Source organism: Mercenaria mercenaria, chromosome 9, assembly GCF_021730395.1.
Source record: "Mercenaria mercenaria strain notata chromosome 9, MADL_Memer_1, whole genome shotgun sequence".
Taxonomy (NCBI): domain Eukaryota; kingdom Metazoa; phylum Mollusca; class Bivalvia; order Venerida; family Veneridae; genus Mercenaria; species Mercenaria mercenaria.
In genome coordinates this window covers 28,204,928-28,349,106 of record NC_069369.1, presented here as the reverse complement: position 1 = coordinate 28,349,106, position 144,179 = coordinate 28,204,928, and the positions used below count along the sequence as shown (strand labels likewise).

The window sequence follows — 144,179 nt, the reverse complement described above, 5'->3', positions numbered from 1 at the left end:
ATATTGCTGACATACAAAGTAACCTATTCCATCCGAACAAAAATACTACACTAGATTATAAAAGGAACTGAAAACACCTCAAGATATATGTGCAATGCTTAAAATCAGATCCACTTTGTAAGAGATATGTAGCCGTGAAGGATGTTTTGGTAATTAGAAATGCTTCTGAACTCAGTAACTGCAAGAATTAATCTATAGAGTGATTCCTTTAACCCTTTCGCTGCCACACTATAAGTTCAAAATTGCCAACGACGTTCACGACGTCATCTAAATATAACCGTCACTTTTCGAACGTTGACGTTTGTAATATTAGCGCGACGTTTCGTTAATTGAGTAGTAATTGGGAGTTTGTAAATATGTAAAAGAAGGCGCGTGTTTTAGATATTATAGTTTACTGAACTTTTTTATCATTCTTTTAAAATACAAGTACATGATTCTCATTCAAAACATGTGGTCAGAGTTAGTTTATACTTTTTTTATTATAGCTCGATTGTGATGAAAGGTTCAAGCTTATTTGAACCACGTTTGACTCCGCTTCCTTGAAAAACTAGTACTAATTCTCCCCTTTATACAGTCAGAGTTGGAAATAGCCAATATAAAATTTACGTTATCATTGAAACCTGTGAGGTTTTATTTGATAGCAGTGATGTATATGTCGTCAGATATGCAAACATACGTAACAATAAAAAGGGAGGGAATTTTTGCATTCCACATCTCGAGCAACTTTTTTTAAACGTTTATTTATTCATCATGTTTAGTAAACGTCTTGATTTAATAATATGAAAAACGGATGAATACGGATGAACGGAAGCCATACTCAGCATAATCAGTGATGTTTTCTTTATTGCTGTAAACATCCAGTTTATGTATGTACATAGTTTTTCTGTCATGCCTTCGAATCTCATTCAATTGATTGATACATAATGATAATATTCTATGCCAGAACTGGTGTTATAGGAACGGACGGCAGTGTCATTGGCGCAACCGCTAATTTGCCATAAAATTACGGTGTGAAGTGCGAGTGAAAAGGAATTCGGTGCCCTAACATTATGTAAAAACGTACACAAATATGCTTGCAAAAGTAGTATGTTATCATAATTAGTTTTGAATTATAATGTGAAATTTAAAACATATTTTTAAGTAAAAATTGTGGCTTTATGTATGAAGGTTGTATACATTCATTTTATTTAAAAGTATTGTTCAATACATTAAAAAATAGAAGCAGTCTATCTATACATGTATCATAAAATTTGTTATGCTACAAAGCACAAAACAAAGGCAAAAGTACACAGGTTGGGCGAATAAGTTCCCAAACGAAAAAAATAATTAACAATACACTAACAAAACACTAACAAAACATCAACAAAACATATTTTGATATTTTGTTAGGATGTTTTGTTAGTACAGCATTTAACAAAACATCAATACTGTACTTCCAGGATTTTAAGTGGTTAGTATTTTGTTAATGTTTTGTTATATCAGTAATGTTTTATTGATGTTTTATTACACTTTGGAGAATGTAAACTATGTTTTCTTAGTGTTTCATTACACTTGAATTTGTACATGCTACATTTTGTTGGTATCTAATTTGACTTATAGAAACAGGAGCTTTTGTCTTGGAAAGTTGGACTTAACCCTTAGCGTGCTGGCGGCAAGTGTCTATGCCTTTGCGACCAGTGCAGACCAAGTTCAGCCTGCACATCTGTGCAGTCTAATCATAGTCTGCACTGTTCACTATGCTGTCTGTAAATTTTCAGCGAACACCCCTTTTAAAAGTTAATGGTTCTGTCCAAATTGGAACATGGACAAGTTCATTATAGAAATTTAGCAGGGTAAGGGTTAATTAGTAAAATTTTGGAATGGAAAATAGCACGAAAAATAATAACTTAGAAAGCTTTTGTGATGGAAACTATAGTCACAGAAGTTTTGGGAGGTATTTCTTGTGAACATAAAATATTTTAATGTATAAGTATTTTTATGACCAATAACTACAATAAACTCAATTAGATAGGTAACAGAACAAATGGGATTAAAACATGAACTGTAATGCAACTTGTATATATTATAATGTATTCATGCACTTTGCAGAAAAGTTCATTTTGAACTAATTAAAAATTTATTGAAATAATTATCATTACTTTTTCACCTAGAGTTACATCAAAAAGAACATCACTAACAGTAGTTGCATATAGATATTATATTGCAATTTTTCCACCTGGCTATTAAGGGGTGATAAATTAATCTACTGCAGTGTACATGTTGCTTATCTCACAACAGGAGATTACCACAGACTGATAAGATCTTGTCTGCTTTATATTTAGAAACTCTACCAAGAGGTCAGCCAATGAAAATAAAGTCAGGGAACTACTTCTGGCAACTGTGCATGTACCACAAAAAGTAGTCCTTAACTTTTTGGGTTTTTTATCAGAGTAATCTTTAAAATTTATGTGTATCTAAATGGAATAAAATCTTACTCTAGAACAGAAATAGCTTCCACATCCTACATGTATCTTTCATTAGCTGACTGTAAATGACACATTTGCCCAAGAATATCAAAAATTCAAATCTAAACAGGAAGTTCTGTGAGAGCATGATGGAGTTATTTCACTACAAAGAAGTTTATTTATATAGCTCTTTGTTTTCTATGTGCAGTTTATATTTTACATGGAAGTTTAAGAGTGATGAAAATAATACAAATGGTGAGTCAATATAATTTATTTATTTTCCAACAGTAATCTAGATTACCTGTAACTATGATAAATCATGGATTCAAACTGGAAGCAGGTTGTTTACTTTTCGTTTTGGTAGCTTTCACAAATGACTGTTGCTTCACATATTTTTTTTTGTTCAAATGCTTCTGTTTTGCAAATTAAAAAGCTGTATATTTTAGTTTATCATGCTTTTAATTTACTAAATAAAAAGTGAATACTTTTAAATGAAATTATTCAACGGAGACAAAAACTTTAAACCAGTAGAGTTATCTCCCCAATCACAGGGTAAACAATGCTACCAGTCTGCTTACCATGGCACTGCAATTACTTCAGTCTGTAAATTCAGGGAATAATATTTTGCTTTAAAATTAGTGTTTTAACCTGTTTTTACTTATTAATTAGTCTATTGGTGTTGCACACATTTATGTTAAGGTGAATGAAAATTATTGTTAACAAAATAATTGTTTATGGATTATTTACTTGCTTTTATAAATGATTATATGAGCCACGCCATGAGAAAACCAGCCACTATGTTGGTTTTCTCATGGCACGGCTCATATTGTTTATTTTACAAGACTGGGGTAATTAAATTTATTGATTTAATCATGTTCATCCAGATAATTCTTTTAATCTATTGAAGAGTATAATGTAATAAGAATAAAGACTTATGTAACCCTCTATTTGCTATACATTTGGTAGAACTAGTAACATTTTTTGGCCCCATCATCACAATGTATACAGTTAAAATTTTAGTTCATTGACATACCCAATAATAAACCAAAGGTTTTTATGAACATTTTAAGTTTTAAACTAAATCTATTTTCAGGTATAGCACCATATGTCATGTATGTATATAGGTATGGCACAAATGAATGAATTGGGACCTTATCAACATATTGTGTTCAAAGAAAACCTAACGAATCCAGCAGTTCAAAAACATGTAAGTATATATACTGGCATTATATATTACTATATACATGTATACACTATCAATACCATAGTTGTATGTTTGATCGAATGTGGGCAATTGAAAAAAAATTCCTGAACATGACTTAATAGATCAATTTTAAAACTTATTTCCAGCAAACTCATGGCAGGTTTTATAATTATCTCCTATATATCAAGTCCAAATCAATATATAATAATTAAAAATACCAAATTAAGTAATCACAACTTGAGGTGTAAGTGCAGGTAACTGGCAGAAATCAAACTAAGTTACTATTTATTATAACAATATGGAAAGGGTAACACCATTGCATAAGACCAATCTATTAATCATTTTCCCAAATCATTAAATATCTGTCTGCCATCGCTGGAACCTTATCAACATTTGAAATCAAATTTAAAAAAAATAAGTTTCTTGAAAATATAACAAGTAATGTTACAGTTGTTACTTGATTAAATCTGCAGTGTTGCCTATATCATAAAGATGCACTATTTTGAATACCAAATATTACTATGACTATGATAATTTAATTTTGAAACTATAAACAAAGGAAAAAACTAATGAAGAAACTGCTTTTATGATTTAATATCTCTTGGTTTATTACATCTTCAGGTTTTGCAGTGAGACGAATGGTGACAATGGCTTTGTGGCAGTTAGTGAAAAACTGTGGCATTTTACACTGATGATGGCTACAATTTACAGAAAATTTCTCAACCAATAGTGACATTCAGTTGAAAGTAATAGCATATCTTACACCAACTATTCATCAGAATGTTGTTGAAAAAAGCCATGGCAAAAAGTGGAAAATACTGATCAATATACTTCAGTGACTTTGGAACTGAGTAGAAAATGGTGACATTTTAGCACCATATTGTGTGTTTACTTTTTCTTGCATCCGCACAGTCCGGCCAGGATCCATGCTGTTCACTAATGGTTTCTATGGTTGCAATAGCATTTGAAAGCGAGCAGCATGGATCCTGACCAAATCAAGCTGATGCGCAGGCTGGTCTGTAGCCATGCTGATCGCAAAGCCTCTATGTTGGTTTTCTCCTGGCACGGCTCATATATAAATTCATGTATGTAAATAATGTTTTGCTTATGGTATTTTGTCAGCACAGGTAATGAAATACTAAAAAAACATAAAATATTTTGTTAGTGTTTTGTTCAAATTTGTGACCTTGCTCTTTTGCATATCATATGTTTTGTTGGTATTTTGTTAGCAGTGTTTTGTTAGTGTTTTCTTTAGCACATATAATGTAACACTAATAAAACATTAAGTATTCTGTTAGTGTTTTGTTTAAGCCTAATTTGCATATCATGTTTTGTTGGTATTTCGTTAGCAGTGTTTTGTTAGTGTTTTGTTAGTGTTTTGTTACCTCATTTGCATGTCATTTGCTATACTAATAAAACATCATCAAAACACAGTGTAGTATTAGTGTTTTGTTTAAGTGTTTTGTTTCCCCCTTTTTTTCGTTTGGGTCTCATATATAAAACAATTATTTTGGCCCTACCACCAAAACGAAAGATATATTTTTTTCTATTGCAATTTTGCATATGTAGTTAACTAGGATTATCTAAAACGGGAAAGAGAAATTATAAATACTGCAATACCCTGCATTGCATACTATAGTACTCTAAGCACTGTAATGATAAATACTGCAATACCCTGCATTGCATACTAGAACTCTTAGCACTGTAATAAACTTCGCGTCAATTAAACTTAGTTCGGTACTGTTATGATAAAAAGACGCTAAATTTGATTTTGCAGTCGTGAAAATATGCCCGTGTTTAAACTTTACTGGCTCATATTAAGCTTTTATGGAAGTTGTTTTTTCTATGAAAGTGAATAGATTAATGATGTTGTTGATTCGCTCTCCAGTAATATCAGCCCGGGGTCCCAGTGTGTTCCTGTGGAAAACGAAATAGTATCTCGACGTATCTGTGGTAGTGAGTTTTTTTCCCCAAAAACTGTGCCGGAAATCATTTTCAGTGCCGTCATTAGACCCTACCCCTTTGGCAAGGTGATTTTCCCTTTTTCCCCTTCCTTTCAAGCATTTCTTAACCCCGATTCAAAAATTTGCTGTTGGTTCACAATGTTAAAAAAGAAAGCGAGGGAAAAACCCTCCTTCAATGAGTTCTACAGCCTATTTGTGGGGGGGTTCGTTATTTGTTTTTGAATGTAAGCGTTAATAGTAAATCTTGAACAAGATAAAAAAAAACTTTTTTCAATTTTGTGGTTTTTACTCGACTATTCGAAGAATGGGGAGTTCCTATCGCCCCGGCGTCGGCGTGAGTTGAGCGTCCACAAATGTTAAGTTTGGTCCCCCCCCAAATATTTTCAAGACCCATTGAGTGTTGCTTTTATTTTGATCTTGTTTCCCTCTTGCCCCAGTCTGTAAAAGGAGGAGGAAAACTTATCAAGCTTTTTGATGTTTTATGGCCCCCTTTCAATTTTTAAATAATTGAAAAATTTTGGTCCCCCCTAAAATTTTTTTCAAAGTCCTTTGAGAATTGTTTCATATTTTGCATCTTGTTTCCATCTTGACCCCGTCTGTAAAAGGGGGGGGAAAACTTATAAAAGCTTTTTGATAAAATTAGGGCCCCCTTTTCAACTTAAAAATAAATGTTAAATTTTGCGTCCACCCCAAATATTTTCAAAGCCCATTGGTATGCTTTAATTTTTTGCAATTTGGTTTACCTCAGGGACCCAAGTCTTAAAAGGGGGGACAACTTTCAAGCATTTTGACTGAATTTGGCCCTTTTTCGATCAGAATAATGTTAAGTTTGCTACCCCCCCAAATTTTTTAAAAGCCATTGAGTTTTTCATTTTTTGCAATTGTTTCCTTAATGACCCGTCTGTAAATAGGAGGAGGCAACTTATCAAGCATTTTGATGAATTAGGGCCCCTTTTTTGACTTAAAATATGTTATTGTAAGTTTAAGTTTTACTTAGTTATATTATATACAAGCTTTTGGTTAGTCGAGCGCGCTGTCCAGCAGTTTTTTTGATGATCAAAATAAAATTTAATTAAAAAGTTTATTTTTGCGTCCACTCCCATGTTTTTTATTTTTGGTTCGTCTTGTGTTTTGGTTATTTTTGATGGCCCCCGCCCTGGTTTGTTTTTTTTTTTAATTATCGTTTTCTTCTTTGGGAAGTAATCAAAAATGTTGTTTTCTTGTTTGTTTGCCCGGCCCCAATTTGGGGGTTTTTGGTTAGAATCGTAGTTTTGTGTATTTTGAGTCTTAAAATTTTCAAAAAAATGTGCTGTATTTTTTGAAAAAAAATAGCCATGACCAAGGGAAAGGGCTTTTTTATTATGGGAAAGTTTTTAAACTTGGCCCCTTAGCCCGTAGGGAAAATGCGGTATGTCCTTTTACCGGGAGTTTTCTTAAGGTCACCCACTGTTTTTTTTGGTAACCTCTTATGTTTCTGGTTATTATCTAGCTGGCAGCGTGGAAATTTTCTCGGCGTTTTTATCTTTTTTTCTATTTATTTTCTTGAATGCATGCAAAGCGGCCCCTTTTTCTTTTAAAAATTTTGACCCTTTGTGTAGTGTACACTTTTGATTGCATTTGGCATCTTTTTTTGACGTTACCCCTTTGAAAATTTTTTAAAAACTAGAATCAAATCTACAGGGTGTAAAAAAAAAAGCTGTCAAAATTCTTTAAAAAAAACTGTTAAACAGGTGTTTGTTTAACCGGTTACAAAATGTAGATATTTTAAAACGTTTTGGTTATGGTGGGGTAAAAATTTTAAACAATAAGTATCGGGGCTATTCGTTTTTTGCCGGTACTGTTATCCTGGGCTTTGATCGTCCCCTGTAAACGGAAATAAATACTTTCGGTTATTTTTTTTTTGTTTTCTTACCCGTGAAATTTGAATAGTGCCCCGGGGCTGGAGCCCGGTTGTGTACAAAAGAAGTGCCCATCTTTAGGCTGTAGGGTATCACAAGCGTCCAAAAGTTTTTTTTTTGGACAATAAAATTTTAAAAAAAGTTTGCCCCGTATGTGTGTCGTTTGTTTTTAATCATTCGCAAACTAACAACCCCAATTTTTTAAAAAATTTTTTATTTAATAGAAATTTTTGAAATATTTGTTTTTCCTACATTTCAAAGTTTATTTCCCCTGATTTATACGAAATGTACCTTTAATGTATTGGGCGGCGGAAAATCAAACAAACACTGTACGTAAGATCATTTATTTTGCTAAATGCCATTCCTTATTTTAAAGAGAGTTTTTTTTGATGTTTCGATTTTTAAATTTTAAAAAGAGCGAATTTTGGGGAATAGAAGTCATTAAAAACGATTTTCGATATGCTATTACCTATTTTGCGTTACTGCCTCTCACCCCATTTGTCAGAGACCCTACGCTGTTAATACAGGCTGGGAAATTTGGAAAATAAAAGTGGGAAATTTAAAGGTTCAGGTGGTTTTCCGTATAAAATCATTTTTTTCCTAACATAAATCAGTTTTTACTTGTTCGTCTTCGTCAATTTTTTCAAAGTAATTGTGAACATGAAGTCAAAAAAACGTAGACTTGGCATTGGGCCTGGATATGTTTTGCGGCCATTTCATCAGCAGCTTTTTTTACTTTTCGTTCCGGGGGGAAAAAACTTCCATCATATGTTCACCATTTGAAAAATGTTACGCTGATGATTTTTACATGTCCCGGTGGGGTTTGTCTTTCCAGTCATTTCAAATTTTCATTTAAAGTTCCTTTTTCCCAAATACGTTGTAGTATGGAACAAACTCTGTCTGAAAAATTTTTTGCCCGCTTTAATATTCCCGCAGGCAGTAAACCAGTAATGTAATTTGTTGTAACAAAGTGTATTATTTTTTCCTAATTCTACTGGTGGAAAAAAATGAAATAACTCGTACAAGTAAAAAGCTTTAAAACAACAAATGAAACGTTTACAATTGTTATACAATTGAGGGTAGAAAAAAATACCATGTTATAAAAAACTTCACGTTTTTTCAAAAACCCCTTCAGAACTAAGGACAAATAAATTTTTTTGTACAAAATTCATACAAAAATTAAAACGTTAACATTATGCATTTCATCAAGACAGTAAAACAAGGGGTCAATGTGCCAAAAAAATTTGTTTCAGCAATTTTTATAGGTATACGTATCAGATAAAAATAAAGACAAGTTCAATTATCAAGAAATTTAATTTTTAGGCGCGAAAATTTCACGTAGTCGACGTAGGTGGAAAGACTCAATTTAAAAGGCAAAAAAAACAAAATTTTTAATTTATCAATTTTTTTTAGTAATAAAATCGAAATAAAAAGTTCCCCATCGATCCCGATTGAGGGGTTTCGGGCCAAAAAAAGTGGCCCCTTTGGGAAATTTTGTAAAATTTGTTGGGCCCCAAAAGTGGCCCTTGGCGTCTTAGGGTTAAAGCTGAAGTTTTTAAATATATTTTTTTTCCCTCAGTGTATACTAGAACATTGATCGTTAAGAAAAGATAAAATGAAAAAAATTTAAACCAGGAACATATTTGGGCCCTTTAAAATTGTTTTTTAGCAAAAAAAGTGAGATGACAACAATTAATTTTGAAAAAGTAATGGTTGTCGTGAGTGACTATTTATTTGTTTTCGGAATTTAGAGTTTTTTCGTGAAATAAAAAACGTTAAACCACAGTTTTAAAAAAGTAGATTATCATTTTTATTTTTTACTGTTTTTACTGAACTAGTTCCGGTCCTCCGTCGCGATTGAAGTCAAATTGTATACCATTTCATTTCATTTCATTTATTGGCAAATCGGCATTACAAATGCCTTTGACCATTTACAATATCTATTACAAATATGGTCAAGACATATTGACATAAAATATAGAAACAATTATAACATAGACAAATAAAGCGGAACATATCACCCAAAAAGATAACATAGTAAACTAAACTAAGAAGCGGTTAGAACTTCGAGCGTTATGAATACCGGGGACCATAATGACCGTCACGGATGACGTCATTTTATTTGTGTTTCTTTCTGCTGACATTTCCCGCGATTTTCGACATTTTATAAATTACGCAACAAAAGTAGAGTTTTACACATGAAATAAAAAGAAAATTTGTTTGTGTCAGTGAAATATCAATTTTATTTCAATCGTGGGCACCAAAAAAAGTCTTTTTTGATGCTCACTTGTGAAATAAAATTGATATTTCACTGAAACAAACAAATATCCTCTATATATTCTTATACACTATTTCAGAAAATTGAAAACGGCACTACATAAACTTCAGACAAAATATCATCTTTCCGTCAAGTGACGTAAAATTTAGATTTCCTAGAGGATCAGTGTGGCCATTTAAGGTGATAATGTTTCCCTAAACGATATCCGGGATGACTGACAGTCCTTGATATTTCTGATACAGCACAAAAGTCACTGCAGCAACCGGGTAACTCGTGCAAAAATCATTTCATTCTGTTCCATTTGTTACATCAACATGTTAAAAATGTTGCACATACGCAATGCTTCCTATATGCCCCAGCTGTACTGAAGATTATTTTTCAAATGTAGGTGATATACTGTTTTAGAATTTTGCGTAAATACTTATTTATAAAAAATGTAGATACAAAAGCTGGTCCTTATAGGAATCTGGTTCTCAGTCAGCATAGAAATTATGCAAAACATTTTCGTCATTGGTATCAATTTGATAAATAAAGCTGTAATTTTGTCTTTGAGTGTACTTTTGCGCACGAATGTTTTTGTGGAAGAAACAGTTCTTAAAAGTCATATTTCTCCGTTTTAATTATCTGTCAGCATGCCGTGCAGACTGTGCTAATAGTAGCAAAGGATTTTTCATCTCTTAAATTGTGCCTTTATATAATTCTAATGTTCTCAAATGACTAGAACATGCTTCTGATAAGACTTGCGAAGAAAAGAGTAGCTACTGCTACAAAATCTAGATTAATGAAGCACAATTCTTAACATTTAAATATAGTCAAACACATTCAAGCTACTGTTTTTACAGAATGTATACTTTTATATTTTTAAGGCATTATATATAATAAGACTTGCGAAGAAAAGAGTAGGTACTGTTTGTACAAAATCTAGGTTAATGAAGAATGTATACTTTTATAATTATATTTTTTTTTCAGAGTTGACATATTGTTACTTCATGAGATGAATTAGAGTGGTGGGTTTACCAATTTCAGTCTTCAGGCTTAGCATCTGTAGGACCCCCAAATGAAAAAAAATGGTCACATATGTAAAAATGGTAACAAAGGTAAAATAATTTTACCTTTTATGTAAAAACTTTCTACAAACATAAAACCGAGTTGTTACAAATGTAAAAACGTTGCTGGTGACATATGTAATAAAAAAAGCGCCACAAATGTAAAAACAAACTTTTGGTCACATATGTAAAATCAGTTTCCTACAAATGTAAAACCCAATTTTCGCAGTCACCTTGTGATTTCATCTACAATGTATATGGAATAGTTTTGCCTTTTATTTTCTAAAATAAAAACTATATAGCCGGAGTGGTCCACACAGTGATATGTGTAGTGTGCGCGCGTGTGTAGTAATGGGCTTGTCCGTCCCTCAGTTTGTATGTTCCTTCTGCATAAAATACAGAAGACGATGCTCCTTGTGACGAGTACAGGTAAATTGCATGGGCGGGCGAAGGTGGTGATGGGGGGAGTGGTAATAGATGTTTATTCGGAAAACAGCTGCACAAGGATCATGCTACTTCTTTGGCGTGAATACAGCTTATGTTTACATTGACTCTGTGTTTGGTACGGATCTGTGTACCCCGTTTACCTTAGGAAGCACTTGAAAGGATGCGAAAAGCGATTTTCGCGCCATATTCGTGCACGTGCAGTTGGAAACTATATATTTAAGGTAGGTATGTCTTTTCGATCATGTGGTTGGCCCTTACGGGCAACTAGAACTTCGTGATTATAAGTGATCTTCCGCAGGTCAATTCTTCTAATACCTGTCTATATATTCGATGATTCAAGATTGCCGTTTGAACCAAATACAAATGTATACTTTACTCCCCTCCCCAAGCAATTTGTCTGTACTCTTAATATGCAGAAAGAACAGACAAACTGAGGGACGGACAATCCCATTACTACACACACGCGCGCGCATATATACGTAATACAAATGTATATAGTTTTTACTCGTATATACCCCTCATGTTCCGAGAACACTCCGGCTATGAAGGCGTAACTATTTCATACAGATGAAATCACAGGCAGACTGTAAGACTTGTGTTTCACATTTGTAGAAAATTGGTTTTACATATGTGACCAAAATTTTGTTTTTACATTTGTGACGCTTTTTTATTACATATGTCACCAGCAACGTTTTTACATTTGTAACAACTCGGTTTTACATTTGTAGAAAGTTTTTACATATAAGGTAAAATTATTTTACCATTTTTACATATGTGACCATTTTTACATTTGGGGGTCCTTCAAACATCTCTATGAAACATTTTTGCGTCGATAACATTGACCCGGTGTTAGGCGGAGCAGGCAGAGAAGTATGATTATAAAAACATGAATAAATAAACGTTAAAGGGAAAATAGTTTTTTGTTTTATTTTGATATATCACAAAAATTGTCCAGTCCGATGACGATGATACCGGTCTGTTTTCGAAACAGAAGTATTGATTTCAACTTTGAAATACGCCATGCAATGGGAGGACAATATGAATCTTTATGAAAAATGATTATCGGTTTCAGTGATTGCTAGATATCGGTTCAATGATAGCTAGATATCGGTTCAATGATGGTTCAGTGATTGCTAGATATCGGTTCAGTGATTGTTAGATATCGGTTCAGTGATTGCTAGATATCGGTTCAGTGACTGCTAGATATCGGTTCGATGATTGCTAGATATCAATTCAGTGATTGCTAGATATCGGTTCAATGATTGCTAGATATCGGTTCAGAGATTGCTAGATATCGGTTCAATGATTGCTAGATATCGGTTCAATGATTGCTAGATATCGATTCAGTGATTGCTAGATATCGGTTCAATGATTGCTAGATATCGATTCAGTGATTGATAGATATCGGTTCAATGATTGCTAGATATCGGTTCAGTGATTGCTAGATATCGATTGGCTGGTTGGAAAGTTTGTGGGCAGCACTATTGCATGGACCTCTCTCAAGTTTGATCAAAATTTTCACATGACTGCTCTTAGGACCGCCAAAACAGAAAAGGAAACCCTTTTAACGACTTTTTATCTTTAAAGCATTTTTAAATGAATATTCCTCAAGTTTGTTAAATGTTTTCGCTTGACTGTACTTAGGGTTAAAGGCTACCAGAGCTAAAAATCGAGAAAAAAAAATAAAAACGACTTATAATTCTGACCACGTGGTCGTAAGCTAAGTTAGATGGACCTTTCTGAAATTCGCCAATTGAATTGTTTTGTGAAAATGTACTAAATATATCTTTGATATCCGTGGATGGACTTTTGAAATGGGTTCACTTAACTTTTGAATTTACTTAGCGACCACAGGAGCTAGTCATTAAAATTTTGACTTTTATTTCATGAAAATAAAAAGAACACAAAGACCTTGCAGGAAAGGGAATGTTTACAGAATGCAGCCCCTACCTTCACCCTTTTCCCGCCACAGCTTTTATATGCCTACACTCTACTACAGTTTTGTATGACGTTGCACGGGTTAAGAAGTTCAAGAAGGAAAAGCCATGTGCTAAATACTCAGCACCTTGATATTTGTTACTAATTTAGTCCGTTCGGTTTTCTCAGTAGGTAGAGCGAACGAGTATCGATTTCCAGGCCATGTGTATGTTCTCCATTGCGTTTTGACGAGGGGACAATGTGTCTGAAGTTATTCGTCCCCTCTGTTTTTTCTAAGCAAGTTGCAAGGCACATACAAAGAAAAGAGCGGTATTGGTACAGAATTTAGGTTAACTGAGAAATTAACAAACAGTCAAACATAATTTAAGCTTAGCCTACCAGTAGGAAGTTGGCAGTTAGCAGTTTTTAGAGTTAATATTTGCGAATGTATGAAATGTCAATAATTACAAAGCTTGAAAATATCACGCTTTTAGTGAGAAGGTACATCTATATGACACTTTTGGAAGTTGCATAAACCTTACGGTTCGCCGGAAGTTTGCACTGGAGTAGTACTTGCATTTTGCTGCTTTTATGTTTTTTAAATAGCAGACGTAACAAACATTCTTTATTATTTTACTGTTGCAACAAAAACAGAATCCATGTTATACTGTATTCCCAATTTTTAGGGCCGAACTATCATATACTAGTAGCTAACGTTTATTTTGGAAATAATATCTAGCATAAAACCACACATTGTATTTTAACATAAAACTTAAATAAACAATACGCAGAGTACAGTGCCTACACCTGCGAAATAATTTCACGGGTATGGTGAATTATCCACGCAGCGTGTAACTGACTAGAATTGTTTAGATGATTAAAACAGGCTTCTGCTGTTTATTATTTCGATCGATTGTAATACGTTTTTTTTATGTAAAAACGTAGATGGAAGAATGGGGACAGCTCTATTTCCACGTTCATTTTAAGCACGTGCACCGTGTAATTGTGTAAAACGCTGGAAAAAGTAGGGTGCCGTTAGAGAGTGAGTTATATTCTGCGTGCTTAGTAATCCATACACTGTGCGCAAATGAGCTTTTAATGTGTAACTTTCATATGAATTTGGAGATTAAATGTACATTAATTATAGCAAGCTTCTTTTTTCGTCCTGTTAAATGTATTTTTATATTAGAATCCATCTATTGCTTCATCAACGGATTGTCAGTATGCCAGAGACCTTAGTGCAAAATGTGCGCATATTTAGTGCTTCCTGTTAATACATTACAGCATGTAAAAGCTTTTTTACTTTTAAAGAAACATGTTTGGAATTCATGTTGAAAAAAATGTTTAAAGTTTTTAATTGTTGCGACTTCAACCATTTTTGTCAATTCAGCAAACTACACCAACATCTGTCTCTGGTCTGAAATAAGGAAATTTCGTGGTCTAAGACATACAGATTAGACTTCTAGACATCAATATGTTTAATTTGTAGTTACATTATGTAACTGTTTATGTTATTACATTGTTATAGTACGTAACTTATATCTTATCAGTACATGTTGTCTTTTTTCTCCTAGTAATCGTGTGCGCTGAAATTAATGTGTCAAGGTTCCAATTTCTTTTTTTTTTTTTACTGTTGCAGTTCCATCTGGTGTTTGTCTTTAGCCTGGCATTAAAAGTTAGTCACGAATAGAGATCTCAATGTCATGGAGTTAATTTTGGCTAGGCTAGTGATTAATTAAAAAACTTGAAACCGGAGTCAATGTCAAGGTGTTGGCCTTTCGATCCTGGGGTTGTAGGTGCAAGCATCTTCTGGGGTCGCGACAACACTTAATCTTACGTTTGATCCAGGCAGTGGACAGAAAAAGTGTGAAATCTTATCACCACTTGTGTGAATAAACCATACAGTCAAAACCTGTGGTAAAGGCCACCTGTGAACAGGGTCACTGGCACCAAGACCACATGTTTTGTTTCCATTTTAACTTAACAGTGTAATTTTAACCTGGCGAATAAAGACCACCCTCCCAAAAAAGACCACATTTTGGCTTTTCCAAGGGTGGTCTTTATGAAAGGTTTGACTGTATAAATCGGTGAGACCATGTGGAAACGCAGTAGAAATCTTTATTTCTACAAATCTACGTAAATTATACTTTGGTGATGAAAAGCGGATCTGTCATCATTCCCATTTCCTAGACTCATTTTTATTTTAAATCATTATTTCCTGTGTGATGTTTGTTTGTGTGTGCGCGCGTGTGTGTGTGTGTGTGTGTGTGTGTGTGTGGCGCGGCTGGGGGGGGGTGGGGGGTGGTGTGATGGCTTAGCTATTTAGATGATTGAGATACGCAACGAGGAAAAACCCCTCCTCCTCGGAAATGAAAAACTGGTGTCTTACTGTCAAAAGTTTACCGACGACTATCCTGAAACATTAGAAATAGCAAACAAAATAGGACCGGGAGCAGGATTCAAGAGAAACATTGATTGACTTGGTGAATAAATGGGTTCATCAGCCTGACATATTGATATTCTTTAAGGTTAAAGTTCTAGGTCAAGCGGTTTTTATTGTTATGGATTGAAATGGTTTCAAAGATTCTGGCCCCCCTTCCTTTACTTCCCACCTTAGACCATTTGGACACTTTGACCCCGTAGAGGACCCCAAAAAAATAAAAACATCAGTTGTTTTCTAATCGGTTATTACGGCCCCAGGGCAGATCCCACCAGGCAATCAACTGCTGGAGGGCGCCGAAAGGCCGAAACAGCCGAAAACGAAATGGCGGGTTTTTCGCGTTTTCGAGCCCTCGACTAAAAGCGTTCACGGCCAAACACCCATAGTCCACCCTTGTCGGTCCAACCAGGACCTTACCTGGTGGGCCACCCACCCGGTCCGGCGCGTTGTCGAGGCCGGTTCTCCCTCTCTACTACGACCATCCGGGTGGTGGCACCCCAGTTTCTTGTTATCCTCTACTAGTTGAGGCGACTGCACCCCCACGAACGACCACCGAAACCACCAGTACGAAAAACTTCGCCAATTTTTACCAATTTTTATTTTTTATCGTTCTCTGCCCCACCAGACTTATTGAAGCACCCCACCATTTGGGTTATTGTCTACATTATGTTTATTCTTTTTACCTCTCCTTTGTTCAATTTTAAATGATAAATAACTTCTTGAATTAATGCATGTTAAAAATGGATTTACTGTCTTATATATAAATTTAGTGCCGGGACACATGCGTAAACATAGCAAAATCTTTTCAGTTTTCACTTTAGTATTTGGAATTTCCCTTTTCGTTTTAGTGAAAGATATTTTTATAAGGAAAGGCAATTCCGAGATTCATTCTGATAATTTCCCCTTGTTTGATCAATAACTTCTGGGCATGGGACAGTATATTTGAAAACTCCACAACTCTGCGCTGATATCAGTGCGAAAAAACTCATAAAAATCCAATTTCGACAAATTTTACACACTAATCACTCGTACGCAGGAATCCTTAGTTCTATAAACATCATAAAATAAACCAGTTGATTATATATGCTGTAAAGTACATATGCTATTTTATTTAAAAAACTTACCCGGGCCAAATGCGAAAAAAAAAACTAGTCCCTGCACTTTTACACTGGTATTACAGGTAGCTGTAGTTTAAACAGCTGCAACTGCCAGCAGTTGTAGCAGTTTAACTGCTGTAACTGCCAGCAGCTGTAGCGTTAACTGCTGTAACTGCTGCTACTGCTAACTGCTCACTTCACCACCGGCATGCTTAGCCTACCGTTTTTATAGAACGTTTTCAGAGCTGACATATTCTGTTACTTCACGAGATGAATCAGAGCGCTGATTCTACCAATTTCAATCTTCGACTAAAAGCTCTTTGAAAACATTTTGGCCGATAACAAGAACCCGTATGTTACACGGAGTAACTGATACTGACTGGCAAAAAAAACGTTAGCGGGAAACCGGCTTTGTAATGTATGTAAATATTGTCAATCCAAATGATTTTCCGATTCGAAAAAAAAACCCCCCCCCCCACCCCACCCCCCCTTCAAACACATACATACACAGTACCTGCCTGTATATATTTAGTAGTAACATTTAAATGTTCAAGCATGCAACTAAACTCAGGTCAGCGATATAGGGCCATCATGGCCCTCTTGTTTCAGTAATCATAGACACAAGTCATGAATATTGGTATATGTTTTATCACAGGCACTTGAAGCTCTATCAATAAATATATGCATTACCATATCTCACCCACCTAATACTATGAAATAGTATTTACGATCTCTTCAAGAGATCTAACCTGCACATATATTTCGTTGTTGATAGAGCTTCAAACACCTGTGGTTTTATAAAGTTCGTCATCTGCCTAATACGAGGCGTCCCTGCGCATTGTAAATACTTCGAGAGATCTTAAATAAAATCGCAAAACGTCGTGTGGTTCGCAGTCTGGTTCCACGCTTTATTCACCATAATGCCAGTATATGGCCTTATAAAAACCTTGAACAAGCTGAAAGAAATCATGGAAATCTTTCTTTACTTTGCACTATCCATCATCATTCGTTCATACGAAGCGGATGGCGGCAGGGGACCCGAACAGTTGTCTTGGTCAGTGGATGAGGGCACAAAGTTTCTAAGGGAATTCAGCGGCTGATGCTAATTGATCGGAAAACAAATAAGTCTTCGGCCGACAATAAGCTTTACAATATACCCATAAGCGTAATATAGCATAACAGATTAAACTTCCCAATTTCTTTGAAAATGGCCATAAAAAGCCTTGCTTAAATCAAGGAGAATAAGGTATGACTGCCGGCCTGCAACATGGGTTCTGGCTAGTTCAACCAATTGGAGGAGTTGCGTTTACGCTCTCTGAACTCATGTTGCAGTGTATATAGAATGTTGTACCTAGTAAAATGGGAGGACATATTGCATGCAATAATTTACAAAGAATACAGGTTAATGTGATAGGATGATATATGGAAAGTTCACTCTGAGGTCCTTTCTTGGGCATAGGGACAACATTTTCTTTTGTCCAATCTGATGGCAAAGTACTAGAGTCAAGCGGTTTTTGCGAAAGTATTTTAAGGGTAAGTGCAACTTGGAAACGAAGTTCTTTAAGGACAGTTGCGTTGATGTCAGGACCAGCAGCTTTAAAGGTCCAATACTAAGGAAAGTGAACATTTTAATTTTCTTTTAAAAAAGAACAGGAAACTATTTCATTTTATTGGAAAATGAAAGTTGGTATGTAGAAATTCGAATAAATCGCAGTATATGTACAATTATTTTTCTTATGATGTATGAAAAAAAAGTTAAAAGACCTGGGGGGTCATTCCTGTCGATTCATGAAAATTTCATCATAATACAAATACATTTCTTGAGTTCCAAAGGTCCCTTCTGTAAATTTTGAACCTTGCCAATCTTCACCCCCCCCCCCCCCCCAATATTTAGTGTCTTGCAGAAGTCTATGCAATGCTTATGAAAAAAAAGTGCCAACTCTTTCCATAGTAATGGGGGGGGGGGGGGGACCTTTTTAAGATTTGCCGGCAGTTTGAAAATTCCATTTAGGACTTACAAAATGTCTGACATGGAGGGATACTTACTTTTGAAATGAAAGGCGATTTCTGAATCACAGTTTGTCCCCGGTAATATGAAGACTGGACTGTATGAGAGAGAGGGAATTTAGTGGAGTGAAAACTGAAACTGGCTGTTAAGAATATTTGCTTTGTCAGCTTTGCTATGGAACTGTCTATTATTTGTGCTATTTTTATCATTATTCAAAACGGATTATTCCAAAAACAAATTTCGGACATGAGGGTTGGATAGTAGCTCAGAAATAACAAAATTTGTCAACCATCAATACTTTCAGGATAACTCGGTTACTGACACGTAAGAGTCATGACTACGCCGTTATCTTAACTAATGTTTTGTAGCATCTTCTGCGGTAATTTATTTTTTATTCGGCATTATTAAACCATTTGTATCATATCACGAGTATGGAAAACACATCCAAATTGTCATAAATGTTGTCAGATCTGGATGGGTATGCGCACATACCAATTTTATGGTATATTAAATTACTTCCTTAAGCCAAACTGACACAATCATGGGTCACACGGTCACTTTCTACCTTTTGATTAAGGAAAATCATAGGTATCACCCTAAGCAGTCTTTCAGTTGTAAGAACCACCAACCTTTTGTAAGCCAGCTGGATGTATTCCTCACATGATAAAGCGAGGTTCCGAACCCTCCACATTGTCCATTAGTGGCAAGTGAATCGAAGTCGGTGGCCTTAGTCACCCAGCCACACACACCCTCTCCCATCCCAACGCACGAAAATTTAGATGTTAAAAGATAACGATGGATGGGGACAATTAATTACTCAAAGCAAAGAACAACCTTTAACTTGAGCCTCCCATTCCAGGTGTGCTTAATACCTCCCACTGGGGGATGATGTGCAAATGCACATACTGCTTTGGTACAGCGTTTCACAACTACTACATTATAATCTATTGCCTTTAACAATTCAATGGCAATACTGCTAAGAAGAAATAACGACAAACACTTTAATAATCTGATTTTATTTGCATCATATGATACAGCCTGAAATCTCGAAAGTAGGCTCCTCACCATAACTTTTATCTCATCTACACATGGTAAATATTAAGAAGGATGTGTACATCTAATTTTCATATAATTATGACACCTCACATACTTATACTTTAAAATATGTTTTTGAAAAAGTACAATTTTTCATGAAATGGAATCAATAATAGAAATGATATTTTCACCTGGTATTTTTCTATAATCTCAATTCAGACAGGAAAATTGTTAAAAAAACCTGATATAAATGATCCAGAAAATGTACAGTAATAACAGAAAAATAAATACATTTATGGAAAATTCACTATAAAATAATACCGCATTAAACCAGAGTAAAATTAAGACTTATCAAGTCACTCTAAGACTGTTTAGTCCAAATCCTAAACCATCCTCTCCCATACTCTCTCCAAATGGTACATGTACTTACTTTGTATTTTCTTTATTTCAAGTTTACAAGGATAATAATCAGCCTTGCCTTGTATGGTCAGATTTGTTACAAAATAAATGCTTTTTTCATAACATGTACAAGGGTGGGGGATCTACAATGTATAGCTCATAAATCCGACATTTATTTATCTCTTTATAAGGAACAAAGATATAAAACAGATCTAACATTCAAGGACAGGTCCTAGACTTTAGATTTTACAGAAAACATAGAATTTGTTTGCCTGGATTACATTTCAGAGATGTAACTTACTCCAAATCCATCCAAGAGTATTCTCAAATCAATAATTAGATTTTACTGTATTTTTCAAAATAAACTAAACAGAAGCAACTACCTCAGCATTTTCAAGTAATTTATTCGTCTCCTGATTTTGTACAAAACAGGATTTACCCTTTCAAAAATTAAAAATAAATTTGAAGCAGATACTTAAAATGTTTTCTTTAATTTTATTAAGACAAACATTCTATGATTAATGAGAACTGTTAAAATGTGGCCTCTAACATGTTAATAAAAAGGTTTTTTGTACAACTTGACCCAAAGACATAGGAGGTTCATTCAATAATTGTATTTGTAATATATCTAGACTTTCTTAAAGTGTATGGAATGACTATAAATAACCCCTTTAGGGGAATGACAAGAATAAATATTAACAGCCATTCCAAAATCTTAATCACTTTTGTCAGTGACCTTGTATGCACTTGTAAAATCGCCTGCCATGTCAGTTTGAATCAAACTTACCTTATTTCATCAAGACAAATATTCTGACCTGATTTCATGAACATCAGGTAAAAGATCCTGTAGTCTTGTAAAAATGTTCTCAGATTTAGCCTAGAGACCTAGAATTTTAATTTGTCAAAAAACTGACACAGATTTCATAAAGTCAAACATTCTGATCTAGTTTAGTGCAGACCTGATTAGAAAAAGCAACATCTAAAATGGGAACATTGTGTTTTTTTTTATTTGACTTAGTGACCTAGTTTTTGGACCCAGATGAATCAGTACCAAATTCATTTGAGCTTTTATTGTGGAAAATGTTCTGCCCAAGTTTCTTAAAAACTGGGTCAAAATTTTGACTTCTAGAGTGTTAACAGTTAAAATGTTAACAAGGGACGACAGACACAGGGTGATCACAATAGAATGTTATCTATCAATGTCTAGTTAATGTACAATATCATGAATTTAAAAACATAAAGGAGTCTGCACAAACTTTGTATGAATGGCTACACTAGATGCAAAAATAGAAACAATGGGAAAAACTCATGATTTACAAATTGAAACAGTAACTGTACTTTCAAGAAAACTTTGCAAGTAGGACACTTTATATCAAAATATATCTTAACTGCCTTTTTCAGCCAAAATCAGCAGAAAGCAAGTCAAAAAGTTCTTAACTTTAAATTACGATAAGAGGGTCATGATGACCCTGGATCGCTCACCTGAATAACATGAGCCACATGTTCCAAATGTCAAACTGATGTTACAATATTAAAAAAGTAGGTCACATTCATGGTCAATGAAAGTCAAGTGTTAGATCGGTTGGGCCAAAATAAAAACAAACTATTGGGTATATGTCATCTAATTTCGTAGGTCAAGGTCACAGTCAAGTGACCCCTAATTATTTGGGACCATTAGGTAATTATAAATAAACGGTCTAGGAAATATGATCAGATAATTCTTTAAGTACTTTTTCCTACTACTTAACTCATATACAAGTGTCTCTTTTCACCCCAGGGGCATAATTTGAATAAAATTGTTAGAGAACAGCTAGGGCATTGCTACATACCAAATATCAAAGGCCTAGGCTTGAACTTTCAGCACAAGAAGATTTTAAAGTCCATCTATCTTAGTCTATGTAAACCTTGGGACCCCCAGGGCTGGCCTTTTTCCTTTTATCAGTCAATGCAAAACATGGGGACCCCAATGGGCAGGGCCTCTTTTTGGACCAGGGTAATAATTTGAAAATCTTGATAGAGGAGCACAAGGGCAATGATACATACAAATATCAAAGGCATATGGTCTTGTGGATTTCAGATAAGAAGATTTTTAAAAGTTTTTCCTATATAAGTCTATGTAAAATTGGGCCCCCGGGGCACGGACTTTTCATCTCAGTGGCATAATTTTGACAACATTTACAGAGGACCATTCGATGATGTCACGTGCCAAATATCAAGGCTCTACGCCATGCGGTTTTGGACAAGAAGATTTTTTAAGTGTTTCCTTTCGGTTGCCATGGCTACCGAGTTCTGTGTGGAAATCAGTTCTTTGAACAACTTTTGAAGGGGAACACCAAAAAAACATCAAGGCCAAGTTTCATCTATTTCCACTAAATGGTTTCAGAGGAGATGTTGTTTAAATGAAAGTGTGGATGGACCTTCGGACGGACGCTGGACGGTGAGCGATCACAATAGCTCGCCCCGAGCACTCTGTGCTCAGGTGACTAATGTTCAAGCCATCCTTTAAAGATTTATTATTATGAAATAATTTGCATTTCCCAACATGCAAATGTTGGAAAGTTTTGCTGGACAGGTCAAAAATAAGGTATTTTTTACATTATGTCTCCTATTTCCAACAATATTAAGCTGAAAACACCATACCAGTGTTTTATCTGAGATGCTATTTCGGCTCAAATACCGGTAAGGGAAAACAGAGAAAATCTTTTTTTACTGACAACTGAACTAAACATTTATAAACATTACTGTAACCATTTTTGGCCTCCTCTTGGATTTTTCTTTTCAACAATTTGGGGTCCAATTCTAGCCAAGGTCACATATACCCGTTTCATAATACAAACATTAGGCAATTTCAATATCACAGATCTATCAAACAAAACATAACCCTTTTAACAAAAAATAATGACAAGGAAGAATGATAACAACCCAATTTAAAAACTTCTTGTAGGCATTCTGCCAACAAGTAGAGTATTTATACATCATGTCGGCAGGACAGAGAAGTCAAGAGTGTTGATGCTCATGTCCAGTGCAGCATACATCCGTGAACAATCAAATGCCACAGAATAAACTGGACTCTTCTGTGAGAGGAAATACTCCTGAAAATATAATGGAACTACAGGATTACTAGGGCCTGCATATTATTTACTGAATATTTTGCAGTATGACTGAGACAGATAATCAGTAAAGTTCACAGACAAAGTTCACATCACACTCCCACCCCACCTAAAACTCAATAAATGTATTTTCAACTCACACTAAATTAAATGCAACTAGAGCTATCACTAAAGGTGACGAATGTACCCCCCGCATGCACTGACACAGTACATTGCAATTTCACGCACACAAGATTGCATAATCTATTGTGGACTGTTTGTATACAGTATAGTAACAAAAAAAACTAAAGTCCCAAACTGAGCCAGAAATATTTATCTAAAAGAATGTAACATGACCATGCACAACGAGGGTTTGGTACTGATCACTTGTGTGACGTTTCATTAAATTGTGTGCCAAGGCTTGGTTGATTTCGGCACGCACAAGTTTTGCATATGAGACTGTATGTTCATAGTATGTTAACAAGAACAAAGTCCCATAAACTCTGCAATTTTTGGGTTGCTGAAAGAACCTAACATGCCCCATGCATCAACTACTGTTGTTACTGATCACTTGTGTGAAGTTTCATTAATTGTGTCAAGGGATGAGGAGAGATGGTGTGCACAAGATTGTGTCTACGTATTATAGTAGAGTACAAAAATACGAAGGTCCCATAACTCTGCAATTTTTTTCTGAAAAGAACCTAACATGCCCATGCACAACTATGTTGTTACTGATCTCTTGTGGTGAGTGAGTAAACTGTGTCAGGGGGATGAGGAGAGATGGTGCGCACAAGACTGTGTCTATGTATTAGTATAGTAAAAAAAACAAAGTCCCATAACTCTGCAATTTTTTTTCTGAAAGAACCTAACATGCCCCATGCACAACTACTGTTGGTACTGATCACTTGTGTGAAGTTTCATTAAATTCTGTCAAGGGGATAAGGAGAGATGGTGCGCACAAGATTGTGTCTACAGAGACAGACAGACAAACAGACAACCTGAAACCAGTATACACCCCCCCCTTACAACTTTGTTGTCGAGGGGGGGGGGGGTACAATTAGGTTTCCTTATCAGAAAACTTTTAATTCATTTATCATAAAATTTCAATTTAAAATGGTAATTTTCCACACATTTTGCATAATCATGACAGCAAAAGTTGTGTATTTAGATGGGGGTTGGATTGGATTTTGTTTGACAACATTTTTCATTTTTTTTTAAATCAAATCAGTTAACAAAATTTGTTCTCAAGGATATTTATTTGTTTACCTGAACTGGCTCTGATTTTCGTTTGTCCCACAATCTTATCATACCGTATCTAGCAGTTCCAGTTACCATGGTAACATTTCTATCGGTTTGCACGCAATATAGTGTAGTATCATAGGGTTCTTGCCATTCTTCAACACTAGAATAAAAGTCAACAACATTTCTTACATTTCAATATTAATAAATTCTCTCTTTCAAATCATATAAAAGTTTTGGGTCTTCAGAAAAAAATATACTGGTAAGCCATCATTATACAGATGAAGCAAGTAATGGGATTTTCTTTAATATTTCCTTTAGTTTGTAACAAGAGCTGTCTGTAAGACAGCGAGCTTGTCTTTTCACAGAGCTTGACTCTGAATTTGAGCTTTGCCAGTAAAATCTTTAAAAAACTTAAACCAAAAAGTTAAAAAGGGGCCTAAGTCTGTCAAAATTCAAATCAGTGATTTTGAATTGTTTCTCATGGTGTAAACTTTGATAGTTAATAACTATTTTAAGTTTCATGTCAATAGCTTTGATAGTAACAGAGATATTTGACCTTATCAAAACCAACAGCGATGGCAACGCCTATACCCAGGCAAGTGCAATAGCTCTACTTTTTTTTCAAAAGGTCGAGCTAAAAATAGGAATATTATTCGAAAGAACACTTGAGAAAGATAGAAAAGTTATAGTACTTAAGACCATCTTTGCACTCATGCCAACAGTTGATATTTCACATTATAATCTGACATCCATTATAATGAAACTTAGGATTGTGTCCACAGGCACAGGTGCCCATCCTGGTCACTGTATTGGTTTCTCTTCTCTAGGTGAAAATATTTTCACGATATTATGTCACACTAACTTTTGGCACTTTATGCGTATTTTTCATTAGGTCAAAGAACATAACTCTAGTCTGGTTGAGTAAAATCTCATATAGAAAACCAGGTGTGCAAATTCACATGCTTTATGACTCTAAGTGAAATACTTTTTGAGACACAAACTTGTATGCCCATTATGCATTTTTTTAACTATCCAGGACCTCAACTGTGGTCTGACTGACAAAAATCTGGGAAAAACAAGTGACCAAGTATTGCACTGGCAAAACGTAAGTCCCCTATCGATGGAAAACTTTAATAGTGACCTTGACCTTTGACCGACAAGCACAGGTCATGTGTTGACACATTGTCTCATCATAGGGAACATTTCTGTGTAGCATTAAGATAATCCATCAAAGCATATTAAAGTTATGGAGCAGAATCAATTTTCAATTGACCATCAATAGTGACCTTGACCTTTGACTCACAAGCATATGTAAATGTATATGTACATGAATAATCTACATACCAATTTTGAATTTTTTCTCTTTATTCACCATACAATTTTATGAACCTAGCTAGACTTGCTTGTAGAGAAATTGCAAGGATCCAAATTTGCGAATGGAAAGACGGACAGACAGAATTCAAAGTCCCTTGGTGTTACCGGTTTTATAGGGACTCAGAAAACTATTCCATGCTGAATGAAATTCCTATGCTGTTTCAGTATACTAGGTCACATACTTTCTGAGATATGTGGATACAGATTTCTCCATTTTACACAAATTTTTGCTCTAAGTCATGGGCCATAAACTCTGATCTGACTTAGGCATCATCTCTACAAAACCCATATGCACAACTTCGGCATTCTGAGTAATATTCCTGTAAATATTCATACACCATGGTCTCAACCCAAACAAACCCCCACCCACAATTTTTTTAAACCCCCCCGGGCCCCCCCCCCCCCCCCCCCCCGCCCCCTGGGTGTTGGGGGGCGAAATACACGGGACACGAACTAAGGCCCTTTTTATGCATATTTTTAACTAAGTCAAGAACTATAACTCTGGCCTGGCTGTGTGAGATCCAAATTAAAATATCAGGTGTACAACTTCCTGTGCTGAATGGAAGGACGGACAGATGGACTGACTGATGGATGAACAAAGGCAATTCTAAGTGTTTTTGAAGGACACAAAGATGAGGTTGTTCAGACAGTAAGAAAATGAACCAATGCTAGTTGTGGTAATACAGAAATTTCTTGATAACAACACTATGACACAGAAGATTAACTGAATGCGTTTGAACTTGTAAGGTCTTCAAACTTTATACCTTGCTAAATTCTAGGTAAGAATGAAGATCACGAAACCAATATTAATTCAATACATACTGGTTACAATACCATGTCAGTGGGTTGACTAAAACAACCTGGTCCCCAAAATAACTTATAATATGAAACAAGAGGGTCATGATGACCCAGAATCGCTCACCTGAGTAATGTGAGCCACATGTTTCAAATGATAAACTGATGCTAAAATATTAGAAAGTAGGTCAGTAGGTAACATTCATGGTCACTGAAAGGCAGATTTAAGACTGGTGTGCAAAACTGTACATGTTATCCAAATTTCAAGGCTGTAACTTAAACAAGAGATCACAGAGTGATCTTGGCATCCACCAATGTGCCATTTTTGAGTGTTCCAAATTTCAAGACTTTATTGACTAGCTCAAGGTCAAATTTCATTTCCGTACACAACCCACTGATGATGTGGTCCAAATTCGACAGCAGTAGCTTGAGAATATGTGAGTAGGTCACTAGATCTAATTTCAAGGACACAGTTCTTTGTACACAAAACTATGCTTGTGCATTCAAGTTTAAAAGGTGTAGTTGAGAAATTTGAAAAGTTGGTCACTAGGTCAATCTTAAAGGCCAAAAAAAGTTTAATTTCGCGTACACATAAACTATGGCATGTGGATTCAAATTTGATGGCTGTTTGCTTGGAAATTGAAAGTAGGTCACTAGGTCTAATCAAGGTTAAATTACTCTTCAGAACATTAAAAATCAAAATCAAAGTTAAATTACACTTCAGAACACCAATCTATGATGTGTTCCAAATTAAAAGGCCTGTTACTTCAAATAATGTGGAATGGTAGGGTCACTAGGTCAAATGTCTAGGTCAAAAGTTTGTTTCGGAACACAATTTCTTATGCATATGGTCTAATTTGAGCCTGTAGCTACAGAAATGCAAAAGTAGGTCACTAGGTCAATCTTTTAAGGTCAAAGTTCAATTTTGGTACACAAAAATATGCAAGTGGTCCAAATTTTGAAGGCTGTTGCTCGAGAAAATGTGAAAGTAGGTCACTAGGTCAAATCAAGGTCAAATTTATTTCGGAACACCGAACTATGCATGTGCGTTCCAAATTGAAGCCTGGTACCTTCAAAACTGATGAAAGTAGGTCTCTAGGTCAATGCTAAGGTCAAGTTTGTTTCGGTACACAAACTATGCAAGTGGTCCAAGATGAAGGCTGTAGCGTTGGAGAATGTGAAAGTAGGTCACATAGGTCAAAATCAAGGTCAAATTCATGTCGGAACACGAAACTTTGCATTTGTGGTCAAATTTGAAGCCTATACCATTCAAATGTGAAAGTAGGTCACCAGGTCAATGTCACGGGTCAAGTTTTTTTTTTCAGTGCACACAAAAATATGCAGGTGGTCCAATCTGAAAGGCTGTAGCTACAGTAAATGTGAAAGAAGGTCACTAGGTCAAACTCAAGGTCAAAATCATGTCAAGATTCATCTTGCCAAATCAGAAACCATACTTGTGGTCCAATTTGTCGAATGTTGTAGTTATTGACAAAGAAGATTTTAAAAGCTTTTCCCTATATAAGTCTATATGAACCTGTGACCCAGGGCGGGGCATATTTGACCCTAGGGTATAATTGAAACAAAAACGTTGTGGTAGAGAACCGCTAGATGATGCTACATTATAAATGGCAAAGCCCTAGCTTTGTGTTTAGACAAGAGATTTAGATGTTTTTCCCTATATAGTCTATGTAAACCAAGTGACCCACCGGGGCGGGGCCATATTTGACCATAGGGGGATAATTTGAACAATCTTAGTAGAAAGACCACTAGATGATGTCACATACAAAATATCATAGCCTCGGCCCTGTGGTTTTTGAATAAGAGTTTTCCAGAGATTTTCCCTTTATAAGTCTATATAAAACCATGTGACCCCCGGGGCCAGGGCCATATTAAGGACCCCAGTGGAAAGAATTTGAATCATTGGTAGAGGATACTAGATGATGCTTATACCAAATATCAAAGCCCTTAGGCTCTGCGGTTTTGGACAAGAAGATTTCAAAGTTTTTCCCTATATAAATCTATGTAAAATTTAGAAATAAACAAAGGGCCCATAACTCAACTAAACATTGTTGAACCAGTTGATTTTTCAGGGGGGGACACCACTAGGTGTCGGTACCAAGACATCATTTGACAAAGTTTGGTCAAACTCCCCCAGTAGTTTCTGAGGGAGATGCAGATAATCGAGAAATTGTTAACGGACGGACGGATGGACAGAATGATGGACGGACCATGGATGCAGAGTGATTTGAATAGCCCACCATCATGATGATGGTGGGCTAAAAACAAGAAAGTAGGTCAGTAGGTCAAGGTCACAGTCAAGTGATCCCTAATCGCTTGGGTCATCAGGTAATTATAAATTAAAAAAAAAAAAACAGTCTAGGAAATATGACCTGATAATTTTTGAAGAATTTTTTTTATATAACTCATAATTATAACTGTGACCACAAGGGTGGGCCCTATTTTCCCCCCAGGGGCATAATTGCCCCCCCCCCCCCGCCCCCCCCCCAAAATACTTGTTAGAGATCCACCAGGGCAATACTACACACAAATTCAAATGCCTAGGCCTTGAACTTTGAGTCAAGATATCTTCTTTTTTTTTTCCTATATAAGTCTATGTAAAATTGGTACCACAGGGGCAGGGCCTCTTTTCACCCTGGGCCATAATTTGGAACAATTTTGGTTAGAGAAACACTAGGAAAGGCAACAAACCTTAAATATCAAAAGCCTAGGCCCTTGCAGTTTCAAGAAGAAGTTTTTAAGTTATTTTCCAATATAAGTCTAGTAAACATGAGGAACCCCCCGGGGGCAGGGCCTCTTTTCACCCAGGGACATAATTTGAACAATTTTGGTGAGGACCACAAGGCAATGCTACATACCCAATATCAAAAGGCCAAGGTCCATGGGTTTTAGACAAGAAGATTTTAAAGTTTTTTTCCCTATATTAGTCTATGTAAAACATGAGACCCCAGGGCAGGGCCTCTTTTTCACCCCAGGAGCATAGTTGAACAATTTGGTAGAGAACCACAGGCAATGCTACAACAAAATATCAAAGGCCCGTAGGTCATGTGGTTTTAGACATAGAAGGATTTTTAAGTGTTTTTACTAAATGGTCTATGTAAAAACTTTGTGACCCCTTGGCGGGCCTCTTTTCACCCAGGGGACTATTTGAACAATCTTGATAGAGGACCATAGATGATGTCACATGCGACATATTCAAGGCTAACTTACACCTTGCGCGTTTTTGGACAAGTAAGACCGTTTAAAGTTTTTCCTTTCAGGTTGCCATGGCAACCAGAATTCTATATGGATTAAATTCTTTGAATTATTTGAAAGGGGACCACCCATGGATCATTCCTGTGACGTTTGGTGTAATTCTTCCCAGTGGTTGTCAAGGCGGAAAGATTTCTTAGAAAAATGTTGACGGCACGCACGACTGACGACGGACATTGAGCGGTCACAAAAGCTCACCATGAGCCTTTGGCTCAGGTGAGCTAAAAACAGGGTGTGTCTCTCTTTAATACTCAACTGCAACAAGCAAGCACCATTAAGTTGTAAAATTTTAAGAATCCCATACTGACCAGCGTCCAGACCGCATATCCCACATCCTTAAAGTTGCATCATAGCCACATGTCAATAGAGTATTGTTATCTTCATATTTCATGTCTAACACTCCAGCTCCATAACGGTAACTCCCAAGAGAAAATATACGTTCTGCCCTGCAAATTGATTTTTTTTAAAAAGTCAATAGAATTGGGTACAAAAAATTTCTCAACTTGTTTTAATTTGTTAACAGCAAAACATCCGATACTGGAACCAATATTTCTTGATAAGATGTCATGTAGAACATTTAACCATGCAAATTTCAGATACATGTCCTCTGAACTGGAAACATACAGTTTTGCTCTACTGATGTAGCACATGCAAAATGATATTTTTCTTCACAAACAACATTAATCCTTACCCTGATAAATTTCTATAATGAACTTGTCCATCTTTCAATCTGACAGCAACAATACCGGTTTAAAACGGCAGCACACCCCCGTGAATGTTCCATGTGAACGATGACGTACGTGTACTGTAATATGACGCATATATGCAATTCAAATATATGTGCGGATCATACGAGTTCAGACTGCAGGCTGACATAATGAAGTTTAAGACTAAATTTCACACTTTGATGAATATGGCAAAACAGTATGTCTTATGATCCTACTAACATTGTACCATTCAACACGATATCTGTATGGGTTACAGATATGAGATGAGACAATTCTGTAAAACAGAAGTTAAGAGATACGAGACAATCCTAAAAGCTTAGTGCAAGTTTCAATGTAACATGAAACTAGAGCTATCACTAAAGGCGATGAATGTCCCCAGCATGCAGGACACAGTTACATTGCAATTTGACGCCATACAAGATTGCATAATTATGTGGACTGTATGTATATAGGACTGTATGTATACAGTATAGTAACAAAAAACAAAGTCCATAAACTATGCTGAATATTTATCTAAAAGAAGTGGACAGCACCATGCACAACTAGGGTTTGGTACTGATCACTTGTGTGAAGTTTCATTTAAAATTGTGTGTATAGGGTTTGGAGATAAAGGCACGCACAGATTGCATATGCAGACTGTATGTCAATAGTATGTTAACAAGAAACAAAGTCCCTTAACTTCTGCAAGTTTTGTCGCTGAAAGAACCTAAACATGCCCATGCACAACTTCTGATGTTAACTGATCCACTTGTGTGAAGTTTCATAAAATTTTGTCCAAGGGATGAGGAAGAGATGGTGGCGCACAAGTTTGTGTTTATGTATATAGATAGTAACAAAAAAACAAAGTTCCCATAACTCTGCATATTATTTTTTTCTAAAAGAACCTGAACATGCCCCATGCACAACTACTGTTGGTACTGATCACTTGTGTGAAGTTTCATTATATTGTGGCAAGGGATGAGAGAGGATGGTGCGCACCAAGAATTGTGTTCTATGTTTATAGTATAGTAACAAAAAAACAAAGTCCATAACTCTGCATATTTTTTTCTAAAAGAACCTAACATGCCCCAAGCACAACTACTGTTGGTACTGATCACTTGTGTGAAGTTTCATTAATTGTGTCAACGGGGGATTAGGGAGATGGTGCGCACAAGATTGTGTCTATGTATATAGTATAGTAACAAAAAAAAAGTCCCTACTCTGCATTTTTTTTTTCTAAAAAAAACCTAACATGCCCCATGCACAAACTATGTTGGTTACTGATCACTTGTTGTGAAGTGTCATAAAATTGTTGTCAAGGGGATGAGGAGAGATGGTGCGCACAAGATTGTGTCTATGTTTATAGTTATAGTAACAAAAAAACAAAGTCCCATAACTGCTGCTCTTTTTTTTAAAGAACCTAACATGCCCATGCACTACTACTGTTGGATACTGATCACTGGTGTGAAGTTTCATTAATTGTGTCAAGGGGTGAGGAGAGATGGTGTGCACAAGATTGGTCTATGTATATAGTTATAGTACAAAATAAACAAGTCCCATGACTCTGCATTTTTTTTTCTAAAAGAGCCTAACATGCCCATCACAAACTACTGTTGGTACAGATCACTTGTGTGAAGTTCTTAAATTGTGTCAGGGGATGAGGGAGAGATGGGGTGCGCACAAGATTGTGTCTAGGTATATTAGTATAGTAAAAAGAAAACAAAAAGTCCCAGACACTTGCAATCTTTTTTTCTAAAAAAGAACCTAACATGCCCCCCATGCACAACTTACTGTTGGTACTGATCACTTGTGTGAAGTTTCATTAATTGTGTCAAGGGGATGAGGAGAGATGGTAGCGCACAAAATTGTGTCTATGTATATAGTATAGTAACCAAAAAACAAAGTCCCATAACTCTGCAAATTGTTTTCTTTAAGAACCAACATGCCCGATGCACAACTACTGTTGGTACTGTCACTTGTGTGAAGTTTCATAAAATTGTGGTCAAGGGGCAAGAGGAGAGATGGTGCGCACAAAATTGTGTCTATGTATATAGTATAGTAAAAACAAACAAGTCCCATACTCTGGCAAATTTTTTTTCTAAAAGACCTAACATGCCCATGCACAACTATGTTGGTACTGCTACTTGTGTGAAGTTTCATTCAATTCTGCAAGGGGATAGGAGAGATGGTTGCGCACAAGGTTGCGTCTACGGACAGACGGCCTGACGGTCAGACAGACAGACAACCTGAAACCAGTATACCCCCCCTTACAACTTTGTTGTCGGGGGGTACAATAAGTTCCAGAGATGGGACAGACTCGGACAGAACAAAGAGATTCTAGTATAGCAACCCATCCCCACAGCACACATTTTGGAGATGGTATGGTTACAAACTACCAAAAATGCACATACATGTATCAAAATTATTTTACTTGATACTGACCTTTCTGCATCCCAGACTGACAATGAAGGACTCCCTTTACATCCAGACGTACCTACAGTAAAACTCCTGAAAATGTATAACAAGATGGTCTCTATATATCAACCTCTTATTCATGCGGCCAAGTTAGCAGTTACTTGCAGACTACATGATAGTACTGGTACTGAATCCAAGAACATTGTTAAAGTTGTCTGCCCCTTGTCGGGAAACAGAGATAAACACAAAACTGTTTTCCTGCAACTCTGAACATGATTGGCTGATGCTATCTGAACCTGAGTTTTGCATTAAATCTTTCATGCATATATTACATTTGGGATAAGAAAATAATTGTACAGGGCCCTCAGTTATATCACTTTAAAGGGTGGCCAACCCACGTGACTTTTGGATACTATACACACGGAGAAAACGTCTTGAATCAGGTAACATTTTGCCTATATTTTCTACTTGACGAATTTTCATAAAATGAAGTGTGTCTAAGACAGCAAAATAAGTGCTTTCCTCCACACAAAGCACCTGCCTTCAGTTCTCAGTCCTCTTTTCAATCACTTCGCACAACTGCTTTTCATACTGTGGAAATAACATACACGCTTCTGTAAAAATGTGGGGATTCTGAGCAATAACCTTCAAAGGTATAATATCATGTTTCAAAATGTCAAATACAAGAAGGAAATACTAAACAGAGCCAGTCCACTACTTACTGTCCATTTGTTGCCATGGCAACTGACCAGATACGATCCTTCATGTCTATTGTAGCTCTTACAGGATTGTTGTCAGAATCATCATGTGACATTGCTAAAATCTGAAACAGAAAAAGTCTTAAACATAGACCAAAAATCGAAGTATTTATAGAATATTGAGCCGTACCATGAGAAAACAAACATAGTGGCTTTGCGACCAGCATCCGCGCAGTCTGGTCAGGATCCATGCTGTTTGCTATCAGTTTCTCTAATTGCAATAGGCTTTGAAAGCGAACAGTAGATGCGCAGGCTGGTCTGGATCCATGCTGGTCGCAAAGCCACTCTGTTGGTTTTCTCATGGCGTGGCTCATATTGTCTTTCAACTGTGTAGGAAGAGAATTGAGCTGCTTGGCAAAAAAGCTATTTCATAGGTACCTGAATGGATTTCAACTTTTAAAGAAGAAATGTGTGAAAATCTTATTTGTTCACTGAGATTTTATTGCATGGCTTACACAACCATGATATTTACAAAAATAGTCTCCCTTTACAGTTTACAGAATCCATGGTTGTGTCAATCCAAGAAATCCAAACGAACAACTAAAATTCTATATTTAATATTACAGGTTTGATCGCCAATAGCGGATTCTTCCCAATAGGTGGATCACTTGAGATATTTTGTTTTTGTTAATTTTTTTAAAAGTTTATCAATGGTATGCTAGACCTTTGTGGTAATGAATGTAAATGTTTACAAATATTGAATACAGAATATTTATTTTACTTTTGTTGCATCATCACAATCATGTCAATGATCTGCTTGACCAAGCCATTTGCTCGTCCAGAAATCCAAGCTCATTTTGAAAGGTTAATTCTGCAGGAGACTCACCCATTTCTTTTCAACAAATAAGGTGACCTGAAACCTACATTAACATACTATGAGGGTTAAACCTTCTAGGACCAGTATTACCAGAAATGACTTATAATTTGCTCTCACAAAGATGTTGTAGCTTTCCTAGCAAATTGTAGTGAAGTTGCATTAGCGGTTAACTGGTTGCAAAGATTGCTGCTCCTGGTAAGGAAGGTGGTAGTGTTGTGTGCAAGTTACTAAATTTTCAAAAAAGTGATATAATGATCTTACTTTGTGAAATCAGTCAGCTGCTTAAAAATATCAAAGAAGGTGTGTAATGAAACTGGAAAAAGAGCTGTCTCCATAGGATGACATATGCCCCCGATGGCACTATCCATTACTAATTGGGTATGGCGATCCGATGTTTGAGTTTAGGTCTCTCTTTGACTACGGAGCTGGGTCTAGCGGCGACACGTCGTCTTTTCTGTGCCACACATCATGCGTAGTTATTTTAAAATCCCATGCATGAATGACAAAGATAGGACCGGACACGCCCATAATGCATCTATCATGAAATTGACCTTTAACGTCTAAGTGTGACTTGACCTTTGAGCTACAGACCTGGGTCTTGCGCGCGGACACGTCGTCTACTGTGGTACACATTCATGCCAAGTTATTTGAAAATCCATTCATGGTTGACAAAGATATGAACCGGGGCACGCCCATTCAATGCACTATCCTTTAATGTCTAAGTGTGACCCTTGACCTTTGAGCTACGAGACAGGGTCGTGCGGCGACAAGTCATCTTACTGTGGTACACATTCATGCCAGTTATGTAAATCCATCATCGATGACAAAGATTTATGGACCGGACACGCCCATCAATGCACTTTCCTTTTAATGGTCTAAGTGTGACCTTGAACCTTTGAGCTCGGACCTGGGTCTTGCGCGCGACACGTCGTCTTTACTGTGTTACTCTTTATTGCCAAGTTATTTTGAAAAATCCATCCATCGATGACAAAGATATGGGACTCGGGTCACGCCCATCAATGCACTATCCTTTAATGTCTAAGTGTGAACTTGGACCCTTTGAGCTACAGACCTGGGTCTTGCGCCACGACACGTCGTCTTATGTGGTACACATTCATGCCAAGTTATTTGAAAATTCCAATCCATCGATGAACAAAGATATGGACCGAACACGAAAATTGCGGACAGACTGACAGACGGACAGGACCGATAGACTGACAGACGGTTCAAAAAATATATGCCTCCCTTCGGGGGCATAAAAATGGAATAGATTACAGTTAGACTAAAAATGGTTTCTTAAAGGTTATTTCCATTGTCTCGTTATTAAATACTGTGAAACCTGAATATTTTAAGTATGTTTCTTCATATATCTAGATTTTCTATTAAAGAATGAAAAACAGCTGATTTCTGTTATTTTTTATGGATTTAATTCAGATGATCCCCACTATACACTGGCTTAGATCGGTATTGGTGATATGATTTGTTTGGAAGAAAACACGATGGACTTACAAATCAACATTTTCTATACTGAAATAAATGTTTTAAAAAATTTAATTTGTTTTTATTAGGAATAATATGCATATTTTGAAGACCAGTTGATAAAACAGTTTTATGAAGATGAATGAATTATCGCTAAAAAAACTCATAAGTGATCATTATTGGGACCAAACTGTATCTTTAAAATTTTGAGATCTGTGACTATCCATCCCCATCAAAAATCTCTGTGTTATAAAAAAACAAAACAAATCTTTATGCCAAAGAAAACCAAACTAATTCAAACAATGTCAATGTAGACCAACAGTTGAAACTTCAATAGTGTACAGATTACAACGACAAAGTCAAGAAAACAATCTGAAATGCTTATAGAATCAACTCTGTTCATAAACATAACTCTGAAAACAAATGACTCATGCAAAACCCCAATTTCTGCCAGATCTGAAAACACATCCAATCAAAGAATTTGACAATATGATTACATGAGATGTTGTAATGATAATACGGAATAGTCTGTTTAACGGGAAATAACTCCTGCTGATTACAAATAAAATTAACTTTAATAGTTCTGTCCCTTGATGCAGATATTAATAACTCATCATTTTGTTTCAAAAAATCAGATGGAGCTAATAAATGCCTTATCTTCACAGTTCCTGCCCCTTGATCAAAATAAACACATCTTACCTTCACAGTTCTATCCCTTGTAACAGATATCTGAATCTATCATGGAAAATCTACAGTCTGTGTATCTGTCATGTGGATTTTGTACATGATTCCAAACATCTGCCACTATCACAGTCAAATACATATAAGCTGCCATCTCTGTATACAAGGAAATTGTATGATTTTTAATCAAATGTCACTCTACCTCTTCACATGGAAAACAAGAGAAAAGTTTAACACTTCAGGGCTTTTTTTTAGTTAATAGGTTGTTCCAGAAAATCATGAAATTTATTGATCATTTCGAAAATAAGTGACGCATCAAATAATTATTTTAACTGATGTTATTTCATTGTATACTCTACAGGACTATAGATTTTAACATTAAATACTGTATAGCGGGATATTTTCAGGGTGCCAAATGTTCGCATTTTTTCAAGAGTTTTGAAATCACGGTGTCTTAATTTCGCGGAAACTACTTCGACTGCAAAATATAAACCTTGGTTGTATACAACAGAAAGGGAGGTCACTATATTAATATAATATAGGCACAATATTAACTACATTCACATACATAATAGTTATAAGCAATATTTACACAAATAAAATGTATGCTTTTAACGCTGATATTGAAGTCCTGTGCGCTAGGATAAAAACATGTTTTCTTTTTTCTGTAAGTGCTATAATCATAAATAGATAATACTATGAATAGTAAGATGTTTGTTAAAGCAGTTTGGCGATTGTATTAAGCGATGTATAATAGTGTAAGATGCAATTATCAAAAATCGTTTTGTAAAGTATAAACTCTATATAACAATTCTATATTTTTCACAGCTTTATTTCCCATGTGCATGATTTATATATGTCCATGTTAAGATATGTTGACAAAGCTATCATCCAGTATTTGACCACATCTGCGAAAAGGAAGATCTGCCTATCCGCCAAAAAACTTGGTGCATTTTTCATGTTTACAAAGCACATAGAGGGAAATCGCATCTAAATTTGTGAGAAAAGAATGCCATCAAGGTTGCGTACATGTATGTGTCCGGAGCCTGCACAGATCGTCAGCAACCTCTAGAACTGATCCCCTAATAACATTTTTAAACAATACTTAAAATCTGAATTTCATACATACTACGCTGGAGAAATTCAAAAGGAACTGAAGGCCGGCGTCGAACTTTCGAACATTAAGGCCGACGTGTTGGTCAGTGGTCAAGCCACTCCATGCACAATGGCTTGTAAATGCAGTGGAGAGTTAGGCTAAGAAACAAGACATTTTAGTGGATCAAGTGATAAAGCTGGACTGTAGTTATCTAATTTTTTACCTATGCGTGTACAAATGTCTTCATTTGATAATGAAAATAAAAGACAAACTGACTTGTACCAGTATCACATACTGATTTTTCTTATCAATAAAATGAACAGTTTATAATTTGTGAGAATGTTTGTCAGGGTAAGTAACAATGTAAGAATAGGAAAAGTTTGTAAGAGTGGTCCCCTTGGTGAAATGTACATATATTCGCGGTAACAAAAAATCACGGTGTTTAGATTTCGCGCTGTCAATGTTGACCGCGAATATAGCAAAAATTAAACCTCCGCGAATATAACCTTCTATACAGTATCAGTCATATTATTTGAATATTTTTGAAATAATGGACAGCAGTCAGTGCTAGTTGGCGCATGCTCAATTTTCCTCCTACAAAAAGAAACAGCTTCCTTTGACAGGGTAAAAGGATTAACCAAATTACTTTTTAAAATAAATGCAACACACTATTTGGCCCTTTAAGCAAATTTTGAAAAAGTCAATGGCTCTGGTACAGCTGAGTGAAATCCCAAACAAAACCCCAGGTGAACAAACACACATGCTGAATAACATTCATATAATGTTTCATTACCCTAGCTCAATTGCTTTCGAGATAGGTACACCGCAAACTTTAAGGCCCTTTTATACATATATTTTACTATGTCAATGGCCATAACTCTGGTCTAGCTAAGTCAAATCCCAAACAAAACCCAAAGTTCACAATTGAACATGCTGACGAATATTCCTTAAATATTTCATGTCCAATGAAGTGTATTTTTGACTAAGTCAAGGGCCATAATTACAGTCTGGCTGACTGAAATCCCAAACAAAGGTGCACAACTTAACATATGCTAAATAGCAATCCTATGTGATTTTAAAACTCTAGTTCAAATATTTGTTGAAATATGTACAACACAAATTCTGACAAACGGACAGACATTAAATTCTGGACATGGGCAAATATAATTTGGGGACAGTGTGTGTGTGTTGTCGGGTTTAACATCTTTTTCAACAATTTTTCAGTCGTATACATGTAACGATGATGTCTATTTGTAGCAGTGAGCACAATGCCAAACTTTATAGTGCTGCCACAATACTGACACCAGGCTGACCATTCCAAGCACTACTTTTTTACGTCTTTGGTATGACGCGGCCAGGGATCGAACCTATGACCTCCGCACTCGAAGCTGGTGCTCTACCACTAGGCTACCGAGGCAGTCTAATTTGGGGAGAGGGAGGGCAACAAAGAAGTCTTACCTGCAACCACTAATAGTAACATTATCTTTCACAACAAATCTGCTAACATCTTTGTTTATTAAGTTTGGGTGCTTGTTATTCTCTGCTGAAAAATTTGCCCTTCTTCTACGCTGCTGTCTCCCATGCTGTTTCGGGTCTTGCAATGTCAGGTGCTGCTTCTTATCTTCTCGTATTCTGCCATCACTCTGAATCCTATAGCATCGTATCGTGTTACTGACTGAGAACCAAATAGTGCCTCCTGTGTACTGCATCCATGGCAACTGCCTGTGATGAAATATTTAACATAATTGTTGACCTACCAAACCCATAAGGTCTTTTTATGAACATCAGCTTTAACCCTTAGCCTGCTGCAGGCGAATTTAACAGCCTTTGCAAACAGCTTGGAACCAGATCAGACGCCGATTAAATCGGCGTCTGATCAGGTTCCAAGCTGTTTGCTACTCTGACAATATTTCTTCCAATTTTGGAGCAAATTGAATGAACTTAACAATTTTAGCAGACGACATTTCCAGCAGACGACAATTTACCTAGCATGCTAAAGGTTAATTTACAAGATACAGCTATAAAATAAAAGTCAACCTGAAGGTCTCCTATAGGTGGTAAAGATATCTTTAGTAATGTAGTTTCATGGCCAAAAATGTATTTTTCCAAGTTGAAAAAAAATAAGAAAAATCACAAATTTGGAAAAAAATACCTGAAATTTTATAACCATTCATAAAGTGACAAAAGCTCCGTAAAGCTGGCCAATATATGCCCGAAGTTTTAGATCAGAGAAAGAGGTTGTAAAATTAAGAAAAAACATCAGGATGTGTGTGTAAGTGGTGTGGATAATGTGGTCGTGGGATGGGATAGAGGGGGTGATGAGATACTTTGGCAAAAGAAACTAAAAGCGGCTGGAAGGCGGAGAAGTAATTTCAACTGTTGCACTCTGCACATTGTCTCATCATCACCTACAGTACCTTTACTTTAATTTCGCATCAACACCTCAAATAGTTTTTAAGTTGTGTTTCAGACAGGAAATATGAAGGATAGATTTGACCTTTAAGCTCAACTTTAGATAGTGACCTACCAACCCTTGTCCACGTGTTCTTTACATCATCACATTGCCATCAACCTATAAGCCAAGTTTGAAGACCATTATCTTGAACTGTTTTTAGTTAAGCTCACGACGCAGTGTTTGAAGGACAGATCTGACCTTACTGTCACAGTTCATGCATTCTGCACATCATCTGTTTATAATCGACACTGCTGTATGTCTATGCCAAGTTTGAAGTCAATACCTTGAACTGTTTGGGTACGAAATACGACAGCAACATTTGACCTTTAAACTCAATTTTTGACATTGACCAACTCATGTCCTCTGTACATCGTCACACTGACACCTAGCTTTATGCCAACTTTAAAGTAAACACCTTATGGATATTAAGTTATGCTCTGGATAATACATACGGGAGACAGATTTTACCTTAAAGCACCACTGACCTACCAACTTGGTTTATGCAATTCACACATTGTCTACCAAGTTAAAAAAATTCCTAGAATGGTTATTAAGTCAAACTCCATACACAAAATATGAGGGTCAAATCTGACCTTTAAGCTCCATCTGTCATCTTAACCTTTGACCTACAAATTTGGTCTATGCACCAGGCATATCATCTCATCACCATTTTATTCAACCTACATACCAAGTTTTAAATCAATACCTTGAATTGTTATCAAGTTATGCCATGGACAGGCAATATGACATCACATAATATGTCTTAAAAAGAATTTTTGGAGACATGTAAAAAGAAGAATACAATCTAATACAAACCTCGGATTAAGCCTGCATAAAACCTTTTCATGGTATTTCTTCTCAACCCAATTATGGGAGAGCCTTAACTGCTCTTTTACACATGGACTGTTTATCGGTCTACAATAATAAAGACATTATTATTTTAAATAAGGCAACTTCAAAACCTGACATGTTTTGTCAGTAATTTTGTAAAACTATTATAAAACTTAATACTAGATTGATGCCCATGGGCACCATGTCGTGCCTGCCAGTTGTCAACTTAGTGTCAAGATAAAACATGACCTTTGACCTCAAGCTGTGACCTTGACCTTTGAGATACATGTAGGAACCTCAGGTTTGCGTATGACACTCAGTCTCCAGGCTTGGGGTAATAAAAAATATAGTAATCGTAATCACATGTAATTGATTACTCAAATACAAATATTCAAATGTATCTGATTACTCACCTCAATCTGATTACATGTAATGTAATGCTAATCAATTAGTGAATTTTCTGCCTGTAATTATGATTACTTTTGATGACTCTCTGATTATTGGAGGAATAGTATGACACCAGGGTATAACTAGAACTGTCACAGGAGTGACTCATACCCCCACCATACGGTCTTGTCACAGAAGAATGGCAACCATAAGGAATCTTAAAAATACTTTGGAGTACTTCATTCTGGGCTTCCACATATAAGTAATACTAGTATAATACTAGTATAGTAATACTAGTAAATATATTAAATCTCTAATATTACAGATACACTAAAAGTGAATACAAAAAAATGTCTTACCGACCCATGTTACCACGGAAAAATGTTTTTACTTTTTACATAGGACTTATAATAAAAAAGTTAGAAAAATACCTAAAATATTGAAAATCTAAAAATAGGATTTCTAAAAATAGACTAATTCCTGGAATTTAAGGGGAAGAAACTCAGTACAAAGGTTAAAAAAAAGGTTACTTCCCTTCGGCTCTAAGCCAATCAGAATGAGATATAGTGAAAATACATCAAAATTAACCTTAAATTCTAGGTAAAAGGGGACACAATTCAAGAAAAATAGTGTCAGAGTTATGCACCTTGTGTCAAATGATGTGGGTGATGAGGTGGAACATCTATTTTAAGTCTGAATCAAATCCATTCAGTAGTAATTGAGATATAGTGAAAATACATCAAAATTAACCTTAAATTCTAAGTAAAAAGGGGCATAATTCATGAAAAATTGGTGTCAGAGTTATGCACCTTGTGTCACATGATGTGGGTGATGAGGTGGAACATCTGTTTTAAGTTTGAATCAAATCCATTTTGTAATAATTGAGATATAGTGAAAATACATCAAAATCAACCTTAAATTTAAAGTAAAAGGGGACATAATTCATAAAAACTTTATGTCAGAGTTAAGCACCTTATGTCACATCATCTGGGTGATGAGGTGGAACAACTATTTTAAGTTTGAATCAAATCCATTTTAGTAATAACTGAGATATAGTGAAAATACAACAAAATTAACCTTAAATTCTAAGTAAAAGGGGACATAATTCATGAAAACTTGGTGTCAGAGTTATGCACCTTGTGTCACATGATGTGGGCACATGATGTGGGTGATGAGGTGGAACATTTATTTTAAGTTTGAATCAAATCCATTCAGTAGTAACTGAGATAAAGTGAAAATACATCAAAATCAACCTTAAATTCTAAGTAAAAAGGGGTATAATTCATAAAAAAATGGTGTCAGAGTTATGCACCTTATGTCACATGATGTGGGTGATGAGGTGGAACATCTATTTTAAGTTTGAATCAAATCCATTTAGTAATAACTGAGATATAGTGAAAATACAACAAAATTAACCTTAAATTCTAAGTAAAAGGGGACATAATTCATGAAAACTTGGTGTCAAGAGTTATGCACCTTGTGTCACATGATGTGGGTGATAAGGTGGAACATGTATTTTAAGTTTGAATCAAATCCATTTGGTAATAACTGAGATAATAGATTTCGGGACGCGACGGGACGGGACGCGACGCGACAAAACTGACTCCTATATACCCCCCTCAAACATGTTTGGTGGGGGTATAAATATATAAATTTACAATGTAAGTGATTATCTAATATGGTTGCTTCACTTCATCTGGAGAATATTCCTAATTAGTTCAGTGTAGTCAAAAACATTTCAGTTCATTATCCCTAAACAACTGAGAGGTATGATATATAATACAAGTTATTTATAGTAACAACAACCCTTTGACTTTAAAGTGTGACCTTAACCTTTCAGCTAAGGGTCCGGGTTTTGTGCAAGCCACATTGTCTCATCCTGGGGAACATTTGTGCCAAATGATATTTTAATCCCTTGAGGGATGTACTAGCTAATTTCAGCTAGTAAATAATATACCAAGCAAATGTCTTCAAAGCTTTAATAAAGTTGGTTCTGCAGTTATACATTTTTCAGATGTAATGCTTGATTGCAGCTGGCATTAAGTTAACATGGAAGGCTTTGACTTCGATACTGGTTTAAGTATAGGGATGTTGGTAGAGCTACTTGTTCTATAATAGGTAAAGAAAGAAGAAATTTTGATGTTTCTGCAGGAAAAGCTTACATGTGATAAAAAGAATATTCATAACTTTATCATAACATCAGGCATTGTAACTGACCAACCAGAGAGCTGCATTTTCAAGCACCTGCCAGTTTCCACTTGGGAAAAACAAAGTATTTTAATAATGAAGATATACTGGTTTCGAAGCAGTTTCCGTCGGCTAATAGTATCCGTCAACGCGTTATTTTACGTTTCGTGACGTTCTTCACAATGAAGTCGAGATTGTTTTCAGACACTGCAATCCAGAGCTCTGTGAAATTTCAGCAACAAAGGGTAAAAACTTTCCAAGAAAACTTGAATTGTTCATTCCATAATTGTTTTGTTTACATTCCACACATGGGGGATTGCACATGCAGCTTAGATGCGCAAAGAATTACTCTGTAGTCCCCAGTTAAGTTGAAGGTTCCTTCGTTTGGCAGTCGGAACCAGATGATTTACCAAAAATACATAATAAAGATAAAAATGAGTCATTTCTGTGCATCTGCAATAAAAAAAATTTCACAATTAAGAAAGCAAAAACCAATATGAAATATAGATGATTAGGTTGCCCCTGCCAGATTTTCTTATCGAAGGGGGGTAACTGGTCACATACTATGTGCTATACAAAGTGACGGTTGTATCCTTTACGTAGTATAAATTGTCACCATGATGTCAATTGGCCGAATAGCTCAATCGGTAGAACATTGGCTTCACAAGCATGAGATCGCTAGTTCGAGTCTCAGGTTTTGCTTATTTTTTTTTTACCTCCTATTTTCAACAAGCCTAATTTAACACTTGAACCTTCAAACTTCTTAAAATTGTATTAATTTATTTCATCAGAAAGATTAAAAACCATGGATGGTGCTTTTCTAGTTGTATTCTGAATATGGTAATCACTGTAAAAATGTACATATTATAAATATTAAAACAAAAATTGATGACGGAAACTGCTTCTGTAGTCAACCAATTCAGCTCTTAGTTTATTCACCCCTTTTGGAGCCCCTGTGTGTGTGTTATCACGTGCACCAGACACTATTGACATTTATGTTTTCGTAAAGCAGAAGAGTTAAGGTGTTCTCCTTGGGAGCATTTTATGGAACTGAAACGTTCAAGAAAAAAGATATTTTAAAAACATTCATTTTATGATGGAAACTGCTTCGATACCAGTAGTGACTTTAGAAATAAATATCACATTTTTTTCAGAAGTCAAATAAGATTTATGATTTCACATGCCCAAGACCATGCTACAAAGTACAAAACTGCTAAGTTTCACTGAAAAAATATGTGGATTTAATACTTTGATTTTAGTTCAAAGTTTGAGATTTTACATAAGGAGTCTATGATAAAGTCTGAGTAAAATGTAATCTTTACCCAAGTGAAATTAAAAGTATCATTCCGTAATGTTTTGGACATGTTAAAATTATAAATTACCTCTCGTTTAATAAATTCAATATGAAGGTATACAGACACTAAATAGAACAAGAGCTGTCGGAGGACAGCAACGCTCGACTATTCAACAGCCTTGTCGACTGAATGAATAAGAAAGTCAAAAAAGGGGCATAATTTAGTGAAAAAAGCAAAATAGGGTTATGGAACCTGGATCAGCTCATGACAGTGGACAAGTGTGTGAAGTTTCAATCCATTCCCATAAGTGGGTAGTGAGATACCAGCTTACATATATAAGAATTTAACCAAAAACTCCTAAGTTGAAAAAGGGGCATAATACTGTAAAATGCGATGTTGAGTTATTGACCCTTTGCACTGCATGTCATATCATGACAGTGAACAAGTGTGTGAAGTTTCAATCCTTTCCCATTAGTGGATACTGAGGTACCAGCTTACATATAAAAACTTAACCAAAATTTCTATGTTGAAAAAGGGGCATAATTTTGTAAAAAAAGCAAAATAGAGTTATAGGACCTACTTTGTGCATGTCAGATCATGACAGTAAACAAGTGTGTGAAGTTTCAATCCATTCCCATTAGTGAGTACTGAGATACCAGCTTACATACAAAACCTTAACCAAACATTTCTAAGTTGAAAAAGGGGCATAATTTTGTAAATAAGCAAAATAGAGTTATGGAACCTGTGCAGTGTAAGTCAGTTTATCACAGTTAATAAGTGTGTGAAGTTTCAATCTATTCCCACAAGTGGTTACTAAGATACCAGCTTACATACAAAACCTTAACCAAAAATTTCTAAGTCAAAAAAGGGGCATAATTTTGTAAAAAAGCAAAATAGAGTTATGGAACCTTTGCAGTGTAAGTCAGTTTATCACAGTGAATAAGTGTGTGAAGTTTCAATCCATTCCCACAAGTGGTTGAGATACCAGCTTACATACAAAAACTTAACCAAATCGGGACGCCGACGCATGGGCGAGTCCAACAGCTCTACTATTCTGTGAATAGTCGAGCTAAAAATGGCGCTATTTTCTTTGCATTTTTTTTGCTAAAATCACATGACAGATCTATGCTTGACATGTAGGTAACATTTTCATAATGAAATAACAACATGACAAAATTTTTCATGGAAACTTAAATCATACACCACCAGTATAATTTGGGGTCTCATTGTTTAGCTGATTTTGCAGTTTAACTGTGTGTTTGACAGAAATTATTTTTCTTGCATCAAACATGACCCCCACTTTTCTTTTGATTTTTAGTTAGCACTGACAATATTCTTCAAGAAAATGTAAGTTACAGAAATTTAAAATGGGTCCTGATGTGTGCTGCGGTCATTGGAAATAGGTCAATTTTATATAGAATAAAGAACAACAACTATTTAGTGTGTTATAACCTGAAAAGACACTTGTTAATATTGATTCAGACCTAGAATAAAGCCCCAAAATGCGTTCTGTCACGAATGTTTTAGATTCAACACTAAAATGTGAAACTATTCACCTGTTGTGTAAGGAATATGTGCTTGCTGGCACAGCGGATGATCCAATCACAGTGGATAAATTTCTATAGGGAAGCCAAACTGAATCTGATTGAATCAGTATGTTCAATTTACAGCAAACTTGACACAACCTGCAAAGCGTTTTTATGTCACATTTCTGTAAGACAGCATATAAGACATCATCAGGGAGTTCCATAAATCTGGCACGGGTCGACATAGCTGTACCGGGATCTTGTTGTGAACAAATATTTCCGCCCTCCAAGGGCAGTTCCTGGGCTCCACTTGCTGCCATTTCCAACTTTTGACTTCGTTATCAACAACTGGTTATTTCTTTTGAAATCAGTATTCATTTTAAGCCTTTTAAAGAAATCTTACATATGTTATTGTGAAATAACCATTTTTTTGTTTACCAAAATTGCTTGTTCCGGTATGCTTTCCATCGTACCGATCCGTACTGTACCGTACATCTCTATCTACTGCAGCGCTCCTCTCTGCGAGTATTATGTGCAGCTGCACGCATGTACAAGAAGTTAAAAGTAGATTGGATAGGAGGATAAAAGTAATACACGGTGTGTATTGCAGTATAAATACAGTTGATAGTGTTAAAAACAAGAAGGATTTACAGATAAAAGCAGTTTAAAAAACAGGTCTATCATGTTAAGCATTGTGTACAAGTTTGGTCACACCCTGTTTAAACTGATTCAGAGTGGGGGCTTGCACAAGTTGTACTGGAAGGATATTCCAAAGTACTATGGTGGCTGGGAAGAAAGAGTACTTATAGTAATTACAGGGAGTGAGGATCTGAGTATAGGAGTGGGGATGCATATGTCTTGTTAGACGGGTTGGGGGGCTGACATAGGGGGGAGTGGCACAGCAACCAAACCATTCACTATCTTGTAGAACATAGGAGGCGTGAATCAGATCTCCTATCTTTAAGGGTACGCCATCTCAGCTGACATAGCATGTTTGTGACACTGCTGTAACAGGGGAGTAGTCATGTAATAGTCGTAATAGGTTAAAGGTCAGTAATTCAAATCCTTCTTTGTTTCATATAAAAAACGACAACTTCAGGTCGTCTTTACGTATCTTTAGAGAACATCACTTTTTCCTACACCTATTTTTCATGAAAGTTCTATCACAAATGAACGAAAAAATGAAAAGAAAATAAGGGGTTATGTAGTTCCTAGTGAAATGCCAGTCAGTTGTGGTCTGCTACCCTAAAATGGCGCATATTTGCTCTCGTCCGCGCAATAAACACCTACTTCCGCTTTCGATCTGCAAAACTTGCCATGTGGGGTGTATGAACATGAAAACCGTCTCATTTCATGCAGAATGTATTCTAGTAGTGAAAAATGGTGATTAAAGCACTCGTTCTACACGAATTTGCGCAAAAAATGGAAAAATTAGGATCTATTTATTATGGACTTCTATTTATTATGGACTTCTTTCGACTACACCACGGAAGCACATTTTCGACCGAATTACTGACCTTATTCCTGTAATATGGTGTACCATTTGGGTCGAAACGCGCACATTTCATAAATATATCTACGTCTACCTGTATATTTTTATACGTGCACGCGTAAATATGTACGTTCGCGTGTATATATACGTGCACTTGTAATTACGCGTGCACGTATCTATAGATAGCAATCACAGGCCAAAAATTAAAATATTTTAAACCATTAAGTGTTCTACATCAAGAGAAAGGTATTTTGAATACAAACACAATGATGTTACTCTATCTGAACCTAACTGCTGGCAATTTGGTTAAAGGCAAAATTTTCTGTATCATTTTCATTGAAAAAGTAGATGAAATACTCATAGTGAACAATTCTGTTGTAAAATAATATAAGTATAACCATCCATGAAGGTGTAATTAAATACACTTTTCGAATCATACATGAAAAATGCTGTTTTTTGCATATGTCGGAAAGAATATTGTTTGTTCTGTAAAATGTTAAGAATGGAACCAAATGTTTTACTGTCTTCCCTTACCAAAATGTCAGGCTTCCGGCGAACGTTGCGGCAAATTTGCCGCAAACGTTTTGGTGAATTTGCCGCAAACTTTCTTTTGGCAAACTTTTACCATGCAAATAAGCTGGCGGCAACAATTTATGCAATGAATATGCAAATGAAGTTTGCAGCAAATTTGCGGCAGACCTAATTTGCATGGTAAAAGTTTGCCGCAAATTCGCCTAAACCTTTCTGGCGAACTTCTGGCAATGTTCTGGCGAGCTTTTGGCAAACTATTTATGCAAATTAGTTTGCGGCGACTTTGCAGCAAACAATTATGCAAATTTGTTTGCCGCAAACTTTTGGCGCTAAAGTAACAGACCTTTTGTTTTTGAAGAACGAAGGATATATTTTCAAGAAAAGTAAGAAAGGTTTATTAAATTAGCAAAATATCATCTGCTAATAATGATTTATCTTTTCTAATAATTATAAAGAAAAAATACAAATGCACGAGATCATTATGATAAAGTATATCGTTAGTAAATATATTTTATGCTTACATGGGTTTGAAACTCTTTAAATATTTTAAAGGAGCCGTTGTGAAAGCTTATAACTTAATTGCAAAAACTTCCTCTGTGTGCAAATGTCTTAATAAATTTGCAGATTCACTAAATCATTTATTGCAATCTATTGTATCGAAATATATAATGGTCTTTAGGTGACACAAGTCTGAAATAAACAAAGGCTAACCGTATAAAAATCATTCTGCTTTTGCATGCGTAATAATGTGAAAACTAAACTTACATCGCAACATTCATCCACGGAATTAAACACAGTATACTTCGGTGATTTATCCATCTTTTTGTGGTCAGCACAACAGCCCTATAAACGCTGAACTTTGTCTTGGTGGTGATGTCTCTGCGGTTCCATATCGATTTGTGTAGACGCCCCTTTAGCTATACGAGCATATTGACTTCATCGTCAATGTCAACATATCTGGACAGAGTACTCCCGATTGAGGTAGGTGAAATTTTCCACTGGGTTAAGGCGTTGAGATTTGATGTACATCTCTGGTTCAGTGTAAGTTGTGTTTGGTGCTGCACGAAAGCCACACTGACTTTCTGGGAGTAGGCCATTCTCAAGATGACGGAGAAGTCTGTTCAACAGTATGCGTGCAAGGATCTTCCCAGCGATGGCCAGTAGCGATATACCTCTATGGTTGTCGCAGCATTGTATGTTGCCCTACACTTGTATAGATGAACTATTGAAGCAGCCTTTAGGTCCTGTGGAATTGTTTCTTTCTGCCACATGGACTGAAATAGCTCTGTCAGCTTCAGAATGGAGGTGGGACCACAGACTGTATATCTCCGCTGGGATTGCATCTGCCCCAGGGGCTTTGCCAGTTGACATCTGGGACATTGCCTGTTTTGTCTCTTCAGTAATGGGAAGGTTGTCAAGTGATGTGTCTATTGCTGTTTGAGGAAGGCGTTCTATAGCTATATTGAGCACCGACTCGAAGTGTTCTGCCCATCTATCGAGAATGTTAGACTTGTCTGTGAGAAGCTTGGTTCCATCAGCTGAAAGGAGTGGTGATGTACCAGCTAGATGTGGACCATAGAGTGTTCTGGCAGCCTCGTGGAAACGTTTGGTGTAGTGGGTATCTGCATAACTTTGTATTTCGTCGGCTTTGTTGCTTAACCATCTGTCCTTCATTTGTCACAGTTCAGCCTGGACATTATGCTTTACTTGATGTAGAGAGGCAGTGTTGGCTGGAGACTTATTAGCTGAATATGCCTTCAGCAGTCTGTTCTTTTCTTCCAATTGGTTATCTATCGCCTCGTTGTTCTCGTCAAACCAGTATTGATGGCAGTGTGTCTTTGGACCGAGGATAGTACTACATGTTGAGTGTACTGTGTCCTTGAATTGTGCCCACATGTTTAATGTCACCGGAGTTTAGGGTGAGTGGTTCCAACTTTTCCTCCAACTCTGGCGACTTCCTATTTGACGTCAGCAACTGTAAGTTTCTGAACGTGCAAGGGCTTTAGGGGTTTCTTGCCCTGAGTTCGCCTAGGTGGTTGGGTTTTGAAGTTCACCTTTCACAGGATGAAGCGGTGGTCGGTCCAACAATCTGCTCCACACATGGACTTTGTCACACGCACATCGTTGAGGTCTCTTCGGTGGACTATGGCATAGTCGATGAGATGCCAGTGTTTTGAGCGCGGGTGCATCCTTGTGGTCTTGTTTCTGATTGGTAGCTGCAACATGGTGTTCGTTAGAAGGAGGCCATGTTGCGCGCACAGCGTCAGGTGAAGAAGTCCGTTGCTGTTGCGGTTTCCAACGCCATGTTTTCCAATGACTTTGCCCCAGGCTTGGACGTCTGACCCAACACGAGCATTAAAATCTCCGAGGATGATCTGTTTGTCCTGCTTAGCGGTGGATGTGATCGCATTGTCGAGTTCCTCGTAGAAATTGTCGTCAGGGTTGGTCATTATGGGGGCGTAGCAACTGATGATGGCGGAATGCTTCTTTCTTAGGTGCCTCTCTGCTAAATTCCCTCAAGCCATGTTGATTTGTTAAAAACATGGTTGCCTTGGATTTTTTCTATACAAACTTAAAAGATCTATTCCTCTAAAACAACTGACCCAAATTCAAAATTATTTCACACAAATGTCCTTTTGCTGACACTCTACCAAATTACTTTAAGCTCCTGCCAACATTACCCCCACATTTTTTACTTTCAGTTTCTTGTGTTTTTTATATTGTCTCTTAGTATCAAATCAACCCATTCCAGCCAAACCCCATGACCACATTACCCACCGCATTAACTACCTAACACACATATACACGTATTTTTTACTTTTTGATATTGTCTCTCAGTATCCTGTGTCGTCATCCCCTCTCCCCGTACGCACATATATTACCTACTCGTGTTTATTATTTTGTGGAAATTTTTTAAATCTTCTTGTCAGAAAACATGTACGGGCCTATTTCAAAATATTTTCACAGATATTTTCCCAACATGGATCTACTTAATCTGCTCAAGCAAGCTGTGAGACACAGGCGAACGATCTAGGGTCATCGTGGCCTGGTTCTTTATACAGGCCATATAGAACTCCTAAAAGTGTACGTTTCAAGTACATAGAATTATCACGTTACTTTGGCACTAGATGTGTTATTGTGAAAATGAATTAAAAATCTGTACGAGGGTTAAACTCTTGCATTGACCTTTCAGATGTGGATCTGGTGCCTGTTTCACGAAAGTTCATAATTTTCATACCAAGTTCTCTCCCAAGTTCGAACTTTCGAAACACGTTTATTTAATAGAATTTAACTTTTATCTTTTTAAAAATAGGTCATTTATTCTGTTTCCTATTTTTCTTTTGTTGATATGATATTCTAAGAATAGGTGAACAGTTAGAATTTTGTCCGAAGTATGTTTCATAAAGCGTGCCCGTGATGTTTTCTCGCAACAATCCATCATAAAATTGTTTCCCATTATATAACCTGGACATTGGACGCGGGTGTTACACGTCGTGTCACTGGCGGACTCACTGACGGATAGAAGATTGGGGGTTAGCGTTGCGAGGGGGCAAGGGTGTAAGAGTGAGCAATTTCCTCTGGTAACACTTCTTTAGTTCAATAACTAGAAGCAACTGTGGGTAATCCCAGCGCAATATAAACCGCATACTGACGTGCATGAAGCGCAACACCGTACTGCATTATTGTAACGATACTTATCATTGGTCACTTTTATCCAATCAAAATTCATGCTTACTCAAAATACAAATGTATAAGTGCAATAGTATGCGCAGCGTATCTGTTATCATCGACGCTTTTCTGGTAATACCGACCCATTTATGGATTTTTTTAAAGAAGCAACATATAAATTTCAGTAAATTATGTACATGTATCAACTTGAAAAACAAGTGAGATAGCTCCCAACAAACATCAACCGGGTGATCAAACTTTTTTTTATTTCTAATCAGTCAGAACTATGGACTTCTAACAAACCACGATAACGTCTTAGCTCTTGATCTAAGCAAAGTCTGCCATGAATACTTATTCAAAAACATTGCACACGAATACGAAGTTTTCATCAATATCAACCTGCATAAACTATATGCTACCATTTGCAACACGATTCAAAGTAAATCTATGCGCTGGGATCTCCATCTGTAATCTTGTTTACTAATCTTACATAGTGGGCACAAATCGAGAAAACTTTCCTCACAAAATCCTCACTGTCATTGTCCACGTACGGTATGTTCGTGTCAGAAAAGTCAGTCAGATGAGGATTCGTTGTACCTTTTACGTTTGCGCATCTGTTTGCCTTGGCAGAGTTGGTTTTGTTTTTCTTCTCTGCTCTTTCTTTTCTTTTTTCACTCTTTCTCTTCTTCTCTCTATTACCTTTCAAGTTCTCTTTCTTTCTTTCTTTTGAGTTTTGCTGCTGCTTCGTCCTGCTTTCTCTGAACATTTTCAAGGCATTCTCACCTGAAAACGCCTTTGGTAAAACGTGACATAACTGTTCGACTTGTTTTCTGCGTTTAGGTGAGGGTAAGTGCAAATGTTCAAACGTTGGTGACACTGACGAGGTTGTTTCACTCTGACAGGAAGTCCCGTGTACAGTGTTGCTTTTGTTGGGAATAATTGACGCCAGTATGGTTCTTGACTTTGTGCTCGTTACACAAGTTGAGGTAGTTAGTTTAAACAGTATCTATTTCAATCAATCAAGTACACATAACATAAACATCATTGTAACAAATACAGTTAGGATTAGGAAAAAAAGTTACAAGGTAACTTATATGAATCCATTTCCTAATACATACAAATAAATTTTTGTTATGACAGGTTGCAACAAGATTAATACTGTTAAATGATTAACGTCGTTGAAAAATGAACTTAGAAGAAAATTGAAGTAGAAACTGATAAAAACTGAGTATTTTTCAACCTAATGTAGACGGATGAAAAAAAAAAATACGAAAATAGAAGAAAGTAATGTAAAATATATATATATTCAGCTACTCGGGGACCCCCACTCATCAGCCGTTGTGACTCGGATCAAAACGACCTGTCGCTGCTATGAATTGCTGAGCTTTGATTATGACATGCTTATTTTGTTAAAAAAAACAGATGCTCGTTGCCAAACAGAAGGTTGTCAATCGTAGCGAGACAAGGGAGGTTAGTCAAAAGATTTTGCCTTTGCTGGGTGTAGTTGGGACAGGATAAATAGAAATGACTAACTGTTTCGACTAAGCCACAACTACGCAATGGAGAGTCAATTAGTGAACGCCGATGGAGATCAAAGTTTAATGAACTACAACCCAGTCTTAGGCGAGTATGAAGCATCTGGAGCTTGCGCTAAACAGAGCGTTGGGTTTCAGATTGCTTCTATCATTTAAAGCATTTTTAAAAGAATGGATGGTCGTTTGGTCTGTAATGGAAGCTGGTAAACTGTTCCATTCCCGTATAGCAGACGGTAAGAAAGATGTTCTATAGAACTCTGTTCTACATTGTATCAACGGTAACCTTTGAGAGTGTCTAAGTTCAAACCTATGATCAACTCTGGGAGGAATCAAATTGCATAAGTAGCTCGGCACTAGTTCATTTTTCATTTTAAATAAAAGGGAAAGTTTATGTTTTCTACGTCTCTTAACTAAGGGCTCAATACTGGATTCGTTGTAAAGTTTATATAAGTTACAATATTTAATTGCTCCCGTTATTATTCTTAATACTTCAATTTGAACGGACTCTAATTCTGATTTTAAGAAGTCGGAACAGTTGTCCCAGACGACATCGCCGTATTCAAGTAGAGGACGAATAAACGAGACAGATAGTCGTTCAAGATTCTGTCTCGTTAAAAGGTATTTAAAGGAACGTAGAAGTGCAAGCCGTTGCCAGGCTTTATTGACTGTGTTTGTGATATGTGCATTCCACTTGCAGTCTTCCGACAATGTTAGACCTAGATGTTTGTGTGTACTTACAGGATTTAACAGGACATTATCAAAATATAGGTCAGGATGTACAGGTTTTGTCGTTTTTCTAGAGAAGGTGAGAGTCTCAGTTTTGGAAGGATTAAAAGTGACCAGCCAAGTCCTAGACCATTTCCGAACTGTCTCGAGATCTTGGTTTAAGGTTGCTGCCGACGTAGCAGGATCATCGACAATAATGTACATACTAGTGTCGTCAGGGAATACCACTCTTTGCTTTCGAAGAGTGAGATACAATTTGAACCACTGAAGTAGGTTACCACAGACACCAATTGTGGACAATTTAAAAAGAAGACCTTCATGCCATACTCGGTCAAAGGCTTTGGAGATGTCGCAAAATACTACTCTTACTTCTTTACCGTCATCCATAGCCTTGCAAATGTCATTATAGATATACACAAGCTGATTAATTGTGGAATCACCACGTATAAATCCTGATTGATAACTACTGAGTATGTTATTTTGTGTAAGAAAATTGAAAAAATGTTCCATAAGCTTCCCAACATAGCTAAGAAGAGATACTGGTCGGTAGTTTTGAGGGTCTGATGGATTAGACTTTTTGTAAATCGGAGTAACATTTGCTGTCTTCCAGACTGAGGGAAAATACGACTTGGTAATTAGTTTATTAAAAAATATAGCAAGCGGTGCAGCTAGGACGGAGGAGCCTTCTTTTAGAAGCCTTGGACTGACCATGTCCGGACCACAGGATTTAGACGGATTAATAGTCGATATTGCATCTGTAACATCTTGTTGTGAGATATGAATAGATGAAAGAATATGGGATGGTTGTTCTGGGCTAGCAGGTAGTGAATGGTTGCTGTCGTTAATGTTTGATTGTTCGCAGAAATACGAATTAAGAATATTGACCTTGTCTGTGTCTTCAGACGCTATCCTACCATTGTAAGACAATACAGGTAAAACAATGGACTTACCTCTAATATTTATCGCCGTGGCATCAGTGGGGTACCTTACCGTAGTTTCAGACTGTGTCGGAATCTGTTCTGATTGTGCAACTGCGATTTCCATTTCAGACGTTTTCTGTTCGGACGTTTTCCGGTACCTGTGTCTCGACAGTCGCAACTTTCGCTGGCCCTAGTCTGGTTTTATGAATGCTATCTGAATTGAAAGGAAACATGCCAGAACGTCGGAATCCACTAGCTGTACCCCTACTCGTACCCAGCTGAGAAAACCATATTGAACTCGCCTAGCGGCTCGTCCAATATGGTTCTCTCAGCTGGGTACTCGTCCAAATATATCTCCGTATTGTACAGAACAATGTTAAATAACCTAATAGTAATGTGAACAGTAGCAGTGATATATATACGCGCCCACAAAAAGCGAGTTATTATGCGGTTCAATATTGACGACAGGCTTAGATATTTAATCCGCTCGCAAGAATCAAGTTTCAGTAGATAATAAATATAAATTAAAGTTTGAAAAATCATTAATACCTCCATTTACTTATCTTGGTAGCACAATAAAGGTATGAGCATGTCTTTCTGTTCAGATTGTTGATTCTAAACACTTACAGATACAAGCTGGAACTTATCAAAAACAATAAAACATACATTTTCACTAGGGATATAATTCTGTTTTTATATGCAAAGGGTCTTTTTGTTCCTTAAATAAATAAATAAATAAATCTCTAAAGTAATATACAAAAGTAATGGGTCATTTTGTTTTTTAAATAAATAAATAAATAAATAAATCTCTAAAGTAATATACAAAAGCGAAAAGCGTCACAAAATATTGCTAAAATGTGATTGACAACCTTAAATGGCTTCCGGTGCAGTTACGTTTCGTTGTAAATGTGGTTTATTTAGTGAATAAGAATTAATTACGGTCTAAAGAAATGGAAATTTATGTAAATTTAATTTGTTAGATATCACTTGTCCTGTAAAATAGCTTACGTTACGAAAGACTCATGAGCCGTGCCATGAGAAAACCAACATAGTGGGTATGCGACCAGCATGGATCCAGACCAGCCTGCGCATCTGCGCAGTCTGGTCAGGCTCCATGCTGTTCGCTTTTAAAGCCTATTGGCATTGGAGAAACTATTAGCGAACAGCATGGAGCCTGACCAGACTGCGCGGATGCGCAGGCTGGTCTGGATCCATGCTGGTCGCATACCCACTATGTTGGTTTTCCCATGGCACGGCTCTCATATACAATCTAATATGAAATCCAAACATAGCAATTTGTTCACAGTATATCACAATACAATATTGAAAATGTAATTATGATTATGATTTCGACATTGAATATCGGGCCACTTTCAAATTTCTTCTATTCGTTAAGGAAACATTAAAATGTCTATATCTTACTGACAAACTTCAAATATTCACAAGCAAAATAAATGAAGGAATGTTAGTGGTTATTATTACATAACCTTATTATATAAATCTCCGGTTCATAGTGTGTGCTGTATGTTCAACGCATGTTTATTGGATTAATAAGTGAAAAAGTTTAAAAAATAAAATCGTGAAACCTAGGTTGATGTCAGGTGATAAAACACTAATGACGTGCCGGCAAATTGTCAAAACTATTGCCCCCCTGTCCTCCAGACCTTGGGCAGTAGTTTTGACAGAAAAGAAATTATATAAGGACACTCTCCCCCCCCCCCCCCCCCCCCCCCACACACCCCCCATTCACACACATACCTCCCCACACCAAACAGAAAAAGAGGTTAAGAGGTAAAACTCCGTGGTAAATCGTGCTTGGTGTATCTCAGCTTCCTAAAAGGCATGTTCTAGCTAGGATTGCTTTTACCAAAGTTCAATAACTAATTTATGTTGTCTTAAGACATTCAAGTTGTTTACAAACTTTGATAACTAGAAAAGGGTTTGTCATGTTATCAGGAACTAAACATATTATCCTGTCTTTAAACATTGGATGAACACTTGTGAATGATATATCTTGCTTAAGTGTTTATGATTATTTCGGAAAGTACCAAAAACAAAAACAAACAACAACAAATAGAATATGTAGGGAAAGACAAAATTTCGATAGAACGCATCTTTTACACAGACATGATGTAGTTTTAATCAGAGATCTCTTTTAAAGGCCCGTTTGATGTTTTTTTTTTCTATTTTGGTTTCTAAGAATTAGAATAAATTCTAATAAAAACATACTAAACCGATATCTGAAACACTCTCGAAAGCTTCTAACTTTCTATTTTTCAGTTTCAAACAAAAAAAAAAATGTAGAGAAAGCTTTCACTATCCGTGTGCATTAGACGTGCTCTTGGGAATCCAGAAAAATATGGTCCTACAAGCTTAAAATTCCACAAGGCTTTAAAGTTTATTTAAAAAAAAAGACCTATGCAAAATAGATGTTACACATAATTACATGGATAGAATGACGCTTATTTAATACTGTAGGTGAACTTTTACATCCAGAGGTATGCAAAACACTAGATTCAATAAAACTTTACGCTAAGTTCATCAGAATTCAAACCTTTGACAAATATTAGAGTAAACAATTAACGGACATAGGATTTTACAAGAAAAAACATTTATGTCCATAACGGAAAATTTGGCTGTGACACATTTTAAACAAAGGCATTATTAGTGGTATTGTCGTGTCTATCAGCTGAAAGTTGGTCCATTCCATAACGATAACTAATTAGTACAAGATAAGACGTTAACTGTACTCTTAAAATTTTGAGATTGCCAAATATGAGCGTTTTTGTTGACACAGAAATTATGGTAACGTAAGCAAACATAACAAATATAGCATTGTTTGCTCTACAGGTAACTGTGTTGGCTCAATGAAACAAAAGATGACATAGGTAAGATCCTTTTATTTAAATGATATTCGCCTATGTTTACCTTGTGTAGTCCAACCCTTAAAATTGTTTCTTTAAGAAAAGAATATTTGACCTTCCCTCCGCAAAGGAATATTAGATATTTGAGCCGCACCATGAGAAAACCAACATAGTGCACTTGCGACCAGCATGGATCCAGACAAGCCAGCACATCCGTACAGTCTGCTCAGGATCTATACTGTTCGCTTTCAAACCCTATGGCAATTAGAGAAACTGTTAGCGAACAGCATGGATCCTGACCAGACTGCGCGGTTGCGCAGCTGGTCTGGATCCATGCTGGTCGCAAATGCACTATGTTGGTTTTCTCATGGTGCGGCTCATTTGAATTCGTTTTAGTATTAGCTGCTTAGTGTAACACAACCCACGGTCACTGGTTCAAAAGTTCATTCAAGAAAGCACAGAGCAAGAAGTAGATTGCGATTGGATAACTCACAGAAATGCAAAGAATTGTGTATAGGCCATTAACTTGGGCACTTCACGTCTAAACCAACAAAATCTTACACCGAGGCCAACGGTCGTGACTGGATAGCTAAAAGCAAAGAACAGTGCATATAGGACATTTAACCCGAGCCCACAACACCCTACCTTGAGCGCGGGACATCTTATCTCCAGTGGTCGACATCTTACATCGAGCGTACGACATTTAATCTCTCGGGTGTACGACATCTTACCTCAAGCGTACGACATCTTATCTCGTGCACATGACACCTTACCTCAAGCGTACGACATCTTACCTCGCATGACATCTTACCTAAAGGGTACAGCATATTACCTCAAGTGTATGACACCTTACCTCGAGCTTACGAAAACCTATCTCAGCACACATCATCTTATCTCGAGCATACGACAACTTATCTCAAGTGCTCGGCATCTTATCTTGTTCGAACGACATCTTACCTCGATCTTACACATCTTATTTCGAGCCTACGACACCTTACCTCGAGCATATGATATCTTATTTCGAGCGTATGGCAAATTACCCCGAGTGTATTGCATCTTATCTCGAGTGCACGACATATTATGTAGAGCGTACGACACCTTCACTCGAGCGTACAACATCTTACCTTTAGCATATGACATCTTATCTCGAGCGTACGGCAAGTTACCTCCAGCGTACGGCATCTTATCTCGAGCGCACAACATCTTTTCTCGAGCGCATGACATCCTACCTCGAGCACACAACCTCATACCTAGGGCGTACAACGTCTTACCTTAGCGCATGACATTATCTCGTGCATATGACACCTTACCTCGAGCGCAGAACATCCTATATCGAGCGTACGACATCTTACCTTGAGCGTACGACATTCTGCCTCGATCGTGCGACATTTTATCTCAAGCATACGATGTCTTACCTTGAGCGCACGACTTCGTTTCTCGGGCGCACGACATCGTATCTCGAGCGTGCGGCATCTTATCTCGAGCGTACGACACCTTACCTCGAGTGTACGACATCTTACCTTTAGCGTATGCCATCTTACCTCGAACGTACGATATCTTACCTCGAGCGTACAACATTTTATCTCGAGCACACGACAGCTTATCTTGAGAGTACGCTATCTTACCTCGAGTGCAAAACATCTTAACTCGAGCGTACGACACCTTACCTCAAGCGCTGTAGATAATTTAATCTAAAACAATAAAAATCTTTAAAAAAGATTGTCGGCGAATTGTAGTACGACAAGAAGTTTATGAGGTTTACATATCATGTTATTCTATTATTTTGCAAATAGCAATACTAAACACTTTTAATTACTAAACACTTTTAATTGTTCACAAAGGTTTCGTTTGTGTGTAATTTTGTTTCGTTTATTCCACGACGAATAATTACAGCAGCGATCTGGAAGGCACTTCTGTACATAGAAGACTCTAATCACACCCTTGTTCATGTGATACGCAGACCATATTCAGCTCTTTCTGTTAATTGATATATGTTGGTATTTGAACAGGTTTTTATCATATTTATTAAACTTACTTATAACTTTTTAGATATATCAATATCCTTGCTAAATATGCTAAGCGAAACTTAGCTTTAAAACTGTGAATAGCGTCATTTAGGATAAGTGCTTTGTCTACATTTCACTCAGCGTAGCACAATCAGCAGAGTGAAACAAATAGACACTCTCGTCCAATGAGGCAGAGTGTTGTATAACATTTTAATTTTGATAAATTATCTATTACGCGTTATCAAGTAGTCTGATTTGCACACTGAAGTCAGTGGCATGGGTCGGTCAAGGTCACGAATTCGTTCTTAGTACGGCATTCGCCGAAAAATAAGTGCGTGTCCTAATTATACCACCGTACTACGAAAGCTACAAAAAGACATTTGGTCAAAGACCGGGTAGTTTACAGTTTAGGTGAAGAAAAAATATCAGAAATCCAGGACTACGGTCAGTGACTAGGTAGTTCACGTCTTAATCACGAACACACTCAAAATCGCAAAAAAAAAAAAAAAAGAAAATATGCGCTCAAGTAAGAAATTTTCAAGACAGTAAGTGTTGCAGAATACTTTCGTTGCTAACATCTTTAAATATTGGTCACGGCTCATCTTTGAGCGTTTAACATGCATGAAATTTGTTTTATCCCAATTAACTGTCAGAAACGCAATCTGCTTCGCACAGCCTCTATGTACATCAATATACAGTTAATGATTTTAATGATTTACTAGTAACACAAGATTTATTCCTTGAATGTATTTCTAAATGGTACTTTGTCGAGACATAAAATGCATTGGTTTAACCAGACTGTCCCACAGGTACTTTGCGGCTGGACATAAAGCCACCGTGTTGACTACCCGCTCTTTACATTTATAGTTACCAAATTAGGCACAGCTTTTTTTAAAAACATATTCAGAATTTTCCGATGTGATTTAAAATTAGTAAGTAATTCATATTGAATGAACTGTTTATTGGAGAGGAAAAAAGAATTGTCCAGCACGGAATACTTATTATTTTCAAAGAGAATATAATGCTCCTTTTAATTAAAAACTAAAGGCTAGGATGTCGTAAAGTATGTAACTTGGACCTGTATTCCAAGCAAAATAAAAATTGATATTTTATGAAACTTATTAGTTGTTTATAAACAGTGTTGTAATCAGTGACTGAATGTCATTATCTATGACAAACGTAGTACAGGATTCATGTAGAGTGAAATCTACTGTCACACCTGCGTAATTATTGGTCACGTGGTTGTCTTATTGATGTCCGTAAGTATCATAGCATTTCTCAATACAGTAACTTATTCCGTTGGTCAAGTATGAATGCGCACGGACTATAGGAAAACATTTAATCAGGTAAGAGTATTTTTATAAAATGTCTTTGGCTTTGCTGCATTTTATGCGTAGTCATATTTTTATATACCAAAGATAAATTTGGCAGAGAAGTATTCGCTATCAGATCTTAATTTGATATAATTAGCCTGGACTCGCACTCACAGGTATTCAGTGTCTACATAAATGTATATTTATTATTCTAAATTTCGATATTCAGTGTTTCCTGGTGAGCTTTTTTTTTATATTTATTTTACCGGAGCGCGCACTTTTACTTTATTACTTGTTTGTCGTGCTGCACGGTCGAAAAATACAAGTTACTTAGTTACGTGCATACTGAATCAGTATCTTTGGTATTTATTGTAATTTGAAAAATCACAGATTTTACATAAGATTGACTTTGAAATAGCCTGTAACTGAATTATATACATGAAGTAGATAAATCAACGGAAAGTACGTATAGAGTTACGCGTTCACTCTTCTTTGTGTTGGAGAAAAGCTTTTTTAGACCTACTGTGTTTAATTTATTTAATGTAAAAAAGTAAAACTGCACTTGTCACTGGTGTTTTTTTTTCTGTATGTACTATTAAACCCTTACTGTTTTGTTTAAATTCTTCATAGAAAACAAGAAAAAAATTGACCATTCGCATTTTAGTCAAATAAATTACAAAAGTTAACAAGATCAATGATAGTGTATAGATCTATATGAGCCGTGTCATGAGAAAACCAACATAGTGGCTTTGCGACCAGCATGGATCCAGACCAGACTGCGCATCCGCGAAGTCTGGTCAGGATCCATGCTGTTTGCTTTCAAAGCCTATTGCAATTGGAGAAACTGTTAGCGAACAGCATGGATCCTGACCAGACTGCGCGGATGCGCAGGCTGGTCTGGATCCATGCTGGTCGCAAAGCCACTATGTTGATTTTCTCATGGCACGGCTCATATAATGGAGGTCTTTAAATCGGTTTTCTTGAAATCGGTTTAAGATCAACCCGACTGAGGCAATGGAATTCTAATAGAATGTAAGGTTGCAAGTTATGTAACATCATAACGTTATCTTACGTTGTTAACTATAGTGCAGATTTCCGCCATTCCTTGGTGCAGCTTAAAACATTTAATAATTGTAATTCTTATTCTACATATTCTTATTAAAGGCTAACGTCCAGCGTTAATTACTAGTTGACATTAATGTCTATTTCAGGACCTTCCTGTGTACCCGTTCAATACATTTGTTCAAATGACCATTGGCGGATCGCGCTCAGTCACGTGTTCATGCGCTGTTCTTAATGAAACTATAAGTTATTGATTTAATTGCTGTTTATATATTTATTGCTTTGTGCGGAAACGGCACACTGATAGCTTTAGTTTAAAACAATGAGACGTAATAATATTGAACTAACCTGGCTGATACGTGATAACTGACGATCGGCACACAGTTGTATTTGATTGTTTTAGTACAATAGAGTATATAACTTTCCTGGCTTTACTATTTAATACTGCATCAAATAGACATGACAATACATGAAAAATAAACCTAAACAAAGAACTATTAAATACTTATTTATTTATTTTTATAGCTCTTTGACCTAAAGCACCTGTTTGAATATATTTTAATTCGATTAAGGTAATGAGAGAAGGGCCAATTTGACTCAGACTTCAAGAGAACTGTTCATACTTATTGAATTGCATGCTGGTCAATAATCAGAACTATTGCCCGAGGTTTGAAGTGCTATTACGTGACGTCACATTTTCCCTTTAACGCATCAAACTACAGACCGCTCAATAGCACAAACTATGGAACAAGGACTTACGTAAAGTTAGTTCATAATGGCCATCATGTTTATGTAGGTTATTTATTTAAAACTATTTCAGGTATAACAAATACTGAAAGAGTAAACTTTTGTAACACATAATAATACAATAAATTGACAAATAAAATTCCAATAATTTTACACTTTGTACATATCAAAATCTTTATCTGGCATAAAATTGTGAAGCATGTTCATAGCCAATTAATACAAATACGAATCATTATTTATATTAGATGCGTTTATTCTTGGTTTTATTACCAAAACAGGTTGTTGAAGGGCAAAATATGTGCCGGATCATGATACCAAATTATTCTAATATAGGCCATGTACCGTGAATAGTATTGAATGAAAGTACAAAAATTTGTACTCATGCAAAGTTATTTTTGCAAGATGTAATGAATATATTTAAATTTGTGTTTAGCAGTTACATTATTTCTATTAACATTATATTTATATACGGCAATGACAGACATGTTTAAGAATTCAGCAATGTTAAGGGGTTTGTTTGACATTAGGCTTCAAGTTTTTCTGTTATCCACTTCCTGACTGATAACATTTGTCAACATCGCTTGAAGACGTTTTTGCGATCGGCAAACATATCAACATTCTTGTTAACCCTTATCATGCTGGACATGATTGATTCTGCCTTTGCGACCATATAGATCATGATCAGCCTGCACAACCGTGCAGTCTGATTATGATCTGCACTGTTCGCCACTCAGTCAGTATCTTTTTGGTAAGCACCCCTTCAACAGTTAATGGTACTGTCCAAATTGAAAGATGGACAAGTTTATTAGGTAAGGGTTAATAAGGTAATGGGTTCGTAACGACAATTCGGCAATTTCCGTGCTATTTCGTATCATCCGTATGCCATTTCGGCATCCTTCGGTCATATTCATAAGAACCGAAGATTGGCGAAATCGCATTCGGAGAATACATAAACGAACGGAAATCGCCGATTTTCATTACGGGTCCACTACCTTAGCTCATAATTAATTTCAAACGTTTTTTAGGAATTAAGAATTTTGCTAAATTTCAACATAAAGTACCGGCGTATGGTAATGAGGCCGTGTCATTAAGGTCGCGAAATACTGAAACTTAAATCGCAAAATATCGGCAGGTTCTAAAAATGTTTGGAAAAGACATGTGCTCAGCATTACCTGCTGGTCCTCCTATATTTTATCCTTGGTACGAAGAGGGTAATCTAAGGTCATTAGTTTTACAGTTCCGTCATGGCAACATTCGTTGATGAATAAATGTTATTTATACTTCTCATTGTATCTATAACCTACATTATTTGTTCCACGTGTGAAAGTCACGTGATTATTAAATACTCAATTTCGTGCCATAAATCACATTGGCTTGCGACCAATGACAACAGGCAAACCCAAGCACATCTGTCAGGATTGGTTGTTTGCTACGTTTTACCAATTCCAATGTTGACTACAACACATGGATGACCGATGCGCGATATGTCGGGATCCACGTCCAAACCATTATTTTTTACGGACTTAGCGTTGTATGGACATATCGTATATCGCACGCAGCCGTTCTCATTATCAAGTCCATTAAGATGATATTTGAAACTCACACCGATCGAAGGGTTTGTTTGTTCAACTAATCGTCTTTCCTTGTCTCTCGCTATCAACTCCTTTCATAAGACATGGCGAAAACTTTTTTTTCCCATTGAAAATTGCCATCGCACAAAGTGTTTTTATCCTTAACTGCTACAAGTAATATTTGTTGTGAAAAAGAAAAAAGAAAAAAAAAATCAAAGAAAAGCATATTTTTAAGGTTAGCTCAACAACCGTTATTTTGTTATACGTATTTCGTCGTTACAGTTTAATGTGTTGCTTTGCATGCAAGTTTCGCTACATCTGATATTTGTCAACAATCTTATTTATGCCTCTCTTTCTATTTTAGCTAATCGAATAGATCTGAGGAAATGGAAAGGATAAACCGTTTCATGAAATGCGCAAGCCTGCGACTGAAAACTATAACTGCAGAGGACGAATGGGTTTATGATGAAGAACCACATAGTAAACGTAGAAAAGACATCCTGAAAGCACATCCAGAGATTAAAGAACTCATGGGTTATGATTCAAACATTGCTTATATTGTGGCTGCTGAGGTTATCATTCAGTTATTTGTTAGTTATCTATTAAGAGACGCGTCATGGACCACCATTTTTGTTTTAGCATATATGTTAGGAGGTGTACTGAATCACTCTCTCGGAAGTGCTATCCATGAAATAGGACATAATTTAGCATACGGACACGCCCATCCGGTAAAAAACCGTTTACTGAGTTTGCTGTGTAACGTCCCCATCATAGCACCAATGGCTATAAGCTACCGGAAGTACCACGCGGACCATCACCGTTACCTTGGAGAGGAGAACCAGGATGTTGACATTCCTACCCGTTTAGAATCGTACCTATTCCGACATCCAATCACAAAAATAATTTGGCTCATATTTCACCCGGCTATCCACGCTTTAAGGCCATTTTACAAGAGTCCTAAACCAATAACGGGATGGGAAATGATCAACAATGCGGTGCAGCTAGGCGTGAATGTGGTAATATTGAAAGTGCTAGGAGTCAAATCGCTCGTTTATCTTCTCTCAGGCACCTTTATGGGACTGGGGCTTCACCCACTAGCAGGACACTTCATTTCTGAACATTACGAGTTTACAAACGAAGGACAAGCCACGACGAGTTATTACGGTCCTCTGAACTTTATTCTATTCAATGTAGGATATCACATTGAACATCATGACTTCCCATACATACCTTATAACAAACTACCGGAAGTTAGAAAAATCGCTCCAGAATTTTACCAACAACCCTACCATACCTCGTGGATTAAGGTTCTTTGGGATTTTATTTTTGACAAAAATCACGGACCACAAGCTCGCACAGTAGGATATCATGTAAGGTCAAAATCAAACTCTGAAGAAAAGTATGAAAATGGGCACGTAGCAAATGGACATGTAAAAGAGGAATAGATAGGGGTTGTTTTGGCGCTGATTTTTTTTTTCAAATAGTATTTTTTTTTTTAAAGCTTATGTATTAGTGTTCCAAAAATCTGGTGTCTTCACACGTTTTCCCTTGCGCTGAAGTATTTGTTCAAAGAGCATTTTTAAAAGCTGTGTTTTAATATGTATGTATTAGTGTTACAAAATCTGGCGTCTTCACACGTTATCCCTTCCAGCATTTTATCATTCGGATACGCAAGATACTGTTGTTGAGTATTTATTTAGTATAAGAGAGTATGTGTGTTCGAAGTCTTACTTCACCTAATGCATTCCTATAGATGATTTCTGTTAAAGATTGATATTGAATTCAGATACGTTCCTATGGCACAGAGGTGACATACCGGTAGGTGTTTTTATACCAATACGTGCGCACGTATTACTTTATACGTGCGGAGATGTTTTTATACTAGTACGTGCGCACGTACTGATACGTGCGCTGATGATTTTTGTACATGTATATGCGCACGTATTAGATATTACGTGCACACGTATTAATAAAAAAAAAAAACCCATCTATGTCACCTCTGTGCCACCGGTTCCTTATTGAGTATTTATTTAGAGTATGTACCTGTGTTGTAAGTAATGCATTTCTATATTATAGGTGTCTTTTGTTAAGTTTTTCTGTTGTGCGTATTGAAATCATTTGGGTTTTTTGTCTATACTGTAATAACACATTTGACATTGAGTTCAGATTTTTAGACATTTAATGTCTAAGAGCATAATATTATGGAAAACAACTTCTAGAAAAAATACAAGATGCTCCTTCAGTTTGTTAACATCTGAATAATTTAACTTTTTTTTTGTTCTGGCGGAGTTTTGTAAAAACAATTCTGCAAGTGTGTCTCTGTAAAAGACAGATCAATTTTTCGTATGAAAGAATGTTTCCCCACTTTTCGCGAAGCTGCTTATGCAAAAAAAATAAAGATTTGTCACCTATCCGGAACAAATCACAGTTTAACTGACTCGGACAACTTAACGACCGCTAAATATTTTCTTTAATTTATTTACCCGGCGTCCTTGGCAATATAGGTCTATTTGTATACATGAAATAGAAGAAGAAAAAATAATTATGAGGAATGCTCCCACTGTATGTATAGTTATTAATACCATTCAAAAGTGTGGACATATAGTAACACTGAATAATCGTTATACAAATAGAAAATCGATTTTTGTACTTAAATGTACCAGTATTCATGGTTGAAGGCCATAACTTAATAAAAATGAGATATTCTAATTTATGAGCAAAAGTTTTGAATTAAGCTGGAATAAATGATATAGTAATTGAATGATTTGCAGATATGGTATTTATGAACATGCATTGAAATGTTGGACTTTAACACAAAGTATAAATAAAAACATCTTGCGACATTATGCACTGCATACTACATTAGTTATTATTTCATCGATTTAACATTTTTGATAATATTACTGTCCGATTACAGTTTTTTGCTCGCTTCTTATAATGCTTGGCCAAGCCATTGCTAGTAAGACAATGTATTCCCCTTGTCAACAAATAAACGCCATTAGTATTATTAGTATATTATCTGAATCGTAAGTCATTGACCTCCAGATCGTACGACAACAAGAAAGGAGAAAAAATTTCTGTTATCAGGAAATTATTTCCATATTTCTTAAGAAGGCTTTGAAACTCAGTTACTGACAGATCACATGTTATGGAAACAAATAAGAATAAGTTTTTTTACCAATTATTCCATTCAAAATTGGAAAGCGGTTGTAACGGGGTGTCGGAGGTAAACTGCCTGAAATATAGTTAAGAACCCAGGAAAAAAATATTGCCGATGCCGTCCGGGTTCGATTCCCGACTCGGGCATGTTTTTTTTTTTTTTAAAGACAGCTCTTGTTCTCTGTTCATAGTATGATCAAACTTCAATTTTGAAGAAAGATCATTTTAGCCAAACTCTGGAGGTCAGTGCCGTTAAGATATAACTATACGCGAGCCAATAAGCTTAACAATTCTGCAGTATGCATATAAATTGCAGTATTTAAATTAAAATGACTTCATAAGCTCTAATGACTGTGTATTTATGTATTAATTTATTACACATACTAGTGTACAAATAAAGTTTCAAATTGGTCTGGATTTTCATCTCTCTCCTTGCTCATGGAAATGGCATAATGTATATATGATTTAATAGTACCATATTAATTTTGATTCCTATTGATGACTATATCCCTTTTCAGAAGCCTAACGGTGCAACAGGTTGAACATCACATGCCGCACCTGAGAGCAGTGAGAGTGTGAAGTTGTTTAATTGCTCAATTAATTAGAGCCGTAGTAATCCAGCTTTGTTGCTGTATCGTTATTTAACCCTTAGCCCGCTAAATTTCTATAATGGATTGGTCAATCTTTCAATTTGGGCAATACCATTTATTATTCGAAGGGTTGTTCACTGAAAATTTACTCACTGAATAGTGAACAGTGCAGACCATGAACAACCTGCATGGATGTGCAGGCTGATCTTGGTCTGCACTGGTCGCAAAGGCAAAATCACTTGCTGCCAGCAGGCTAAAGGTTAATAAATTCTAGGACAGAGGCCATTCGTAAGGAGTCGTCTTGATGAACTTTCAAACTTTTCTTCTTTACTTTATCGTAAAATATGATTTTTTGTTTGTTTTGGGTTTCAGAAAAGATATCATATTTCTTGCTTTTTTCATGCCATTCACGACCTTACTATGAAAGGTTAAACTCTAGTTATCACAAAAAAAAAAGACATTTTTTTTCTAGAACTATTAATAAATTGGTGTGCCGGTGTTTTGTCTAATAATAAGTTCCGAAACCCCACAAATAAATAAATAAGGTCCGGGCGTGCTTAAATCGTATGTGTGGTAATTATATTTATGTACATTTAATGTCAGTCATCATCACGTGAATTGTCATTTGAGATATATTTTTGTCATGCCGCGTGACAAAACAAAAGAGTAGTTTATGCAGGCTGACAGCCAAAGTTAAATTTTAGCTCATTGCTGTGGGATTGGCTTAGAACAGAAAAGAACTTAGGAAATTCGTAGATATGCTTATATTGCCTTTTAGCTCACCTGAGCACTTTGTGCTCAGGATGAGGTATTGTGATCGCTCACCGTCCGGCGTCCGTCCGTTCGTAGTCTGTCCATCCACACTTTCCTTTGGACAATAGCTCCGTCTAAACCGTCAGGCCAATTTTGATGAAACTTCACAGGAATGTTTCTTTGAGGGTCCTCTTTAAAAATTGTTCAAAGATGCAATAGCAGCCGAAAGGAAAAACTTTAAAAATCTTCTTGTCCAAAACCATAGGTCCTAGGGCTTTTATATTTTGTTTAAGTAGACTTATATAATAGGGAAAACTTGTCTAAAACCGCAGGGCCTAGGTCTTTGATATTTGGTATGTGGCATCATCTAAAGGTCCTCTACCAAGATTGTTCAAATTATCCCCCTACGGTCAAATATGACACCGTCCTTGGGGTCACATGGTTTAAACAGACTTATATAGGGAAAAATATGTATGTTTTTATTTAGTAGAAACTTTTAACTGTTCAAACAAGCAACTAAAATAGGGTCATCATGACCCACCTCTGACTGGTATCACGCGGTACTGAAGGCGAAGGAAGTGTATTTACTGTAACAACTTTAAATTTTGCTGTTTACAGACAAGCTACAATACAATAGCGATTTTTTAACTTGACTGTTTGACGTGCGTCTTTTGGACGACAGGCTATATAAGTATAGCGTCTCCGACATTTGAATTTGGCTGTTGGCGGATAAGCTAAATTACTATAGCGACTTTTAAACTTGGCTGTTGGTGGATAAGCTACTTGATAGAGCCCCTTTGAACTTGGCTGTTGATGGATAAGCCAAATTACTATAGCGACTTTTTAACTTGGCTGTTGGCGGTTGAGCTACTTGATATAGCGCCTTTAAATTTGGCTGTTGTCGGATAGGCTTAATTACTAAAGTGACTTTTAAACTTGGCTGTTGGCGGTTGAGCTACTTGATATAGCGCCTTTAAAATTGGCTGTTGTCGGATAGGCTTAATTACTAAAGTGACTTTTAAACTTGGCTGTTGGCGGTTGAGCTACTTGATATAGCGCCTTTAAAATTGGCTGTTTGCGGATAAGCCAAATCACTATAGTGAATTTTTAACTTGTCTGTTGGCGGTTGAGCTACTTGATGTAGCGCCTTTGAACTTGGTTGTTGGCGGTTAAGCTAAATTACTATAGCGACTTTTAAACTTGGTTGTTGGCAGTTGAGCTACTTGATAGAGCCCCTTTGAACTTGGTTGTTGGCGGTTAAGCTAAATTACTATAGCGACTTTTAAACTTGGTTGTTGGCGGTTGAGCTACTTGATATAGCCCCTTTGAACTTGGTTGTTGGCGGTTAAGCTAAATTACTATAGCGACTTTTAAACTTGGTTGTTGGCGGTTGAGCTGCTTGATATAGCGCCTTTAAATTTGGCTGTTGTCGGATAGGCTTAATTACTAAAGTGACTTTTAAACTTGGCTGTTGGCGGTTGAGCTACTTGACATAGCGCCTTTAAAACTGGCTGTTTGCGGATAAGCCAAATCACTATAGCGACTTTTAAACTTGGCTGTTGGCGGTTGAGCTACTTGATATAGCGCCTTTAAACTTGGCTGTTGACGGATAAGCTCAATTACTATAGCGACTTCTAAGTTTTACAGTTGGTAGATAAGATTAACTATTATAGCGACCTTTAAACTTGACTGTTAGCTGAATTACTACGGCGGCTTTTAAACTTGGCTGTTGGCGGAAAATCTAAATTGTTGCATGGAATTTATGCAGTCAGAAGTTTTAGATATTTTTCTGCCCGAGAAATAGACGCCGACAATTCAGTTATATAGATTTCAAAGTTTGTAGTCCAAATTCATAATTTAACGACTGGCTTTCAAAAATGTTTATTGTATTTGTAATAAAAGGTCATTTTCAATAGAACTGCAAAGAGAACAAAACGAGATTATCGATAATTGGTCAAAGGAAATAGCGCTTCGTAACATTGTGTTGAAACGTTGCGAATAGCAACAAACTAAACAATTGCCATTATATAAACAAAACAAACCCATTTTTAGTTGTCGACACACCTTGGCAGACGATTTGCACTTAAGACCAACCTTTAACATGACCATTACATTTTTTATGACTATAACCAAATATTTACTTTAAGAATGAAACAGTGTCACATTCTAGGACAATGACTGATATCTTTAAAGCATTTTAATTGTTTAAACATTTGGTTAAAGTCAAATCAAATATTTCATGATCAAAACTACGAAATGCGGGTATAAACTTTTTTTTATAGAATACATTGAGATACTAAAGTACTTTCTATAGGACTCTTCGATCTTTATAAAATGAATTAGTGAAATTTGAGTCTATTCATTTATAATATAGAAATTTTCTATCATTTATAATTCATATTATTTCGCATTCAATTGTAGATGCGTACCAGTGAAAAATAAAACTGATATTTTCACTGTTTGAAACAGTGAAAATATCAGTTTTATTTCACTGATAAATTTCAGTATTTCACTGACGAGTATAAAATAAATTTGAGCCGCGCCATGAGAAAACCAACATAGTGCATTTGCGACCAGCACGGATCCAGACCAGCCTGCGTATCCGCGCAGTCTGTTCAGGATCCATGCTGTTCGCTTTCAAAGCCTATTGCAATTAGGGAAACCGCGGATGCGCAGGCTGGTCTGAATCCATGCTCGTTGCAAACGCACTATGTTGGTTTTCTCATGGCGCGGCTCATAATTTAATAAATTCTATGATGTATCCCTCAATAGAAAGATACGCGAAATTGTTTGAAAAATGTTTCATGAATGGTAAAAAGTATAAATAAATACATGCAGATCGATTGAGTAAGGAAAGCACGTTCTCAGATCCTTAACTTCTCGATTTATAAACATGATATATAAATAAGCATACATGTTTAGAATGCAATGATCAACAACTCAGTTCGCAAAAGGGACAGCAGCGTCTATGTTACTCCAGGATACTCAGGGGACTGTTCTATATGCTCTCTTAGAACTACGTTCGAGGTTTTCAACGTCTTTGCATGCCTGCCAACCGTATTTTAAGTGCAGCCGTAATCTCCCTTCAACATCGCCATTAGATTTGAAGTATATATCTACCATTTAACATTTAACACTTGAAAGTTTCCTTTCGGGTATCTGTATTTCAATTAACTCACAAAACGAATCGATAGATGATATTTCAATTGATTTAATCAGCCGTGCCGTGAAATGGACGTGCTTTGGTGCACTGGATAATGAAAAGCAGATACTAGACTAGAATTAATTAAGACTATCGATACTGGACACGATTGATTCTGCCTTTGCGACCAGTGTAGATGATGATCAGCCTGCACATCCGTGCAGTCTTGATCATGATCTGCACTGTCCGCTATTCAGCCAGTATCTTTTTGGTAAGCACCCCTTTTAACACTTAATGGTACTGTCCAAATTGAAAGATGGACAAGTACATTATAGAAATTCAGCAGGGTAAGGGTTAAGGCTATTGATCGGGGTATATAAGCAATCGATAACTCTCATGTCCGATATATCTGGGATGCTGACGCCGACGTTATTTCTGAACGTTGGAAATCTGATCCTTTTTTTTCATATAAAAACGTTGGACTTGATTGAGCTTAACTGAATCCCAGCTGCAGTTAGAGTGGATAAGCCGTTACTAATTAAGCTCTTATTGCTACAGAAAATACTTGAAGCTGTCAATGTAACTTGATAATAGTTTTGAACATTTTTCAATTACAAACCATGTTAGCAACGGAAATTGGATGAGTTAGGTAACAAAATACGTAAATATCATGTTACTGTTACCATAACAACAAGACTCAATCAGAATAATGCATTCTGTTAGTACTGATGTTGGTCAACACGCGCGTTTTTGTTGTTGCTTCTCATTTACTACATATACCATCGCGGATACATCTACCACATGTGGGAATAATATACATACCACGTTATCGACATGAATCTCGTAAAATAAAAAAAGTAAAATATTTGATGCACAAATAACGAAAATTCTGATTCTTATCAGACTTTCAAATTTGATAAGGTTTTCAAAGTTTAATCAAATACTAGTAAAAATACAAGGTTTCTAAAGCCAAGATACTAATGTGATTACAAGTACTCTGTCTTAGCCTCGGGACCACGGTTTTGCTGCCCATTTTATTAGAGACATTTAAATCTCTGGGAATTGATTGTAGGTTGGCACAGCGTTCCGTTCGTGCCGTTGTAGTGACAATAATTGATTTTGTGAATAATTTACAAGCTTTTATCTACACTAATTACAAAATACAATCACAGAATAAATCTGTAAGTGAATTATGTATGATAAAAGGCATTCATCGTGTAGCCGCGAGATAAACGGTTAGAGAATAAAAAGTATTTATGTTTAATCGTCGGATAAGTGACAAGGAGGATCCTTAACGAAATTAATGAGCCGCGCCGTGAGAAAACGAAGATAGTGGCTTTGCGACCAGCATAGATCTAGACCAGCCTGTGCATCCGCGCAGTCTGATCAGGATCCGTACTGTTCGCTAACAGTTTCTCTAATTCCAATAGGCTTTAAAAGCAAACAGTATGGATCCTGACCAGACTGCGCGGATGCACAGGCTGGTCTGATCCGTGCTGGTCGCAAAGCCACTATGTTGGTTTTCTCATGGCGTGGCTCATTTGTTAGTCATTTTAGGAGTGGGAGAGTAGTGCAAGATACAGATGATGACCTCAATGGCTCCTTTTCCGTACTAGTTAAAAAACATTTATACACCACTGATGATCTTATCCTGTAGAATGATGGTCATTTATAGTAAAAGAGCTAGAGCTTGAACTCGCGACCTTCAGTTTTTGTAGTTTGGAATCTCATCCGTGGACTTACCCTTAGGACTAGCACCACAATTCAGGGGTTCCTGTGTAGGTTATATCCTTGTGCAGGTATCAAGTAGTAACTGACTGTAATAAACTTACGAGGCAGAATTACCCCAAGAAAACTATAAGAGCCGCACCATGAGAAAACCATCCTAGTACATTTGCGACCAGCATGGATCCAGACCAGCCTGCACATCCACACAGTCTGGTCAGGATCCATACTGTTCAATTTTAAACCCTAATGCAATCAGCGAATAGTATGGATCCTGACCAGACTGCACGATGCGCAGGCTGGTCTGGATCCATGCTGGACGCAAATGCACTACGTTGGTTTTCTCATGGTGCAGCTCATATTTAAAACAAGCATTTGCTGTTTCAATGCACAGTTCATTAGTTGATACAGATGCTCACCTGAGTTTATGCATCTTGCCAACATTCGATAAACCTTATCTTATCTTGATCAATGGGCAGCACAGTCTGGGTAGTTTCCTTAAATACAATTTCAAACACACAGAACCGATCAATGTATCAATATCGTTACCCTGCATTCACGTTATAAATCTCAGGTACATACATGTACATATGTATTCAACTCTGAAATCAGAATTGATCACTTCTAATAGGTACGAGACATGATGTGCATTTTACAGAAGTTCAATAAATTATGTTTCATAAACATATTTAGATTGGGACTTTGAGTTCATTATTACTGAAATTTAGATATACTTAAGTTAGGACAAGGCCAAATAAAACCAGAAAACTAAACAAGCGGGTCATGATGGCCCTATACCGCTCACCAGAGTTGATCTGGCCTACTGACCTAGTTTTTGAACCCAAATGACACAGTTTCAAATTTAACCTAAAGATCATCAAGGCAAATATTCTAACCAAGTTTCATATAGATCGAGTCACAACAGTTGCCTTTAGTGTGTTCACAAGCTTTTCCTTTGATTTGACCATGTGACCTAGCTTTTGACCCCAAATGGCCCAGATTAAAACTGGACCTACCATCAAGACAAACATTCTGACCAAGTTTCATAAAGATTGAGTCAAAATTGTAACCTCTAGAGTATTCATAAGCTTTTCCTTTGATCTGGCCTACTGACCTAGTTCTAGACCCCACATGATCCAGTTTCAAACTTGACATAGAGATGATGTAGACAAACATTCTAACCAAGTTTCATAAATATTGGGTCGCAACTGTGGCCTCTAGAGTGTTCACAAGATTTTCCTTTGATCTGGCCTACTGACCTACTTTTTGACCCCACATAACCCAGATTCGTACTTGACCTTAAGATCATCAAGACAATCATTCTGACAAAATTTCATAAATATTGAGTCACAACTGTGGTCTCTAAGAGTGTTCACAAGCTTTTCCTTTGATCTGACCTACTGACCTAGTTTTTGAACCAATATGACCCAGATTCAAACATGACCTATAGATTATCAAGACAAACATTCTAATTAATTCTCAAGAGTTTCAAACTTAAATTGTGGTATCTAGAGTGTTAACAAGCATTTCATTTGATCTGGCCTAGTGACCTAGTTTTTGACCCCACATGACCCAGTTTCAAACTTAACCTAGAAATAGACAAACATTCTGACCAAGTTCCATAAGGATTGAGTTAAAATTGTGACCTCTAAAGTGTTCACAAGCTTTTCTTGTGATTTGACCGGGTGACCTAGTTTTTGACCCCACAATATCCAGATTCAAATCTGACCTAGAAATCATCAAGACAAACAATCTGCCCAAGTTTCATAAATATTGGGTCACAACTGTTGCCTCTAAAGTGTTCACAAGCTTTTCCTTTGATCTTGCCTAGTGACCTAGTTTTTGACCCCACATGACCCAGTTTCGAACTTGACCTAGAAATCATTAAGAAAAACATTCTGACCAAGTTTCATAAAGACTGAGTCACAACTGTGGCCTCCCGAGTGTTCACAAGCTTTTCCTTTGATCTGGCCTACTGACCTAGTTTTTGACCCCACATGACCAAGTTGTGCTCTGGCGAGCTAAAAAAGGGAAACAATAGGGACAACTGTCTATATATATACCCTCACATCTATATAGTTTTGATTTTTCAGTACTTTACTTATTGAGTGGACAAGTCATTAATATTCTCAAATTTGACAAATTCAAGGGCAATAACTCCAGAGCAATAAAGACTATCCATCTACCATCTGGTTATCGAACATGGTCAAACATAATAATAAACATTCTGAATGAGTTTGGTGAACACTGGATAAGAACTCGAGTTTTCAAGCCAACACTGTAAATTTTCGCAATTTTAACTAATTCACAGGCCATTATTCAAGAGGTATCTGGGATATCCAGTTTGATATCAATCATTAAACATTTTAACCACAAATGGTGAACACTGTGACTCTGTTTGCTGAACATTTGATAAGAACGGCAGAAATTAGAGAGATGACACTATTTTTTTTTAATTCTAAATTATTCAAGGGCCATGGAGGATCGTGCTTGTTATTAACCTTGACCGAGATATATCTATAAACGTTGTGACCCTGTTTGGTGTATCTTGGATAAAGAACTACTCGGGTTTGAGAGCGGACATTGTCAATTTTCATATTTTTGTCTGCAATTCAACGGCCATATAGCACCACAGCTTCCGAGACAATCCATCTATCACTGAACTTGGCAAGATGCTGCCCATTGCAGATGATTATGTAATGTGTCCAGTTTAAAGGGTAATATAAACAAGAGGGCCCTCAGACCCTGAATTGCTTCTCTAACCTAGTTCTTAGCCTAGATATCCTTCGGTAATTTGGCCAAGATTTCATAGACAATCATTTTGACCATGTTTTATGTTAATCAGGAAGATCATCAACAAAGTTTTACAATGACTTAACCTAGTGACATATCTTTTTTGACTCCACTTTTTATGATTTGATCTAGTGACCAGAAGTTTCTAGCCACATGTAACCAAGTTTTGTCTTCTGACTCTCAGGTAATTCAGTTTTGAATTTGATCTAGTTTTCATAGCAACAAACATTTTGTCAGTTTCATATGAAGGTAAGCTAAAGTAGCGATAGAGTATTAATAAGGTTTTCCTCTTAATCTACCTAGTGACCTAGTTTTTTACACCAGATGACCGACCCAGTATCGAACTTGTCTCAGACTTTATTGAAAAGTAATATTTCTGAGCAAGTTTCTTTAAGATTGGGCTAAATCTGTGACCTCTAGAGAGTCAACATTCAAACTGCTGAGGATGCATGACAAAGGACACAGGGTGATCACAATAGCTCACCTTGAGCACTTAATGTTCTTAAAATTCATGTAAGAGTTATGGGACTTGATGCTGTAACCTTGTGATATTCCTGGGAAGATGAATGTTAAGTTTTAACAAAACATCTGTAATGATTTGAAACTCTGAAAAACTTTCACCATTTTTTTTTTGAAGTTATAACTACATAACTCTGAAAATATTGCAGGTAGAGTTACACATCTTGTCAAAGTATTACACAGTGTCACCATGAGCAAGTACTGCAAATTTTGATTTAATATCTAAAGTAATGAAGAAAATATTGAACTTTATAGGAACTTTGCCAATCTTGAGCATAATTCTGGAAATATTGTAGAAAGCATACTAAAATTAAGAGTCTAATTACACTTCAAACTAAAAACGTTGATTCAAGGGTTGTTCCACAAGTTATGACAGTAGCATCATGATTTTGTATTTCAAACAGCAGAATCATGCTGAAGATACATCCCTACAGAGGTTCATTATCAACCATTTAGAAATATAATAAAACATAAATTCCTTTCATTTTTTTAAAAATATTTTATTAGATATCAATAAATAACTGTCTCATAAAATAAAAACCTTCAAAAGCATTTGATTCATAACATTCTGTAAATATATAACAAGGCACATTACATATTGTACATTCCCTTAACAGTGCACTGTAAATCTTTAAGTTCCATAAAGCTTTACATTTTATGTTAAAAACAAATGAAACAGTTGTCCAAATAGATGATATGCACAATTACATGGTCAGAAAAGTGCTAATTTTAATACTCTACATGAGCATTTACAATTAGAGCCATAAAGGGAGGTAAAAAAAACAAATACATTAAAAAAACTTTCTACTACTGGTATATTCATTAATATTCAAACCTTTGACAAATTTAGAGAAAATAATTATCGAAAATAGGATTTAACAACATCTTAACAAAAGCTATTAAAATAAATTGATTGGCAACTTGAAAGGCATATAGAGCAAATCTCGCCAACATAATGCGGATCCGATTCTGTTTATTACGTGCCGGCCGTATTGCCAGTGTAATACTTTAATAAGTGTCTGTTGATCTGATCACGAGTGATCAAGTCAGCAAATGCTTCAGTAAGACAAAGTGCTTAAGCGAGATATCTCCTGTTGCCATTCTGTGTATTTTATACTCCTTTGATATTAATAAATTTTGTATTCTGGCAGAAAATGTGGCAGCCACATTTCAGATAAAGGCATTATGAGCCTTTAAATATTCTGTGACTGTTCAAAACCTTATAAATCATGAATATCAATTTTTGCATGCTACTCTTTGAAAGGGGCTACCTCCGGTTCTGTTGCACAATTTTGTTTGAAATTTATAAAGAAGTTCTATTTGTAAGTATTGTAAATAGAATTTAAACAAACGAGATATTTCTAGAAAACTGTAAAATGTATAGAAAGGCTCCTTACAGCGTAAATCATGCAGAGAAAATACAAAAAAAGAATTTAGCATAGTTGTAAAATATCAATTCTACATGTAACAAATACTCTTTCATGATGTTGGGTATTATAAAGTCACAGTATTTACCGTTACCGGTAATTTATTACAAATAAAATGAAAAAGATCACACCAACACACCAATGTTAAAGTCCATAAATTAACATGACCAAAACGAAAAAAAAAAAAAATTATTATGGGGCCTTTGTTTCACTGTTAAACATTGTTTCTGGAATAATATGGCTAGTGATATACCACTGGCTTTTTCAATCATTCTCACCCTTTTCAAATAACTAGAGTAGCCTAACTGACGTTCCATCTTGACAAACAAATTTATTTTTCACTTGTTCCTTAATTAAATAAACATGTATGAAATTTACTAACAATGTGTTAAACAGCTTTATTTTCAAATACAACTTAATGAGACTAATTAAAGATAAATGAATGTCAAGCACCTAAAGCACAAGTAAAGTCACTGAGTTATAACTTGCAAAAATGACTTCCAGGGATACAGTTTTTTTGAAGTTGCTATGTGAAAATTTGGAAACTTTGCATAATGTTTACAGTGAAATCATTTGAGCCATGCCATGAGAAAACCAACATGCGACCAGCATGGATCAAGACCCGTGCAGTCTGGTCAGGATCCATGCTGTTCGCTAACAGTTTCTCTAATTGCAATAGGCTTTGAAAGTGAACAGTAGGATCCTGACCAGACTGCATGGATGTGCAGGCTGGTCTGGATCCATGCTGGTCACAAATGCACTATGTTGGTTTTATCATGGCATGGCTCATTTCATGTCATTTGTATCAAATTTCGTGGGTTTGGTCAAAATGGCTTCTTTGTTGCAATATAAATTCATGGATTTCTACAGAAGATAAATACCAGTCAATGAGAATTTATTTTGTTGTTGGAATTTAATTTTGTGATTTTTTTCAGCAATACATGAAAATTAGTCCACCGGAAATGACTTCACCGTTTTTGACTAAGTAATAGTCAGCATCATTATCTGCATTGTTAAGAAAATGCAACCATGTCTATGAGCAGTAAATAACTGCCTAAATGTTGGTTCATATTCACATGTGTTTTTAATTTGCTAATTTTAGCTGAAAATTAAACTCTCACAAATATAACCGAATGTATGGTACATCTAGAGGTTTAAGCGCTTGCGATCTTCTATCACTGTCTGAGCAGCCAGTCTTCCGGCTGATCCCATCACACCTCCGCCTTAAAACATATCACAGACATTTTTAAGTACAATGTACTTACAGAATTTCAAGGTCAAACACAAGTTACCACTGCTATGATTAACTCTGAAATATCTTGTCAGAAAGATAATTATTCACCAAATACAGCAGTATATTGTGGGTTACACAAATAACTTGAAAAGGTCAATGACCTTCAAAGTGGAGCCAATAAATCTTTATAACTTAAGCTAATATAAAATCAAAATATTAAGGTAAATCGTGATTCAAATATGCTTAAAGGTTTCATCATAATCAAGTTAAAACTAGACCTATCAGGCTATCACTGAAGGTGATGAATGTACCCCCCGCACGCACTGACACAGTACATTGCAATTTGATGCACACTAGACTGCATAATTATGTGGACTGTAAGTATAAAGACTCTATGTATATAGTATAGTAACAAAAAACAAAGTCCCATAACTCTGCAGTATATTTATCTGAAAGGACCTAATGCGCACAAGATTGCATATGCAGACTGTTTGTATACAGTATATTAACAAAAAACAAAGTCCCATAACTGTGCAGAATTTTTTTCTGAAAGAACCTAACATGACCATGCACAACTAGGGTTACTACTGATCACTTGTGTTAAGTTTCATTAAATTGTGTGCATGGGTTCAGGAGATTATGCGCGCACAAGATTGCATATGCAGACTGTATGTACATGTATACAGTATAGTAACAAAAATCAAAGTCCCGTAACTCTGCAAATTTTTTTTCTGAAAGAACCTAACGTGCATCATGCACAAATACTGTTGTTACTGATCACTTGTGTGAAGTTTCAAAAAATTGTGTTGAGGGGATGAGGAGAGTTGGTGCGCACAAGATTGTCTACGTATACAGTAAAGTAACAAAAAACAAAGTCCCATAACTGTGCAAAAAAATTTCTGAAAGAACCTAACATGCATCATGCACAACTACTGTTGTTACTGATCACTTTTGTGAAGTTTCATTAAATTGTGTCAAGGGGATGAGGACAGTTGGTGCACACAAGATTGTGTCTATGTATATAGCATAGTAACAAAAAACAAAGTCCCATAACTCTGCAAAAATGTTTTCTGAAAGAACCTAACATGCGTCATGCACAACTACTGTTGTTACTGATCACTTTTGTGAAGTTTCATTAAATTGTGTCAAGGGGATGAGGAGAGTTGGTGCGCACAAGATTGCATAAAATTATGTAGACTGTATGTATACAGTATAGTAACAAAAATCCAAGTCCCGTAACTCTGCAATTTCTTTTTCTGAAAGAACCTAACATGCACCATGCACAACTACAGTTGTTACCAAACACTTGTGTGAAGTTTCATTAAATTGTGTCAAGGGGATGAGGAGAGTTGGTGCGCACAAGATTGTGTCTATGGACGGACAGACGGATGGACAGACAGACAACCTGAAACCCGTATAGCCCCCCTTACAACTTTGTCATCCACAGCCTTCAATACAAATATTATATCTTTTATAACAATTTTGTCATCCAAAACTTTCAAATTATAACAATTTAGTCACAAAAGACCTTTATTATGAATTCAATGTTACTATTATTTAGTTATCCAAAACCTTCAGTATTGGTTTGTCTTTATATAATAATTTAGTAATAAAAAGCCTTCAATATAAATTAATCTTGAATCAAGTAGGAAGGAGTTACCAGGATGAGCTCCACTTCCACACAGGTACAGCCGCGACAGAGGTGATCTGTAATTGCTGAGTACTGTAGTTGGTCTACTCATGTATAGTTGGTCCAGAGACATGGCTCCATGGAAAATATTCTGAAACACATCAACAACAGGCAAATACAAATCTTTTTATTTATTTAATCTTTAGCCTGCTGGTGGCAACTGATCTTGCCTTTGCAATCAGTGCAGACAAAGATCAGCCTACACATCCGTGCAGTCTGATCATGGTCTGCACTGTTCACTATTCAGTCAGAAGATTTTCAGTGAACACCCCCTTTGACTAATAAATGGTATTGCCCAAATCGAATGATGGACCAGTCCATTTTAGAAATTTAGCAGGCTAATGTTTTAATTGCTTGAATAGTATATATGAAGTATTACATCTGAAACAGGAACAGGCAGATAACCTTACTCCAGCATGTCTGATCTTTGAAACTTGTAGTGAATAAGCCAAAAGTAGACCAGAAAAGAATGTCAGGGAGGAATTAAGGCATACAGACAGACTCAGACTGAATGGACAAGAAAGGGTAAAAGAAATATGAGAGATTGAAGAAAGACCCAGTGAAGTTTGCAGAAGAGGGAGGAACATTTAAAGAAAGAGAGTGAGCAAAAGAGAGATTGAAATGGGTTAAAAAAAGTTTGAAGAGAAAGACTGAGAGAGGGGGATATCCTTTTTTAAAAGTAAGGAATTATCTCAACAATTTTCAAAAAATGTTTCCACTTGTAACCCTTATCTACAACACAAACGGTCCTCTTAAACAGATGCATATATACAAACATGCCCGTTTTTCCTTAACTGACCTACTCAATTGCAATAGTATATTGAAGGTGTACCTTGATTTTAATTGGTCATTACATAATGCTAATTTTCAATTTAGATTAAAAACAATGGTGATATATACATACCCCTCCTGTAAGCCCAAACACTGCTTCCAGATCTGGAGGTGTAAGAATATCCCTGCCAACAACACTATCTGTGAAGCCTGGAGCATATTGTTCTATACAGTCAAATACTGAAAAAGATGCCAAATACCGTAAAATCATTATATAAATATACTTATAATATACATATAAAACAGACTGTCAAACAATAATAACAGTTTTTGTCTTGTTTGTTTGTTTTGTGTTTAACACCATATTTCAACAGTATTTCAGTTATGTAATGGCAGGTAGTTAACCTAATCAGTGTTCCTGGATTCTCTGTACTAGTACAAACCTGTTCTCAGCAAGTAACTGTCAACTTCCCCACATTAATCCGAGGTGGAGATGACAAAATGATTTAAGGCACAATGAATTTTATCAAATCATCATTGAGAACATATGCCCAACTGGGGGATCTGACTAACACTCCGTGATCCTTAGACCTGCACTCTCCCTACTGAGCTAAGCTGGCAGGTTTTAATGGTCTTTGTGTATTCAAGTAAGAGATATTTTTTTTATCTCAAATTATACTATATGGAAACACAGTAGATAGCAGCTACTCAAAATTTGTGAAAAAAAAATGATATGAAAACTGAACTAAAGAACAAAATCACAACTTGAAAAGGCTCATTACAGATTTTTATTTCAAAATCGAAGTAAACACGTTAAGACTTCGTAATGACTTATGCTAATTTACATTTAATTTATAGCTTAAACAATCTTCAGCAATACAATAAGAGCAAAATGTAATTGTAAAGAATACTGCATAATATCTTTGTATTTCATGGAAGATTAGTATCTGTAGATTTTGAAGTTGTGTTTATCCAAAAGTCAACCCCAATAAACAAATACAATTCCACATTTTTGTCGAGCCCGCTTGCCATGAGCTTGATATAGCTGTCACTTTTGGCAGGTCAGTGTATGTCCGTGCGTGTGTCCATCCGATTTTGTCTGGACCATAACTTTGACATGCATGGACCAATCTTATTTGTATTTGGCACGAATGTTTACCTAAATGAAAAGGAGTGTTATGGGCAAACCCCATGTTCCTATCTCAAAGGTCAAGGTCATAGTTGGAGGTCAAACTGAAGTTTTTCCAGAGCATTTCTTCTTCATGCATGGTGGGATTTTGATATAATTTGGCATGAATGTTCACCATTATGAGACAGTGTCATGTGTGAGAACCAGGTCCCTAGGTCTAAGGTTAGAGGCCAAAGGTACTGGCAGGCTTGACATCCTGCCCGTGGGCATGCAGAATGTATTTCTAGTTATTTTTTAATACATAATCAACCAAAATGATGCCCCATCAAATTAGCCTTTCTGACTAAAACAACGCAGTTCTAAACATATTAAATGTAACCATGGAATTTAAATGCAGACTGAATGAAACCATGAAACTTATGCCAATAAATCAAATGATTTCACAACATCTAGAAAGGCTTGAACCTGAAGCACTTACAGACTGAATGACTATCACTTTATCTATCACCTTAAATTTATTCACCATCCAAATTTTGTGCAGGCATATATATGTACTAACCTGTGTCTGCATATGCATTCTTATTTTTCTCATCCCACGTCTGTCCGTCTGCCAGATTGTATGGTGTATACTGTGTAAACAGCAACACCACATGGTGTCCGGGTGGGGCCAGAGTAGGGTCCAGGCTTGATGGAATAGTCATCTCAATCATAGGGCTGGAAGAACAAAAATATGGAATAAATCATTAAATTTGCTCAAGTTTAAAGTTTCTCTGTAATTCTGTTGTTTTTTTTTTTAAAAATAAAATTCAGTAGTAACAAAGTTATCAAAATTTAAATGAGGTATAAAAAGTGGAAATTAATCAATAATAATTTGAGATAAAGTATGTTCCCTTATTCATATTACCAACCATCAATACTTCAAGCTCCACCTGATTTTATCTATAGTCCATTTTATTTGACCTGGTAGGGCGGAGTTAATCTCTGACTTATGCAAATAACGGTAATCTCAAAAAACAAGCAAAATAGGTTGAGCAATATAACTGTTTAATTCTGTAATCTCCAGTAACCAATGACTAAAATTCAACGTTACATTGGTTACATGTACTAAATATCCTTCACAATAATGTAGTGGACCGTCGCGAAACCACGCCCCGCCAGGTCAAACAAAATGCACTATAAACATACTGACATAGAGGGCTATTTACAAAACAAATCTATCCCATCCACCCAGAGGAAACTGGGTGTGTAGTTTTCAGTCTCAGGTACACTATGACAATAAGTTATGAACTAAAGATTTGACCAACAAAAGAATAAGGGTCATAAACTGATCACTAATAACTAGCCAATAGTCTGACATAGAACCATCTAAGATCCAATCCACAGGAAATCATTTTCACCATGAAATGCCATTGTGACCTTGACCTTTTGATGAAATGACTTCCAATACAACACCAGTCATTTTCCGGCAATGACAATCATCCTGTAGTGTGGCAGCTGCAGACCATAGCATCTGCCACTTACTGGTCAAAATCTGTTTTTAGACTCGAGGTCACAGTGACATTGAACTTTAACATTATTAACTACTGACCTACTCAGAACATTAGGGGATCAATGATTCTACTGGCTGCAAGCAAGCATCAATTGAAGCTTAAAACGGGCAGCATTCCCAACATACTGACCCTTAAACTCCACATGGGCTGATTCTACTGACAACAGGCAATCATCCTATGATGTAGGAGCTGTTGGCTTTAGTGACCACACAAAATTAATCAGAAACTGTATTCAGTCTCAAGGTCATTTGAGCGCATGACCTTTTACCTACCATCCCCAAAAATTCTGGGCCATGTACTGGCCCAGGCAATTATCTGTAAGAATTTTGACAACAATAAACCTGAACTTTATTTACTACTAATTAATTATAAAGGGTTTACAAACAGACAAGACAGAACTGCAGAACACAGACTATACCCCTCTTCTTTCATCAGGAGTATAAAAGGGGAGAAAATTTTGCAGGTATTGTATCTTGCACTTTCTCTATTTGCCATCTATCACTATGTCAAGTGTCATAACATCTGCATCAGTATTTCCAAAGAGCTCCGAGTCACTGCCAAATCAAAACAATTTTTCAATGTGGCAGTGGTTGGGAGTTGGGGCGTTTGTGCAGAGGCAGTAACGAAATACGTAGGAACAAAAAGTACAAAAAGTTTGTTTTTACATCATAAATAAAGACTCCTCAAATCTTCTCAACTGCACCAACCTATATTCCAAGTTCAAAGTTAATACCTTAAATACTGGTAACTTTAAGGTGTGCCCTGGACACAAAATACAGGATAGATTTGACATTTAAACTCAATCTGTAATCTTGGCCTTTGACCTACTGACCCGAGTTCATGCACTCTGCACATTGTCTCAACATTACCTACCTACATACCACTAGTTTGAAGTCAATACCTTAGTTGTATGGTTATTAACTTATGCTCTGGACTCAAAATATGTTGGGCAGATTTGACCTTGCTGCAACCGTGTTTGACCTCTCAACCTGGTTCATTTGCTCTGCTTATCACCTCATCAACACCTATTCATATGCCATGATTGAAGTCAATATGGTGAATGGTTATTAAGTTTATAATACTCCAGACATAAAATCTGATGCAAAAATTTGGCCTATGAGCTCCATTAGTGACCAACTTTGACCTACTGACCTGATTCATATGTCATGACACCACCTACATAATATGCCTAGTTTAATGCCAATGTCTTGAATACTTTATTACTTTATGCTCTGCACACAATAATGAGGGATCTGAGCTCCACTTGTGGTCTTCTCCTTTTATTTACTCACCTTGTTATGTACTCTGCACATCAACTTATCACCTCTAACCTTTATGACAAGTTTAAGGTCAATACCTTAAATGGTTAATAAGTTATGCTCTGGACACAAAATATGATGGACAGATCTCGATGTACATGCCATCACATACCCATTTTTCCAACTAAAGAAGTAAGCATGGTAGAATTTTCGTTCTTTAAATCCCTTAAATAAATTCATATTATAAGAATATAGCCTTGACAAGAAGACAGACAAACGAGCAAGACAAAATGTCCGGATATGGACAGACAGATGGATGGATGGAGTCTCAGAGTGGTTACTGTTGCATTTCTTCCAAATAGCAGGGCCATCCAGATAACAACAAGCAGATAGCGTTCAAAATTTTCTGACTGAAGCACTAATCTCACCATATTGCTTGACACTGACGTCATTTTTAAAAGTCAAGGTTTGATTCTACACTCAAGAAGTGATAGAGGATATTAGGTAGATTTACAGTTTTTAATCTGATACCCAGCTGAATTTAACCTTTGCCCTCCAACAAAAGTCAGTTTGCAGCTGAAAGCTCTAAAAAAGGAAATACTATACTACACAGATGACATTACATATATTTTCTGTTATTTGACATCTTTTTTTAAAGAAGATCTAGATCATTTATCACACATACCGGTACTTAATTATAAGGGCTGTTACAAAAGAATCCATAGCAAAATTTGCTCCACAGTAAGTTAAATGATGCTAATGATGTTTTCTATTTGACCTCTAAGTGAATGTCACCACCACCTTTCAGATTTGACTTGTAATGGTCATGCAAATATAAAACTTACTTATTGCCAGGGCCAAGACTGCATGTGATTATACATGGGAGTAATCATATTTGCAAGGCAGCCTACCCCCACCCCCCCCCCCCCACACACACACACAAGGATAGGGGAAACACTTTATCTCATTAAAAATGGTTGAAGCATAAACTTTTTTGTAGTATTCTCTTCCTTCAATCCAGATGTACCAGAAATACACAGTTTTCAGCAGTTCTGGAAAAAAACTCTTGCGATAATGCTTGCATATCATAACTGTACTCTACCATTCATTCATATCTGGTCTGATATATTACAATATGACCTTTATTGACCCTTTTTTCACAGACAGAACTTTTAGTTGATAATTTTGTCAATCTATTATTGTAATATTATTAACAAGAACCATTAGCCTGTGACAATGACAAAATTGGAAGGACTGCTGTATCACAAGTACATGTATAATCAAACACATTAATGAATTACATTTAATTGCCTCAAAATTTCTTTTTATCATAATTTTATTTGTTAAATTATCTTCCAATTGACATATACATAATAATAAATAATTATCTTCTAATGGTACAAGACAATATTGTGTATCATAGGCACAAGAACAGCATAAATCACTTTTGAATTACTATATAAGAAACAATAGGTATTATATCCATTCATAACCAGTCTGTATTACAGGTTTAAAGCTGCATGCGGCCAGATTCAAGTCAAATGTTGTTGTTGTTTTTAATTTAAAAAAGGCTTTCATTAGTTAGATATTGCAAAAAAAAAAAAGACAAATATTTAGTGATTCTGTGCATTTTCAAAATTTCTATCTCTAAAAAAATCTCTCTATTTAATATCAACAAATGTGTAAAAAATTCTCAAAATCAGTAGTCACAAAAAATGAAAATATACCAAAGTATATATCTAGGTGTTTTTTCTTTTTTATATCATTTACATAAAATATCTACTTTAATAAATATTACTGGGTTATCTTTTTCAATATCTTTTATCAATATCTTTTATAAATTGCTATCAGTTTAAATGTTTTGGTAATCCTAGGATTCATCTCTTACATGTGCTTAAAAAATAATTTCAAAAATGTTTTACATGTAATAGCTCTTTTCGCTTTCAAATCATCCGGATAATTATAATCTCTGTTATCAATTACCCAGTGTGTTTCCACTATAAATTATGATTTATCTAGCAACAGAGCGTACACATCATTAGCTCTCTATATGAGCCGCGCCAGGGGAAAACCAACATAGTGACTTTGCGACCAGCATGGATCCAGACCAGCCTGCGCATCCGCACAGTCTGGTCAGGATACATGCTGTTCGCTTTCAAAGCCTACTGCAATTAGAGACACTGTCAGCGAACAGCATGGATCCTGACCAGACTGCGTGGATGCGCAGGCTGGTCTGGATCCATGCTGGTCGCAAATGCACTATGTTGGTTTACTCATGGTGTGGCTCATATAAGGTATCAAACCTGCACGATAACTCAAACTATAATAATGTTTGATAATTATGATATTTCTTCATTAAAATGTTTCATTAATACAGAAAATGCTTTTGTATAACATTACAGTATATATATGCACTTAACTTCTATCACTGACAACCTTTTTGAGTTCAATGATGCATGAGAACCATAACAATCACACTATAATACATGAATATAAACATGCTATCGTTTAAATTATCCTGGGGGAGTAGTACATTGACTTTTTCCTCCACCTGGTTAAAACTACCTTGACTGTTGATTATTTCAGTAATATGATACATGTATTACGATTTAGCATTTTAAGAGTGATATATTTTTAAAACTAAATGACTTACTTTTCATAAAAGTACTGGGCGAATTCTATAAGTATGGATATTTGCCACACATTATTTCGTAGGTTATAACTGATATAAATAGTGTCCCAAAAATGTGGTTTTGATTCAATGTTTTGCAGTAACTATTGTGTTTTGTATTTTAGTTTGACTCTGGTACTTGGAATAGCAAAATGGTTAAAATATTAGAATGTTGCAATTCAATACCGACTGAATGACTCAAACATTTCAGCCAATTCAAACAAGTTTCATTTCAATATCTTCACCCAAACAAAAGTTATTTAACAGAAATGATCATCCACACACACACAAAAAAAAATAATTTTAAGTCAACAAAAAATCTTTACCAGGCAGAGATATGTCAAAATACACCTAAAATTCTGAGGTATCTTCCATGTTGTACCATAGAAAAGTAGTCTCCATATCATAAACAAGAGGGCCATGATGGCCCTATATCTCTCACCTGTTATCATTGCACTTGAGGACAAGAAGGTCCTCAGAAAAAATATCTAAGTCCAAAGGACAGGAACAACAAAGGGAAGAAATTTAACCAAAAAGAAAAAAAATCTTAAAAGGTACAGATATTTCAAAATACACCTAAAAATTGGAGGTACCATCCATGTTGTACCACAGAAAAGTGGTCTCGGTTTTTCCCTACAGCCAATAATAAAAAAGTTACTCAAAATAAGCTATTTATAGTAACGTAAAATGGAAGTAATTAAAAAGAAAATTATTGTAAGTGAACAAAAGAAGGATCTGCCAAATAAATCTGTTGACATAAATGAAATTTCAGATCAGTATCTTCATTAGTTACGGAGATATACCCATTTTAATTTGAAATAAAGGGAGGTAATTTGACATAAAATCAGTTAATAGTTATCTACCCTGATTGGCTCAGTCCAACTAATGACAATAATGAAATTTCAAATAAGTCCTATAAGTACTTACTGATATAAATCCATTTTGATTACAATCAGGGGAGGTAATCAGATATAAAATAACTCTGGAACCTACAATTAGATCTGATTTGTCATGGAATCCAAGATTTATAGTTGTTGAAGATATTTTGGAAGTTTGTATCAAATAAAACCATAAACGAAGTTTCTATATGGCTGCAAAAGCCAAAATAGCCAATTTTGGACCTTCAAGGGGCCATAACTCTGGAACCCTTGATGGAATCTGGCCAGTTCAAGAAAGGAACCAAGATCTTGTGGAGATACAAGTTGTGTGCAAGTTTGGTTAAAATCAAATCATAAATGAAGTTGCTATTGTGCAGACAAGGTCAAAATAGCTAATTTTGGCCCTTTCAGGGGGCCATAACTCTTGAACCCATTACGGGATCTGGCCGGTTCAACAAAGGAACTGAGATCTTATGGCAACACAAGTTTTCTGCAAGTTTGATTAAATTCAAATCATAAATGAAGCTGCTATTGTGCAGACAAGGTCAAAATAGCTAATTCTGGCCCTTTCAGGGGCCATAACTCTGGAACCCATAATGGAATCTAGCCAGTTCAAGAAAGGAACCAAGATCTTATAGTGATACAAGTTCTGTGCAAGTTTGGTTAAATCAAATCGTAAATGAAGCTGCTATTGTGCAGACAAGGTCAAAATAGCTAATTCTGGCCCTTTCAGGGGCCAAAACTCTGGAACCCATAATTTGATCTGGCCAGTTCAACAAAGGAACCAAGATCTTATGGTGATACAAGTTGTGTGCCAGTTTGGTAAAAATCAAATCATAAATAAAGCTGCTATTGTGCAGACAAGGTCAAAATGGCTGATTTTGGCCCTTTCAGGGGCCATAACTCTGGAACCCATAATGGGATCTGGCCAGTTCAAGGAAGGAACCGAGATCTTATGGTGATACAAGTTGTGTGCAAGTTTGGTTAAAATAAAATCTTAAATGAAACCACTATCGTGTAGACAAGAAATTGTTGACGGACGGACAGACACACGACGGACGAAGGGTGATCACAAAAGCTCACCTTGTCACTATGTGACAGGTGAGCTAAAAACAAGAGCTGTCACTATTGGTGACAAACACCCCCAAAGTAGGCCCAAGAATGGCAGAGTTGTATGTGCAAAAAAATCACATATCATTTTGTGACCTTGACCTTGACCTAAGAGGCCCGTGTCATAAGCGTGACATATCTTCTCAATATGGTTAACATTTGTGTCAAATTATTTTCAAACCCCTTGCTAAATTGCAGAGTTATGGAACAGACAAGAAACACTTTTGACTTCTAAGTGTGACCTTGACCTTGGATCTAGGGGTCTGGGTCTTGCGAATGACACCTCATCTCATTATAGGGAACATTTATGCCAAGTAATTTCAAAATCCTTTCATCAATGGCAGAGTTATGGACCAGACAAGAAACAGACCATGTTAACCTTTGACCTCTAAGTGTGACCTTGAGCTTGGAGCTAGGGGTCTTGGTCTTGCTCATGACATGTCGTCTCATTATGAGGAACATTTATGCCATGTTATTTCAAAATCCCTTGATGAATGGCAGAGTTATAGACCGGACACGAAACAAAAATGTTAACCTTGGACTTCTAAGTGTGACCTTGATCTTGGAGCTAGGGGTCTGGGTCTTGTGCATGACACATCGTCTTATTATGGTAAACATTTATGCCAAGTTATCTCAAAATCTCTTCATGGATTTGGCAGAGTTATGGACCAGACACGAAACAGACCATGTTAACCTTTGACCTGTAAGTGTGACCTTGACCTTGGAGCTAGGGGTCTGGGTCTTGTGCATGACATGTCGTCTCATTATGGTGAATATTTATGCCAAGTTATTTCAAAATCCCTTTATGAATGGAAGAGTTACAGCCCAGACAAGAATTTACCGGACTCACACACGGATGCACGCAAGCACGGACAGACAGACAGTGCAATTTTAATATGCCCACCTTTGGGGGGCATAAATTTTTTTAACTCCACAGAAAAGGGATCTGCCAGATATAACAAGAGCACCGCCTTGCGGGTGCTGACGCTCATCTGATTTTTTTTGTATAATAGAAATATTGTCCTACCCATGATTTTCTAAGTCTAAAAAGGGCCATCACTCTTGCAAAAAGCAGGATAGAGTTATGTTTCTTGATGTACAGTGTCCACTTATGATGGTGAAAAACTGTTGCAAGTTTTAAAGCAATAGCTTTGATAGTTTATGAGAAAAGTTGACTTAAACATAATATTCAACCAAGAAAATGATTTTTCTAAGTCCAAAAGGGGCAATAATTATTGCAAAAAGCAGGATGGAGTTATGTTGCTTGCTGTACAGGGTCAGCTTATGAAGGTGAACAAGAGTTGCAAGTTTTAAAGCAATAGCTTTGATAGTTTAAGAGAAAAAGTTGACCGAAACATAAAACTTAACCAAAAAATCTGATATTTTCTAAGTCCAAAAGGGGCCATAAATCTTGCAAAAAGCAGGATGGAGTTATGTTTCTTGCTGTACAGAGTCAGCTTATGATGGTGAACAAGTGTTGCAAGTTTTAAAGGAATAGCTTTGATAGTTTAGGATAAAAGCTGACCTAAACATAAAACTTAACCAAGAAAACTGATTTTCTAAGTCCAAAAGGGGCAATAATTCTTGCAAAAAGCAAGATGGAGTTATGATTCTTGATATACAGGGTCTGCTTATGATGGTGAACAAGTATTCCAAGTTTCAAAGCAAAAGCTTTGATAGTTTAGGAGAAAAGTTGACCTAAACATAAAACTTAACCAAGAAATCTGATATTTTCTAAGTGTAAAAGGGGCCATAAATCTTGCAAAAAGCAAGATGGAGTTATGTTTCTTGCTATACAGGGTCAGCTTATGATGGTGAACAAGTATTTCAAGTTTCAAAGCAATAGCTTTGATCGTTTAGGAGAAAAGCTGACCTAAACATAAAACTTAACCAGGCAACGCCGACGCCGACGCCGACAACCGCTCAAGTGATGACAATAACTCATCATTTTTTTTCAAAAAATCAGATGAGCTAAAAAAGATTGATCAATGCATGTCAAAGTTATGGCCTAAGATCTTATATGACCTTTGACTCTGAAGTGTGACCTTGATCTCTGAAATAGGGGCCTAGACTTTATCTTACTGAGCCAAAATATATACAAATAAAACTGCTTTATGTATGGGAATGTCACAGCCCAGACAAGCTCTAAAATGATCTTCGATCCCTAAGTTTGACCTTGACATTTGAGATAGGGACCTGGCCGGGGTTTGTGCGTGATGTTCCGTCTCATAGAAATGAACATATTTATTGCCATTTAAAAACAAAATTAGTCCATATATCAAAGTTAAAGCCCGGACTAGCTCTAAAATGACCTTTGACCACTAATTAAGACCTTGACCTTTGAGATAGGAACCTGGGTTTGCGCATGACACTCTGTCTCATGGAGGGTAACATTCATTCCAAATATAAACAAGACTCCTTTATATGCATGTCAAAGTTATGGTCCAGACAAGATCTGACATGACCTTTGACCTCCAAGTGTGACTTTGACCCTTGAGATAGGAAACTGGGGTTTGCGCATGACATTCCATCTCATTGTGGTAAACATTCATGCCAAATATAAACAATGCATGTCAAAGCTATTGGCTGGATAAAAAAATATGGACAGACGCAAGCACTTATGCACTAATGCACATACACCAAACAGCTATTCGGACAACTATGTCTTCGTTTTCACAAACAGGCTCGTAAAAAACCAATGGGGAGAGCCCCCGTGTTGTGAGTTAGACCCAAGGTCAAGGCATACGCTCTTCTAGATGATTTGATAGAAGACACTGTGTCTGAGATCCTCCTCCTCCACCTCTGAATCATGAGAAGTACTTGGCATTTACTTCTGGAGAACAGATTTGTATTGGTACAGACTCAAGGAACACTGGTTATTATTGCCCACCATTACATAAATGAAATACTCTTAACATTTGATAAATGGTGCTTAACCCAAACAATTCAAAAACAACACAGTACCCGGAGCCCAAGGGTTAAATCAGAGGTGTATGGAAGAAAACTTTAGAGAAAAAGATTGGTGGGAGGTGTGAGAGTGGGAAATGGTTGGGGGAGGGGGGAAGCAGGGTGTGTGTGTGTGTGTGTGTGTGTGTATGTGGTGGTGACAGGATATTAAAAGACAAGAAACTAAATGAAAAAAAAATGTGGGGGAGGGCGTAAATGGTGTGTGTGTGGAGGGGTGGGGGGTGCAGTGTAGTTTGTTGCAGTCTGCACATTGTCTCATCACCATCTGCCTATATTCCAAGTTTCAAGTCAATACCTTAAACATTTTTTTAAGTTATGACTTGGACATTAATTATGACAGGCAGATTTGACTGTGACCCTGATCTTGACCTACCCCACTGGTTCATGCACTCTTCACATCATCTCACTCTTCACATCACCACCTACTTATATAATAAGTTTGAAGTCAGTCTTTTGAGCGGTTAATAAGTTATGCTTCTGATGCTAAATATGAAAATCGGATTTAACCTTTGAGCTCAATTTGTGACCTGACATTTCACCTACAATGAACCAGGTTCATGTTCTCTGCACATTGTCTCATTAACCTACCTACATGCCAAGTTTGAAGTCAATATCTTGAATTGTTAGTAAGTTATGCTCCAGACACGATATATAAGGGACTGTTTTGACTTTTAAGCTCAATTTGTGATGTTGACCTTTGACCTACACAGCCAGTTCAAGCACTCTGCACATGGTGTCATCGCTATCTACCTAAATGGCAAGTTTAAAGTAAATACCTTCAATGTTATGAAGTAATTCACCAGACACGAATTATGACAGATGGATGGATGCACACACACGCCATTACATAATACGTCCGGTTTTTCCAAAACAGGCATATAAAAATGAATCTTACTTAACGCTTGTTGAAAATAAATTAGCAGAAAATTAAACTTGTTCAACATGCAAACATCAATATCTGCAAATATATAGTGAATAAAGACAATGTACATTTATAAATTATATCGTATGTCCCAGTGTTTAAGGACCATTAGGAATTGCATTTAGCAAAGGTAGGTATAGAGGGGGTGGAATTCTTGCCAATTCCTAATTTTTTTCATTATCTTTTTTAATTTGTTTTTGTTACTTTTTCATTTGATGAAAAAATAATAGCACTTCTCTTATCTATGGAATAGAAAACTAGAGTAAAGAGGGAATTTTAATGAATTTTGTGTTTTTAGCGCATGTTTAAAGTGGGATGGAGGTACAGAGGCCATTCATACTGGGCTATACCATAATGAAGAAATCACTTTTTATGTCAGGCAATGATAGTGAGGTAAAGTATTGCAAATAGCTTGAGGAAATGTTCTGTATTATTCCAATCCTTATGCCTTGTGTCCATAGAAACTATGTAACAGCATGGTTATTTACTTGGAAACTTTGCTCTCGCATGCTAATATCAATTATCATTCACGTAAAATCATGTAAACGTCTACAGGTAAAATCAATTCTCAACAAAGTGTCATTTTTTTCAAGGAAACAATCTTTCAATGAACCAGATAATAAAAACATTTTCATTTTCTTGGCCAAAGGTCACATTACATTTTTGTTGTTGAATTTAATGTCGCACTGACACATGATAGGTCATATGGCGAATTTCCAGCTTTTAATGGTGGAGGTAGACCCCAGGTGCCCCTCCGTGCATTATTTCATCGCGAGTAGGCACCTGAGTAGAACCACCGACCTTCCATAAGCCAGTTGGATGGCTTCCTCACATGAAGAATTCAACGCCCCGAGTGAGGCTCGAACCAACATCGATGAGGAGCAAGTGATTTGAAGTCAGCAAACATTACATTTCTATGAACTCATTTCAAAATTGGTAATAACTGGCACTAAGTTAACTGTTCAGACAGTAATGAGGCTCTGCTGAGTTACTGCAAAACAGTTACCCAAGAGCCAGTTATTTCCATCCACACCTTCAGCTAAAGACAGATTTTATGATTTCATTCAAAAGCCTTACGCCTGGGTGTAAGACAAGGTTTTTCTACCACCGGTAAAAACAGGTAAAATCCTGTCCGGCATGCAAGAAATTTCTATCTGAGTTACTGACTTGCAGTTTAGGTTTCCACTTTACATGTTTATTCATACAGCAAATACTGACCACAGCCTCTGGCCATTGTGTTTATTGACAAATCAGAATAATCTCAATAGCCTTTGTAGTAGAGGGTCATTGAAGGGATTTTTTTTCATGAAATTATTTCTTAACCAGGTCAGCAAATTCTCATGCAAAGATTTTTTTAGAATTATCCCTACAAACAATGGTATAAAAACTGACAATGTCCTCTGGTAATCAAATATTTTGTTAACAAATCACACAGGAAGATTTTTAAAGTTTTTCCATGGCAACAGTTCTGCATGAAATTGAATTCTTTGCACAAGTTTGAAAAGGGACTACCTAGAAAACTATCATGACATTGTGAAGTTTGGCTGATACTGGCAAATTGGCTTGAAGAGCATTTAATACTCTGGTGAGTTAAACAAGAGATCACAGAGTGATCTTGGCGCCCACCAATGTGCCATTTTTGAGTGTTCCAAAATTTCAAGACTTACTGACTAGCTCAAGGTCAAATTTCATTTCCGTACACAACACTGTGCATGTGGTCCAAATTCGAAAGCTGTAGCTTGAGAAATGTGAAATAGGTCACTAGATCAATCTTAAGGTCAAAGTTTAATTCGGTACACAAAACTATGCAAGTGGTCCAAATTTGAAGGCTGTAGCCTGAGAAATGTGTAAGTAGGTCACTAGGTCAAAATCAAGGGTCAAATTTCACTTCAGAACACAAATCTATGCATGTGGTCTAAATTTGAAGCCTGTACCTTCAAAAATGTGAAAGTAGGTCACTAGGTCAATGTCAAGGTCAAAGTTTGTTTCGGTACACGATCCTATGCATGTGGTCTAAATTTGAAGCCTGTAGCTACAGAAATTTGAAAGTAGGTGACTAGGTCAATCTTAAGGTCAAAGTTCATTTCGGTACACAAAACTATGCATGTGGTCCAAATTTGAAGGCTGTAGCTTGAAAAATGTGAAAGTAGGTCACTAGGTCAAAATCAAGGGCAAATTTTATTTCAGAATACAGAACTATGCATGTGGTCCAAATTTGAAGCTTGTACCTTCAAAAATGTGAAAGTAGGTCACTAGGTCAATGTAAAGGTCAAAGTTTGTTTCGGTACATAAAACCATGCATGTGGGCCAAATTTGAAGGCTGTAGCTTGAGAAATGAGAAAGTAGGTCACTGGGTCAAAATCAAGGTCAAATTTCATTTCGGAACACAAAATTATGCATGTGGTCAAAATTTGAAGACTGTACCTTCAAAAATGTGAAAGTAGGTCACTAGGTCAATGTCAAGGTCAATGTTTTTTTTCGGTACACAAAACTATGCATGTGGTCCAAATCTGAAGGCTGTAGCTTGAGAAATGTGAAAGTAGGTCACTAGGTCAAAATCAATGTCAAATTTCATTTTGAAACACAGAACTATGCATATGGTCCAAATTTGACACCTGTACCTTCAAAAATGTGAAAGTAGGTCACTAGGTCAAAATCAAGGTCAAAGTTTTTTCAAGTGCACAAAACTATGCATGTGGTCCAAATTTGAAAGCTGTCAAATTCAAGGTCAACTCATGTCAAGGTTCATCTTGCCACTCAAAAATATACATGTGGTCCAAATTATTGACAAGAAGATTTTAAAAGCTTTTCCCTATATAAGTCTATATGAACCATGTGACCCCCGGGGCATGGCCATATTTGACCCTAGGGGGATAATTTGAACAAACTTGGTAGAGAACCACTAGATGATGCTACATTACAAGTATCAAAGCCCTAGGCTTTGTGGTTTGGACAAGAAGATTTTCAAAGTTTTTCCCTATATAAGTCTATGTAAACCATATGACCCCCAGGGTGGGGCCATATTTGACCCTAGGGGTATAATTTGAATAATCTTAGTTGAAGACCACCAGATGATGTCACATACAAAATATCAAAGCCCTAGGCCCTGTGGTTTTGGACAAGAGGTTTTTCAAAGTTTTTCCCTATATAAGTCTACATAAACCATGTGACCCCCCGGGGCGGGGCCATAATTGACCCCAGAGAATTAATTTGAATCATCTTGGTAGAGGACCACTAGATGATGCTTCATACCAAATATCAAAGCCCTAGGCTCTGTGGTTTTGGACAAGAAGGTTTTCAAAGTGTTTCCCTATATAAATCTATGTAAAGTATAGAAATAAACAAAGGGCCATAACTCACTCATAAATTGTTGAACCAGTCTGATTTTCAGAGGGACACAACTAGGGTACCAGTACATCATTCTGACAAAGTTTGGTCAAAATCCCCCCAGTAGTTTCTCAGGAGATGCGATAACAAGAAATTGTTAACGGACAGACGGACGGAATGACGGACAACGGACACAGAGTGATTTTAATAGCCCATCATCTGATGATGGTGGGCTAAAAATGAACAAGAAATATCGGTAAAATGGACAGATGCTCCCTGAAATTTGCATATTAACCTTGAAGGTCATACAAGAACTATTTGTGTAAAATTATTTTAAAATCGGACTAGCAGTTTCACACAAGAAGATTTTTAAAGTTTCCACTATATACATATAGGGAAAAGTGACCGTGCCCCCTGGCAGCCATGTTTTTTGACAAATCGATAAAATCTGATTAATCTTGATAGAGGGTCACACTAGGACCATTTGTGTAAAATTATTCTAAAATTGAGCTAGCAGTTTCACACAATAAAATTTTTAAAGTTTCCACTTTATACATTTAGGGAAAAGTGACCACGCCCTCTGGCGGCCATGTTTTTTTGACGAATCAAAGTATCGACCTTTGACCTCTAAGTGTGACCTTGACTTTAAACCTAGGACCTGGTTCTTGCATATGACACTCCATCTCATGATGGTTAACAACTGTGCCGAGTTACATCAAAATCCCTCTATGCATGAAGAAGAAATGTTCTGGACAAAGTCATTCTTGAATCTGACCTTTGACCTCTAAGTGTGACCTTGACATTAGACGACCTGGTTCTTATGCATGACACTCCTCATGATGGTGAACATTTGTGCCAAGTTACGTCAAAATCCCTCCATGCATGAAGAAGATATGCTCCGGACAAAGTTTGTGAACGTTACCGCTCTCCCACCAGGGACGTTCCCAAAATATGTCTCATTTTTCAAACAGGCATATAAAGAAAGAAAAACCAAATCGTAACTTTGACCTTGCAGCTAGGGGTCTGGGTCTCAACTCATTAAAGAGGACATCTGTGCAAAGTAATTTTAAAATCCCTTGATGAATGACAGAGTAACTGACTGGACAACAAACAGACCATGTTAACCTTTAACCTCTAAGTGTGACCTTGACCTTAGAGCTAGGGGTCCGGGTCTTGTGCATGACATATTGTCTTATTGTGGAGAACATTTATGCCAAGTAACTTCAAAATCCCTTGATAAAATGGCAGAGTTATGGACAGGACACAAAACAGATCTTGTTACTCTTCAACCTCTAAGTGTGAACTTGACCTTGGAGCTAGGGGTCTGGGTCTTACGCATGACAAATCATCTCATTATAGGGAACATTTGTGCAATCCCTTGATGAATGGCAGAGTTGTGAACCAGAAATGAAATAGACCCTGTCAACCTTTGACCTCTAAGTGTAACCTTGACCTTAGAGCTAGGGCTCTGGGTCTTGCACATGACATGTCATCTCATTATGGGGAACATTAATTTTGTGCCAGGTAATTTCAAAATCCCTTGATGAATGGCAGAGTTATGGACTGGACAATAAAAGGCCCTGTTAACATTTGACCTCTAAGTGTGACCTTGAACTTAGAGTTAGGGGTCTAGGTCTTGCACACGACATGTCGTCTCATTATGGGGAACATTTATGTCATGTTATTTCAAAATCCCTTGATGGATGGCAGAGTTATGAACCAGACACAAAGTGTGACAGACGGATAGATGGACAAACGCAGCCTAATGTTCCCCATTTTTTCTTCCAAAAAGGCAGGGGACAATTATCAGTCCATAACAGCTGAACAAGTTGTAAATTTGAAGCAACACTGGGGTAATTGGGGTTGAAAAATATATAAATGCCGACTTTCCTAAAATTTCTTCACTATGCATTATTAAGTAAGGAACATTTTCTTTAAATTACAAGGAGAATGCATGACCTTTTTTAAGGGAAAATATTACAATTATTGGGGAAAATATAGCTATTTTTGACTAGAGGCTGTTAAAATCAGTAAAACTAGAATTGTGTGCACTGGACACAGATGCCCCCACATACTGTGCCATCCTCTAAATAGCAAAGTTTTAAGTACAGACCATCTTCAAATGAAGAATGTTCGACTAAAAGTTTTAAGCAAATTGTATTCAGATAAGTTTGTGCATCTGAGCAACTTTGAATCCATTCCTTCAAAAAGTGTATGAGGAGTTGAACACACTAAATTTCTTCACTATGGCTTATTTTGTGAAACTGAGAAAGGGCCATAATTTTAGTAAAAATAGCCACAGAAAAAGAGTCAATTGTTTATGGTGATCTTCACATCAAGGCCCTTCATCTGTGAAACTTTCAAGCATATCTTTTCAATAGCGTTTGAGGAGGTTGACACATAATTTTTTCTCTATATTCTATATAGCAAAACTATCAAAGGGTCATAACTGCTGTAAAAATAGCCACAGAAAAAATTCCTTCCTTTATGGTCATCTGCACATCAAGTTTGTTAAACTGTGAAATTTTGAAGCAAATCAGCAGTTAGTGTGGGCAGACTTGGACACACAAGATTTAAGGACCAAACAAAACAGATTAATAAATAATGTTTATAGTACATCCATAATCCAAATTAAACTTACCATTTAGAATATCTGCCTCTCTTTACCTCTAGTTATGCCCCATTTATACAATTAGTACCCTCAAAGTTAATGTTTGTATAGTGCATCTATCATCCCAGCTCTGAACATCTGCCTCCCTTTGCTTCTAGGAAAGGCTCATTTATGTAGTAAGTATCCTCAAAGTTAATACTGTAAAATCATTTAATTTTGTGGGCATGACATTTCATGGTTTTGGTCAAAACAGCAATTTCATGGGGATATGAATTCATGGATATCAACTTTTGAACACAAAATGAATGTAAATTTTGCTTGTTTGTTGGAATTAAATTTCGTGGATTGACTCAACCAGGAAAATTAGTCCCCAAATATTAATGATTTCACAGTTTGTATATTACATCTATGATTTCTATAATTGTACTTACTGTTTTGAATGTGCCTACCTTTCCCTCTAGGTATGCCTCATTAAGTATTTAGTATCCACACAATAAATGTGTGTAGTACATCTTTTATCTCAAAAAAACTTACAGTCTTGAAAATCTGCCCCTCTTTGCCTAATGAATGCAGTAAGCAAAGCTAGTTAATGTGTGCAGTACGTGTTGCAGACTTTAAAGATCTTGGCTTTTTGAATATTGAATACAGGTGTAGACAACTGAGACTGAATCATGTCTATAAGATTTTCCATAACAAGTCTCCCAGTTACATGCATGAACACTTTACAAAATGCAGTGATATCCATTCTTACTGGAGCAGATCACATTTAATTTTTTATACGCCACAAGTCGATGGGCTTACATCAAATTCATTTTATTACAATGCAATTTAGGATTGGAATAAGTTACCAGCTGACATAAAATCAGAAAAGTCCAAGGCTACTTTTAAGAAACTTTTAAAGAAACATCTATTAACAGAAGTGGAAAGAGATGAGAAATCTTTATATATATATTTTTAACTGGTTTTGTTTTAACATTTTTATGGTATTTTTATGAAATCAGTGTTTAGTATTTGTGTTATCATGTCAATTCGTGTAGAAAGTTATTAGACTCTTAGTTTCTGCATATGTTTGTATCATGGTGTCATTGATTTTGTAAGACCTATGTAATATGCTTTTGACACAAACACCTAAATCTTTAACGTCACTCATAATATCATGACTTGTTAACACCTTTGTACTGTTTTAAAACTAGAGCTATCACTAAAGGTGATGAATGTACCCCCCGTATGCACTGACACAGTACATTGCAATTTGACGCACACAAGAGTGCATAATTATATGGACTGTATGTATATAGACTGTATGTATACAGTACAGTAACAAAAAAACAAACTCCCATAACACTGCAGAATATTTATCTAAAAGAACGTAACATGCACCATGCACAACTAGGTTTGGTACTGATCACTTGTGTGAAGTTTCATTAAATTGTGTGCAAGGCTTCGGAAGATAAGGCGCGTACAAGATTGCATATGCAGACTGTATGTACATAGTATGTTAACAAGGAACAAAGTCCCGTAACTCTGCAATTTTTGTCGTTGAAAGAACCTAACATGCCCCATGCACAACTACTGTTGTAACTGATCACTTGTGTGAAGTTTCATTAAACTGTGTCAAGGGGATGAGAGGAGATGGTGCGCACAAGATTGTGTCTATGTATATAGTATAGTAACAAAAAACAAAGTCCCGTAACTCTGCAAAGTTTTTTTCTAAAAGAACCTAACATGCCCAATGCACAACAACTGTTGTTACTGATCACTTGTGTGAAGTTTCATTAAATTGTGTTAAGGGGATGAGGAGAGATGGTGCGCACAAGGTTGTGTCTATGTATATAGTATAGTAACAAAAAACAAAGTCCCGTAATCTGCAATTTTTTTTTCTGAAAGAACCTAACATGCCCCATGCAAAACTACTGTTGTTACTGATCACTTGTGAGAAGTTTCATTAAATTGTGTCAAGGGGATGAGGAGAGATGGTGCGCACAAGGTTGTGTCTATGAACAAGTAAGATACAAAACAAAAAACCGTAAATCCCCTACAATTTTTTTTTCTGAAAGAAACCCCTTTAAACATGCCCATGCAAAACTACTTTGTTTATGATCACTTTAGAATTTCATTAAAATTTAGTCACTAGGATGGAGAGATGGTGCGCACAAGATTGTGTCTACGGACGGACAGACAGACAGATGGACAGACAGACAGACAACCTGAAACCAGTATACCCACCCTTACAAGTTTGTTTTCGGGGGGTACAATGGAATGTATCTACCTCTCTATAATATGTAATATGACAATGTAAGATCATTATCTTATGATTTCATTATCACTTTTATACCATCATGTGACAGTTCTACGAAGAGTAATTAGTCACTTAAGATCTAAATGTGACAGCATGGACCCCATTGGAAATAAGTTTTTGCATGTAAATTTCGAAGCTTTACGGGCAATCCAGTGCACTATCTTCTATTTGAAATTATAAATACTGAAACAAGTATTACAACTATCTAGAGGTGATATCGATATCTTTTACATTTTTTGTTTCAGTAACTATATATTCAAAACAAGAATAACATCCTGTGATAAACTATAATCAACATTATATGATAGATGACTTTAATATTACAACTGTGATATCTGTGAAATACTGTGATAATTTATTATGCTATGTAATTTGTATTGACATGAAGTGCACAAATAAAATTATTATTATTACATCTTTTATCTCAAATTAACTTGCAGTCTTGAATATCTGCCTCTCTTTGCCTCTAGGAATGCCTCGTTTAGTTAGTATCCTAACACTAAATGTGTATTGTACATCTATGATTCTCTTTACCTCTACATATGCCTCATTAATATGTAGTTAATACCCTCACAATTAATGTATATATTACATCTAAAATCTCAGCTAAACTTACCGTTTTGAATATTTGCCTCTCTTTGCTTCCAGGTATGCCTCATTTATGTAATTAGTATCTTCACAGTTAATGTGTATGGTACATCTATGATGAGGCATCACAGAATCCTCAGTGGTGTTTGGATCAGCAAGGAAGTTCGGGATCTTGTTCACAGCAACTGCAACAGGAATACTCTCTCATGTATTTCAGTAAACTTAAGAAGTGTATTTGCATGTTCATAATTTTGATGGGGTTAATTAAGAAATAATTTATAGCAAAAGAGTGCTTTAACACTATTTATGCAAGATGGGTGGTTATACGTTGGGCGCAATAATTTCACTCGGGCTGCGCCCTCGTGAAATTATTTGAACGACATATTACCACCCGAGTGTATAAATAGTGTTAAAGCATGCTTGTGCTATAAATTATTTCGATTCTAATATGCCCTTAATTTCAAACACTAGATAAAATATAGAAGCGCTCTTTCTTGGTCGCAACAAAACATTTGACGTCACCGCACGTACACGGGACCTCACTCTAGCATAGGAGTGTTTTAACAGAGACAAGCATATTAGAATACCATTTTTAAAATGCACTTTACTTCTTTAACGTTATCTTATAAACACACAGGAATTAAAGGTCCGTCAAAATTATTCTAATTCAAGTCTTCTTCTCTGCAAATAAATGACAACTTTTCTACATGAAAATCAGGTTGAAGATGGATTACTGAAGATGATATACCTTTGGTTATTATTTAACAAACTAAGTATTTACTAAGCTTTGGCCCTATGTTACTGTGATTGTATCAATTCCAAACAGTGAGTATATACAGAACAGGCTAAACATGAGCTTCAAGTATCATCAAATAAAATGCAGCCTGTGGTAATAACCATCAAATAATTCAGATTTACTTGCATAAAATCTCAACAGTCTTGCCAAAAATGGCTGTTTTGTGGAGACTTCCAATTCACGAGTTTCAATATTTATTAAGGTTAAAAAAACAGAGCAGTGATAACTATCATTTTTTCATTGGGATTTAAAGTTTGTGAACTGACGCAACCATGAATCAAACTATCTATGATTTTACAGTAATGAGTATTCACAACTTTTAAATTTGCTACTTTTTGAAGAAACAGCAGTTTTTTTTCTATGCTCAGCCTGTCTATCTAATGTCGGTATCATTGTTACATCTAACATCTAACATGAGCTGTCTAATGAAACCTATTTACATGCAAAACTTTTGTGATGTCAATGTAGACAAAAATTTCAAGGGGTTGAGCTAAAACTAACTGAAAAATTTCAGATAGTCCAGCAAACTATAGGTGGAAATCTCAACAGGCAATCATTACATTGTTAAACTTGCATAGCAGTTGCTGTATTTCTTGTATGTATAGGCACAATGATGCACATTGTGAAATAAATAATACAGCTTTTATTGTCAGAGGACAGCATTGCTTGACTGTTCTAGAGCCTTGCTTCTAATGAAAGTTTGAGGATGAATATATATACATAGTAAAAAAGGGGGCATAATTTTGTAAAATTCCAAAACAGAGTTTTTAAACCTGTCAAATCATCAGAGTGAACAAGTGTATTAAGTTCCAATCCATTTCCATAACTGGACGCGGAGATACCAGCTTACAAACAACAACTTACTATAGCCAAAAAAGGTGTATAATTTTGTTAAAAGCAAAACAGAGTTATGGAAACTGTGCATTGTCTCTCAGTTCATCAAAGTGACTAAATGTGTGAGGTTTTAGTCCATTCTCACAAGTGGTTACTGAGACACCAGCTTTGTACAAAAACCAAATCAGAATGCCAATGTATAAGTAAGTGCAACAGCCTTATCTATTCTCAGCAATCTCAAGTTAAAAATGATGAATTGTAGAATCTCCGATTATTTGAAATTAAAATAGTTGCAGCAATTACTGCGAAACCATAACTACTGACAGGGGACTTTTTTTAGTCCATGAAATTAACTGCAAACCAACAGGTAAAATACCAATTTTTAAATTTTTTTTTGAAATCTGAATTTCACAAATTCATGCCTTCAATAATAGCCAATTTGGCAAAAACTATGGACTTGTGTGCCTTGAAATTATTTGATTTTACAGAATATACAGACATGCAGCGTACCATTTATTTTTGTCACTGGAGAATCATAGTTGAATAATTTAACTTCATCTTTAACATCTGAAGGCAAGGTATCCTGAAAAGAAAAAACAATTTACTTAACCGTGTAACCGTTTTCGCAAAAAAGTCAATAGACATATCAATTTAAATGTAAAATACTCTTATCAAGTATCATATGTATAAAGCTATCACAACTTTCATGTATATTTCATCAATCAATACAACAAAATAGCAAAACCGAATAAACTTTATTTATCATAACAAAGGAAGGGAGACTAATCTTAAAAAAAAAGTGAGACTGATTTATTATCACAAGACAGAGATTGACACAGTCAGAGTCTAAATAATTTATGAAACCAGTCTTCCACTGGGAAAGCTATTGTTATTACTTTCTTATACTGTAAAACTTGCATTTCTCATATTAACATAAGCAATACTACAATTTCAAAAGCGTTAATAAAACTCCTATATCAAGAAAGTTATTAGTAAATCTATACATATACTAGAACATTCAGTTTATATTAGATTTTAGCCGATTGAAATTTAAGACATTCCATATCTGATGACAAAACACAAACTGAAGATAAATGTCAAATCTAAGCTTCTAAAGTTGTAGCAATGCAATGAAAAGGCATATTTCAAGTTTATTTAGCAGACCTATTCATTTCATTTTAATAACATAACATATGATGTATTATTTAAATGCTGTAGAATTTGAAATTTTTGACAAGCAAGGACTTCATCATTTTTGAAAATAGAATAAGTATGCAAGAATATTCATGACATATGGTCAACTGGTGAAATTTAAAAAGCTTCTTATAGCAATAGTTATAATTAATTAGCTTTGTATCGGGAAATATGTACGAGTTCTGTAGCGGAAATACTGCGCGAATTTAGGAGTGCAATATTCCTCCGCTAAAGAATGAGTGTATATTTTCCTGATGAAAAGGTAATAACCTTTCTATTACATACGTATCTAAACTTTTAAATGTAACGTAAGTATAATGTTTTTGTTCAATAGCCTGAATAAGATTGACAATACTGAACTAAGTAAAAGAATTTATGCAAAGACTCGCATTAAATTAAGTCAAACACCCGATATGAAAATCAGGCAACAGTGTATGGAAAAATATTGACGTTTCTGGTACCATTGTAACTTAACGGGGAATAGAAATGAGTATGTAATAACTGGACTTTCTAGGGTGTTTTATTTCAAATATACAGTGACATCGCTGAATATAAGTTATTCTAATATTATGCTTGTTTCTGTTAAAACATGCTTACGCTAAAATGATGTTACGTTAACATGCGATGACATCAATATTTTTGCTGCAACAAAGAAAGAGCGCTACTATATTTTATCTGCTGTTTTATATTAAAAGTATATTAGAATTGAAATAATGTATAGCCAAATCGTGTTTGTCTTGAACTAATACACTCAAATTGGTTATACGTCCGTGGAATAATTCACTTGGGCTAAACCCTTGTGAAATTATTCCACGGACGTATAACCTATTTTTCGTGCATTAATTAGTTAAAACACAAGATTTTCTATACATTATTTCCTAAATCAGGTAAATTTTACAACAAGATGCTGTTACAGCAAATTTCCAGTACAACAAGCATTTGAGTTTCACCTGTTCTGCAGTTAGACTGTACTGTATTTAACTCTGAATAATTTTTTAAGTCAAAGCTCAACTTACTTTTACATCTGACTATGATACACCAAGCATTTAGAAACACAAACCATTGATGTTAATCTGTAAAATCTGTTAAAACAATTGCACTATGGGGCTAACATGTGAGACATATACAACTGTTTACACGTATATCAATAATATCACATTCACCAGTCTTTATTTTCACAAAAGTGGATAGTTTCTAATTTACCTTAGGTAAAAGGTCAAGGAAAGTGACCTTTGGAGTGGCATTTGAAAGAATGACTTTTGACCTGATTTCTGTCCCGTCATCAAGTACAATGCCAACAGCTTCATCATTCTGTGTAATTATCTTGCTCACTGGCTGAAGAAAAATACTATAAATAATAAATGAAACATTTTGGTTATTACATATAAGAGCTCAGTATATGCCCCATGTCAAGGAATAAAATTTATTATACACCTAATTCTGTCATACATACAGTTTGTATTTCACAACTAATTACGATCAGGCTGAAAAAAAATCAGTATTGAACCTTTCGTATTTTATGTTGCTGGACTACTTGCATTTAATATGTATGACCTGACACAGTTCTATAAATAGTAAACACAAAATCTACACTCAGTTATATTTTAACATTGATAAACATTAAAGATTTTCTTCAATAATGAAACAACAAACCAAAAGGTGGAGGTCTATAATAAAAGGGTCATTATAACAATAGCTAGATCTGGGATTTTGTAGCAGAAAGACTTAATGGATCTAATCTTAACACTGGTACCTCAGGCTGATAGTAAAAAGCATAATTTTCGCGAGATGAAGGGCCTCACAAATATAGTGAATATTAAACCCTCACAAAAATTTCTGCTTTTACAGTATACACTTCTTTGTACTCTTTTTGAATTTGTATTCATTTGTATAAAGGCAACCTGTTTACCAAACAATAATTCTATTTATCCGACCATTACTTAATTCGAGTCTGGTGAAAAGTAACTGACAACCTCACCACATGTCACCAAGATGAATGAAAAAAATATCAATTTAATGACCTATCATGAATTGGCAGTTTTAGAGTTCAGTTTTGGGAGCTGCCCCTATCTTACGATTCAACAGTCAATATTTTCCACTTTACACAAAGTTCCCCAATATTAGCACTCCGTCTTTATCATACATAAATACTTATTCATTCTAGTTTCTAATGCATCAGTTTGCCAAACAGAATTGCATATAAGAAACAGAAGTACTTAAACCCTGGCTAACAGGCCACAATGAGCAGTTACCAGAACTTCTCAGTTTACAAAATTATCAATATTGTAAGTCAATGGCCAACAAACCTTGCTAGTGAATATACTGGCTCCGTGGTCCATAGCACAGTTAGCTATAGCTTGAGACACTGACCCCATTCCTCCCTCGACATAACCCCACGCCCCTTTAACACCCTCGATCTCTCCCATAACATGATGTAGAAGCACATACCTGTAGAAAATAACCACAATATTATTATATCACACCTCCTTCACAAATCAACAATTTTAGATACTTATATAATGCATATAGCTTTTACTTTTGACTATCACAGTATTAAATACATTACAAGAGGACCATGATGGTCCTGAATCGCTCACCTCTTCCCACATGACCCAGTTTTGAGTATGACGTCGTTTTTTCTATTATCTGACATAGTGACCTAGTTTTTGAGCTCATGTGACCCAGTTTTGAACCTGACCTAGATATTATCAAGATAAAAATTCTGACCAATTTTCATGAAGATCCATTGAAAAATATGGTCTCTAGAGAGGTCACAAGGTTTTTCTATTATTTGACCTATTGACCTAGTTTTCAAAGGTACGTGACCCTGTTTTGAACTTTACCTAGATATCAAGGTGAACATTATCACTAATTTTCATGAAGATCTCATGAAAAATATGGCCTCTAGAGAGGTCACAAGGTTTTTCTATTTTTATACCTACTGGCCTAGTTTTTGACCGCACGTGACCCAGTTTCGAAACTGACCTAGATATCATCAAGGTGAACATTCAGATCAATTTTCATGAAGATCCATTGAAAAATATGCCTCTAGAGAGGTCAAAAGATTTTTCTAATTTTAGACCTACTGACCTACTTTTGACCGCAGTTGACCCAGTTTCAAACCTGACCTAGATATCATCAAGATGAACATTCAGACCAACTTTCATACAGATCCCATGAAAGGTATGGCCTCTAGAGAGGTCACAAGGTTTTTTTATTATTTGACCTACTGACCTAGTTTTTTATGGCACGTGACCCAGTTTCAAACTTGACCTAGATATCATCAAGGTGAACATTCTGACCAATTTTCATGAAGATCCATTCAAGGGTATGGCCTCTAGAGAGGTCACAAGGTTTTTCTATTTCAAGACCTACTGACCTAGTTTTTGATCGCAGTTGACCCAGTTTCAAACTTGACCTATATATCATCAAGATAAACATTCAGACCAACTTTCATACAGATCCCATGAAAAATATGGCCTCTAGAAGGTCACAAGTTTTTCTATTATTTGACCTACTGCCTAGTTTTTGACGGCACGTGACCCACTTTCGAACTTGACTAGATATCATCAAGATGAACATTCGACCAATTTATAGATCCCATTCAAATATGGCCTCTAGATAGGTCACAAGGTTTTTCTATTTTTGACCTACTGACCTAGTTTTTGACGCACTGACCCGTTTCGAACTTGACCTAGATATCATCAAGATGAACATTCAGACCACTTTCATACAGATCCCATGAAAATATGCCTTTAGAGAGGTCACAAGGTTTTTCTATTATTTGACCTACTGACCTAGTTTTTGATGGCACGTGACCCACTTTCAAACTTGACCTAGATATCATCAAGGTGAACATTCTGATTAATTTTCATGAAGATCTCATGATATATATGGCCTCTAGAGAGGTCACAAGGTTTTTCTATTTTTAGACCTACTGACCTAGTTTTTGACCGCACGTGACCCAGTTTCGAACTTGACCTTGATATCATCAAGATGAACATTCAGACCAACTTTCATACAGATCCCATGAAAAATATGGCCTTTAGAGAGGTCACAAGGTTTTTCTATTATTTGACCTACTGACCTAGTTTTTGACGGCATGTGACCCACTTTCGAACTTGACCTAGATATCATCAAGATGAACATTCAGACCAACTTTCATACAGATCCCATGAAAAATATGGCCTCTAGAGAGGTCACAAGGTTTTTCTATTATTTGACCTACTGACCTAGTTTTTGATCGCACGTAACCCACTTTCGAACTTGACCTAGATATCATCAAGGTGAACATTCTGACCAATTTTCATGAAGATCTCATGAAATATATGGCCTCTAGAGAGGTCACAAGGTTTTTCTATTTTTAGACCTACTGACCTAGTTTTTGACCGCACGTGACCCAGTTTCGAACTTGACCTAGATATCATCAAGATGAACATTCAGACCAACTTTCATACAGATCCCATGAAAAATATGGCCTTTAGAGAGGTCACAAGGTTTTTCTATTATTTGACCTACTGACCTAGTTTTTGACGGCACGTGACCCAGTTTCGAACTTGACCTAGATATCATCAAGTTGAACATTCTGACCAACTTTCATAAAGATCCTATGAAAAATGTGACCTCTAGAGTGGTCACAAGCAAAAGTTTACGGACTGACGCACGCACGCACGCACGCACGGACGGACGACGGACACCGCGCGATCACAAAAGCTCACCTTGTCACTTTGTGACAGGTGAGCTAAAAAAACCTATCTTGAACTATCTTAAAATGAAATTCTCATCTGTGCAGTTCCTTGCTGTGATGCCCATGGCTTGTTTACATCAACTCTCTCAATAGGAAATTTAGATTTATACACAAGATTATTACCATGTTCTTGCTTAGGTACGAATGACCACTTTGAAATTATATTTAACTTTCTATGACATTTCAGGGGCTCTAAGGAAGCACGAAACGGCAAATTTTGCACTTTCGTTTGTTTGTTTTGGGTTTAACACCATTTTATAACAGTTATGTAACGGCAGGCAGTAAACCTAAGCAGTATTCCTGAATTCTGTACCAGTACAAACATGTTCTCCGCAAGTAACTGCCAACTTCCCCACATGAATCAGAGGTGGAGGACGAATGATTTCAGACACTATGTCTTTTATCAAATCATCATAGTGAACATACAGCCCGCCCGGGTATCGAACTCATGACTCCGCGATTCGTAGATCTGCGCTTTGAATTTTTTGAGTCTTAATCTTTAACTGTATAAGACGGGTCATCGAAAAGGGTCTACTTACTGCTGAATATTTACAGTGTATTATATAAAACAGATTCCAACCACATGACCTACCTTCTATAATTTAACTTAATACAGAACTTTTGAATACATAAATATTCTTTCTGTTATACTGTAAAATCTGAAATTTTCAGGAGGGATGTAGTTTTGCTATATTCACTAACTGTCCACGTTTGTGAACAATAATAATCAGGGAAGTGCAATTATTATTGTAAATACAGTAAAATTCCTACTTACGACCACGCCGAAATTACGACCGCACAGCTAATACGATCGATTTTGCAAAGAACGAAATATTTCCTTCTTAAAACCAATGGTCGCTTGTCCGAAAATGCGACCAGACCGCTAATCCACTAATGCGACCACTAATTTCAGAACTGTTTGATTTTTTCAGACTTAATTAATCACCGCAATTACGACCACTCAAATGTTTCTGTATGTTATCGCGAATCGCGGCGAGAATTAACACATACGACACCGTGTTAACACGTTAAGCGTGTACATTGTGTATTTATCCGTTAATTGCTAACAAGTCTTTAAACGTTATCAAAACAATGTATCAAACTGTTTGATTGTCTGAAATTGTTATTTAAAGATGTTTGGTGTTTTACAACACTATTTTAACATAAGAAATTGTTGAAATAATTAATTTGTTTGTAATTAGACGGATGCCCGCTGATCGAATTGACTGGATTAAACGGATTTAATTAGATCTAAACGGTGTTTGTTTGTTATTATCAATGTAAATACGTTTGGGATTTCAGCGGACAATGAAGTTTGAAAAGGTTTGATATTGTTGTAATTGTCTTTAATTGAACAAAATTCAAATCATTATCAGTTAAGTGCGTCCTTAATTAATACACAGTTTGATCCGTAAGAAAATAAAGCTACATATAAATTGAACTCTGTGTTTGCCATTATTGCGTCTTAACTGTATTCCAATGTGTTATTATCTGCCAGACCTTCCCCGTATAGCCTTGTCCACTAATCAGACCAGACCGCTAGTAAGACCAGTTGTACAAAGAACCATGGGTGGTCTTAATAGCGGAATTCTACTGTAGTTCAATATGTTGCAATAATCTGTCATGTATCGCAAATCTTTTTTTTAAACCAATTAAAGTATCAAAAACTGCAAATTTTTGCCATTGTGAAATGTCTGATTTTACAGTTGTTTGGACCAGTCTGACCTTATCAAATAAACATTTGAAATACCTGGATTATAGAATACATGTCATGATTAAGGGTGTAGTGGGATGGTGGAGAGAGAGGAGAGTTTTACGTTAAAAGGGACCTTTAATTCAGTTATAATGAAACTGCATGGAACTTTTTTGGCAGGAAACAAACTGTATACACTGACCCACTTCCTGGTGTCTCAGGACTGATCATGGCTCCTATAACAGCATCCGTAGCGAGTGTTGCTTTCAATGGCTCAGACTCAAACCATTTGTCCAGCACCTGTTCATATATTTAAAATTCAAATTAAAGAATGAAAGAATATAATATTAGTTTGCCACTGCTGAAGGGCGCAGGTGATAGCATTTCCTTTTAAATGTGATCAAAATACACATGAGATTACTTTCTATTCATCTCTACTTATCAATCACTCTGTACAACAAATGAATTAAACTTTTTGCATGACAACATTTCCCTTTGTTTTTTCTTTAATATCCTTTAAACAGAGTTATATTATACAAGAGCACTACATTACTGTAAAGTCATTAAAATGTTCAGGCAAAGGACAATATAACATCACATCGATATAGTTATAGGTCAAACGGCAACTATCAAGCTTTTCATGATAGATGAAGTGGCACTCCAGAATTATTTCTTCATGAGTGATCACCTGGGTAGAACCAGCAATCTTCCGAAAACCAGCTGGATGGCTTCCTCACATAAAAATTTCTATGTCTCAAGTGAGGCTCAATCTCACATTGGTGAGAGGCAAGTGGTTTGATGTCAGCAACCTTAACCACTCAGCCACGGTAGCCCCTTTTAAAACTTTGTGCTTTGTGGTTATGGCAAAAAGGACTTTTTCTAAGGACAAATATGTTCTTAAAAATTATTAATAAATAATTGAGCCACACCATGAGAAAACCAACATTATATATATTATATAATAACCCGTGCAGAAAATTTTTCCTGTTCTCAGGAAATCCCAGGATTATCCTGGGATATCCTAGGATTCTTTTAGCAAGGCTGCAAGAAAGTCCTAAAGACAGGACTTTAACACTAAAAGACAGGACTTTTGATAGAAAAAATGTCCTTTGCACAGGAAAAAGACAGGACTTTTTCTAAACAATACAGATTGAAAAATGGTAATTAATTTGAAACATGATCTTGTAATGGTCTAGTAAGTTAATTACATCCTGAATGTTGAAGACCCATGTTTTGGAGAAACTGCATCATAAGTCATTGGCTGTGTGTTGTCAGTGTAAAGGAATATATTCTATATTTGTGGTAAGTTAGCAAATTACTTCTGTATAAACTTTCAGAAATAATACATGATGTACTCCTTCATTTAATGATTTTACAAAACAATGTTATTTAGAAAGTATTTTTCTTTAAAATCAGTCAGAAATGTGTTATTACAGTTTAGGTTATCTGTACATGTTTGATCAAAGACAGTTTCACTCTACTGAACAGGTCATAGAATGATAAGAGCTTTTTGCTCAATATGAATCATAATTTGATGATTTTAGACTAAACAGTAGTATTTTTGCCTAGATTTTTTGCCATGAGTGCACATAATATTTGAGCTGATTTTTGATGGGCCAAAAAATTAATATTTCTGCTATGACAGATTGTGTACATGATGTATGCTTTTTAACTATAAAATATTTTTTAATATTAGGAAATGATAATCCTTGCATAATACTCTTACTGTTCACATAAATACTATTGAAGTTTAACAGTCAATTTGTTAACTGTATTTCCCGCCAAAGTGAATTTCAAATCATGTTTACAAGGTTCTAGGGTTTCCTGAAGACAGGACAATTGTCCTGAGATTTCCTGACATCAGGAATTCCTGGGATTTCCTGAAAATAGGACAATTCTCCTGAAATGTCCTGACAACAGGAATTCCTGGGATTTCCTGAAGACAGGACAATTGTCCTGGGATATCCTGACTTCAAGAATTCCTGGGATTTCCTGAGAACAGGACAATATAATAAATTATAGTTCTGATGTCCTGCTTTTTTCCTGTTCATAGGAAAATCCTGGGATTGTCCCAGTCCCATTTAACGGCATGAAAAGTCCCAGGACTATTCCAGGAATTCCTGAGATATTTTCAGGACATTATCCCAGGATAGTCCTGGGACTTCCTGGGATAATCCCAGGATTTCCTGTTCTTTTTTCGCATGGGAAGTGCATTTGCGACCAGCATGGATCCAGACCAGCCTGTACATCCGCACAGTCTGTTCAGGATCCATGCTGTTTGCTAACAGTTTCTCTAATTGCAATAGGCTTTGAAAGCGAACAGCATGGATCCTGACCAGACTGCATGGATGCGCAGGCTGGTCTGGATCCATGCTGGTCGCAAACGCGCTATGTTGGTTTTCTCATGGTGCGGCTCAAATGGAAAATATGCAAACTCATTGAAATCTAAATTTCAAAGATCAATGCAAGTACAAAATCCAAGAAAAGTTGTCCCTAATAAATATCAGTGATTTCATAATATTCCATTCCTTAGTTAGTATCACTACTAACTTCTAAACATGAATATGTTTGTCCTGTTGTTGACTTTTTTAACCTTTAGCTTGCTGGCGGCAAGTGATTCTGCCTTTGCGACCAGTGCAGACCAAGATCTGTGCAGGCTGATCATGATCTGCACTGTTCGCTATTCAGTCAGTAAATTTTCAGTGAACACCCTTTCGGATAATTAATGGTATTGCCAAAATTGAATGATGGACCAGTCCATTTTAGAAATTTAGCAGGCTGTGGGTTAAGTCTCACTGACACAAATTTTATGTTTACTTTTCAGTGTTTTAGTGGCGGAGTAAGACCCTATGTGCCCTGCATGACATTTAGTTTCAGGCATGGGGAGATACCTTGGTAGAACCTTTGACCTTTAGTGAACAAGCTGGATAGCATCCTCACAAAAAGAATTCTAAGTCAAAAGCAGAATTCTGAACTCACAGGAATGAGATACTGATGGACTTGCAAGTAACCCAAAGTAAGGGACCTCCAAGCATGTGAAAAGTAATCACTAATAACAGAGCAAGTATTTTGCCCAATCACCAAGAAAAAAACATACCCCATTTCCTGTTAATTTTGAATTACATGCAGTATTGCAGTATTTAATTTTTGTAAGAACAACAATGTGCAGAGCTACCAGCAAGAACTAAGCCTGACCTATCTGATAGCTGACAATTTATACATTTGGGCGGGTGGGGGAGGGGAATATGCTGAAATATTTGATGATATTACCATGCTGGACTGTCTAGAAAATTACAGTGCAGTAGTTGTAAACATCTTACGCTTGAAGCTATTGAGCAAATTATGAAGGTCTGATAAATTTTACACTTTCAAGGGAAAGGCTATAGCATGTAAGATGCCACACAGTAAAATTAGAATTAACTCCCTTGAGGGTCACATATCCTGGAAACATCACAAATTTAAAGGTAAACATGAACAAAATAACAATATTCTGTTTGAAATTATATTTGCAAAGGTTTACTAGAAAGTTTACTAAGTAAAAAATAATTATTATCTTCTTTTACATCCTTAATCCACAAAAATAGCATCGAACCAGCTACATATGCAACATGTTCATATTGAACAATGGACAAGCTTGCCATTTGGAAGAAATCATACATCTAAATTTGTTTTAAAGCACAGTAAGTACTGGTTATATGCTTGTACCTATCACTTTGTAAATGACATGCCCTATATGAGACATGTATTTCACAAGAAACGTTAGGGTAGCTAACACAGATTTTACACAACTTACTTTAATGGCAGGTGCAGTCATAAGATCATAAAAGTCTTTGCTGTCTTTACCAAGTTTTCTCACTGTAAATATATTAGATATAATCGAGTTATTATAACAGTAGCATGATCTGGGATGTTGTAACTACGTTAGATATAATTGAGCTATTATAACAGCAGCATGATCTGGGATGTTGTAACTACGTTAAATATAATTGAGCTACCTGGTATTATTAAAGTAGCATGATCTGGGATGTTGTATTTGACTCGTGTGGATTTTGTAAGGCATGATCACACGGGGTGCAGACGCACCATGTGTAAGTCCAGGAGAGCCGAATACAACATCCCAGATCAAGCTACTGTTTCAATGACCCTTTTATTATATATCTTCTACTTTTTATTTGTTACCTTTTAGCAAAAGATGACTAAATACACATCTACAACACACCTTGGGCATGAATATACTGTAAACCTAGAAATGTTTTCGCACTTTTTAAATTAGCGTCTTTCGCAGGTAGTATGTTTCTGTGAAATTAAATAGCCGCGAAAAACTCTGATCTAACAAAAACGCGAAAGATTCTAGCTTCAGCTTAAATAGATCGCTATAAACTGGTTCTGTACTTACACATACCTGGATATTAATAGCTCAAATTCTAGTACCATAATTGTATAAAATGAGTGCACAAATCCACATTAACTCAATTGATTGACAATTTATTTCTCTATGATGTAACAGCGATCTGTCAGGCAAACAGGGGATAAAAACAAAAAAAATATGCATCTATCGAATGGCATATAATGCAATTTGTAGTCAGCATCCAATACGATATACACATGTATTATTTGTTAGTAAAATATTGTGTCTATTTCTGCTAAGTGTTGTTTAATCTCCTAACAAAAGATACTGCTTTAAATGGCAAACAAATGATAGTGTAATAACAGCAATTTACTGCCTGTCAATAATCGGGTGTGTGAATAACCATCGATATGGATGAAAAGGATTGGGGTACATTTATAATTAAAGGTTACAAAATACTGAACGTTTTCGAAATACTGTAAATGCAAGTATGCAACTACTACCTTAGCATATTAATACGTTCACTTGCAACTTCACTTTCGCGGGATTCGCAATGGATATGATTCCGCTAATATTGGTATCCGCAAAAATGCCCACGTTCTGAAAAACGCGAAACATAGTATCCGCGAACATTTCTAGGTTTACAATATACATTGCAAGAGTTGATTGCCACATGTTCAAAACCATTATCATTTCAGAAACTTTTTTTATAAGAAATAATTGCCAGAAAAGTACAAATTATTATCATTTTTTAAATTTAAAATTAAAATTCAATTTAAATATCACTGATGAATGCTTTCAATGTACTTAAAAGAAATTTAACGTTCAAAACTGTGAAAGCATTGACTGTCACATGTTCAAAACCATTATCATCTCAGAAACTTTTTTTATAAGAATAATAGCCAGAAAAGTACAAATTATTATCATTTTTTAAATTTAAAATTAAAATTCAATTTAAATATCATTGATGATTGCTTTCAATGTACTTAAAAGAAATTTAACGTTCAAAACTGTGAAAGCATTGACTGTCACATGTTCAAAACCATTATCATCTCAGAAACTGTTTTTATAAGAATAATAGCCAGAAAAGTACAAATTATTATCATTTTTTAAATTTAAAATTAAAATTCAATTTAAATATCATTGATGATTGCTTTCAATGTACTTAAAAGAAATTTAACATCTTTTTGATAAATAGTTTCCAGCAACCATGGCAACTGGTTGCCAACAATATAAATCATAATATCATCACTCCTCCTACATATTAAGGGTCGCCTATAACATCATGTAGCATTTGCTTTGTAACTGTGGCATGTGTCTTCATATGTTTACGGTTCTAGTAGATTTTTTCAACAAAATATTAATTCGCTGATTTTTTTTAACAATATATAAATTTGTTTTTAATACATTTTATTTTCAGTTACAGTTTTGTTTAACAGAATGATAACATGAAAGGATAAAAAGTTTTGCTTTAAGATCTATTTTTGTAGGTGTGCACTTTTTAAAGAACTGGGTAAGGCCATGCATATTAATTAATTAAAGTAGTCCGGAAGCATGCGGTACAGAAGGTACAATACAGAATTTTTTTCTGCCTGTTCCTATTTAAGTGAAGTAACAAGCTGTATTTTTTGAAAGAATTTATAAAGGTATATAATAGATAGAATTACTATCATTTCAAGAAATGTATCACGTTTTAAATAAAATATTGGTCAATAAATATCGCTCTCATGGGAAACAGATTCCCATTTGTGCATGGTGGGTAGAATTTCTTCCTGAAGCCTAACAGTTGCCTTGCATGAATCCAGATGCTAAGAAAACCCTTTCAGTTGTTAAAGCAGAGAGACTTTAACATACCTGTAACATGTTACATGTAAACGTATATTGGTGTTACACATTGTGACTGTATGAAATACTTACTGGCAATCAAAATGTATGAATATATAGAACTTCATGTATATACTCTATAAACATTTACTTGAAATATTATTACGTTTAATTTTTGCTTGCTTTTACTTAACATGACACCTTAAACCAATTAACAGAAGATCTGTTTTTTTGTTTTGTTTTTGTTGGGCTTAATGTCGCACTGACACAATTTGTCATATGGCGACTTTCCAGCTTTGATGGTTTTGGAAGACCCCACTTGCCCCTGCATGCATTATTTCATCACAGGCGTGCACCTGAGTTGAACCACTGACATTCCATAAGCCAGCTGGATGGCTTCCTGACATAAAGAATTCAACGCTTCAGTCAGGCTCGAAGCCACATCGGTGAGCAGGCAAGTGATTTTCAGACAGTAACCTTAACCGTTCAGCCATGGAGGCCCCTGAAAATCTGGTGTTTCTAGAATCCTGCTATATTTGTAAAAAAATACATCACATATATACATACCACATTTAAACTTCCTATATTTTACTTTTAGCAAGATAATAATTTAGAAACTGGAAAGTTTACCCTTCAGTAGTTGCAAGAATGTGATATCCTGATTTGAGAGAATGTCTAAATATATGAACAATAGGTACAGTTAAGCACGCAGTGGTTTAACCTTTAGCCTACTAAATTTCTACAATGGACTGGTCCATCGTTCAATCTAGGCAGTACCATTTATTATTCGAGGGGTGTTCACTGAAAATTTACTGACTGAATAGCGAACAGTGCAGACCATGATCAGCCTGCACAGATGTCTGGTCGCAAAGGCAAAATCGATTGCCGCCAGCAGGCTAAAGGTTAAATTTGCTCAGCTAGGCATTTAGCAACTTGGTATTTGCTTTCAAATCGCTGAAATTTGAAGACATCTACCACCATGCTCCAGTAATCCTGTTATGCCACCAAAAATCATGACATTTTACCTTACGTAAATGACTAAACAACGAAAGTAATTATCTTATGTATTGTCAAGATAATTAATCACTCTTTTCTCACAAAATAATAATGCAGTTACATTAAGTTATAACAAAAAATACTTTGCAACTAAAAACTGTGATTTAGGGCCTCATAATTGTGCACTGTATTTCCTCCATGTCATTCAGAATATTTACAAGTATCATAAAACATTTATAATAAGCGTCAATACAAACTAAACAGGCTTGAAATGTGTCATTAATACCTACTACAGCTAAAGAGATTCTTCAATGAGCGTAATATTTTCAGTTTATCTTGCATGGTCTTGCGTTCAAACAGTGAGGGAAGATGTACTGGCGGAGCATCCAGGATTGGGTCCAGGGATGACACTATTCTGTCCAACATAGCTTCAAACTCTCCAAATTTCTAGAAAATGAAAACAAACAAATCAATAAATTCTCTTATACCAAGCAGAGTTTTCTTAGTTGGATCTGCTCCGAGATCAACTAGAAACATATCTGGATATATGACCATTGGTTATTCAATTACATTAAATATGTAGAATATTATTCTAATAATTATGACAAAACGTATACATTTTCAACTATACATGCTTGTACAATAAACATAACTTTGATGTCACTTTGACCTTTTTATTTCTCTTATTTTACACCCAGATAAATATAAATAATTAATGATGTCACTTGAAAGCTGATGTAATTATAATGTTTTTAATTGTTACAGCTATTTTCAATTTATTAAATGAGGCTTTATCTAAAGTTTTGCATCTTGTATCTTATCCAGAACAAAGGGTTTGTTTTTTTACATCTTACTAGGACAAAACTTCCCAGATGTGCAAGTTTGACTTTGCAGTTTCTTCAGGATTTTCCTTCCAAGAAAAATGCCTATATTAGATTATATAAGAAAATTTTGTAAATGAAAGTAAAACCAACGCATAACTAGATGCCCACGGGCAACATGTCGAGCCCACCAGCTGCAAAAGGATAGGGAGTTACCAGTAGAGATAGGCCCTTTTTATGCATATTTTGACTTAGTCAAAGACTGTAACTCTGATCTGGCTGGGTGAAATCCATATTAAAACACCAGATTCACAAGTCTCTGTCCTGAATAGCGTCCTTATGAGGCTTGATGACTGGGTCAAAATACTTTTTGAGATATGCATGACAAATTCAGAAAGACATATGGACAAGGGCAACTCTAAGTGTCCCCCCAAAAATTACAGGGGCACAAAAATGGTGACCTGCCTTTCCCAGCTTGAATGTCTGTATAAATAAAAAAGAAGTGCCCATTTTAATTAGTGTAGGAAGACAAATTGGCCTCACCTTTGCATCCCGTTCAGAAAATTTGGCAATCTCTTCTCTATTTTTAGCAGCATCTCTGCCCATCAGTAACGATGTGACCTTTTGACCTCTGACTATCTGTGGCTCCAGCAGTGGCGTATATGCATTAGGATCCCTCAGGTACACTTTCAGACCATACTTCTGCAGATAAAAATTTAATGCTTGGGGTCTCTTTGGGTTCTGTATTATGCCAGCATCACAGTAATGGTGAGAGAAACCTAGTGTCCATTCACAGGGCTGGGTATTAACAAAGGGAAATAACTGTGCAAAAATCACTCAATCATTACCCCTGTAATACATGCACAACTAGGCTTGATACTGACCATTCCTGTGAAGTTCCAATCAAATCCAACCACTATCAACCCTTACCCTGCTAAATTTCTATAATGAACTCATCCATCTCTCAGTCTGAACAGAACCATTAACTGTTAAACAGACGCATACTAAAAGCTTACTGACTGAATGGCAAACAGTGCAGATCATGATCAGACTGCAAACATGTGCAGGCTGATCATGATCTACACTGGTCGCAAAGGCAGACTCAATTGCCGCCAGCAGGATAAGGGTTAAGTAGTCTTATTTTTCTTCCCAAACAATTGTAACTTGGCAGTGATTCAAGTAGGTCACTCAAATGATATGCACAATTATTAGGCTTCATACCGATCACTTTGATAAAATTTCATTTAAACCTGTCCAGGCTCATTTTCAAAAGTGCAGACAAACTAACTGTGGAAGGATAGACATACACCAAAGGCAACAACAGTATTTCTACTATGAAATGGGGAGGAATAACTGATTTCAACTATGTTAGAATTACTGACCTTAATTTAATATAACTGTATTAAACTATAAAAATTACATTTGGGCAACAAAGTTATGGTTTTGGCAAGTAAATTCAAAAGTGATCAATAGCTAAATCAAAGTTAAATATATATGATAGAAAATACGGCACTACTATTAAAAAGTTATTGGACCTTTTTCAAGAATAAATATTAACGTAATCATAAAAACAAGAGGGCCATGATGGCCCTGTGTTGCTCACCTGAGTACTATTGCTCAAAATGATATGATCGTTTCAAACCAATCTCATTAGAAGCTGCTAAGGTGTATTCATTTAGATAAATAATAAAGGAGGTAATCTGTCATAAATTCAGTCAATATGTATCTTCACTGATTGTCCAAGTCCATCTGTTGACATAAATGAAATTTCAGATCCGTATCTTCATTAGTTATGGAGATATACCCATTTTAATTTGAAATAAAGGGAGGCAATTTGACATAAAATCAGTCCATAGTTATCTACCTTGATTGTCTCAGTCCAACTAATGACAATAATGAAATTTCAAATAAGTCCTATAAGTACTTACTAATATAAATCCATTTTGATTACAATCAGGGGAGGTAATAAGATATAAAATAACTCTGGAACCTACGATTGGATCTGACAGAGTCTCTATATGGCTGCAAAAGCCAAAATAGCCAATTTTGGACATTTAAGGGGCTATAACTCTGGAACCAATGATGGAATCTGGCCAGTTCAAGAAAGGAATAAAGATCTTTTGGTGATACAAGTTGTGTGCAAGTTTGGTTAAAATCAAATCATAAATAAAGCTGCTATTATGCAGACAATGTCAAAATAGCTAATTTTGGCCCTTTCAGGGGCCATAACTCTGGAACCCATAAAGGGATCTGGCCAGTTCAAGAAAGAACCAAGATCTTATGGTGACACAAGTTTTGTGCAAGTTTGATTAAGTTCAAATCATAAATGAAGCTGCTATTGTGCAGACAAGGTCAAAATAGCTAATTCTGGCCCTTTCATGGGCCATAACTCTGGAACCCATAAAGGAATCTGGCCAGTTCAAGAAAGGAACCAAGATCTTATGGTGATACAAGTTGTGTGCAAGTTTGGTTAAAATAAAAATTATAAATGAAGCTGCTATTGTGCAGACAAGGTCAAAAAAGCTAATTTTGGCCCTTTCAGGGGCCATAATTCTGAAACCCATACTGGGATCTGGCCAGTTCAAGAAAGGAACCAAGATCTTATGGTGACACAAGTTTTGTGCAAGTTTAATTAAATTCAAATCATAAATGACGCCGCTATCGTGCAGACAATGTCAAAATAGTTAATTCTGGCCCTTTCAGGGGCCATAACTCTGGAACCCATGATGGAATCTGGCCAGTTCAAAAAAGGAACCAATATCTTATGGTGATACAAGTTGTGTGCAAGTTTGGTTAAAATCAAATCATAAATAAAGCTGCTATTGTGCAGACAAGGTCAAAATAGCTAATTTTGGCCCTTTCAGGGGCCATAACTTTTGAACCCATAATGGGATCTGGCCAGTTCAAGAAAGGAAGCGAGATCTTATGGTGATACAAGCTGTGTGCAAGTTTGGTTAAAATAAAATCATAAATGAAACCACTATCGTGCAGACAAGAAATTGTTGACCGACGGACGGACGCACAAACGACGGACGACGAATGAAGGGTGATCACAAAAGCTCACCTTGTCACTATGTGACAGGTGAGCTAAAAATGAGACAAACTTATAACCCTGAAGTGGTTAGAACCAATGCAGCTGACATATAATTCAAGAAATCACTGCCGCAATAATTTAAAACATTCACCATCTGTTTTTGACATACAACTTGAGAAACAGTCTATAAAATTCTGCAATAGAGGCAAACTGACAGAAATCTTCATTCTATAGTGGGAAGACTCCAAACTATCTTTCCTCCATTTCAAGACTAGTACATTTTGTAAACCAATTCTAGAAAAAAAATGATATACTGTGAAATAATTAATATTTGTTGGGACCTAATTTTTTCATTCACTTTTTTGCTCAAAAATTGAAGCTCACAAATTTATATTCCCACACTATTTCATTCTCATGAAAATAATTGAAAGGTTTCACACAGTCAGTCACACTTACCTTTAATTCAAGATCTTTGTAAACCTGTGGCCGTAACAAACTTAAAACATACGAAGCTCTTGAAAATTTGTATCCTGAAACATAGTAAAATTAAAAGTTTATGGTGTATATCACAAGCCTTACTTAAAATAAATTACTCAGTAACACAAACTCTCACCAATCACATACCTTACTTAAAATATTTTACTAACAAAAGCTCTGCCAATCACATACCTTACCAACACACCAACTGCCAATCACATGCCTTACTTGGAGTTACAGCAGCCCCACAAATCATGTTCTTTACCTAGAATGATTTCTTCAGTAACAGCAGCACAACAAATCACATAACTTACTTTGAATTATGTCCTTAGTAACACTGACTCTACAGATCATATACCTTATCCATTACAATTTTCTCAGCAACACCAGCTCTTCCAATCGTATGCCTTACCTGGAATCATTTCTTCAGAAACAGCAACTTCACAAACTGAAATTGTTTAATAGGTAACTTTGCCTCTATCAATCACATGCCTTACCTTAAATTTTTTAATAGATAATTTTGCCTCCACCAGTAACAGCAGCTCCACCAATCCCATGCCTTACCTGGAACAAATTTCCTCAGTAACAGCAGCTCCACCAATCCCATGCCTTACCTGGAACAATTTCCTCAGTAACAGCAGCTCCACCAATCCCATGCCTTACCTGGAACCATTTCCTCAGTAACAGCACCTCCAACAATCCCATGCCTTACCTGGAACAATTTCCTCAGTAACAGCAGCTCTGCCAATCCCATGCCTTACCTGTAACAATTTCCTCAGTAACAGCAGATCCACCAATCCCATGCCTTACCTGGAACATTTCCTCAGTAACAGCGCTCACAATCCATGCTTCGGAACAATTCTCATAACACACTCCCCAATCTGCCTTACCTGGAACAATTTCCTCAGTAACAGCAGCTCCACCAATCCCATGCCTTACCTGGAACAATTTCCTCAGTAACAACAGCTCCACCAATCCCATGCCTTACCTGGAATAATTTCCTCAGTAACAGCAGCTCCACCAATCCCATGCCTTACCTGGAACAATTTCCTCAGTTACAGCAGCTCCACCGATCACATGCCTTACCTGGAACAATTTCCTCAGTAACAGCAGATCTATCAATCACATGCCTTACCTTATTTCCTCAGTAACAGCAGCTCTGCCAATCCCATGCCTTACCTGGAACAATTTCCTCAGTAACAGCAGCTCCACCAATCACATGCCTTACCTGGAACAATTTCCTCAGTAACAGCAGCTCCACCAATCACATGCCTTACCTGGAACAATTTCCTCAGTAACAGCAGCTCCGCCAATTTCATGCCTTACCTGGAATAATTTCCTCAGTAACAGCAGCTCCGCCAATCACATGCCTTACCTGGAACAATTTCCTCAGTAACAGCAGCTCCGCCAATCGCATGCCTTACCTGGAACAATTTCCTCAGTAACAGCAGCTCAGCCAATCCCATGCCTTACCTGGAATAATTTCCTCAGTAATAGCAGCTCCGCCAATCACATGCCTTACCTGGAACAATTTCCTCAGTAACAGCAGCTCTGCCAATCCAGGCCTTACCTGTAACAAATTCCTCAGTAACAGCAGCTCCACCAATCACATGCCTTACCTGGAACAATTTCCTCAGTAACAGCAGCTCCACCAATCACATGCCTTACCTGGAACAATTTCCTCAGTAACAGCAGCTCCACCAATCACATGCCTTCTCTCAAGGACACACACATCAAGACCTTGCTTCTGGAGATAAGCTGCCTATTAAATATTGAGTACATTTTTTAGTATAGAATTTAGGTACTTTTAAATAATCAGAAAGGACCAGATTAGAAATGAAACACCTATTATCATCCCAAAGTAAGTTCAGGTTGATAAGCAAATTTATAGCTTTGCATTGAGAAATATGCACCAGTTCTGCAGTAGAGATATTGTGTAACATCAGGAGGGGAATATCAATTCTCATAGAATAAATGTGTAGTTAATAACCTTTTCATAAATGATATACTGGTACATTAATTATTATGTTGTTCTTTACAGTGAGAAAAAAATGAAAATGTAAATGGATTTTTTTAAAATCCGAACATTAAAATTATGTCATAAATGATGTCACACAACATATCAATATGTAAAAATGCTGATGTCTATGGTTCTCATGTAACTTGTTAGAATTTAAGAATGAATAGTATATACTCGCATTAATCTGGTTATAGATATTCTTGTCAATTTAAGCTAAACACTAAATGTGCCTCACCGTGCTTTTCACATACCTTATAATAAACATAACTGATTATTCTGGTAAGTACCCTGCGTTAAGGTGATGGACACATAATGATGATTGGTATTTTCTGTTCAATTCAATGAGGTTTTGCCCCATGTGGTTCTGGGACATTCTATGAATGAAAAGAATTGGAACCACTGCCTTACCCTTGCATGATCGTAAGAGGCGACTAATAGGGCTTAACACTTGGTTTTGCAGTAACTCTGTGATTCCAGCAGGTATGCAAATTTTGATTCCATACCTCATGTTTTTATTTCGATGTAAATGAGATGTGGAACCAAAATTTGTAGTCCTGTTTGGCGCCATATAACCTATACTGTGTTGGTGCGCCAAATAAACCCAAATAAATAAATCAATCAGTGAGGTTTTCAAAGTATATGTGATTTTAGCATTTTCTGGCTGTCAAAGAAACCATTACTTGTTTGAGCTACATTTATGGCTGAAGAATGCCAAAATAACAGACTGGAATAATGGAACAGCACAGAAATTGAGTAGAGCCATTAAAGGTCCACTAATAGTCTACCGTATAGCGGGTTATTTCTACGGGGGAAATATTTCTGTGTTTCTGCGGTCTCTCGGTAGAATCGCAAAAATATTTCCAGCAGAATATTCATCCAGCAAAAATTTAAAACGCAAAAAATCTGCATTATTTTCACCAACGTTGTTTCACACTATGTTTCCCCAGGTAATCCTAAGTTCACAATGGCATGGTCTAATTATTGGAAATTACCGTCGCCATCTGACAATTACCAATATTGGTATAATTAGGTGTGATGGTCAATCAAAGTCCTAACTGTTAATCCCTCAGAAAACATTTTTCTTCTGTGAATGAAATAAACTGAGTGAATTTCACTTGTGTTATTAATCCCTTGTGAAGATCCTCCGAACTTTACTAAAAAGTAACCTTTATATAAGTGTAACCGTTATGCCAATATACCGTAGTTTGAAGTTGTTGTTTGTGCAATTGTTGTTAGACTTATATTTTTTCAATTCACATGACTTGTTATTATATCCTACAATGTATTCCTTAAATGCAAAGTTATTTTACAACAGTTACCAGTAATTTAGTTTATTGTCTTCATACGCTATCATTCTCACAACGCCCGAATATGCGAGGAATTACCTCCTCTTTGGCATAAAAACGCAGAAATTTCTCTTCCTTTTATGTGAAAACGCAGAAATTAAACAAGCAGAAATTTGTTTCTCAATTTTTAGGGCCAAAACGCAGAATATTTTGACCTCAGAAATAACCTGCTATACGGTATGTACCTTAAAATTACCAATTATACTGTATATTCCCTCATCAATGCCTTCCCTTTATTAAATGATGCCTGTCAATATTCATGGAAAGTAAAATTATCTTAACACACATTTTAAAAAAAAAACCTGTTAAATCCAGCAAGTTTTAAGTAACTTATTAATAATGCACAAATTCAGACAAAAACTGCTGTCAATAGGTGCATGATCAAAGTCTATGAGAAGAAATATATACCAGTATATATATAACATAATTCTAGAAAAGCAACAATTACATATAACATTCTATTAACTTAATCTGAGGTAGCATATATGAACCTTTTATAAAATGGAGGAAAAAAAGGTAAAAAGTAGTTTTTATGCTGCCAATTATTTCAAAATCTTATGCCACCGGAGAGTTAATATGGATTATATGGTAGATCTTTAGGTATAACAAATAGTATTGAAAGTTACTGTGGGTACTTAAATGGGTATGCTGTTTATGTAAAGATTAATATTTATGCTTTTCTGTGAAATTATTTTAAATTCTGGGCAAAGCAAGAATATCGTTATAATGTATTGGGAGAAGTGACAATACTTTCTGGCGGCCATGTTTTTTGATAAATCAGAATAATCTGATTATTCTTTGAAGAGATTCACTAAACTTTTAAGGAACTTTTCATTTATAAAATTGAGCTGTGCCATGAGAAAACCAACATAGTGGCTTTGCGACCAGCATGGATCCAGACCAGCTTGCGCATCCGTGCAGTCTGGTCAGGATCCATGCTGGTCGCTAACAGTTTCTCTAATTGCAATAGGCTTTGAAAGCGAACAGCATGGATCCTGACCAGACTGCATGGATGCGCAGGCTGGTCTGGATCCATGCTGGTCGCAAAGCCACTATGTTGGTTTTCTCATGGCGCGGCTCATTTTACAATACAACCAGCAATTTAGATTTAGCACAATGCTATTTCAACATTTCTCTATTTTTGGTGGCTGCTGCCACCAGTGTGAAAAAGAATACTCAGTTTGAGAAATCTTGTCAGTTCTTAAGACCGTCCTAACAACACAACCAAAAATAGTTCCAGGCTTTTCATGGAAACAATTATCTACACAACGTGCATAATATGCAATGCTACAATATATGCCTGAATATCATTTTTAGTGTAAATTCGGCGACTAAAATCAATACAAACTGAAGTCAACCTTTTAATTAAAACAACCACGTGTATGAATACAAATATGCAAATTTATGGTCACGTGAATAAACGATGACCTCATGTCATGTGAACTGGAGCGATGATATTGATTAGCTCCCTAGAGTTCACGTAGCTTATAATGTAGAAAAGGTAGAAACCTAGCCTGGGAATCTAGACTGAAAATTCAAACATGTTTCCTAACCGCAGTGTCATATGTATAACTCCCGAAATATAAGGCTGTATTTAATAAAGATCGATGACTTCTGCTAGCAATAATCCACGGCTAAAAATAGAAACGGAATTTCAACGGAAAAGTTTCCGAACAATTCCGGTCCATAGACAATACCAGTTTGTACCTCCCATAGGTTTTCCAGCAAGTTGTAACAATTTTCAAATATGTCAGAATAAACTTAAATGTTCGTCATAGCTATCAACTTGTAAGATATATTAATGCAACCCTAGTGATCTAAGAATGTCAACTTAGTCTTGTTTTCGTTTCAAACACGCGAAATATGACCAAATGTTAATTAGGCTATTTATAGAAAATCGATAATCAGCAGTGATATGGATTTCCCCAGGCGTTGATACTGCCAATTAACGATGATATTAATACTAGCCTTTTTGAAACAGCAGTCTATAGCAAGTCGTCGGGTAACAGATTTGACCACCTTAAAAATTTAATTGTTTTAAGACAGATTCTGTCCACTTCAGCTAAATTCATTTGAGTCGCACCATGAGAAAACCAACATAGTGCATTTGTGACCAGCATGGACCCAGATCAAGCTGAGGATCCTCACAGTCTGGTCAGGATAATGCTGTTCGCTAATGGTTTCTCAAGTTACAATAGGCTTTGAAAGCTAACAGCATGGATCCTGACCAGACTACTTGGATACACAAGCTGGTCTTGATCCATGCTGTTCGCAAACGCACTATGTTGGTTTTCTTATGGTGCGGTTCAATATATCTGATTTGATACAGATATATGTATAAAAATTAAAACGGCTTCGTTTCGCCAGTTACATATTTTTCGATTTTTTCTCGGTCTGACTAAAGTTGTAAGTTTGTCTGACTTAATGTCCAGCATTTTTGCGAAGCCTGCTGTTATGTAGAGCGGATTTTTTAGTGTAACGGATAGAGTGATAATTGATGCACCTCTAAAACACACTGGTTGCAGAACTGACATTCTGAGGTGCATTTGTGGTGTATGTTTGTGTTGTTTTCATTCACAAAAATCTCACAGGTATCTGATAAGGACCAAATCAGTGTGTACATAATTCATGACAGGCACTGTCCAAAAGCTTTAGAAAGAAATCTTAAAAGCTGAATGATCTGGAGAAAAAGCTTATATTATTTATTTATAGTAAAACATCGTCGATGTAATTTATGTTGTAGTTTTCGTCACAAATAATAAAAAAGGATCAAAACCATTCGTTAAAGACTGAATCAGTGTGTATATAAACAACGACTGGCGGTGAAAAAGGATTAATTTTATAACCAAGGCCATTTTGAAAAAAGAGTTCTTCCGGTTTATATTAACAATTCCTCAGATGTCACTTTCTTAAGAATATTTTACACATTGATTAGCAGCCACCATCAGCGCTTTGAGCGCTTTGATTTACTCTGTAATCATGTAATTAACAAAACTTTTTAAGGGTAACACAAGAAACTCTCAAGTGAACCTTTTTCAAATTCAGGCAACTTAGCATTAGTAATTTTCTGGCAAGAAATTTTCAAAGAGAAAAGTAACCTTGACCTCTGCTGCCCGTGTTTTTGAGAAAAACAAAATAAGCAGAACAATTATGTTAGAGGGTGACCCTTTAAAAATCTTGTTGTTAGAAACTGCCGACTTGATTCAACAATAACTTTACAGAAATGAACCTCCACCCCGCCCCCTGCCCCCCAACCTCTGAGTAATTTGTGCGCAGATGGACTTTAACACTGTATAAAGCTATCAGTAAAGTTTTAGTTTTTTATTGTAAATGAACATGCTATTAAACCATCATGCTTTCAAAAACAGTGAAAGAATTATTTTTCATTTAATTAAACATAAATATCTGCAAACAATTATAAATGGTTATGGCTATGTTGGCTGTGCTCAGTGAATCCAAACAGTCTAATCTTATCTTTTTGGTACAGAAAAATTGAAGTGTAATTTATAAGCACTGGGGTATTTAGACAAACTGACATCTGTAAGGTTGTTGTTTTTTTTGTCAAACCTACGTGCCATGCATTGAACAGTTATATATATAAATTACTAATTTGTAACAAATTGATCTGGCAGAAAAATGTTAACCTTTATCCTGCTCAATTTCTAAAATGGACTGGTCTGTCACTCAATTTGGGCAGTACCACTTCTTATTCAAAGGGGTGTCCACTGAAAATTTACTTACTGAATAACAAACAGTGTAGAACATAGCCTGCATGAATGTGCAGGCTGATCTTGGTCTGCACTGGTCGCAAAGGCAGAATCACTTGCCACCAGCAGGCTAAAGGTTAATAATAATATTAATTTCAGTGTATTTCTGTAAATTCACTATTGTGTAATATGATTGGAATTGTCTTATATCTAAAGAAAAATCAAGGAAAAAAAACTTGTTCAGGAAAATGTGGATTAAACATGCCAAGTGTAACCTTGACCAGGTAGGATAATAACTTAGGAAACTGGGTCTTGCACATCATGACAATTAATTGTCTTATTGGATATGCGTTATTTGAATATTAATCAATATGGAACAAAGCAAAGAGCTATAAAATAAATAGCTCCTAATCTATAAAAGCATATATTAGGGGACAAGTGAATGTGATCTTGTTCACTGGAAGTGACGATCTACACCTCACTTTGCTTTTAAGAACAAAGACAGACTCAATTCATCGAGAATTAGAGCTGCTTTTGAGAAAAGTGAATGTCTCCCACAACTGCCTGAATCATCTTAATTATAAGCAGGTCAGTCTTTATATACTGTTTACTCACTACAATTCAAGGGCCAGAACTCCAAAATGCCTGGATCGATTTGGGTCATTTTCGAACTTGTTCGAGGTCTTATTGTCAAACACATATTGTTCAAAGTTGGTGAAGACTGAATGAGGAATGTTCGACTTAGAATGCGGACAAGAGCAAAAAGGCCGATTTTTTGGTAATTCAAGGGCCGTAACTCCAAAATGCCTGAACCGATTTGGCCAGTTATCGAACCTGGCTGAGGTCTTATGGCCAAACACATTTTGTTTAAGTTTGGTGAAGATCGAATGAGAAATGTTCGACTTAGAGTGCAGACAAGAGTAACAAGGTCGATTTTTGGTAATTCAAGGGCTGTAACTCCAATATGCCTAGACCGATTTGGCTAGTTATCAAACTTGGCCGAGATCTTATAGTCAAACACATTTTGTTCAAGTTTGGTTAAGATCAGATGAGAAATGTTTGACTTAGAGTGCTGACAAGCTTTGTGACAGACAGAAACACACATAATTTAACCAGTGTGACATCTTCTGGTGTTAAGATTATATGCGTCATACTCTTACATCTGTTTAATGTTGTTTTGGTTGTCTTTAATAACTTTGAATACCTCAATACTTGTCCTAGATATGAATAAACCCATTTTATTCGTTGTGTAAATGTGAAAACTTTTTACCAAATGACATTAAATATGTAATCTTTATGGCTGTTTTTAAAGGTATTAGTATTTTCTATTTGGGAATGAAAGCAATTTTGAGAATGAAAATCTGAGTAATCACTGACAGGCCTTAACAGGTAGGGCCTAGTTAAAATGTTTTGAGACAGTAAACACTTCAAGAAGACAATGCTTGTTAATGTGACAATATGAGACTACTGTGAAATCATTTAATTATCGACGGCACGAAATTTCGTGGTTTTGATCAAAACGGTAATTTCGTTTGGATATGAATTCGTGGATTTCAACTTCTGAGCATAAAATGAATGGGAATTTTATTTGTTCATTGGGATTAAATTTCATGGATTGACTCAACAATGAAATCCATGAAAATTAGTCCCCCATGAATATTAATGATTTCACAGTATACTAGACTTAATACTCCTCTGTTCCTGTGTATTATATTTCTTCTTAGGACATTTAAGTTACAGAGCAAACAAGAATGATAACAGATGGATGATCAAGACAAAACCTTGTACCCCGGACTAATAATATCGTATAACAAAAAGAACTTGTCTGAGTAATACTAAATGAATTACAGTGTTAAGAACTAGCCCCTCACATAATTATGTTCAAGAAGGTTAGCCCTTCACATAATTATGTTCAAGAAGGTCTCCAAATTTAGTATGCGATAGAAGACCATAAAAAATATCTCCAACCTTGAAGCAGCTTACAATTTTAGTAATTTTTTCATTACGATACTTACAGCTCAATAGCAAACAAAGCTGAAAGTGTGGTAGTGACAATGTATTAGATATTTACTCAAATGTTTAGTTAACAAACATGATTGCCTTAATGGAACAGAATGATGTTCCCTGGCAGCACTTTATATACAGAGCTTATCATCATGCAGTAAATGATGTATTACTTTTAGAAACTTATATAAACTAGGAATTAATGCTGAAAGAATCTGTGATAGAGATTCCTGAGCTGTGCAATTCCTTTAATTGTGGTTTATACTGACTAAACGTTCCAATGAAATCTCTTTAGTCAGTCTACTTTTGAATATTTACCCCAGACATTAGCCTTAATCATGCTTACAAATAAATGTATTCAAAAAGTGAAATGAAGGTCTATATAATTTTGAGCTAACTTGAAGAAGTATGACTTCCTTTCAAGTTTCTTTCAGCTCCCTTCAACTATTGCAAAGTTATTGCCAAAAAAAAAATGCAAAATTTGTTGAAAATGGGAGAAAATTAAAGATACATGACTGTATATTATTTTCTTTCTTTGAAAGTTTCAGTGCTTCTAGGAGTTTTGCTTCAGACAAGGGAAGTGTGAAGGTCAGACCAAAGGATATATGAGCCGCGCCATGAGAAAACCAACATAGTGTGTTTGCGACCAGCATGGATCCAGATCAGCCTGCGCATCTGCGCAGTCTGGTCAGGATCCATGCTGTTCGCTTTCAAAGCCAACTGCAATTAGAGAACCTGTCAGCAAACAGCATGGATCCTGAACAGACTGCGCGGATGTGCAGACTGGTCTGGATCCATTTTGGTTGCAAACGCACTATGTTGGTTTTCTCATGGGGTGGCTCATATAATGGACTGACAAAATAACAACTACATGCTTGAATCATTTAGGGAGCATAACAAAGACTCATGCTAGTCATCATGCATGAACTCGTGCATGAACTCGTGCTGATTGCTGTGTAAGAATGCTAGGACTACAGAGGTAATCTAAGGTTACATTCAAGAAAAAGGATTCTGATGAGGATATAAAACATACATACAGACACCAAACCATTATGTCCTGAAATACATACACCAGTGCAAAATTTTAGTCAGGACCAAACTGCATGCAGAAACAAGAGACTACTTGCATTGCCCCCCATACTGCTTCATTTGAATGGAAATCGTAACTGGTATGTAATATCTGGGCAACCGTTGTTTGGTCGAACTTTTTATAAACTATTAACTTACATAAAACTTATCAAGTACTGGTCAAATTTTATTTATATTGCTTGTGATAAATCTTAAACCAAAGAAAAAACCTACAAAATTTAATACAATATCTCAGTTGCATCTAAGTAAGGGTATACATATTGCTAGTGTCACATGTCCCTAAGTAGTCTGTAGAACATTTTTGAGGGGCCAGGGTGGCACGCGGTCATTCGAAAAAGTATGACTAAGTAAAGGACAGGATAAAACTCTACTGTGTCCAATCAGCCTAAGTATGGATTAAGGCTTCATAATAAGCAGTACTTCAACTAAGGAATAAGGCTTAAGCAGTGCCAATTACTTGTTCTGCAATGTATTGCTCAAACATGTCACATCAGTTTGTACCTCTGAGACAGGTTTCCAAGAGGGGGCAGAAGAAACAAGCAAGGAAACAAGCCAGGAAGAGTTATGGTTCTTATACAGTGCACTTCCTTCATTGTATGCAGGTTGAATAAATTACCGTAAGTATTTCATATAAAAAATCAATAAAGGGAGATAACTGACAAAATAAGTCTGTTAGAGTCATGGTTCTTGTACACTGCACCTCCTCAAAATGTCCTCTATAATTGTGTCCAATTTGCATACATTCCCTAAAGTAGGCCCTGATCAAGAACAAGTCAATAATGGGAGATAACTCAAAAAGGAAGCATGGAAGAGTTATGGTTCTTGCACAGGACAGATCATCAAGTCATGTTGATCATTTGTGCCATGTTTTTTTTAATGCATCCATGCATGAGAAAGTTACAGATTAGACAGGAAATCTGGACTGACATTGAATCAATAAAGGGAGATAATTAAACAAGAGGGTCATGATGACCCTATATGGCTGAACTGTTAAACTTGGCCTTAGAATCATGTCAAGATAAACATTCATGAAGATAGGATCATAAATGTGGCGTCAAGAGTGTTTACAAGCTTTTACTTTGATTTGAGTAGTGACCTAGTTTTTGACCCCACATGACCCAGTTTTGAACTTTGTCTAGGAACCATCAAGATAAGCATTCTTACCAAGTTTCATGAAGACAGAGTCATAAATGTGGCTTCTAGGGTGTCAACAAGCTTTTCCTTTGATTTGACCTGGAGACCTAGTTTTTGACCCCATATGACCCAGTTGTGAAAATGGCCTAGAGATCATTCCGTGCAAGTTTGTATCAAATCAAAACATAAATGAAACCTCTATATGGCTTTCAGGGACAGTAACTCTAGAACCCATGAAGGAATCTAGCAAGTTTTCAAAAGGAACCAAGATCTTATTGTGACTTAAATTGTGTGTAATCGTGGTTAAAATCAAAAGTAAAATGTCACTTCTATCGTGTTCACAAGGTAAAAATTAACAAATTTTGGCTCTTTCAGGGGTCAGTTAGAGTTTGTAACTTCAGAACATACGATTGGATCTGATGAATACATCACTGGATCCAAGATCTATCATTGTTAAAGTTATCTTACAAGTTTGTATCATATCAAACCATAAATGAAGTCTCTATAGTACCTGCTGCAAAATCCAAAATAGCAAATTTTGGCCCTTTAAGGGGCTGTAACTTTGAAAGCCCCTCCCAGCAGACAGCTGGCCATAATATTTAACTTAGACAGGAAAAGCTAAAGTAAAGAAAAATATATACCAGAGCATACTGAAAAACTAGGTTGAGATAGGGAAACAATATTGCTTAGTGCATGCATGCTGCCAAACAGAAGGTGGACATGACTGTGTTTTAATATCATTAAAACACAGTGAGAAAGAAAACATCCTTGCAGAATAAATCAAGAATTCGTATATATCTAATAATTATTAATTGTTCTGTGTGAGAAATATTCAATTCAGACAATGTGTCAATTTAGTGTACTGTAACACCATCTTGTTACTTCACTTTGATTCTGAAATGTCTTTAATTATATAAAATAGGAGATCAAATATGCTAGCACTCTTTCTAGTGGCATGTATGATTTGAAATATGTTGACATGACATCAATATCACTGTGTTTTACTGAAAAATTTAATACAGTAGTAGTACAACCTCTCCACAGCGGCTCTCTCTTAAGCAAAAACCTCTCTATAACAACATCATCAAAATTTCCCTAAGCTGAAATATACTATCAAATTTACCTCTCAATAACAACAACCTCTACATAACAGTCAATATTTGTATCTCCCAAAGGGTGTTGCTCTACAGAGGTTGCACTGTATACCCAATTTTGCATATTAGAGTTATGATGTAATTGTTCTCTTGCACAAACATAACTAATAAACAGCCAATTTTAAACAAAATATACTAATTTAAAAATAAAATATCTCAAATCCTGCTTCACCAAACATCAAACCAAACAGCTTGTACCATTTACTGTAATTACAATCACAATAAAATCATACTGACTTACCTGCGCCTATAACCACTGCATCGTATGATGATTTCAGCTCCTTTTTATCTGACCCCACAGTATGACTATACAGTCGACATAACTCACACGGTCTTCTAAGCTGAGCATATGATCTACCCAACTTGAACAGCGTCATTTTTTCTGATCGCCAAACTTAGCTTCAGTTGTATACAACACCATGTAACTGTAATGGAATTGTGAAATTCAAATTTCATTTTACTCAGCTATCCTTAAAGAATAAATTTGTATACTGTGCTACAGCTGACCCAAAACAAAACATCTTTTTACCTCTGCAAGCAACAGGTTTTATTTCCTGTACAAAAGACATTTTTTACACATACTTTCCCATTTAATACGTTCTTTCAGTCATAATCACTGAAGTCCATTGCAGTAATGGGTTAACTTCTGAAATAATTCTTATTTAACTCTTACCATGCTGGACACAATTGATTCTGCCTTTGCGACCAGTGTAGATTATGACCAGCCTGCACATCCATGCAGTCTGAACATAATCTGTACTGTTCGCTATTCAGCCAGTATCTTTTTGGTAAGCACCCCTTTTCACAGTTAATGGTACTGTCCAAACTGAAAAATGGATGAGTTCATTATAGAAATTTAGCAGGGTAAGGGTTAATGTTCTATTTCCTCATTAATTAGCCTTATGTGAGGTAATTTTGCTCTGTCTTTTCAATTATGGTAGCTCTTGACTATAAAAAGCCTACTGCAGCATGCCTACCAACCTCTAAAATTCTCACTTGGAACACAGCAAACACTAGACTTGTGTCCACAGGATACTGGTGCCCTCCTCCTGTCATTGGGTTTCATGACAAATATTCTTTAAAATATACAACACCAACTTTTAAGCATGAAAGTCTATTTTTTCATGAAGTCAAGGACAATGTAGATCTAGAGCATGGCAGTGTGAAATCCCAAACAGAACATCAGGTGCACAACATTACATGTGCCACACCACGAGAAAACCAACATAGTGCATTTGCAACCAGCATGGATCCAGACCAGCCTGCGCATTTGTGCAGTCTGTTCAGGATCAATGCTGTTCGCTAATGGTTTCTCTAATTGCAATAGGCTTTAAATTGAAAGCGAAAAGCATGGATCCTGACCAGACTGAGTGGATGCGCAGGCTGGTCGCTAGTCTGGCTACCGACTAGATAATCTTTTTTTTTTTAGAAAAAAATATTTCTTTCATATATTCTGACTTCATCAGTCTTGGCTCTGATTATCTTATGTTTTGAGAAGAAAAGGGACATAATTATACAAAATTTGAATAGTCTCAAGAGTTCTCTCCTATGAACAAAACACAAGGTCTGAACAGACTAGCTGGTCTATGTTGGTTTTCTCATGGTGTGGCTCAATTATGCTTTTTGACATTCTTTAATGTTTTACGACTCAAAAACAGTCTAAAATTTTTAAGATGCAGGTAACAGAAACAACATGCATCTTATGCATATTTTGACTAAGTCAAGAGCCATAACTCTGGTATGGCTGAGTGATGTAAAATAATCAGTTAGGTTAGACAGTACACCAGCTACACACCTGTCAAGTTGATATATTGTCGATGCATTTATGTAATTGTTTATTATACCAAACCCACACGTTTTATACGTCAAATTGTCAGACAGTACATATGTATAATTTACAGAACGAATATATAATGATGTCTAAGAGATCTCGAGACAGAAGGGTCTTGGAGAGAAGGGTCTAGAGAGACCAGGCGAGACCTAGTAATGGGTCTCGCGGATATAAGTTAGGCTTTAGATATGACATTTGTTAAGGCTTAAGAAGTTACGAAATAAATTATGAAAGTATGTACGAAATATTCCATTGTGCAAATAAACATCAAAAATGTACAGACTCATTTCATGTCGTGTCGTGTTTGTGTACGCTACAGTGAAATCTCAGACAGAACACCAGGTGCTCAACTTTATATACACTAGGTTAACAACCTCACAAGCTGAATGACGATCCTGTGAGGCTTGACGACTCTTATGGTCAATTACTTATTGAGATATGCACAATATCAATCCGGACGGATGGACAGACAGACGGACAAGGGTTACTCTATGTGCCACCCCACTCCACCCAAAAAATTTTGGGGGCACAAAAAAATTAAAGGGCAGCCCCATAAAACATGTAATTATAAGGATACAATGAGATGTCAGTTATGGAAGTACTCAAAACATAGTTTTTAAGTTGTGACTCACATTCTAACACTAGAAACTTATAAATTAGGTATGTCATGTGGTGTTAAAAGTCCAGTTTGAAAGAAAGGCAGAAAAGAAAGAAATCAATGTATATTGTAATTGCTTTTCATTCCTCAGTAATTAACAATATATCCTGTGGATCTGTTTTATTTATTTCATGAAGTTAACATTTAATCTTGACTATGTTTTAGCACTGAAAGTTTCTATGATGGACAGAAAAAATCATGCAATAAGGACATCTCTTGATACGTTTGCTTTTGCACATTATACAAGTTTAATTGTTCTCGAAGCATGCCAATGAACAAAACAAATTACTTTTTTTCCTACAGATATCAAACCCATATGACAGTGATCTTTTTTAAAAATTATGAATGGGTCCAGTACCAGAAAAATTGTAAAAATTAACCTTGTTTTTCTCAAAAGTGTGAATTCCCGCCACCCCCTCCCATTAATTGTGAATTTTTTTAATATGTTGTGGATCAAAATATCATGATTGCTTATCATTCAGACACTTGATCACGAAATATTTCGTCCTCAATTGTTTCAGTACACTTTCCATTCGCCTCGGCCCGATATTCGATGTTTAACACAGTTATCTTCAATGGGGTGTACGAAACAACTGCAGAACAAAACCATTTAAACGATTTGTACCTAAATGCAGTATGAACTAGAAAATGCTTTTGTAAAAAAGCGCATGTCTCCCCCAATGCAAAGTCCTATAGGCAAGAAGTCAATAGGGGTCAGGAGCGAAAGTCGAAGAGACACTGATGGTTGGCTGCAATAGGGATCATCTACTTGGCATGTCCAGTCATCCCGCTAAATTTCAACACTCTTGGCCTAGTGGTTCTCAAGTCACTGTTCAGGCTCCTGTGACCTTGACCTTTGATCAAGAGACCTCAAAATAAATAGGGGTCATCTACTCTGCATGTCCAATCATCCTATTAAGTTTCAACATTGTAGGTCAAGTGGTTCTCAAGTTATTTCCAAAAAATGATTTTACATGAACAGGCCACTGTGACCTTGACCTTTGACGGAGTGACCCCAAAATCAATAGAGGTCATCTACTCTTCATGACCAATCATCCTATGAAGTTTCAACATTCTGGGTCAAGTGGTTCTCTAGTTATTGATCGGAAATGGTTTTCAATGTTCAGGCCCCTGTGACCTTGACCTTTGACGGAGTGATCCCAAAAACAATAGGGGTCGTCTACTCCAGCAGCCCTACAACCCTATGAAGTTTGAAGGTTCTAGGTCAAATGGTTCTCCAGTTATTGCTCAGAAATGAAGTGTGACGTACGGACGGACGGACGGACGGACAGGGCAAAAACAATATGTCTCCTGGGGGACACATAAATGTCTCCTGGGGGAGACATAATTAACATTTGAGGGTTGATAATATAGGGTGACAAACATAACAAATCTTGATCAATTAGCTGCTTTTCCTCGTAAAAAAGTTTTTCAATGTTTTTTTTTACGTTTTTCTACTATTTTCAGAGATTTTCACACCAACTGTGAATGGGTCAAATAGACCCACCCACTTCTATAAGGGCTATACAAAATCTAGTTTTTATATAGTATATAACCCATAGTGTATAGTATGTTTCAACTTCAAGCAACAAATCTTTTCTCGCGAAAACACATGTCAATTTGAAAAGTAACCACAAAATATTATTTGACAGTGCCGAAACGCAACTTTAATTGGTGCGCCATAGTTTGTACTTACATTCAGTAACACAATCTTAACTTTTCTATACTCTTTTTGAATGTGTTTACTTAACAATAATATTAACCCTTTGCCTGGGAAAGTTCCTTGATCACGTGACACCCACGTGATGTTTACAAACTGAGTGGCTAAAAACCGCTTCTGCCCGGACCACAGGTGGTAGTCTGTTACACCAAAGAAGTATAAAATACATTTTATTTTTTATAGCACTTTGGTTACACTCAGGGGCGTAACTGGGCCTATTTTGAGAATACGCACGATTGCTTGGGGGTTTTCGGGGGCATGCTCCCCCGGGAATTTTTTTTCTTAGAACGTCTCTGATGACGAATTTCAATATAAAAATCATACAATTCATGGTAGCAAATTTGATTTAATACCTATTTCTTCATCTTTAACAGCCGATCTGAACCACATTATTATAAGTGACCAGAGAGGGTCCATCACTAGATCTTACATATCAAGTATGCCCAACTGAATAGCAATGATTTTACGGCACAGTGCTGAAAATCATCAAAATATGCAGAATATTTTTCAGATAAAGACACGAGTTAATTAAATACACGTTTTACACGCTTCAATCGTCAGCATGAAAAAAACACACAATATTCCCCTGATTGACTATAGATGGCTATGGTTGGCGGGCTCGTGTCGTATCAATGATCAGTGCGACATTTTCTATTAACATTGTTATATATTCAAACACGGAAGAGCCAAACGTCGGCTTTTCCTGTTCGCAAATATGCCAATAACATGTTCTGCACTAATTTTTCGCTCTCTATAAATGTTCAGGAGTCCTAACCCGGACAACCGCTTTCTGTACTCATTGTACTGCGCAGATAGGTCTTCACCCTTCTCATAGTGGAAAAGGATCATTCTGCGGTTGCAGTTGAGACTGACATCACTAACAAATGATCAGACATTTTCTGATGCTTGGGTACATATCGGACGCATACTCCAAGCTTTCAGCGAGGTTTCCTCAGTGCATCCGATGCCCACCAAATGCGCCAACAATCACATTCCCTGAGAAAGAGGTCCTCGGAAATCCATTTTGTAGCGATAAGTTATCTACCATTTAATTCATATTTGAAAACAAGGCCAATTTTTTTTTTTTATTAGTTTTACCGATTTATTTGGAAAAAAGTAGGGCAGGAGGAGGTGGGGAAAAGAAGTGTCCTCGACTGTAAAGTATTTTTGTAAGATCTCAAACGCAGCCCTGTTCAACCTGAACTGAAACTACCAACAAGGCAACACTCTCACCAAATGAAATGATGATTATTGAATCAAACAGCAGCCACCTCTCTGTTCACAAGGCAAACGCTGACAGCCAGAGGACAGACAGTAGTTGATCACAAAAGCTTACCTGGTGTACCTGTGCTCAGTTGTTCTCAACGTGTTCAAAATACGCATTTTTATTGTTCTTGTATTTTTATTCAAGAAGGCTTGTAATTGCTCAGCAGTTGGTGCCAAGTGGATACTGGTTCAAATCCGGCTATAGCCCAGGCATTACTTTTATATGTTAAGTGATTAAGGTCACTAATTTTATATTCTTACACAATGTCATACCATCATCTGTGGAACAAGGTTTGAATCCCAATGCTCAACGAACCCCATCTGTGAAACAAGTTCGCAGATAAAAGTTAAAGACAATCGTGATAGCTTTTTTTTTCTCACATTAAAATAATTTTCCTTGATTTTAAATAATAAGATATCAGCAATAAAAATACACTTATCATATAGTTTACAGATTTGATGATTTAAAGATGATACATTAACAATGTACCCCTTATAAATAAAAAAAAACTGGAATAAAACCTTTTTGCAGCAAATATGAAGGAGTCAGGACATTTCTTGTTTTATTATATCCCAATCCATATTCAAAAACTCAGGTTCGAAACCTCATTTGGGGCGTAGAATTCTTCACGTGAGGAAGCCATCCAGCTGGCTTACGGAAGGTCGGTGGTTCTACCCAGGTGCCCGCTCGTGATGAAATAGTGCACGGAGGGGCACCTGGGGTCTTCCTCCACCATTAAAGCTGGAAAGTCGCCATATGACCTAAAATTGTGTCGGTGCGACGTTAAACCCAACAAAATAAAAAAATAAAATCAAAAACTCACCTTTTTTTAAAAATGTATATGATTTGTTCTTAAGCATTAAACATTATTTTCATGTATAATCAGTATGGAACCTGTTTTCTGATATTCCTGCCCTTAAACTGTTATTTGAATTAAAAAAAAAAAGAAAAAAAACTTCACATTTATTAATTTTCTTGAAAAAAGAGGTAAAATAATCACTATTAAGAAAATAAACATAAAAAATAAGTTTACCATCTATGATCACTGTGTGTGCATCATTTTTGGACACTTTGAGTTTTTTTTTAATCTTACTTTTTTTCACTTTCCCAAATTTTAGGGCAGGAGGGTCGGTAAAACTAAAGATAGAAAAATACTGACCTAAAGTATTTTGGAAGACATTAGTTAAATCAAACTCTTTGGGGAGGCACGAGATAACAGTTCTTAGATAAATTCTGCCGCTGATGCTTTACTTGCTAGTTAGGCCTAAAAAAATCTTTGTTTCCGGTAACATGCTAAAAAAATTAGGGTAGGTAGGTTGGTATTTTTTTCTCTTTTTTTTTTTGAACTTTTTTT

The 144,179-nt window shown here is 36.1% G+C and overlaps 3 protein-coding genes and 1 long non-coding RNA gene across 7 annotated transcripts; 2 read left to right on the top strand and 2 right to left on the bottom strand.

Annotated features, from left to right (window-relative positions):
- The first annotated feature begins 2,201 nt into the window (after positions 1-2,201).
- Positions 2,202-5,081, top strand: LOC123527415 (uncharacterized). Of its 2 annotated transcripts, XR_008372366.1 has the most exons (3): positions 2,202-2,699; positions 3,538-3,651; positions 4,270-5,081. It is a non-coding gene; the product is annotated as an uncharacterized LOC123527415 (long non-coding RNA). The 2 variants fall into 2 exon arrangements; XR_008372365.1 differs by lacking the exon at positions 2,202-2,699 and having other exon boundaries at positions 2,893-3,651.
- A 17,202-nt stretch (positions 5,082-22,283) lies between these two features.
- On the bottom strand, positions 22,284-47,045 carry LOC123546078 (F-box/WD repeat-containing protein 4-like). The gene is made up of 10 exons (XM_053550480.1): positions 46,612-47,045; positions 41,172-41,270; positions 39,359-39,622; positions 36,909-36,960; positions 36,823-36,858; positions 33,792-33,892; positions 33,097-33,162; positions 30,256-30,393; positions 24,533-24,668; positions 22,284-23,269 (listed from the first exon to the last, which is right to left on the bottom strand). Exons 1-10 carry the CDS (start codon positions 46,899-46,901, stop codon positions 23,153-23,155), a joined length of 1,299 nt encoding a protein of 432 aa, XP_053406455.1. The 5' UTR covers positions 46,902-47,045; the 3' UTR covers positions 22,284-23,152.
- Positions 47,046-58,200: 11,155 nt separating this feature from the next.
- Positions 58,201-68,587, top strand: LOC123546795 (sphingolipid delta(4)-desaturase DES1-like). 2 transcript variants are annotated; one of them, XM_053551106.1, is made up of 2 exons: positions 58,201-58,342; positions 65,382-68,587. In XM_053551106.1, exon 2 carries the CDS (start codon positions 65,404-65,406, stop codon positions 66,460-66,462), a length of 1,059 nt encoding a protein of 352 aa, XP_053407081.1. In that variant the 5' UTR covers positions 58,201-58,342; positions 65,382-65,403; the 3' UTR covers positions 66,463-68,587. The 2 variants fall into 2 exon arrangements, with proteins under 2 accessions (XP_053407081.1, XP_045189294.1); XM_045333359.2 differs by lacking the exon at positions 58,201-58,342 and adding an exon at positions 61,539-61,670.
- An 11,309-nt stretch (positions 68,588-79,896) lies between these two features.
- Positions 79,897-141,651, bottom strand: LOC123546794 (pyridine nucleotide-disulfide oxidoreductase domain-containing protein 2-like). 2 transcript variants are annotated; one of them, XM_053551104.1, is made up of 17 exons: positions 141,535-141,651; positions 137,591-137,774; positions 135,010-135,029; positions 126,564-126,657; positions 124,875-124,948; positions 121,928-122,086; positions 120,854-121,010; positions 117,189-117,250; positions 113,598-113,695; positions 109,262-109,403; positions 108,159-108,290; positions 106,272-106,344; positions 104,160-104,316; positions 84,509-84,663; positions 82,954-83,060; positions 82,020-82,140; positions 79,897-80,348 (listed from the first exon to the last, which is right to left on the bottom strand). In XM_053551104.1, exons 2-17 carry the CDS (start codon positions 137,724-137,726, stop codon positions 80,272-80,274), a joined length of 1,764 nt encoding a protein of 587 aa, XP_053407079.1. In that variant the 5' UTR covers positions 137,727-137,774; positions 141,535-141,651; the 3' UTR covers positions 79,897-80,271. The 2 variants fall into 2 exon arrangements, with proteins under 2 accessions (XP_053407079.1, XP_053407080.1); XM_053551105.1 differs by lacking the exons at positions 135,010-135,029; positions 141,535-141,651 and adding an exon at positions 125,510-125,705 and having other exon boundaries at positions 79,898-80,348; positions 125,786-126,657; positions 137,591-137,729.
- Positions 141,652-144,179: the final 2,528 nt, after the last annotated feature.

What these genes read in the sequence shown, in the direction of transcription:
- LOC123546794 (XM_053551104.1), bottom strand. Translation starts at nt 137,726, where the DNA reads ATGACGCTGTTCAAGTTGGGTAGATCATATGCTCAGCTTAGAAGACCG. An exon ending in CCTGAGACACCAGGAAGTGG is followed by an intron (nt 109,404 to 113,597) that starts GTCAGTGTATAC and finishes TATTTTCTACAG; the next exon opens with GTATGTGCTTCTACATCATG. An exon ending in AGAGGCAAATATTCAAAACG is followed by an intron (nt 84,664 to 104,159) that starts GTAAGTTTAGCT and finishes TTGTTCTTCCAG; the next exon opens with CCCTATGATTGAGATGACTA.
- LOC123546078 (XM_053550480.1), bottom strand. Translation starts at nt 46,901, where the DNA reads ATGGCAGCAAGTGGAGCCCAGGAACTGCCCTTGGAGGGCGGAAATATT. An exon ending in ACATATTCCTTACACAACAG is followed by an intron (nt 41,271 to 46,611) that starts GTGAATAGTTTC and finishes TTATTATTGTAG; the next exon opens with ACCGATAAACAGTCCATGTG. An exon ending in GTGGCAGATGTTTGGAATCA is followed by an intron (nt 36,859 to 36,908) that starts TGTACAAAATCC and finishes TTTCCATGATAG; the next exon opens with ATTCAGATATCTGTTACAAG.
- LOC123546795 (XM_053551106.1), top strand. Translation starts at nt 65,404, where the DNA reads ATGGAAAGGATAAACCGTTTCATGAAATGCGCAAGCCTGCGACTGAAA.